This window comes from Notolepis coatsorum (genome assembly GCF_963971535.1).
Source record: "Notolepis coatsorum genome assembly, chromosome: 6".
NCBI lineage: Eukaryota > Metazoa > Chordata > Actinopteri > Aulopiformes > Paralepididae > Notolepis > Notolepis coatsorum.
In genome coordinates, this window is record NC_140170.1 from 135968735 (window position 1) to 136112913 (window position 144179).

The window sequence follows — 144179 nt, forward strand, 5'->3', positions numbered from 1 at the left end:
AGGTTGAATATTAATATTTGTGGTGATTCCAATTAAATTGATCTTTCATGCAAATTCATTTCAGTGGTTTGAGTAACGGTATTCTATATCTTTCTGTGGTAGTTAGACCAGGATTATTTTTTTATGGACTGTCGTGGCAATATTATCATCTCATTATAGATCTGTGTTGAAATATATATTCTATCATACATTTCCGACTGTCTCTTTAACAACTCCAAGGTGTGGGGAGAAGATGACTTTTTACCTATCTTTTCCTTTTCTAGTGTGGGAGCCGTAGAGCCGTAGCAAGGTTATTTCCCACTCCAGTTAACAACAGTAAATTTCGCAGAGTAAATTTTACTCAAACTGAGTCCATTTGAGCCCAAGTGAGTAAAATTTTACTCAGTTTGAGTAAAATGTACTCAGTTTGAGTAAAATTTACTCAGCGAAATTTACTGCGCCATATTTTGGTTATCCTTTCTGTCATATCTGGATGTCTAATGTACGTCATTTCAATTATGTATTTAATTTGTGTCTGACCTAGACATCTTGGTCACTTTCTGGTCAGACGCTTGTGTGTACATATGTGTGTCTCTCTATGAACTGATCATTTTCACTGTGGCCACAATGAATAAATCTATGTAAAAAAATGTTATATAACTCGACTCAGAATGATTTACTCGGCTCATCTTTTGTTCTCTCAGTAATTTCCACGACAATTATGGCGACGAGGTGTTTTTTTAAGGGTGTCGAGGTTGACCACCAGTGGACTAAAAGATGGTGAATCCTAGAGCATTCCAGGGGAGCACTATCATTTCCCTGTCTACATATGTCTATACTGAACACTGTGACTTCTATTTTTACTTTTTTTTTTTTAATCTTTTTCCCCCTCCTTTTTTCTCCGATTTTTCTCCCATCCCAATGTTAGTCGTTATCCAATTCCCAATCCCCTTCCTGGTCGCTGCGCACTTAACCCCCACAGTCGGTCTGGGAGAGTGGAGGCTATCACGTGCTTCCTCCGACACACGTCTAGCCAATCAACCGCTTCTTTTCACCTGGCAGCGCGGACTCTCACTGAGAGGGTGTAACGTGTGGAAGGATCACACTAGCCCCTTAGATCCTATCCGCGCTGAGCAGGCGCCCCGACCGAACTGTAGGAGTCGCTGTTTACAATGACCCGGACCCACCCCGCCAGCTTTTCCCACCCTCTAATACAGCCAATTGTATTAGTGTGAACGGCCAGCCAAGCTGGTGACAACGCCGGAGCTGTGAGCTGGATTCGAACAGGCGAATCCAGCGTCTCCGGTGTTGGTGACGAACGCAATCTCCGCTACGCCACCTGACCGCCTTCTATTTTTACTTCTATTTTACATGCTATACTATTTTATTTTATTTCATACTTATCTTGTCTAGCACAGTCTCTGGAGCGTAACAGTAAGAAGCATTTTGTACTTCTGTATGACAACTATTAAAGAAACTTGAAACTTGAAACTTGAAACTGTCTCAAAATCCTCAGAGAAAAAATACAGGAGAAGAGAGAACCACTGAGAGAACGTCTGGTTGTCATCTCCGGCATAACTTACCCTGTGGACGCGTGCAAGGTCGATAGACCCAGCCGGAACATTCGGTGAGCTGTTGTGATTCTGATTTCTGTCTAAGAGTTGTCTAAACTAGGACATATCATTGTATTTGTATATATTACTGTGTGCTTGGCAGACTGGCGACAGGGTTTTCTAAATACTTAGTGTAACTGAGGGGTACAATTCCCTGACTGTATTGTTAGATATGATATTTAATACCACTACCTCATGTACTTTAACTTCTGGCCACCCAGTACAAGATATAAGTATGATGAACACTTTCCCACCTGATGAAACGAACCAACACAAATGTACCAAATCGAAGGTTTAATACAGCAAAGGGTGTATACAACGATCACTTAATTACATTTATGATTTGAAATATGGAATATGCACTTTTATGGCAAATGAGTATTCGTAGGTAAATCAACATTGAATGTCCAATCTCTGGTTGCGCAGGGAGTAAGTATACAACCTGGAATATTTAGGAAAACGATAGCGATGGTACTTAAATGATTATAGCTGGATACACTAAGGGGGGGGGGGGTGTCCCGCTGGTTGTAAGACAGTAGGAGGGGGGGGTTAGAGAAGCCGCTGGCGGTATCCCATCTGGCCGACGGTGTCTTGGGAGAATCCAAAGTCTTGGACACGGTGCCCACAGAACCTCGGGCCGCAGACGAATACAGCTGGACCCTCTGTGGAACGGTATCTGCCGGTCCACAACGGAGAGACGTGAGGCGACCTCACGTGTAGAGCGCCGTCTCACCTGGAGTCCTCTCCGGGGGGTAATTCCAACACTCAGCAGTGTTGGCCTTTATCCATGGAATAATCAAAGCACACAAAGCATAATCCAAGCCGTGGAAGGCTCGCCGTCGTCTGGGTAGAGTAATCCAATATACAGGTCCAGTCGCTCTTGGCCCGGAGCTCCTCGGATGCAATCACCACTAGGGGTCTGACCAGCCTGGTTAAGCGTCCAGATAACGTCAGGAACGATGGGGGTACTGATAACTGATCACCCTCAACATAGGGGCCCCCCAGGGCTGTGTTCTGAGTCCCCTCCTCTACTCCCTGTACACACACGACTGTGTGGCTCAGCGGAGTAGCAATACAATCGTCAAATTTGCTGACGACACAGTGGTGGTGGGCCTGATCTCTGCCAACGACGAGAGGGCCTACCTGGAAGAGGTCAAGGTCCTGGCGGGATGGTGCCAGGAAAACAGCCTCTCCCTGAACGTCAGCAAAACAAAGGAGATGATTGTGGACTTCAGGAGGTCGGGGGTCAAGGACTACAGCCCCCTCAGCATCGACGGGGCACCGGTTGAGAGAGTCAACAGCTTCAAGTACCTCGGAGCCCACATATCCGAGGACTTGAAATGGACCATACACATTAACAGTGTGGTGAAGAAGGCACGACAACGCCTCTACTTCCTCAGGCGCCTAAGGAAGTTCCAAGTCAGCCAGAAGATCCTTAAGAACTTCTACTCATGTACAATAGAGAGCATCTTGACCGGCAACATCACCTCCTGGTTTGGGAACAGCACTGCAAAAGACCAAAGCAGACTACAAAGAGTGACACGTTCAGCCGAACGCTCAATTGGAGGGGGGCTCCCCACCCTCCAGAACATTTACTACAAGCGTTGCAAGGGGAAGGCTAAGAGAATTATTAAGGACTCGAGCCACCCGAACAACTGCCTCTTTGAACTGCTGCCGTCAGGCAAGCGATACAGGAGTCTCAAGGCGAGCACAGAAAGACTCAGAAGTAGCTTCTATCCCCAGGCCATCAGGCTGCTAAACGAACAATGAATGAACACTACACAACAACAACCACCAAACACACATAGCACACACATCCACACGCACACACTCACTTTAAACAAACACACTGTAGCACCCACTACACACACTTTATAGCACACACCCACTTTAAACAAACACACTGTAGCACCCACTCCCCACACTTTATATTTATGGATGAAGGATTGCACTACAACTCGTACACCTTACTGTAAATTGTACCTAAAATTGTACCTCATCCCATTTCTGCTTTGCACTAGATAGTACTGTACATTAGTACACTGCATAGTTGTGTATTGTATATTATATGGTAACTCAGAACATTGTACATATGTCTATACCGAACAACTGTGACCTCATTTTCTTCTTCTAAATTCATGCTATATTATGTTATTATGTTATTTGATACTATCTTGTCTAGCACAGTCTCTGGAGCGTAACAGTAAGAAGCATTTTGTATGAAAGTATTCTGTACTTCTGTATGACAACTATTAAAGAACTTGAACTTGAACTGTAGAACTCTAACCGAACGATGCACCATACATAAATAGACTATTATTAGCTTAATAGAATACGTCCAACTCGACGGTATGGTGCCAAACTATGACCATTCAACTATTAATCTACACGATATCTCAATGCCTATTCTGGGCCAAGTAGGCCTTACTACACCGCACGTGCGTCGTGGGGAGGCTTTTGCGTCTGTCACTCTGTTGGAGGGTAAAGAACTGGACTAAAAGAAAGTTCTACTTTACTGGCGCCATATATATATGCGCTATGAACAAATAGTACCATTCGTATTTCGCCCGACATATTACTGCGCGGAACCGGGGGTTGCCTCGACATGTTAGGCGGCACGATTGAACTTGGACCTAGGGGTATGGCAACCTGGCGCCAGGTTCTCGTCCAATGGTAGAATGAAACTATTATGGGCTGTTTAGTAGAAACGGGGATATTCAATGCATATTGTACAAGGAATATACAGGGGATATCAAACGATATACAAATACAATTAAATATATATATATAAATAAATATACATATTCGGTTTAATTTGATCCTTCACAACAGCCGCCCCCTAATTAGTCCCACCTAATTAGCTAAGCAGAGACAGATTAACCGCACTGTCCACCACTCAAGGTCCGCTGTAAGGGTCAGTCAACTCACAAAGTCATAGGGTCATGGTCATCATCGATAGTATCTGGGAGTCGGGGCAGTTCTATGAGCCTCGCCACGGGACGTGTGTAGGTGCGCCCTTGGACGAGTACTTCAGCTGCTCGGACCTTGCCATCGGCACCGGTGAGCACTTTGCTTACGCGGCCAGCCGGCCACATAGCTCTGGGTAGCGACTGGTCAATAATCATGACGACTGTTCCTTCTGTCAAATTGTCTCTCTCTTTTACCCACTTCTGGCGGGTCTGTAGAGACGGTAGGTAGTGAAGTAGGAAGCTGCTCCAAAACTTGTCAGCTAGTACTTGGCTGTACCTCCACATTCTTCGGCCGTTCGCTTCTTCAGGCCTGTACATTGTCTGGGGTAGCGCGGGGTCCAGCCGCCCCATTAGGAGTGTGTTGGGGGTGACTGGGTCGACATCTGCTACATCACTGGAGACGTAACCGAGGGGCTTTGAGTTCAATACTCCCTCGATCTCCGTGAGGACTGTCATTAGGACTTCCTCTGCCACAGTCTGGGCTCCGAGTACGGCGTACAGGGCTGTCTTTATAGAACGTACTTCTCGTTCCCAGGTTCCACCGAAGTGGGGTGCGTTCGGGGGATTAAACTGGAAGTCAATCTGGGCTGGAGCGAGGTGGGTCTTAAGTTCTGGGCCCATAGCTTGGAAGCTCTCTCTCAGCTCTCTTTCTCCGCCTTTGAAGTTGGTCCCGTGATCAGACAACAATGTAGACGGTTTTCCTTTCCGTGATGTGAATCTCCGGAAGGCCATAAGGAATGAGTCTGTGCTCATGGTCGGAAGGAGCTCGATATGTATCGCTCTGGTGGTCATGCATTTGAATACAATACCCCACCGCTTCTCGGTGCCTCTTCCTCTCTTTATATACAACGGGCCAAAGCAGTCCATGCCTGTGGAGTGGAATGGCTTGTCGCCGATTCGGAGGCGACAGGGGGGTAAGTCAGCCATCCGTGGTATGCTGGGCTGCGCGCGCCACTTACGGCAGTCTAGACAGGTTCGCTGGAAGCGCCGTACTGCTTCTCTCCCTTGCAATATCCAATAACGACGTCTGATCTCCGCGAAGACTCTCTCTGCTCCTGCGTGGTGTACATCCTCGTCATATTTCTTTATGATCAGCTCTGTGACCTTGTGTCGGCTGTTCAAGACGATCGGGTGCTTAATGTCATCTGGTAGATCGGGGGCTCTCCGCAAGCGACCACCCACTCTGATGAGATTATGTGCGTCACTCTCTGGTGCCAGGTGAATCAGTCTGCTGTCTGATGGGACGGGGTTTCCTCCCTGTAGACAGTCTAGCTCATCGGGGAACGAGTCTCTCTGGGCTCGTTGTAGTAGAAGAAGTTCTGCTTCTTCGTAGTCAGCTGCTGACATGTCAGTGGTGGACTGAATCTCTGGGTGGTGCCGCAGGAATGTTCTTTGTTGCGCACTCTCTAGGGTAATGCAGTCATCTATGTTGGGGTCTGTGGAGGCGACAGTGCTCAGTCCACAGAACATAGGCTTCTTGTTCTCAGCCTCCTCGTTACTTGCTTCCCTCGGGGTGGGCGTAGGCCAATCTCCTTCCGGGAGCTTGAGGAATGCTGGTCCGTCACTGTAGATGTTGCGACGGGTTAGGTCATCCAGAGACATTCCCCGGGTGATGACGTCAGCTGGGTTGTGTTTGGTGTCCACATACCTCCAGCTTGCTTCTTCTGTTAATTCTTGAATCTCGGTGACTCTGACTCCCACGAAGACTTTGTATCTGCATGAATCAGACTTAATCCATGTGAGTACTGTCGTGGAATCTGACCACAAGATTGTTCTATGCACCGGAATGGTGAGTTCACGTTGGATTAACGTGGCTAGATGCGCTCCTGCGAGGGCTGCGCAGAGCTCTAGACGTGGGATAGATTGTTGCTTACGTGGGGATATTCTTGAGCGGGCCAGTATGAAAGCAGTGTGTATCTTTCCTCCCATCTCTTGGGCACGCAAATAGGCAACCGATCCGTAGGCTACTTCGGAGGCGTCGCTGAAGACATGTAGCTCAATCTCGCATGTCTCTGGCCTCACTGTGGATGGGAAGTAGCTGCGGCGTATATTGACACCTGGGAGTGAGCGGAGTTCCGTCTCCCACTCTCTCCATGTTGAGGCAAGGTGTGCGGGTATTGGGTCGTCCCAGCCCTGGTCCTTGTCCCATAGTGCTCGTACAATCATCTTTGCCCTGGTGGTGTAAGGTAGAATACATCCCAACGGGTCATATTGTCTGGCGAGTGTTCTGTACACACTCCGTCTGGTGGTCGGTATCGCCGCCGACCTTCCTTGCTCTGGAGCCAAGGGTTTGTGTCTATAGTGGAGCGAGTCTGTTTTGAAGCGCCAGACTAATCCTAGTGTCATTTCTTGGGCTTCTCCTGGGATTGTCGCCATCCAGGTCTCGCTGCTGGCAGCCTTGTCCGCGGAGGAGAGGCTGCGCAATACGTGCGGGTCGCTGCTGGCCCACTGCCTGAGATCAAAGCCGCCTTTGATTAGGGAGGCGCGTAACTTGATTAGGAGAGCCTCGGCTTCTTCTTGAGTCGAGACGCTTTGTAAACAGTTGTCCACGTAGAAACTGTTCTTCACACTGTGTTGGACCTCTTCATCTGCTGCTGGGTCCTCTGTGACGTGTTTCTGTAGTGCAAATAATACTGGGGGGTCGCTGCTGGCCTGCTGCCGGAGATCAAAGCCGTCTTTGATCAGGGAGGCGCGGAGCAGCGCACGGCATCGCCAGTCTATTTTCTTCTCGACAGGCTGCAGGAGTGTGGTGTCTCCTTCTGTCGTTCTGGAGTGGAAGCAGCTAGTGGCTGCTGTTCGGTTGAGAGATTTAGCGAGGGGGCCTTGGAGGGTCCACCCTAGGCGGGTCTCGACTGCTGCAGGACAGCCTCGGGGGCCTGTATGGACCCGGTCAATCGGGACTATGAGTTCTGCATGGTCGGAGCCTATCAACAGGGTCGGGGTAGCGCCGTCTATGAGCGGGATAGGTAATTGGCGCAGGTGCACATATTTATCCATCAACTTGGTGACAGGGTAGGTGTACTGCGATAGTCCTATTTCTTGGCTGGTGAAAGCATTTGTGATCTTGTACCGTCGCTCTGGCTGCCCGTTGGCTGCGATAGTGAAGGAGACATTCTCGCCCTTTATCGTCTTTAAATCTCTTCTTATTGTCCGAATCGTCATTTCGTTCTTGCTCCCCCGCAGTCCCAGCGGGGTCGCAGCGGAGGCGAGCAGAAGGGTCTTCTCTGACCCGTCATCAAGGACGGCGTAAGTGTCCATGACTTTATCTTGGTAGCTCAATGTCACACGGACTACCTTTAAGAGCACTTGAGCTCCGTTGCTGCTGGCGGGGTCAATGTACATGACACTTGCCTTGGTGCCGCTCCGTGGTGCAGGTATAGGCCGTCTTCCGTTACTATCGTGTAGTATATCTAGATGGGCTCCATCGCACCGGCTGCACCTTTTCTTTAGGCGGCATTCGGCTGCCATGTGGGGCCGCGCACATCGATAACAGCGCCGGTTGGACTTTATCCATTGACTCACTTCTTCTGCATTCATCTTTGTGAATGAGTCGCATTGTGACAGCCAGTGTTCTTTCTCACAGTAGGGACACGCTATCTTCCACTTCTCTTTTCTCGAGGGGGTGCTGTGACTCCTACTGCTCGGTACTGACTCTGATTGGTGCATGACAGTCACCGATCTTCTTCCATCATTTATTCTCCTGGGTCCCTCTCTGGAGCTTGGCGTGCTCCGCCCGAAGGTGTCCAGTCGTAAGCTGCTGACCTCTCTCGCCAGGAAGTCGGCCAGATCAAGGAGGGATGGCTCGGGGCCGTCGGGATCTCGGTAGTCCCTCTGCCGCCTAAAACGCTCCTGTCTTGCGGGTGGCAGCTTCTCCAAAATCCTCTCAACGTTAGAGTTGGCGTATAGCTCATGCATGCCCTTCTCCCGTTGAGCTCCCAGCATCCCCACCAGGGACTGCACTTTGATTGACAGGTCGTCTAGTGAGCGATTGTCTGTGGCTGGGGGTAGGCGGTCAATATGCCTTATCTCCTGGATTACGTAATCCCATATACGTCCATATCTCTGATCCAGCGCTGCAAGGGCCGCTGTGTATGGGGTCGAGGAGGTAGCATAGGCTAGCGCTATATTGTGCGCTCGCGGTACTTTCAGGTGCTTCAGTAATATTGCATACTTGTGGCGTTCATCAGCGACATCCACCATCATTGTCTCTAAGCACATCCGGAGCTCCGTGTACTGTGCTCGACTCTCATAGGCGAAGTCTGGGAATGACGGCGTGGCGTTGTATGACGCCGTGGATGGCTGATACATCGGCGAGCGTTGGGGGAGAGACCTCCTGGGCGAGTCCCCTCTTGCGCCTCGCTGTGGGCTGGTACTGGCAGGGTACCATGGCCCGCTGGTCCAGGTACTGTTCCTCGGGGCTGGTCGTGCGTCGTGCTCACCCGTGAATAGAGTCGGGGGTCTGTAGCGCAGCGCCGCGGGGGTATAGCCTGGACTGTATGGGACCTCCTGGTCCGGTGGAGTACTGTGCTGTCGTCGGGCTTGGTTCTCCTCTTCTCCCTCTTCTTCCTCTATCAAATCTTCCAGATCCTGTAATCGTTTATTTAGCTTCTCCGCAGTGTATGCCGCTCCTTCCTTGTAGCTGGGTCTCGCTTGGACCGGTATGGGAAGGGGGTCTGCGGGGGGTCTAGACTCGGTCTGTTGGTCAAGTTCAGGGTCGCTTGCTTGTTGCGGTGACGCTGCTCTTGACTGTTGTCTTGACGAGTTCCTTGAGCCCCTGGCGGAGGGAGAGGGAGTTGTCCTTTTGATCAGCTGCTCCATTAGCTGCGCTTGTTGCTTGTCGCGCTCGGCTTGTATCCTGTCGCGCTCTGCGTCTCTTTGGGCACCGGCAGCGGCGCGCTGGGCGTCGGCGGCGGCGCGCTCTGTTTCTCTTTGGGCACCGGCAGCGGCGCGCTGGGCGTCGGCCCGGTCTCTTGCCATATTCTCTTCCATCTGGAAGCGTCTCATCTCCAGGCGTGTGCGCTGTTCTTCGCTCCGTTGCTGTGCTTGGAGGTGTTCGCGCTCGCCAAGCATCTGTGCTTGGAGACGATCGCGCTCGGCAGAGGCTGTCAGGCTGACGAGGAACGCCTGTTGTAGTATCCGCTCCGCTTCGCTGGGGGAAGGCGGTTGTGGAGGTGAGCCGCTCCTGCGTGAGCCGCTCCTGGGGGTACTCGTTGGGGAGTCCTGGAGCTCTAGTTCCTCGGCGCTCTCCTCCTCTTCTTCCGTGCAGAGTTCTCTCTCTGTGGGGTTGTCTTCCTCCCCGGGCTTGTCAGGGACTACTTCTTGAGTAGTGGCGGGGGGTAAAGGCATGTCAATTCCCTCCTGGTCCCCACCGTGGGCTTGGTCAGTTACATTAGGACCTACTAGGGCCTCTGTGGTCGGGGAAACCTGGTCGTTAAGGTCAGACATAATTTTACCTTCTACTTTTACCGCGTTTACCGTTTGTCGAAGGCTAGGTAGTTGACTGACAGTGTAAGCCTCTAAGTACTGAGGTGTCTGTCGTCTGCGCCGCGGGCGTTCTAGGTTAGGAGGATCGTTTCGTGGAGTGTTCATCATAGGCCATTTCGATATTAATAACACTATATTAATATTACACTAGTTACCATCCGGCTCGAAGGACCAATTGTAACTGAGGGGTACAATTCCCTGACTGTATTGTTAGATATGATATTTAATACCACTACCTCATGTACTTTAACTTCTGGCCACCCAGTACAAGATATAAGTATGATGAACACTTTCCCACCTGATGAAACGAACCAACACAAATGTACCAAATCGAAGGTTTAATACAGCAAAGGGTGTATACAACGATCACTTAATTACATTTATGATTTGAAATATGGAATATGCACTTTTATGGCAAATGAGTATTCGTAGGTAAATCAACATTGAATGTCCAATCTCTGGTTGCGCAGGGAGTAAGTATACAACCTGGAATATTTAGGAAAACGATAGCGATGGTACTTAAATTATTATAGCTGGATACACTAAGGGGGGGGGGGGTGTCCCGCTGGTTGTAAGACAGTAGGAGGGGGGGGTTAGAGAAGCCGCTGGCGGTATCCCATCTGGCCGACGGTGTCTTGGGAGAATCCAAAGTCTTGGACACGGTGCCCACAGAACCTCGGGCCGCAGACGAATACAGCTGGACCCTCTGTGGAACGGTATCTGCCGGTCCACAACGGAGAGACGTGAGGCGACCTCACGTGTAGAGCGCCGTCTCACCTGGAGTCCTCTCCGGGGGGTAATTCCAACACTCAGCAGTGTTGGCCTTTATCCATGGAATAATCAAAGCACACAAAGCATAATCCAAGCCGTGGAAGGCTCGCCGTCGTCTGGGTAGAGTAATCGAATATACAGGTCCAGTCGCTCTTGGCCCGGAGCTCCTCGGATGCAATCACCACTAGGGGTCTGACCAGCCTGGTTAAGCGTCCAGATAACGTCAGGAACGATGGGGGTACTGATAACTGTAGAACTCTAACCGAACGATGCACCATACATAAATAGACTATTATTAGCTTAATAGAATACGTCCAACTCGACGGTATGGTGCCAAACTATGACCATTCAACTATTAATCTACACGATATCTCAATGCCTATTCTGGGCCAAGTAGGCCTTACTACACCGCACGTGCGTCGTGGGGAGGCTTTTGCGTCTGTCACTCTGTTGGAGGGTAAAGAACTGGACTAAAAGAAAGTTCTACTTTACTGGCGCCATATATATATGCGCTATGAACAAATAGTACCATTCGTATTTCGCCCGACATATTACTGCGCGGAACCGGGGGTTGCCTCGACATGTTAGGCGGCACGATTGAACTTGGACCTAGGGGTATGGCAACCTGGCGCCAGGTTCTCGTCCAATGGTAGAATGAAACTATTATGGGCTGTTTAGTAGAAACGGGGATATTCAATGCATATTGTACAAGGAATATACAGGGGATATCAAACGATATACAAATACAATTAAATATATATATATAAATAAATATACATATTCGGTTTAATCTGATCCTTCACAACACTTAGTCTTAAGTAAGTCGACGTATGGATTGGACTTTGAGAAATTCAAGTTTTTAAGGCACTGCTCTATTTTTGATGGGGAATTCTTTCTCACAAGGATGCGGGAAGTAGAGACTGTGCGTGTGAAATTGTACCTTTTAAGAGACAATTGCTTTGTTTGTTTGTGAGATTAGGAGCTGCCCTGCTGGTGGAGCTTTCGATTGGGTGGTTAGAAGACCTGACCCAGCGAGGTCGAACTTTTCTGCCATTAACGTGTAAAAGAAAAAAGGGAAAAATAAGAGAAAAAAGGTTATTACACTGTACTAAGTTAACTCTGTCTATTGTTTTATTACAGGTTTATAACTATCAGGTATTGAACTTTGTGTGTATCAAACAAGAGAAACTGTCAGGCTTTAAAACTGTGTGGGACCGGGTGTCAAACAGGAGGGAAGACTGTCATGTTTGAAACTGTGGATACCGAACAGAGGTTAAGATGACTTTGAACTGTTGAACAGTAATTCAGAACAATTTTATTGCACTGTAAACACTGTATGAATGTGATTTGAATGAAAGATATGTGGTAACGGGCAACATTTTTTAAAGCGTGGCTGAGAGAGAAAAAAGAGGGGGAAGAGAATGGATAGTGATTTCATATATACAGAGCTTTGTTGATTTCTGTCTTCCAGCTGGCACTCACTACAACATCTCTCTCTCTCTCCCATGTACACCTGTACCCCATACACCTGTACCCCTCTCCTTTGTGGTTTCTCAAGGGGGGTCTCCTCCATCTCTGTGCCAAACCAATGCCCGCCGACACTACTGCTCCAGCGAGAGGCAGATGCAGCTGACCCCAGCTAAACCTACTGCTCCAGAACTGGGAGGCAGAGACCATACCAGCTCCACTCTGTAGCTACAGAACAACACCACCCAGCTATGGGACAGCAACCTTATCACTGGCCAAAGAAGATAAAGATCTAAGAGACAGTTCCAGCAATCCTAACTGCGATTCACCAGACAGTTAGCCTGCTTCAGTTGTCAAACGAACCAAGGACAATGCGAAAGAAGAAGACGGGGTGTTGGGTGGTGCCGGATGGAGGAGGCCAACTCGAGATTCTACAAATGATTAAGGCAAGTTGAAACACACTACAGATGTGCATTTCATTGTTTGTGTGATTATGTTTTTCATTCTTTGTATACGTATTTTTATTATTCTCAGAGCTTTGGCTCTCAAATCAAGTTTGTTTTGTTTTCCGTTTTTTTCTGCTCTGCTCTTAGATCAGCAGCCCTGAAGCTATCTCATAAGAGAAAATGTATTAATATTAGTCATTCAAACTAAATTTGGTTCAACCAGGAACACCCATGTACTATTGAGATGTAAATCCTGATATACAGTCTAATTGTTAAGCAACCTTCTCGATTCTTAAAGTTAGAGTAGGCTAGTTTTTCACTCCTGGCGTTTGTTTTGGGAACGCTCCGTTCCAAACTGATTCCAAACACTGTCATAGCAGAGCACATGTTTTCAAGTTTTGTTTTTGTTATCTCTCTGCTCTGAGTGAGATTCCAAACACTGTGCACTGCAGTCACATGTTCTTTTCAAAACCTTCTCTGCTTGATTGATTGATTGAAAAATGTATTAACAAATTGCAGAATGGGTACAATACAGTACAGCTCAATACACACAATTGTTAGGGGGATGCAGACCAGAGAAAGACTTTCGTCTTGTTTACATCAGGGTCCCCCATTTTCAATTCATCATAACATATATGACATACATGACATACAGATAGACGTGCATGACATACAGATAGACAGTACTGCTACATCTATACATTTATGACATACCAGATTTACAAATACAGTAGTTTGTGATACAAAAAGCGTCTAAAAAAGAGAGTATATACATTTGACGTAGAAACTGTACATTGGAGGAGGTTGGATAGGTGGGGTGGGGGGGGGAACTGTACATTGGAGTTGGGTGGGTGGGGTGGGGGGTTGGGTAGGCAGGGTGGGGGAAACTGTACATTGGAATATCGACGAAACCTTACTTGGTCCCAAGAAGAGGGTCTCGTGTATTATTGGGTTAGCATTTACTGTACATTGGAGAGGGTTGGGTTAGGACATTTACAGGGGCCAGTTTCGAATTGCAGTCTCCCATAGGTGCTCTTTGAGAGTGGTTTTGAAAGTGGGTAGTGATTCACATTCCTTTACAGCTTTGGGTAGGGCGTTCCACATTGATGTGGCATAATTGCAAAACGTGTTTAGTCCCTTGTGTGAGCCGAATCTGGGTTTAACATGATTTGTGGAGCTCCCTCTGGTGTTGTGGTCGTGGTATTCACTGACCTTTGGGAAGTATTTTGACATGTACATGGGTACCTTAGTTGTGTAGTGTATCTTGTAGACCAGGCCCATTGCAAGTTGCTGTACTCTGTTGTCTACTCTAAGCCATCCTAGGTAGTCAAAGTGGGCAGGGGTGAGGTGGGAGTAAGGTCAAGTAGTAGTCTGACCAGTTTGTTTTGTGATGTTTGTAATCTTGTTTTTAGCGCCTTTGAGGTGCAAGCATAGTCGTAGTACCCTTGAATGAGTGCTCCTGCCAGAGTCTTCAGGGTATTCTTGTTTACCAGAGAGGAGATCCGGTACAAGAATCTAGTTCGTTGGTTGACTTTTTTGATTACATTGGATGCCATTTTGTCACAGGAAAGATTTGCCTCTAGGATGGAACCTAGGTATGTAATTTCATCTTTCCTTGTGACAATATTGTCACCCACTGTAACTGAGAAGCCGTCGGTCTTGCTGAGTTTGTTATTTGATCCGAAGAGAATGGACTCTGTTTTACCCAGGTGTAATGATAGTTTGTTATCAGCGAGCCAGGTGCAGATTCTGCCGAGTTCTGAGCTGAGGGTTTTTTCAACCTGTAACTTGTTCTTGTCAGAGACCGGCAGGGCTGAGTCGTCCGCGAACAAGAACAAGTTGCAGTCACAAGCTGACGACATGTCATTTGCATAAATTAGGAACAGTAGCGGTCCTAGTATGCTTCCTTGTGGAACACCACAGCTCACTGTGAGGGGGGGGGGGATAGAGTACCGTTTACCTCCACCATCTGTTCTCTCCCCTTAACACTTTGAATGCCGACAACGTGTATTGTCGTCTTATCAGACCCCCGTTGAGTGCCGACGACGTGTATTGTCGTTTGATTTTTTTATTAGCGATCTGAATTCATATTTCATCAACCGAGTCTCCCGTTGGTATAGCAGACCCTCTAGGAGCTCAGATGGGAAAATACCACCCCCTATCATCTATCCCTGTGTAACTGCAGGTCATTCGATTATACTGCTGGATCTGTGGAGGTGGAGCCAACTCCACTGTGCTGGCAAGCCGTCTGATGAACATGGAAGTGATCGCGAGTTGTAATGCAGCGTGGAATATATATTTACAGCAGCCAATAATCAATCAATAAACGCGATCGATATTTGGAATGGCGATCAGGAATTGGAATAATCTTTTTGGAGAACATCTGATCTAAGGTAAGGAGTCTATGTTACCAGTCTTGGGGTAATCAGAGCTGTATTCACTGAGATATCAGCATGTGCTGTGTGTGTGTATGTGTGATCTTGAGGAAATGAGGTAATCGATTTTTCAGCCCGCCTCTATAGCGTGCATAAGTACACATATACTATCGATAATCTAGCGTTTATTTGAAAACGATTCATAAATAGGCAGACAAATTACAACGTGTCTAGTGTATTCAAGAATATTCCAATAAATGCCGTTTATGGGGGAATCTTTCTATTTTCCCGGAAAATTCCGAGAGAACGATAGCTTTTCGAAATGCTATAAAAAGGATATGAACCGATTAAAAAACTATCCGTTTCGACAATGTTGACTGCAAACAAGTCATTGATAAGCGACGGGCAGATTAGACACATAGCCATAATTTAAAGGTTTGGGTACTTCTTTCACTATTGGGAACATTGAATCAAAAGTTCTGTATCCCGTTTCTCTCATCGGTCATCTAAACCCAGGAAAGAGCTTCGGAGTCTGATACCACCGCTGGATCCTCTCTACACTGTGCAGCAGTCCATGGCTGCCATCTTAGGGGAGCAGCAGATGGTCTGCATTCCTCGTCTCATGTACATACCCGTTGTTACACGAGCATAAGTATTTAGTTTTGTTTTATTTGACAATTATTTAAAAAGACATGCATTATTAAAAATGATCAAGAATGACCCAAAACATCAATTATTTCCATTGTGGATATGCAAATGTATCCATTAATCATGGGTTAAAATAACAGCCTTTACTGTAATGCATTGGAATAAAGACAAGAGTCTGGTAGATCAAGTGTCTTCTTGCATTGTCTCTAGGCTGTTACCTTGGGAGGCCAGTGTCTCCTTGCATTCTGTCTCTAAGCTGTTACCTTGGGAGGCCAAAGTGTCTCCTTGCATTCTGTCTCTAAGCCGTTACCTTGGGAGGCTAAAGTGTCTCCTTGCATTATGTCTCTAGGCTGTTGCCCTGGGAGGCTAACCTTGCAACCTATCGCTTCATGGGAGGAGACAACTGTATGCTACCCTTCATCAAGAATGTTGAAATGAAGACCACCAATGGACACGTAAAGTCCTAAGACCTTTCAATGTCTTGCCTTGGTATAAAACAAACACCATTTAAATAATAAATGTTATATTTCCTACCTAAAGTTGAACATAAAAATGTTTTTATGTGCTATGCCATTGCTGGATGTTGAGTGATATTTGGTGCAACACCTAATCTGAAAGTTGAATCTGAATTTCATTCCGACAGCACAGGCTTGTGCACCACTGCAAGATATGATAATTATTGTATTTGTACAATAAAAGCAGATTTCTGGTTACAGGCACAGCCCATTGAGATTAGGATTTAAACAGAGGTATAGAGGCTGCTAGAATGCATAATCCAGTAAAAACACTTCTAATACATGTTTACGAGACATCAAAGACCTATAAACCTGTTGAAAAGGACTACAATAATGTTCCCTATTAAAATGTTGACTGGTCCCGTTTCTCCACGTAGAATACACCGGATTGGATAAATCACATGCTAGTGCTGCAGTACGACATCTAGTGGCTGAATGTTATATAGCACCTTTAACGTAAATAATAATGTACAGATCAAAACCTCTCATCAGGGCGCATCAACTATGGTAAGTGGAAATACACAGGTAAACTTAAAAACAAACCCAAGACAAATGTGACATTTGACAGACCGAGGCTATTGTTCAAGATGCTGATGTGTTTTATACAAGTGCCTCTTTATTCACATTAACCGACAGAAACTAAGACCAGACATAAAAAATACAAAATACAAGTAACATGCAACAGAAAAACATGAAGCATTATGTTTAGACCCCAGTCCTCCAAACCAGTAAAAACAAAAAAAGGAATTCCAACGTACGAAAAAGCACAAAGAAAGCTTGAATCAAAATACTGGAAACTAATCTCTTGATAATCGCTGAAATAAACCGGAACTTGTTGCAATAAATCACTACATTTGTTATGTCAAGTATGATATTCAAATCCTTGTTGAAGCTAGCTTGAACTTGCCATTACCACACAGCAAGCAACGGAGCCAGAGATGTCAACCTAAGCCAAAGAAAGTAAAAGGTCAACTCGTGCCCATATTTCTTTTCCTTTTCACACTGAAAAAAAGAAAGAAAAATAAACCTTTAAAAAATCCATGTCAGAGAACATCTCAAATCCAAGCAGAATACCCATATTCACGACGTTTCCATCTTATCTGCCACAAAGTCAAACCAAATCTGCCAAGTTTTTAATTCCTTCAGTCACAACAAGGTCTTTAGTGCGGCCCGGGGGCAACAGAATGGGTCTAATTAGGTCGACGCTCTTCATTTTTACACCAACTGTACGGTGGCTGCCTGCAGGTAACCCTGCAGAAACAGGAGGGCCTCTGCGTCCAGACTGGTGCTCAGCATTGAGGGAACCTGAAGAGAGGAGATGAGAATAACTGATTTACGATGATTTGTTTTTTAGATGCCAAGTGCATCTATACGACTGGCGATGTCACCAACTCATGTCACTGGTGATGTCACCGCTTCCTTTAAAAGAGGACTTAAAACATACCTCTTCACGAAAGCCTTCCCTTAGTTTTAAGGTTAGACACTACAGGTGAATTAGGGTAAAAAAAAAATTTAACTAATATATATCACAATGAAACTTCCCCAGTTGATTACTTATATTAAGACAAGACTTTTTTGTATTACAAGTTTTCTGAAATTGTATGTTTAAATATGAAAATGAGGCATGATCTACTTAAATATGCACTAATTTGCATATAATTCCAGGACAGAAATCTGAACATTGGATAAAGCCATTTTCAAAATTATAGTTTCATTTTGTTGACATATTAGAGCCAAAGGTTATTACAGAGGGGATTTTGGATCTCTTTTTATCACTCCATAAATCAGAAAATACTCCATTCAGTCCATTTTTATGCTAAAATTCCATATTTCACCATGTTTTTAGTAATAGAATGTGATATAAATCAGGGTATGAATGCGATAAACAAACCCTTCTGTAAATACCTTCAGAACATAGATATTAATAGAACTGGAAGGTTTGGTGTATGTGAGTGGTACTGAAGTGTAGATGTCTGGCTCAGAGTATGAGGAAAAACTCTTAACTCATTTTTGGGAAAACGCCTTCAAAGTTCTGTATTGTAAAATGCCATACTTCTTTTTTTGAAACAGATATTTGCAAACACAATACCTAATTAAACCATTAGTAATAGACAACCTAAACACATGCCTGATAACTGAATAATAATAATAATAATAATAATAATAATAATAATAATAATAATAATAATAATAATAATAATAATAATAATAATAATGTTATTGAACTGAACAGAACTACACACAGGCTACAAACAGTGTAGTACAGTGTAGTACCCCCTAATAGGCAAAACATATTTGAATAGATATCACTATGAAACTTTCCCAGTTTGTTATGTACATATATATTGCAAGTTTTCTGAATTTTATGTTTATATAATGCAAATGAGGCACTTCCCCATTAAATATGTGCACATTTATGGATGCAATAAGGCAAAATGAAGTAAAATAAACAACTAAATGTGTGTTATTGACGTTTTATTGTCACTAGTTTCATAGAAGACATGTTTAGGAAGCAAAATATAACAAAATCTCAAAAAACAAAAAGTATATTTGCCTATTCACCTGGGCCGGGGTCTCTCACCTTAAAGGCCAACTTGCATGTTGTATTTTTGTTCAATAAACAATGTGACTAGGCCAACGCTGACTTTCATGAGAAAAAAAATTATCGAAATTGACCCAGTGTTAGCGTTTTTATCAAACATTTTGTCGACTAAACCACAGCCTCCATGCACACGCATATTTCAATCCATGGTTTTCATAGCGTGCGTGTGTCATTAATGATGACGTCACGCTGGGTACAGGACAGCAGGGGGGAGCAGTAGTGGGAGGGCGAGGGGGGCTCTTGAGTCACACACAGCTAGTGGCTGTGGCACGAAGCAGAGAGCCTTGCTACTAGCCGAGGAGTGATGAATGAAAATGCATCCGTTTCACCTAACAACACTATTGCTCCGTGATCATAGCCATCCATCTCCAAAGCCAACCATTATTTGTAAAAGCCACAACCACGTTACCATATCTGTACATATTGTGTCCACAACGCCAGACGCCGTAGCTTAGCTTAGCTTGGTAGCCATTGTGCTAACACTAGCTTGCCAGCCGGCATGAATACCAGATTTAAAATAGTTCTCTCCTCTTTGTATACCTTTGTCCTCACAAGTATTATGCCAGGGAACTATGGACACGACAATAGTAGTAGTTATAAGGTGTTTGAGCTTGTAGCGTTAGTTAGCTCATAGCTATCGTCACTGATGCACCGAGTGCAGCTAAAGGGGCTACTATCGTATCAACATGCTGGGGCGCATAGCTTGCTAGCCGGCATGATGTGTGTGCAGCAGTGCTTTGCCACAGGTCTGAGAAGAGGACCTACACATTTTACTCGTTCCCAAAACTCTTTTACATGCACGACAGTAGACTAACAGATGCTAACGTTAGCGGGGTAATGTTAGCCAGAGCGATACATATAGCCAGCTATGACCCGGGGATAAGGCGACAGACCAGTAGCGCTGCTGTACTGAACAACAGGCTGCCTAGTGGTAAATGTAGTTCTTTTTTTTACATTAAAAACATTATAACTACCTTGTTTCAACCAGTTGTAGCTGGTTCATCAAAGTCTCAGACGATTTTTCTTTTTTTTTGATCCACTTTTTCTCCCATTTTTCTATATTTTCTCCCATCCCAATTTCGTATCATCCAATTCAACCCTCCCCTGTCACGAACGCTGTTTCTTGCCTCCCACAAGCCGGCTGCAATGTGGACTAAGTCATACATAGCACAAGTCCCCTCCGGTACTTGAGGTAACAGCAGTCGCATCTTTTCACCTGCGCAGCTCGATCTCTCAGTGTCGAGGAGTAACGCGTGGGAGGCTCACGCTGCCCCCGACACTTCCTGATTCTACTGCGCAGGCGCACCAACCGACTTGTAGGAGTCGCTTGTTCACAACGTTCGATCCCCACCCTTCAGTTTTCCCTCCCCGTAATACGGCCAATGTGTATTACTGCGGACGACCAGCTAAACTGAAAACAATGTGGAGAGCTGGATTCGAACACGCGAATCCTAGCGTCTCCACACTGGTGGCGAGTGCCTTGCCCACTACACCACCTAGCCGCCCCAAAGTCTCAGACGATTAAACCCATTTGCGTGTTGTAATGCGTCCATTTGGATCAAGGAAATAGCTTTCTGCACTCTTAAAAACTCCTTGTAGTGGATCAGAAGTAGGGGAAAGTTGCCTCGCTTGACGTCACCGCCCTCTAGCGTCTGATAAGCTTTTTTTATTTGCTCGTGCATGTTATTCGTGCGTGGACCTTTTTAACTCTTTCAGAGTGGCATTTCCGGCACAAATGGAAAAAAAATAATGAAATTAGATACCAATGATGTAAACTACCCATAATTGAAGAGTAGGGTTTAACCTGCAAGTTGGGCTTTAACCGTTTTTATACATGCCTTGTGTGTTTTATCCCTTTTTTATGCTTTTATGTCTTGTTTTTTAATTGCCTATGTTTTTAAAGTCTTTTTTACTCTGTAGCACTCTGAGATTTGGTTTCCAAATATAGAGTGCACTATAAATTTAATGCATTATTAATATAGTCAAGTTAGACCGCGCTCACAAGTTCTCACACTGGGTGCTGTAATCCCATAAAGTTCAGTATATCAAAAAGCAGGGTAGCCGGACCAGCACTCACAGGTTCAATGTTTTTTTAATGGCAGCCTGAATAAAAAGCAGACATGTTTCGGACAATGTCCTTCTTCAGTGATATGGCTAGCACTGGAAATACATTCAAGGTGATGGTTAAATACACCTGGCAGGTAATTACATGACATGACACGGCAGGAAATGACATCACAACGCAGGTGTGCCTGTGCAATATGACCAAATGAATGACTTATCAAAATAGAGTCCAATCATAATTTATACATATATATAGATATATCTATATCTAACACCAATCTATATTATAAACAACCAAGCATATCGATAGGGCCACGTTGTTTACCCCCAGAAAGAAAGATAAAACTGACAAAGTATCTTTTGTGTCTACTTACAGCCCTATTACGAGAGACACACAGAGTATTGTCAATAAACATTGGCATATTCTGCAGACCGACCCTCTTATAGGGACAGCGTTTCAGCATTCGCCTAACTATTTTTACAAGAGACAAGCGAATTTATCTAATCTCCTAGTCAAAACTGATTTGCCCTTAAAGAAACCTTCTCATTTTATGTCCAATATCCCAGATGGGAATTTTCCCTGCCAATCCTGTGTACAGTGCCAGGGTATGATTAAAGATACATTTTTCGCACATACTAAAACGGGGAAAATATCCCAGTCAAAGGACGGATTACGTGTAATTCGTCCAATCTGGTGTATTTGCTAAAATGTCCTTGTAATTTTTCTTATGTGGGCAAACGAGAGTCTTTAAATCAAGAATAAGTGAACACAAATGTGCTGTGAGAAATTCAGATGTCAAGTCGTCGGTAGCTCGACATTTCTAAGTGTAAACATACCGTCAACGATCTCAAATTTATGGGACTAGAGTTAGTACTCAGGCCAGCGCGAGGTGGAGACAGACACAAGCTGCTGTTGCAACGTGAATGTTATTATATCCACCTGTTCAATTGCATCGAACCTAGAGGAATGAATGAAGAGAACGTTTTAACCCGTTTCCTCTAACCTCCTTACTCCTACAGTGTTATTTCTGGTTTTATTAAAGTTGTTTGTTGCCAAACTAGTGGCATGCTTCACAAAGATGCCCAATGTATAATTTGAAACTAATTAATTAATTAATTAATTACGTAAAGTGGCTCAATTAGCCCTATAAATTAATGGGTATGTTATATGTTATCAAGTTTCTGGTAATTTTGTTCTGTTTTGTATTGTATTGTTTATAATATAGATTGGTGTTAGATATAGATATATCTATATATATGTATAAATTATGATTGGACTCTATTTTGATAAGTCATTCATTTGGTCATATTGCACAGGCACACCTGCGTTGTGATGTCATTTCCTGCCGTGTCATGTCATGTAATTACCTGCCAGGTGTATTTAACCATCACCTTGAATGTATTTCCAGTGCTAGCCATATCACTGAAGAAGGACATTGTCCGAAACATGTCTGCTTTTTATTCAGGCTGCCATTAAAAAAACATTGAACCTGCGAGTGCTGGTCCGGCTACCCTGCTTTTTGATATACTATTATTATTATTAACTCATGGTTAGCTGCTCTTGCCCCTAGTGGCATTCACCCCAAATTTATAAATGCAAGTTATATATGAATTCAGCCTTTTTTCATCCAACAGTCCTCAAGTCCGTTTAGCACCATCATGGACACGGTTTCTATTGTGAATGACAGGTTCTTTTAGAGTACACATTGAGAACCTAGTTAGGCTGGGTTTATTATGATGGAAGTATGGCATGCCTTAATTTAGCAGTTAGGAAAAGACCTGTACAGGCTACGTTATTAAGTGTTAACATTTTCATGCCAAGTCCCAAATTGAAGGTGTTTAAATCCTGGGACCTGAGAATTCCATGGTGTCTATAGTGTAGGTGGCAAGATAACAGAGGTGTGTGACACCTTCCATGTGGGTCCCCAGAGAACCACTATGGGCACATTATTTACATGCATGCTGCCTCCTCTACACCTTGCAGTCTTATTTTTCTTTCCAAAACCACTGTGTAAACTCCCTGTATATTTGTGTAATGTAATCTACTATCAGTAACCACCAGCTGTTATGTTCCCTCAACTAGATGGCTGCCCAGAACTTTGTAGAGCAGCTCTCTATTTTGCGACCAGGTCATGGAATAAAATTCAGAACACAAACGATAAATTATTTTGTCTCCCTGGGAGAGTTCAGTGTAACTGAAGAGCAGTTGCTATTCATAAGCTGGATTTTCTATCATGAGTCTGTTGTCCCCCCCCCCCCCCGTTTTTAACATGCCCTATTTTAGAGATTTAAAGGAAAAGGGCATTTCAGGCCCGTCTGAAACCACCTCACATCACCCCTATGCTAATAACCCCAGACTAATAAACTATAAACTGTATAATAAACCGTTTCCCTATATATACATACTGCTCAAAAAAAATAAAGGGAACACAATCATTACAATGTAACTCCAAGTCAATCACACTTCTATATCAACCTGTCAAGTTAGGAAGCAACACTGATTGTGAATAAATTTCACCTGCTGTTGTGCAAATGGACAGGTGGAAAGGAGGCAATTTGCAAGACAACCCCTATAAATGGAATGGTTCTGCAGGTGGTGGCCACAGACCATTTCCTTATCCTTTCTGGCTGATTTTTGGTTACTTTTACATTTTGCCAGTGCCCTCACCACTAGAGGTAGCATGAGGCGGTGTCTGCAACCCACAGAAGTTGCTCAGGTAGTGCAGCTCATCCAGGATGGCACATCAATGCGCACTGTGGCAAGAAGGTTTGCCGTGTCTCCCAGCACAGTGTCAAGAGCATGGAGGAGATACCAGGAGATAGGCCAGTCAAGAAAAAATGTGTGCCGGTCTCCGTGTCCTTGAAGATTTCAATCTCCCGGACAAATGGGAGAAATTCCGGTCAGAGTTTATTGAGCTTAAAAACAATTGATAACGCAAATAACGTTCTGATTAACAAAGGCATTTGATTTGTGGCATTAACGTTACCTAGATTTATCAACATTCATATGTACATTTATCATACACTGAAAGAGAGTGGCGCAAGCACACACACTGGTTGTCGCGTAAATAACGTTCTGATTAACCCATTCTCTGCCACCACTTTGATCATCCTAAACCATTCTCCGTCTATGGAGATTTTATAATCTAGTCGTTTATAATTCCGTGACAGACGTTAAATGATTTATGTAGTATGGGTGATATATTGATCAGAGCAGTTTGTATCGAAAATGATTAAGAAAAACGCTGAAACTCACGTCAGTCTCCTCGTACCGTTGGGCGATGAGAGTGGAGCAAACCAATCCCAGTTATGTGGTGGGGATCGAGGCGATCCAGTTCCGGTTTGTATAATACTAATATACGCCCAAATCATGTTGTTTATTGAGTTATGGCAACAATCCATTGTCCACGGTGTGTGGATTGAGTCCCGGGACGATAAACGAGTGGCCGGACGGAATAGGGAGACACACCGGGGTCACAATTATCGACTTCCGGTTGCAACTCGCCGATCAGCCACCAGGTGGCAGTATCGAAGCGTTGCAGAGTTGTGCCGGCTCAAACAGCATCAGACCAGCCTCAGTCAAGGAAATATGAATACCATGACGAAAATATGAAATATGAACTTGAAACACGCTGTACGACGTTATTGGCAGACAACGCATGACCTTTGAACCCGTCTTAACACGTGATTGGCAGAGAATGGGTTAACAAAAGGCATTCGTTTTGTGGCATTCACGTAACTAGATTTATCAATAGTAATATATATGTTTCTTTAGACTAGAATAAGTCAAATGAACTTACTGTCTCGGAAAAGTTGCCACATGTCAGTGTTGTTGAGTCAAGTTTACTCTCGAGTAGAGCTAAAGCAATGGCCGACTTTCAGAAACTCAAAAAGCAAATACCGTAATTTTCGGACTATAAGCCACGCCTTCCCCCCCACATTTTTCGACCCGGCGGCTTATATAGTGGTGCGGCTTATATGTGACTCAACGTGACCAAACCCGAAAATGTAAAAATCGAAATATTGCTTTTTTGACTGCATTGAAATGTTATTTATCTGTTCCCTTATTTGCTAAACTTAATACAACTTGTAAATGAGTTAATTCTTGTTATTTGTCCGACAGTATTGTGTCCCAATGCTAATTACATATGGTAATTAAACATTAAAACACCTGCGGCTTATATATGTACACATCATTCAATTTAGCTGCTGCGGCTTATATTCAGGGGGGGCTTATAGTGAGAAAATTACGGTAGTCGCTTCCCATTGGTGCTGAGCACAGCAGAGACGGGTGAAAGCGCTGTAAACTCAGAACAATCTCGCCTTCTGGTTGGTTGCATTTGCCTGAGAATTTGCCTTTCCATTCTGGCCTGAATGTGCGCAGGACATTATGACCGGAGAGATTAAAATATGTCGGACTTCAACAGATTTTCCCGGTAAAAAATGTTTTATTACCGGATAACGGAAACCCTGAGGCCAGTACACCAGGAGATGTGGAGGGGGGCGTAGGAAGACAACAACCAAGCAGCAGGACCACTATCTGGTCCTTTGTGCAAGGAGGAACAGGAGGAGCACTGCCAGAGCCCTACAAAACTACCTCCAGCAACAACCTCCACTAATGTGCATGTTTCTGCTCAAACTGTGAGAAGCAGACTCCATGAGGGTGGTGCTCACAGCCCAACACCGTGCAGCCTGATTGGCATTTGTCAGAGAACAACAGGATTGGCAGATTCGACATTGGCTCCATTGACCATTCTTATGTTATTTTGTTCTCAACGGATTACACTATCTAAATGAATAAAGATTTTCAACTGGAATATTTAATTCATCGAGATCTAAGATATGTTGTTTAAGTGTTCCCTTAATTTTTTTGAGCAGTGTATATACCTCATCAAAAACAGATCTTTAGCTTTGGTTGGAGAGACTAAACATACCCGTCCTGGACAGGCAGTGGAGAGCTTGTAGAGGGACTGGGCCAGCAGGATCTTAGGGTTGCCAACAGCTTCTCCAATGGGGTCATGTTCTTTCTTCCCGGCAAAGGCCAGTTGGGAGAAAGCCGTCTGGTAACCAGGCGTGTCCTCGATGTCAATGAAGTGTTCATCATCCGGGATGCTGTCATCTTCTGGCAACTCAAAGAGGCCGATGAGGGCCTGCAGCAAAGGAGTCCTGAACAGAAATAGATAAACACCATGGTTTAACTCAAAGAGGCAGATGAACAGGGCGGCTAGGTGGCGTAGTGGGCAAGGCGCTCGCCACGAATGCGGAGACGCTGGGCTCGCCTGCAGTAGAATCAGGAAGTGTCGGGGGCAGCGTGAGCCTCCCACGCGTAACTCCTCGCCACTGAGAGATCGAGCTGCGCAGGTGAAAAGATGCGACTGCTGTTACCTCAAGTACCGGAGGGGACTTGTGCTATGTATGACTTAGTCCACATTGCAGCCAGCTTGTGGGAGGCAAGAAACAGCGTTCGTGACAGGGGAGGGTTGAATTGGATGATACGAAATTGGGATGGGAGAAAATATAGAAAATGGGAGAAAAAGTGGATAAAAAAAAAAAGGCAGATGAACAGAAATAGATGAAACACCATGGTTTAACTCAAAGAGGCAGATTAACAACATGGGTTTAACTCAAAGAGGCAGTTGAACAGAAAGCCATGAAACATCATGGTTTAACTATTATTTAACTCGCAGCATAACTGACAATCACAGGATAGGTTTATGGATGCACCAATACTGATATCAGAAATCAAAGCAAAGAGACTCAATTTTGGGACATGGAAGCATGGTAGACTTCTCCAAAGGAGAGAAACAGACAGAACCAACAGCGACAAGGAGGCATCAGTGGATCTCTAGATAAGATGTCTCTATACATACACATTGCTGCTCAATAAATTAATTAAGCAATTACAAGTACAGTATATATGCTTTTCATGAAGGGGGGGGGGGGGGGGGGGTGTATGGCTGCAAAAAGCTTGTGTTCCCATCTCATGATTCCTCACCAGAGTTTGGTGTATTCTGTGTCCATCATGGCAGGGCATTCAGTCAGGACTTTGGTGATTCCCACAGCACAGATCTTCTTCTCCACTGGGCCAGACACCTTCTGGACCTCTGGAATGACTATCTTCTCCAGCACCATGCCAAACATCCTACAAGAGAGCATCCAGCACAATTAGGAACACAACAATACTGTAATTGCCGGACTATAAGCCGCACCTGAATATAAGCCGCACCAGCTAGATATAGAACAAAATATGAAAAATAAATTTGTACATATTAGGAGTGTAACGGTACACAGAAGCCACGGTTCGGTACGTACCTCGGAATTGCGGTCACGGTTCGGTACAACAGGATTTTTTTTTTTATAATTATTATATATTTATAATAATTATTATAATTATCATTATTATTAAATATAATAATATTCTATAGGCTAGTAGTAGTCAGTGATACTGGTGTAATTCTGTGTCCAGGCAGCGTGTATACCTTCCGCAACGGAATTCTGTTTCCGGGATCCTCTGATTGGCCGCGACCGCCACGTGACCCGCCCCCCTATCCAGCGCTGCCGCGCGCAGCAGAGCGAGCGGCCACGGACTCGCTCGCTTACTCAATTTATACGCATGGAAGTATTGACTGAATGAATTAATTAAAACTTTATTTAACAGATTGCAGAATGGGTACAATACAGTACGGCTCAATACACACAATTGTTAAGGGGATGCAGACCTGAGAAAGACGTTTGTCTTGTTTACATCAGGGTCCCCCATTTTCAATTCATATAGAACGACTACGCCGTAACAAATCATTAAAAAAATATACCGTTAACTGGAATATGTTGTGCCTTTACACATATGTTGGATTATGTAATTGGTTTGTCATGACAAACAAATAAAAAAAATCGCGATTTACCCGCTGGCTACAACAACACTCAGTGACTGCATGTAGTCAGAGCCAGAGCTCAGCGATGCCGCTCACGGCAGCACATTCTCGCCGCGGGCTGAGCTCTGGTGTCCGCTGGAGCAAGCCAGAGACAGCCGGCGATGCGATATTTTATTCGTTTGTCATGACAAACCAATTACATAATCCAACATATGTGTAAAGGCACAACATATTCCAGTTAACGGTATATATATATATTTTTTTTTATCCACTTTTTCTCCCATTTTCTATATTTTCTCCCATCCCAATTTCGTATCATCCAATTCAACCCTCCCCTGTCACGAACGCCGTTTCTTGCCTCCCACAAGCCGGCTGCAATGTGGACTAAGTCATACATAGCACAAGTCCCCTCCGGTACTTGAGGTAACAGCAGTAGCATATTTTCACCTGCGCAACTCGATCTCTCAGTGGCGAGGAGTAACGCGTGGGAGGCTCACGCTGCCCCCGACACTTCCGATTCTACTGCGCAGGCGCACCAACCGACCTGTAGGAGTCGCTGTCCACAACCCCCGATCCCCACCCATCAGTTTCCCACCCCCTAATACGGCCAATGTGTATTAGTACGGACGACCAGCTAAACTGAAAGCAATGTGGAGCGCTGGGCTCGAACAGGCGAGCCCAGCGTCGCCAGTATTCGTGGCGAGCGCCTTGCCCACAACGGTATATTTTTTTAATGATTTGTTACGGCGTAGTCGTTCTATATGAATTGAAAATGGGGGACCCTGATGTAAACAAGACAAACGTCTTTCTCAGGTCTGCATCCCCTTAACACTTTGGTCGCCAGGCTTATATTCTTAATATACCATCCTCCGCCAGCTCTATTTGTCTATGGGGATGTTTACCTTCTTTGCAGGGCTATAACTTTTTAAATTGTATTGCTAAATTGACATTACTATGGCCCATTCAACGTCAAGTATCTATTGTTCAGGGTGTAGCAACGTTGTACTTTTTCATTCACATATTCATACTAAAATACGGTCTAAAGTATAAGTGTTTTTATCGTTTTCTGCAGCTTTCTCCAGAACGTGATTTATAGCCCCAAATGCATTATATTGATGATCAAATACAGTTTGATAGGAATCTGAGCGAGATAAAAAATGTCAAATGGACGTGCTTCTAGAAGTTACTACTGATCATCTGATGTTGACCGGATGGGGGGGGGGGGGGGGGGGGGTCGTTTTATAATTCCGTGGCCAACGTTAGATGATTCATCTAGTGTGGGTGATATGATCATTAGAGCAGTTAGTATCGAACAAGTTAAAAAATAACGCTGAATCTTACCGTAGCTTCCTCATAGCGCTGGGCGATGAGCGTGGAACAGAAATATTCCTATTATGGGATGTAGAAATATGCGATCCATTTCCAGGTTGTATAATAGTATATACGTCCAAATCATGTTGTTTATAGAGTTATTGGTAACGGATTGCTATCCGTTGTGTCTAGCTCGAGTCCTGGGACTATTACAGAGTGATCGGACCGAATTGAAATGAGCACCAGCTTCCATTTCCTGTTTCCGCTCTGGGCAATCCGCCGATCGGCCACCAGATGGCGCTCTTGAACCGTTGGAGAGTTGAGAGGGGATCAACAGTAGATCTCATGTCTCCAGGGGAGAAATATGATTTCGATCACAGATTTTTGAAATATTGATATCAAAGACGTGGTACGGCGTCTTTGGCAGAATGAGCATGGCGGGGAAAGACGTGCTACGGCGTTTTTGGCGACCATAGTGTTAACAATTGTGTGTATTGAGCCGTACTGTATTGTACCCATTCTGCAGTCTGTTAAATAAAGTTCTCATTCATTCAGTCAATACTTCCATGCGTATAAATTGAGGAAGCGAGCGAGTCCGCGGCAGAGCTGGATAGGGGGGCGGGTCACGTGGCGGTCGCGGCCAATCAGAGGAACCCGGAAACCGAATTCCGTTGCGGAAGGTATACACGCGTCCAGGCATCCACGAGTAAATTAATTGCCTACTGCACCTAATGACTATTTTGGTAGTCGACTAATCCGTCGATTATTTCTTCGATTAGTCGACTAATCGAAAAACAATTATATAAATATATATATTAAAAAAAAAATTGCACTACCTATCTTTGTGAAAGTGGCTTCTCAGCTCTGGTCCAGCTGAAGACAGAGCAGAGGAACAGATTGGAAATTGAGCATGACCTCAGAGTTGCTTTGAGACTCTTGTCAGGACCAAACAACATCCCCAGTTATCCCATTAGTTCCCCCAAACTTACTGTCGGTCTGTTATGTTAAGCTAAGAAGTCTTCAGCTGGCTGGACCAGAGCTGAGAAGCCACTTTCACAAAGATAGGTAGTGCAAAAAATAAAATAAAATGACTAATCGACGCAACAATTCCTCGTCGACGATTTTTTATAATCGACCTACAGCCCTACATTGAGTCCCACAGACGCGTTTTGTCATTAGTTCATGCTGACCTTTGAGTGCCCCCGACACTATATAGCGTTTGTTTGTCTTTTTTTTTAATATTATTGGCGATTTGAATTCATATTTCATCAATCGAGCCTCACACTAGTGCTGCAGAGTCTCTCTGAGCTCACTTGGGAAGATACCGCCCCCTATCGTCTCTCCCTGTGTAACTGCACCCCATTACTTTACACTGACGAAGGGGGGGTGGCCAGTTTCCTCATTTTACTTTTCCCTCAAGCCAACTGAAGAATCCATTGTGCTCGCCGGCCCGGAAAACGCGTGGATTATGTATTTACAGTACCAAACACTAATCAATAAGCGTGATCGATATTTGGAATGGCGATCAGGAATTGGAATAATCTTTTTGGATAACATCTGATCTCAGGTAAGGAATTTATTTTACCAGTCTTAGGATAATCAGAGCTGTTTTCACAGAGATATAAGCGTTTGCCCTATGCGTGTGTGTCTGTGTGTGCGCGATCAGGAAATGAGAATAGATATTTCAGCCCGCCTCTATAGCGTGCATAAGTACACATACTATCGATAATCTAGCATTTATTTGAAAACGATTCATAAATAGGCCAAAAAATGACAACGTGTTTGTGTATGCTAGAATATTCCAGTAAATGCCCATCACGGAATCTATATATTTTCCTTGAAAACGAGGGCTTTTCAAAATGCTATAAAACGGAAATGAACCGATTAAAAACAATCCGTTTCAACAATGTTTGACTGCAAACAATTCATTGATAAATGACAGGCAGATTAGACACATAGCCATAATTTAAGACAGAGATTATGCGTTCACAGCGCTATTATTTAAGTGGGTGGTGGCATTTAACAATGCTTTACCATGTTAATGGCCGGTAATTAGGGATGCTCGATATTGGCTTTTTTACCGATATCGGAAATTATCAACCGATATCACATTTTAATGCCGATATCGGCCGATAATATCGGTAGGTCGATAATATCGGACATAATTTCTATAGAAATGTTAAATTAAAAATTCAAAAATTCAAATTAAAAGCTTTGAGAAACCGATACAGATATTTTCGGACATCCCTACCGGTAATCAAAGTGTTAACAACTTAGTTTCACTTATAGAGGATTTAACTTCACGTGAAGCCGAGACGAATACTAGAGAACAGATGACATGTTACACAACAATGGCAGAGGATTATCAATATTTTGGATTTAAACAGTAGCAGGCAGCAGCAACTGGAGAGGAGCGCAGATGATCTGGTGGTAATGTTGTGCTTTTATTTGTTCTCTGATCAGCTGTGAGACTCCGCGGTCCGCCAGAAAAGGTTGACGTGTGTGTTCGCGGGCGCGTGTGTCTTTTGGTTAACATTATTGGGCGAACAAGAAAACGAAAGAAAAATTGTAATGACCCTGCTGTGTTAAACATTTAATTAATTCATCATGGTTTTGTTTTAGGGACAAATAGGCTGTAGTAAACAAGAGAGGAGGGGGGGAGAGCAGAGTGCAGTGTCAGTGCGCGCTGTTGTTAATTCTGTCCGCTTGTCATCTGAGACGTATTCGGCGTATGGCTGGATGTACCGTACCGTGACGGCCGTAACGTAAATTCGCGGGACGAATACACGTACCGTTACACCCCTAGTACATATACAAGCCGCAGGTGTCCACTAGACACCTGCGAGAGTGCCCCTGGTGGGCGTTCGCTGTAAAAATCAATAGATTAGCCGCATCGTTGTATAAGCCGCAGGGTTCAAAACATGGGGGAAAAGGTGTGGCTTATAGTCCGGCAATTACAGTAACTGCATTACCACAGTTACTTGGGCAGTATACCAGGGTATTTAAAAATCCAGACGGTATGATTTTCAATACCATAAAAAATACAGATGCGTTTCTTTCTAGATGGGATCGTCGCAGCGAGCGTGACGTCATGGAGTTTGCGCCACGTGACGTTATAGAATGCGGTTATGGACCGGTGGCCGTCCGTTTATTAAGGTCAGATGGACCATGGGGTTTGGTTGGTTAGTGTGTTTTAATTTCCATACATCGGATGATTGTGGATTCGGGTATCGGAGCATTTATCTAAAGTTTTGAGAGTACAGATTTGGGGTGAATGTGGACTCGGGAACACGTTGTTTGGGTATGGTTAAGCATATAGAAGATGAACGTATGAGGGTCTGGATATCTTTTCTTAGAAAGTATGGATAATTGTCAGAGTTATGAATGCCGGGGGGAGTGTATGGTTGGTAAACCGTTCCAGTTCGACTGATTGTGTGCGTATTGGCTTCGGTATAGGGGTTTAATGGCTTCTGCTGGGTTTTGATTATCAGTTAATCAATGCGGATAAAATTTTGTGTACTATCGTGAGTCACGTTGGTCTCATTTCAGCCTCCGGTAACCTCTTCCACCCGATGGGACCGGTACCGAAATGACATCTGGTCATAAATCAATATTTTTCAGACCGTTGTATAAAAGTAGCTATTTTTTATTTCAAACGTATTCAAGTATTAACATCATAAACATGTCACAACAGCATGTAGAATGTATATTAGGGCTGACCTTTTTTGGAATTCGAAGCTTCGGGGCCGAGATTTGATTTAAAGCTCAGAAATACTTTTTTTTTTATGTTGTGGGACTTGTACAGCACTTTGTTCAACTTTGTCAGTGCTGTAAAGTTTAAACCTTTTTAAATCTTAGACAAACTATTACTAAACACTTTGCTTCCATGAAATATTGTAAGCAGTCATTTGAGGCTTTATAAAAGCAGCACAATGAACACAAATCTGTCAGTGCCGAGTCCGACCTCATCTTAAATAACAAACAGCATTGCTTGTTGTATTTAACAAAGAGAGGCAGAGTTGATTTTGCAAAAAATAATTAAGAATTCATATATTATAATTTTTTTTCCATATTCGAATCCCATGCCCATCGAACGAAGCTTCGAAGTATTTAAGACAGCCCTAATGTATATTATCATCAATACGTTAGTTTAGCAATAGGCTAAAAGTGTTATTACCGGTAGATAGATTTTACTTTTCAATTTGGTCAAATCTATTTCGCGAGGGCGACCATTTTGGATATTTTGAACCATGGGAATTGTAGTTTTGTTGCGGCCATTTTGTAGCAGACTTCCACAGGTCTGGTTCTGCGTTGGAATTTTGGAAGACTACACTTCCTGTAAGGTTCTATGGGGTTCAAGGTTCAGAGTTCTGTATGAATTATTTCAATAACTAAGGGGCGGCTGGGTGGCGCAGCGGTCAGGGCGCCTGCACAGCGAGGGAGGGAGATGGTGAGGGTAGTGTGACCTCCCACACGTTACACCTCACCAATGAGAGTCCACGCTGGCAGATGAAAAGATGCTGCTGGCTGTCTCCCATGTCTCGGAGGAAGCATCTGATAAACTTCAGGGCTCCCTAGACTGACCAGTGGGGGGCACATGCGAGCAACGACCAGGAAGGGGAGGGGGGGAATTGGCATGAGAAAAACACAGAAAAACTGGAGAAAAAGTGGATACAAAAAATAAAAAAAAAATCCAATAACCGTTATTATTCGGGATAATAAGCCACAAACGGTAACGTTTTTGACAAATATTGAAAGGCAGTTAGTTTCTATTCCCCATTGTTTTTTTTTCTTCTAAATGTTACTTGTCCTTTCGGACAAGTTATGTTTGTTGATTTTTATTGGGTTTTTAGTTACTACCAGGCAGTCAGAGAGAGTGAGAGTGAGAGAGAAGAAATGGGAGACAGAGCAGGGGAAGACATTTGGCAAAGAACGCCAGGTCCGGGAATCGAACTTGGGTCGGTCGTGTTGCGATGCAGCGCATTACGTCAGGGCTGTACGTTAACTTTTTTTGCACATAGCACTGGTGCTACAGAGGTTGATAGTTTTGTAGCACAGGCCAAAATCTTGTAGCACGAGTATAAAACGTCTCTAAAATCTCTAAAAACAACCACAAGTAGTGCAGTTCATTACTTAAATAGGTATGTGACTGGCAAGGGACATGAATCTTGCATACAGGGCACACAAAATCCAAACTTTAACAAGAAATGCTTTTAGACAAATTCTTTCTTTATTTGCCCATAATGTAAAACAAAAAGAACAAGGACATAACCATATAACCGATATGAAGCAGTCCGAGACCAGGCAGCGCTGGTGTGGACTCAGATTACAGGGAAAGCTAGAAACCAACCTAGAAACACCTAGAAACCAACATAACAAATAGATATAATGCATACAAACACCTGTACATATTTGTGGAACCAAATAAATAAATGTATTATTATTATTATTATTATTATTATTATTATTATTATTATTATTATTATTATTATTATAATTATTCGTGTGTGTGTGTGTGCGTGCGTGTGTGTGTGTGTGTGTGCACTGCACACGTGTCACAGTTCCAGCATCATGTCTGCTGGCCACTTTTTCAGATCCACACACACACACACACACACACACACACACACACACACACACACTATTGCATTAATCAGAACTAAGTACAAGGAACTCTGCATGAATGAAAAGGGCTTTATAAATAAAATGAATTATTATTATTATTACCTTATTTGCATATTGTCTCGTTATTAGATAGATAGATAGATTGATTGATAGATAATTAATACTTTATTGATCCCGGAGGGGAATTTAAGTAGCCATACGATGGAGTTCTTTTTACAGAGTAAAATTAGCGGCTTAAATTTAGTGAACAGCATTTCTTCCTTGGCGATGCAATATGCCACATTCATCTTAAACTTTACCTCACGGAGATCAGCATCATCCGCTCTGGTCGTCTGTTTACTCAGCGAGTGCAAGAGGGTGCGGGAGTAGGATTTTGCAGAACACCGGCCCGCGCTCAGGAGTTTGTTTAGCGTTGAAGGCATCCCGGGCAAGAATGTGTCGATGGGACGTATTGTGTTTATTAATGTTATCCCTTTTTAGGATATTGTTACCCGCGAGTCAAGGGATTCTCTGATCGGATCTTTTCCGGAGTCTCCCGGCACCAGTGACAGAATAATAATAGCTGTGCTTCCTCATTTAAAAATATCCACGGAAAATCATTTTCCCACTCTGCGTTATATCTGTACATCTTGTTAATCTTCTCCTTTTGTCTCGTTTCTATTAACGGTGGTCCCTCTCGGGCTCGTTTGGGGTTTTGATCTTGTACTTCTTTTGTTGGATTTAATACCTTAAAAAAGCGCTTCATCTTGTCGAAGTCACCCAGTCAGTGTACATTGAGCTCGCAACTTAGTCGCGGGGATATTGTTCGCTAGGGATTATGGGATTTGGTGTTTGATTATGGACTCTACGCGAGACGGGACATTGTTTTTAATCGCACGAGACTACAAGTACCAAGTGGATAGCGTGGCGCTGTGGTCCATTCAATTTACCGTCACACTTTATTTTTTTTTGCTTGCTCCACGGGCCATCGCACCAGTGCTACTGAAGTCAATTCATTCATCGCACAGACTGACGTCAGTGTCGCACGTGCGACATATATGTCGCAATGTACAGGCCTGCATTACGTGGTTCGCCACTTAGGCGCCCCTTCTCTTCCCTATTGTTAACATGTAGGAACAATTCGATCTGAAATTAGTTTAGTTAGCTACTGATAGCTCCTGATATCAACAAATGCTCCAGCAATAGTCTAGTTACGTACTAGTGTATGGGATACCTCCGTTAGCTCACGTTAGCTTAGCTCACTGTTCAAAACGAAATGTCCCATTCAACTAAATAGTTCACTGAGGCGTTGTCTTAACGTTATATTTCCGGCTAGCAGTAGCTACAGATAGCTCCTGATATCAATGTCTTATAACACGCATTCGATGCGTATTCGAACCCCGGCTTGCATCTCAGTCACAAACGGGGATAGCTGAGGGAGTAGGGTATATCTGCAGATCCTAGGGTATATCTGCAGAGCCGAATGTGATTTGCTCAAAGCAGAGTATACACACAAGACAGTGGAGATAGCAAGCATTTTGACTTGTTGCGTGGTGGCGTTGTCTCGCAAATACAACTACAAGTCTAATTATAATATATATATATATATATAAAATAAGTATTTATTTATTTTTTATTAATCAAAAACGATCGGTATCGGATCGGTATCGGCCGATATGGCTCAAGACGATCGGTATCGGTGGCAAAAAAAAGTGATCGGGGCATCCCTAATATATATAAATGTGCGAATTGGCTATAATAAGGTAATTTATAAGCCTCCTATTATATAATAATATTTCAAATTGCATTGGTCCGGATGGGAGAATTCAGTACTGTATCTACAGAAACTTCCGTTTAATCATCTTCCCTTTATTCATTTCCTTAGATTTTTTTGTACACATGATCTCAAGAAGGTACTGAACGAGATCAGTGGCAGTTTTTAATGTTTGGTCATTCATTATTAGCATGGTGTTATTCACTGTCAAAGATGCAAAGACAAATCATAATTCATATTCTTCTTCGTTTCATCACAATTTAAGCAAGCCTAGTAATAGACAAATATTTCGGACACTGAATACATTCCCCGAGGTCCATAGATGTCCCTAGATACCAAGAATATGCAAATGACGTTGTAGAAGTGGAGCAATATTCCATTTACCTAGGTATATATTTTAGGTGGATTTTCAGAAAATATTCCACGAGTCGAAGAGGTTAAAGGTTATTTGTAGGGCTGACCTTCAAAGCTTTTTTTGGCAATCGAAGCTTCGGGGCCGAGCTTCGATTTAAATTTGAAGCTTCGAGAGAGAGAGAAAAAATTTTGTTTAATTTTTTTTTATCTTATGTTGTGGGACTTGTACAGCACTTGTAAACGTTGTTGTTTTTAAATGTGCTCTATAAATAAAGTGGATTGGATTAATTAAGTAGCCCCTTTCGTGACTGACGCAGCCAACAAGGTTTCACTCGGCTGCCCTGCCTGGGTGCAGTGGGGCTGCTCTCACAGCCAACGACATGACATTACATAATTATGTTGCAACCTTCGTCTATCAAGCAAACAATTATATGAATATTTATATGTAGTTGATAGAGACAAAGGCAGAATTCGACTTAATTAAGCACGTTTTATTAAGACATATTTTTATATGGGTCGGGACACTTTAAAAAAGCAGCACAATGAACACAAATCTGTCCGACATAGTCTTAAATAACAAACGGCATTGCTTCGCTTCTTCGTCGACATGTCTGCTGCACATGTCCTTGTTGTTTTCGACACAGATAACCTCCACGTGCTTGTTGTAGAGAGGTGGAGTCGAGGCACCGCTTACTTTACTTTTACTTTGATTTTTTTTTATGTTCGAAGCTTGTGCCGAGCTTCGCCTCAGCAGTCCCCAAGCCCCTTTCGTGACTTTCGGTTTGCAAGCCTGGGGCTTTTGTGACCGCAGTCACTTATTTATACGGCGCCACCACCCAAGAAAATAACAACCAAGCGTGATCGGGGGGCTCGGAGTGTGTAAAAAAATATATCAGATATGAATTTCAAAGATACCCAGCGTACAATATGGGTTTAACACAGCTTCACGATGGGGTCTGGAAGCTCGGAGTTGCTAATAAACAGTTTAAATCATTGTTAGGAAACACAAGTGGTACTCACAACGAACTCTGGCAGCAAGATGGCGTCTTCTCCTTCTGCAACTTTTTTTGTCGCATGCCTGGTGCGCCAGCAATCACTGCGCTCCCTATCGGTCCCTGTTGGTCATTACCTATAGGCCATTACAGGGTAGAATCTGCTGAGCGCGTCTCCTGTGTATTGTTGTAATGACCAACAGGGACCGATAGGGAGCGCAGTGATCGCTGGACGCACCAGCCATTTTGCCAAGGTTCGCTCTGTGAGTACACTCGTTTTATAAAAATGATTTAAAAATGTTTATTAGCAACTCCGAGCTTCCAGACCCCATCTTGAAGCTGTGTTAAACCCATATTGTACGCTGGGTATCTTTGAAATTCATATCGGATATATTTTTTACACACTCCCGAGCCCCCAGATCACGCTTGGTTGTTATTTTCTTGGGTGGTGGCGCCGTATAAATAAGTGACTGCGGTCACAAAAGCCCCAGGCTTGCAAACCGAAAGTCACGAAAGGGGCTAGCAGTCCCCAGATCCGTTTGGTCCGAAAGCGCCTACTGACCTAAAGACAGTTGAAAAAGAAACACTCACTTTGGCTGGATGCTGTCAAAAATCTCCTGAAGTGCAATAGCTCCATACTTGACACCAAATAGATTGATAAACACCAGGAAACCTGTGGGTGAAAGAACTTGTGAACATCAGAGCCAGTAAGGTAGAACACAGCATAAAGACATTTTAAACCCAATAAATGGGGCCAATGCTTACTGTACTGACACAATACAGATATGATAATATACTTGTTGCCATATTAAGGACGTTGGAAGACAGTCACTGATTCCTTTAGACCAGTGGTTCTCAAACTGTGGTACGCGTACCACTAGTGGTACTGCTGGTGGTACTTGAAAACATTTCCAAAAAAGCAAAAGCTATTTTTTTTTTGCAGTCAGGCCACTGAACTTAGAAGCAGGCCAGGCCGCGTGTAGCTTATTCCCAGCGGAAGAGTACGTTGCGTGTAGGGATGGGTACCTTTCACATTTGAACCGATACCGGTACCTGTGAATCGATACCGGTACCCAACGGTACCTTTTTTCGGTACTTTAAAAGAAGAAAAAAAAAAAAAAAAAAATCTTTTTTTTTTACTCTTTTTTTCTTTTCATGTCAACGTTCACACGCACAATATATACGCTTACCTAGGATTTGACTTGATTCAACAACAAAGCAGTCGGAGCAATGACAACCCAAAAACTGTCGAAATTAAATTTACCTACCTCAGTCGTAAAAAAATATCCAAACTTCAAATAACTACAATTTCGACAGTTTTCGGCTTGTCATTGCTCCGACTGCTTTGTTGTTGAATCAAGTCAAATCCTAGGTAAGCATATATTGTGCGTGTGAACGTTGACATGAAAAAAAAAAAAAAGTAAAAAAAAAAAAAAAAAAAAAAAAATTCGGTTTCTCACTTGATTCGATACTCGGTAGTACCGACGTGTTTCGGTTCGGTACCTCAAAAGTACCGAATTCGGTACCCATCCCTAGTTGCGTGCTTCCGCGTTTTCTCTGATTGGCCATGACGCCCATGTGACCACGGCAGCGCGAGAGAGCTGCAGCGCGGAAATAGGCTGTCTATTGCCTCGCGCTGCAGTGCGGAAATAGGCTGTCTATTGCCATTCTCTAAGACAAACTCTAACCTTAACCAGCTCCTTAACAGCGCTTAAACTTAACCCTTCTAACCATAACCAACTCCGAAACAATGCCTAACCTTAACCATGCCTAACCTTAACCTTAACTATAACCAACTCCGAAAGAATATTGCCATTCTCTAAGACAAACTCTAACCTTAACCAGCTCCTTAACAGCGCCTAAACTTAACCCTTCTAACCTTAACCAACTCCGAAACAATGCCTAACCTTAACCTTAATGCCTAAACTTAACCGGCGAAAGAATGCACGTTAAAAAAAAAATAATAATAAATTGAATGGATTCGAACTTGTCACCAACGGACCGCAGCGCTGCCAGTTGAGCTTCGAATGAAAATCATCTGGGATTACGGCTACATAATGCCGCAAGCTCTGCCGCTCCGGAGATCACTGTGACAGAGAGTAATGCAGTCTAAACAGTCATAAATCTTTAATTCAACTTCAGCCCTGATCATAACTATTTATTTTTAGATTTCTTGTAATGTCAGATAAAAAATGAAATACTCCCACTTTTCTGAAAATAGTTGGTGTTAAATCTGACATTACAAAAAATCCATCAAAATATGTGTTGCTGCTAATCATTGACACATGCCTAGCCTGTAATAATCCCCCCCAGAAAAATTTACTTTGCATTTGATATATTGTAAATATTTTACTTTTTGTGTGTTTTTTTTAACAATAATTTGTGATGCCATCACACAAACTGGCATTTAAAGGGTAAACATTCAAAAATGTATTGAATATGCGTTTTATTTTATTTTTTACAATAATTTGTGATATCCATCACAAACACTGGCATTTAAAGGGTAAAAATTAAAAAATTCCTGCACCAGAATGCAGGAAATTAAGTTTTTGTAACTAAATAAGTGTGTGTGTGTGTGTGTGTGTGTGTGTGTGAGAATGACAGACAATTGCTTGCTGTGAGAGAGAGAGAGAGTGAGAGAGTGAGAGAGAGTGAGAGAGAGAATTAAGTACATTTGCTGAAATACAGTTGTTCTTAATTTTCTCACTTGCTATGTGAGAATGTTAGTTATTATGTTCTCAATGCCCCTTGCATTGTATGAGTTGTGTGGAAGCGTTTGCTAGTTCTAGTGCCATCCCTTTGTACATTGTGGCTGTGTCTGACAAAAGTTAACAATAAATAATGGTATTAGGAATACATTTGCCTCCTGCGTGAACTGTGCATAGCTGAATAGACTGTATTTTAACGCCGGTCATATGGTGGTACTTGGAGAGCCAGCTACGTTCTCAGGTGGTACTTGGTGTAAAACGTTTGAGAACCACTGCTTTAGACATTGCTTAAAATTCATAGTTCTAAGATTTGAATGAGACATAGCTGGACTCACTCTTGATGAACTTGGTGGTTTTGGAACTTTGTAGCCTCTGGAAGAGCAGGATGAAGATCTGTTTCCTGTACTGTATGATGGATTCACTGAGGAAAAAGAGAAAAGACAAATACAATAACTAAGGAAACAGAGAAAGTCATAACATATCCATTCTTTATTTAATCTTTTTAAATGCAAAGCACCTCATAGTAGGGGTGGACGGTATGGTCTCAAATTTATATCACGGTATAATTTGAAGCATAGATGGTAACGGTATATATCGCGGTATCAGTGTTTCCGTTAGAATAATTTTTTTTGCCCGATAGGCAGGCTATATAAAGAATGACATCCTCAAGGCATGTAGATTTATAATATTTTAACTTAAAACTAGGCTACTTTTGCGTATAAAGTCATTATATTCCAAATAAAATAAGTCCCGAGTCGAGACTCCGTGCTGCTCCCATTGCAAACAGCAGGGCTGGATGCTGGATTTTGCTAGAAGCATATGTAGCTGCAGAGCCGCAGAGCCAGGGGCTCTTTCAGGTCAATTCAGCCGTTGGGTGGGGGGGCGCTGTTGAGCGGCCTGTGACCAGACCTGAAAGAGCCCCTGGCTCTGCGGCTCTGCAGCTGCATGCTATTTCGCAAATCCACTGCTGCAGCCTTCCTCCCGCTGCAGCCGTCGTTATCATAACACTACACACATATCATAATGTTTACAGCAAACTGTAGTTGATCACCAGGTATGTTTTATTAACGTAGAATAATTCATATAAGAAAAACGATAGGCAAGATCTCTTACCTTTCTCCACTGGTTAAAAATGCCAGGAACTGAAATTGAAACTGATATGCGTTTACGGTATTATGAAATGACAATTGCGTGTTGACACGCCCAGTGCGCCCACTGCGCGAAGCCTCCTAAATAACTTTCCAGTTTGCACATATCTATTATCTATGACTAATTCTATCTATTTTTAGGGGCAAATGCGATTGAAATAGTCACGCTGTGGTTACATAACGACAACGTCATTGCTATTTTAGAGCTGCTCTACCGGTTACACGGTATAGTCAAAATCCATACCGTAGAGCAAATTCATACCGTTTATACCGTATACCGTTTATACCGTCCACCCCTACCTCATAGACTCACATGTTACAAACTCACTCACATTAATTCACCTACTCACTCACAGTTAGCCACTCTGCCCCTTGTAACCGTTCACAGGCATGGCACTTTGACTCATGTTCTAAGTATCTGCCCTGGCATCTATAACGTGTGTCCTTGTTTCTTCAGTAAGCGGATGTCTAAGGAGGGACTTACGTGGGCATGTGCTCTACGATGCTGTTGAGAAGATAGAAACCTTGGTGGTCGTTGGCCTTGGAGGCAATGAGCTTTTGGAAGACTCCGAGCAAGCCAGGCTGAAATGAGAAAAGAGAAGAAGGCCAGACACAAGTGTCAAACACTTACCCACTGGAAATACCCAAAGAAAATGAATCCTTATAACTCCTTATAGTGCCCAGAATGAAGGGTCGTGCTCATCAACAACTATATCCATGGCGTCTTCCGCCTGTTCTACATAAAATCACAAGGTACTTACATACTTACAAGTAACTTACTATTTTATCTGCGGCAGAGCCGGCGATGGTGGTGCTCCCCTTCTCCAAGTAGGCCTGGAGCAGGCGCACCAGAGGGGGGATGTTGCCGGTGCGCTCCCACAGCGCAGGCTGCAGCAGGTGGGGGAACAGAGCCATGTATGAGTTGGGGATGGAGTTGGAGTGGATCTCCAGGAGGAGGGACATCACCTGGAACACGTACGGCACAAATTCTGCAACAAAGGAGATTCAAGAGAACACGGACGGAATGTTCCAATTATTAGTACAATTCACTAATCTGAACCCCCCCCCTCTCTTTTCTTGATCCTCCAATCGCAACTGTTTCTTCCCTTGAACAAACTGTTGTGATTGGAGGATCAAGAAAATAGGGTAGGGTTTGAGATAGGTCAATTCAGTTGACAACAAGTACTACTAGAGGTGGGAGTTATTCAGTTATCTATCTATAAGTAAAAAAAACCCACCCTGAACATCGCTCTGAAGGATCTCTGTGAAGACGGGGAAGAGGGCCTCTTCAAAGCTGCTGACCGTAGTGGGGTTGGCCTTGCAGGTAATCCGGATAGACAGGCACATGGACTCAAACAGGTAGTGGTTAAAGTGCGGCTTGCTGGGGTTCTAAAAGGTAGTTAAATATTACAATAGTTAGAAAACAACTAGCCCCAACACCAACATCTCTGGTCTATATCTTAGTATCTGTGGTGATGTAAAGTGCATGAAGAGTGTGGCTCACCTTGCTGACGGCGAGAAGTTTGTGAGTGAGCTGGCCGATCAGAGTGGGAATGTAGGGAACAATGGCATCCTGCAGCAGGGAGAAGCTGCGCATAATAGCTAGGAGAAAAGTATATATACACATTTAAAATAACATGAGTCAGACTGCCATGCGCTGATTAACATTAACACGATCAGTGCCGACCTTGTTTATCTTTTTACCCCGTTGAATGCCATCATCCACTTCAATGTTAGCGTTAAAAACGCATAATCTATGTTTTAAATTATGGCTATGTGTCTAATCTGCCCGTCGCTTATCAATGACTTGTTTGCAGTCAACATTGTCGAAACGGATTGTTTTTTTAAAATTGGTTCATATCCTTTTTATAGCATTTCGAAAAGCTATAGTTCTCGGAATTTAAAGATTCCCCCATAAACGGCATTTTTTGGAATATTCTCGAATACACTAGACACGTGGTCATTCGTCGGCCTATTTATGAATCGTTTTCAAATAAACGCTAGATTATCGATAGTATATGTGTACTTATGCACGCTATAGAGGCGAGCTGAGAAATCTTTTCTCTCGTTTCCTCAAGATCACACACACGCTGTTATCTCAGTGAATACAGCTCCAATTACCCCAAGACTGGTAACATAGACTCCTTACCTTAGATCAGATGTTCTCCAAAAAGATTATTCCAATTCCTGATCGCCATTCCAAATATCGATCGCGTTTATTGATTGATTATTGGCTGCTGTAAATATATATTCCAGGCTGCTTTCCGTCTCGCGATCAGATCCCTCATCATCAGATCCATAGCCAGCATAATGGAGCCAGTTGGCTCCACCTCTACAGATCCCACAGGGATCCAGCAGTATAATCAACTGACCTGCAGTTACACAGGGATAGACGATAGGGGGCGGTTTTCGTCGTCGGCACTCAACGGGGTCTGATAAAACGAGAATATTCGTCGTCGGCATTCAAAGTGTTAAAAGAACACGCCAACATTTTGGGAAATTACTGCTTACAGTCTTGTCCAGAGAGACAAGAAGATAGATACCAGTTTACTCTCTGTGCATTCAGTAGAAAGCTATCTGGCTGCATGTTAGCCTAGCTTAGCACAATGAATGGAAGCAGACATGACGGTTAGCCTAGGTATTGTCCAAACAACACCTCCTCCCGAAGGCTAACTGGTCATGTCCACTTCCATTCTTTGTGCTAAGCTAGGCTAACGTGCAGCCTTCTACTGAACGCACAGAGAGGAAACTGGTATCCATCTTCTTGTCTCTCTGGAGAAGACGGTAAGCTAATTTCCAAAAATGTTGGCGTGTTCCTTTAAGAGCAGCAGAGAGAAGAGTTTCATGTAACACTCTTGGGTTAAGCAGCTACCTTTCATGATATATTCATTCTCCGAGGAGCCAGGAAGAGCCAGGGACTTGAATAAGTTGTTGAGCAGCTGTTCAGTGACGGGACCGAGCTCTGCTGCAGTGATACTGCAAAACATGGAGGGATGTGCAGTTTAGAGTCGGGATGAATGTCTACGAGTTATAGACCTTTTCAACTTAACATCATTAAGATAAAAAAAAAAGAAAAAAAATATATCAATAGCCGACGGGAAACAGCTAGGACCAGAGCATATTTCCTAGCAATGCAGTTCCACTGAAACAGTCTATACAGTACATTAGCCTTGCAGATTACCAAGGATATTTTGGATGACCGGCCTAATATACAAACGACCAGCATTAGAGATGGGCATTTCCTAAATTAGTACAGCTTTGAGATCAATTTCTTGATTTAAATTAAAAAATAATAATAATAATAATAAATTATTTGAAAAGAAAATCCATTTCAAACAATGCATGCAGTGATTCAGAGGCTGGAAAAGCATGCACTGCTTTGCTAACAGCTAGACGAAGGGGAGCAGTCTGGAGCAACACGACTGAAGTCAACAGAAAACTGTGTAGGCATGAGTCCTATTATCCTGTAACAGTACATAGAGACAAGGCACAGGCAAAGTCCTTCTAAAAAATTTGCCTTGAACACAAAGCAATTTGGAATTAGAAGAAAAGAATACAAGAAACGGATTGGAAATGCCACACAAAATAATGGTCAACAACCAATAAAGAAATCTACCAGTTAGATGAAGCTTGAACAGAGCCTTTTTTTGTATGAATCCTAAAATTACTCATCGTTCTTATCGCTTCCCAGGCAGCATGCCACTCACAGTGTGGAGTTGGTGGGTCCTCTCATGGTGAACAGTCTTTCCAGGGCATGGGCAGCGTAGGTGTGTTCCACTGTGCTCTCTGCCTGCAGGTGGGCTATCAGCAGAGGGATGGCCTGCAGCAGCTGCTCTTTGGGGAGCTGGAGGAGATAGAGACAGATATGCAAAACACTCACTGGACCCCATGTCTGAATTAATAATGTTATACCAGATTTTTCAATTAAAAACGTTTTTTTTTTTACCAGAAATAAAAGTAATAATTCTTCAATTATCCGTTAAATTAAAATCTTGCCTGCCAATGGGACCAGTAGAAAATCCAGCCAATAACAATCAAATTGAAGGCAATACATGAACAATAAATGAACAGAAATGAACTATTACAATGTTGTGAAAATGAACTAATATTTACTAGGCAATTTTGACTAGCCTAAGTCTCACTTAGGATGAGGAGGAAGGACTAATGTTAGTAAGCTCATACAACATACAGCTTTGTAATAGAAAAATGTATGGTGAAACAATCAACCCAAGGTTGTCATGCATGAGGGAATTAGGCTGAAGTTACAGGAGGGGAAAACAACAACGTTGCATTTTCGAAGTCGAATGGCAACAGCATTTTAGGCCATGGGGGAATACAGCAACGTTTTTGTTGCTGAATGATTACGTTTGCTGTCCAAGTTAAAAAGAAACGCCGTTTTGTCCTACTGGCAACGCTGAAAAGGTGTTTCCGTTTTGGATACTCGCCAAAACTCGCAGACAATGGTGCCATGTAATCTGCGCGAGCCGGATACGGAGCAGTCGTTGCTCAACGCCCATGCGCAGTAGAGACCTGCACGGTTATTTCCAGTGTTTACAGCAGAGCTGTCCCAAGTAGCTGCGGCTACCATGTGTTGTCAAGGTATTGTTATAAGGAGCCCAGTCCAAGCTACAACAGTCTGCATTCCCTTAACAATTGTTTGTATTGAGCACGTTAGCACGTAAGCTAACAAACTTCGCTGCTAGCCACAATGCTATACTGTTATAATGGCATATCCCAATCACGTTAGCACGTAAGCTAACAAAATCGGCAACAATCTTTTTGAGAGACTAAACTCCGCTCTTGGTGGTCAATTGTGTTGATGTTAGTTTTGTTTATTGCACTCTTTGCTGAAAAATAAATGCTACGTTGGCTAAATGGCTCACGCGAGGCATTTAAAGATGGTGGATTGTTGATTTTTAGCAGGAAGTGTATTGGCACATTCAACTTTTCTGATTGGTTGAAAATGGCCTTCATGTTTGAACTACATCGCCACCTACTGCTTTGGCATTGTACTACATGTATATACATGTGCTCAGGAGGCAAAAACAATGTCTAACTTGCCTGCCATTACGTTGCGTTCTGAAAAGCAAAACTGACCCTGAAAACGAAACAAAAACTGGCCATAGTGTAACCGCAGCCTTAGTTGGCATTTTTGTTTCCCCAGCAGCAACGGTCAAAAGGTGTTTTCGTTGTCAAAAGTCCCTTGGAACAGGTCATGTAATCTTGCGCGAGCCGTTGCCGTAGTCGGGTGCGTGCCTGGACACCGTCACTAAAAAATAAAATAAAGATTTTAACTTAAATTATAGAGTTTTTTTTTCTTTTCTGGAATTTAAACGTTGCGAACTAATCTCGTTTACTGTTTTCTAATCTATCCGTCGCTCACACATGCACACACTCGCTGTGTTTGCTCTGTGCACGTGACGAATACCTCCCGCGCATGCTCAGTGTTGAATTCAGTGATGATATCCGTTGCCGTCTGACCCTGCCTAGCTTGACAATCAGAGCTCAGGAGACAACGTGTCGTCTAACCTGACTTGTTTTTTCACAAGTGAAAATGCAACGTTGTGTTTTCCCCTCGTGTAACTTCAGCCTTAACACTTAAGAGTGTCAGCGACGCGATAACTTTTTTTTTTTATTAGCGATTTGAATTCATATTTCATCAATCTAGTCTCACGTTAGTGCTGCAAACTCTACCGCCCCCCATCGTCTCTCCCTGTGGTACTGCACCCCTTTAGAATGGATTGAATGAAACACATGGGGGGGGGGGGGATCCCGCTTCCTCATTTTACTTCTCGGGCAAGTCACCCGAGGGGATGGGATTCATTGCAGAGCCGCAGAACAGCGGAGAATGTGTGTTTACAGTACCCAGCGTTGGATCAATAAACACGATCGATATTTGGAATGGCGATCAGGAATTGGAATAATCTTTTTGGAGAACATCTGATCTGAGGTAAGGAATCTATTTTACCAGTCTTAGGATAATCAGAGCTTTTTTCACAGAGATATCAACGTGTGCCCTGTGTGTGTGCGTGTGTGCTGATCAGGAAATGAGAGAATCTATTTTTCAGCTCGCTTCTGTAGCGTGCATAAGTACACATATACTATCGATAATCTAGCGTTTATTTGAAAACAATCCATAAATAGGCCAAAAAATTACAAAAAATGTGTGTATTCCAGAATATTCCAGTAAAGGGCGATTATCACAGAATCTTTATATTTTCCTGGTATAAAACGGAAAAGAGATTAAAAAACAATCCGCTTCGACAATGTTGACTGCAAACAAGTCATTGATAAGCGACGGCCAGATTAGACAGCCATAATTTAAGACATAGTTTATGCGTTTGCAAATATGAGAGCTCCATCATTGAAGTGGGTGGTGGCACTCAAGGGGGTAAATAGGAAAACACGGCTGGCACTCAAACTGTTAATAAAATGGAAAAAGCACTGGAATACATTAGTCATCGTGAAGCAAGTGAATGAAAATAATGACGGGAGTGACCAAGTTAAAATCAACACTGATGAGACAGTGAACATTATGGTGGACATACTCCTCATAATAGAAATAAAAGGAGAGTTCTACTAGGAAACAACAATGTACCCCCTGGGAACCTGCAGTATTTGACAAAGTACTTAGCAAGAGGGCAGAGCTACTGAAGACACATTTTCTATTTATTCCAGGCACACTCCGTGACAAGCAGTCAACATGGTAGGAGCATATCACTCTTCTAGGGATGCACTGTGAAAATTGTGGCCGATACCGATATTAATATTGCTGTTCTGGCCGCCTGAATACTGTTGCCGGAGGCAATAGGAGCCTCTGTTGACACGGGTGCGGGAGGGGCAGGGGGAGGAGGGGCAGTGCGCTGCAGCTCTTTGTGCTTGAGAGAGAAGTCAGCGAGTGAGAACTCCACTAAGAATTTGATCATGTTTTTCGATCGGTTTTCACGATCGGCGAAAATAAAGCATTATCGGAATTCACCGATCTCATATTTATACTGAATATCGGCCGATACCGATCGCTGGCCGATCGGGGCATCCCTAATACCAATATTTACCGATGCCGATATCTCTATAGAAAACACTTTTTTATGATAATCAAATAAAGAACTATTTTCCAAAACTCATTTATCTTTTTTACTTTTGTAACTTATTTTCAGAAATGACTGATATTTTGAAACTATTTGAGGCCAAAACATGTATTAAAAAAATAAAAATAAAAAAATATTATTATTATAATTTTTTTTATATCTGCCCTATCTTGATGACCAATACTGATGTGTAAAAAAAACTGCCATATCGGCGGCCGATATATCGTGCATCACTACACTCTTCTAGTATGTACAGTAGGGCTAGCAAGACTATTCAGGTTTGAATGATAAAACAGGCCCATCCATCTATCAATCATCAAAACATGTCCCTGGCATGTGCAACGTGTAATCTTTTCAGCATTTAATGTGTAATCTTTTCAACATTTAGCTACAGGTACATAGATACATCATATGCAATGATAAACAATGTCCTAGTAACGGGCGGGTGTTATATTATTTCATGATAATAAAGTAGCTATAATGAGTCAAAAAGATAAAAAGCAGTAATGGCATGTACTCACCCTACTCATGTACAGTAGGCATCAACACTATACAGGATTTATAGACCTAAATAAACTTCATGGCTCATCTCCTACTCTGGGTAAAAATAATCGTTGCGACCCTAGTCAGAACCTCCACTCTATGGCCAGCCATAATGTATAACCCATCATGTACATTGTCCATTGACTTGTTTTGTAAATTTAATATAAGCTCATATAATACTTTATAGGGCCGGAATGTTTACCATTTGTCCTACAAATCAAATTTCCACCGGCCCATTGGCTTGCACCAAAATCTCCTAGCGGAAACAGTGTTGTACATAAAATATATAGTATACTATAGGGCTGGGCGATATGGCCAAAAATGATATCGCGATAATGATATCGATAACAATATCATATCACTCGATATTCGATATTATCGATATTGTTATAAGCATAAAACTAATTTTTTATTTTTATTTTTTATTTTTTTTAAACAGATTTATGTTTATTTTGCAGCAATTCTTTGTCGTTGCCGCCATGTTTAGTGTTACATCCCCTCACACTCCAGTTCTCAGGCTGCAGCTGGTTTGAAAGCGAAAGTAAACCGGCTTCTCTGCTGGCTGTGGCTCCAGGGGAGTTGAACAGTTCTGGCTCTGCTAGTTTCTTTTCTATCTTTTGGCGATTTTTTGGTGGACAAACCACAGCACATGTGCACCGTGTCTGGAGTCTAGCTCTGCTAGCACACATAGCCTACTGTGTACAGACGGTTTCAAACTGTATTTTAAATTAGAAAGCAAACAAAATAAATAGACAAGAGAAAAATAAATCTCAATTTGGTCAGTATTGTCATTTGGACAAGCAAAGCCATTACTTTAAGTTGCAGGCAAGAAAGACAAGTCTGTCCAATGTCTCTGGTTTAAACTGCCCTGTTGCAGGTCACAACCCCCGCCCCCCCGCTATAGATTATTAAAATATATCACGATAATTATCGTTATATCGCCCAGCCCTAGTATACTACATACTGTACACTGGAGAACAGCCTACCATTCAAGACACGAAGTGCAGCTTGCTGCATACAACCTACTTAGTGGACTTTAGCTCCCAGGCAGAAGTGGATGTTATGTTTATTTACATACCATTTTTGTCGAGTAGAAATGGAAATGACAACGCCAGAAGAATTGTGGAACAGAAATGATCACATGGGAGGTCATCATGGGAGGAAGAACATACCTGACTTCTGAAGATCATGACATACTTGATGGCATCTGCCTTCAGCACTGGGAACTCATTGACTAGGAGGGAAAAACCAAGAAATCAATTTAGCTCATTTGACAGCATCTACATTCCTTCATGAATTTGTCATATGGATTGATTTTTTTGTCTGAATTGTGAGTATACTATAGTCTATTCTTCCAATATGAAATGCTAAGAAATAAAAACCCGTCATACTGTATCATGTCTTTGTATCAACACCCCATCAATTAAATAAACAAAGCCTTCACTTGCAGCATAAGCTACTATGCTTTCAGATTAGGGCCTGCGAGTGCCTTCTTACCATTAGGGGATTTCAGGTCTGTGAGAATGTGGTTGACGAAGAATTCTGTGAGATTTACCAACTCGTTGGCTTGCGTTATGCCATGCTGAAAAACAAATAAAAAATAGTACAGACAGTCAATTTAGAAAGCATGGAAATTAGTAAAAACAACACAAGCACAGCTTCAGGGAGCAGTTACATTTTAAAGAATCTCTGTCTTGAAGTTTTACCCCATCATCTTATTTTTAAATGACCCCTTTAAATATCACGATGTCATTGTTACCTTTTGTGTCTGGGCTTTGGATGCCAGAGAAGTGACCAGGTAGATGGCAGCATCTTTGTGCTTCCAATTCACCCCTGGGTTCTTGGCATACTCCGTCAGCATGGAGTTGACGTAGCCAGAGAAGATCGCTGTGACGGGGGCCTCGAAGAATTTACACAAGCCTCTCACCAGGTCACACGCTGCCCTGCGACGAGTGTCGATGTCTGCAGGAACACAGGACAAATAGGGTTGCGGTTCCCCAATACTAAAATCTGATACCAATAGCTACTTAATCTTTCTGCAATTTTAACTCCTAGGAAGATATTAGATCTTTCTAATGGATAAATAATCCATCTCAAATACATCTACTCCAGTGAACCCAAACGAATGGTCTAAATATATACAGTCTGTAAAACAAATGCATCTGTCCACGATCCAGATGACAAATAAAGATTAGTACTCTTGAATCTCTATTGGCAGTGATCAGCACATGCAAGTGTAATCAGTTTTTACCTGATCCTTCAAGGTCCCTTCGGATATATTCCTCAGAGTTATCTTCAAAGGCCTCCTCATCTGCACCTGAGGAGCAACAATCAGTAACAACCGGTGATCTGGTCAGTATCAAAGACCATGCAGGCGTTATGTGTGACGAGGAATGATGAATCTGATCAGTTCAAGAGAGTGAAAATATTGGACTCCCCCTTTCCATGCACATTCCAGTCACTCAATCTGAATAAAGCATCAACTTACTTCTGAACTCCATGTTGGGTACGATGACCTTCTCGCATATGCTAGTGAGCGTGTTCTGGTCTTCAAACAGGTGCTTGTAGTGAGGCCTTTCACACACAGACGCCAGGAATTGGATGGCATTGCTTACAAGCTGAAACAAAAAGAGACAGAATATTTATATTAAAAAAAATTAAAGACTGTTCCTTCTGAACAGACGAACAAGACTCAACAGACTAAATGAGCCTCACCAGGTCATACTTGACCTCCTGGCCAGTGGACACCAGGAGGTTCCAGATAGCGGTGACAAAACGAGGCAGATATGGTTGGAATTCCTCGTCGTACTTCTGAGCATACAGAGCAGCATTGTCACAGATCTGAGACTTCAGAAGCTCCAGGAGGCCCGCCTCTTCCTCGTCCTGATGAGCAGACAGAAACACACAATGTCATTACCATTCCACAGCAGAGAACTGGAAACGGCTTCCATTAACCAATAAAATAAAATAAGATACTGTATATCTACTTTGTTTTTTTATCCTCAACTCACATTCGTTTGTAAGAGTTTATTATCCAAAGTGAGTAGGTTGTGGAAATTGGACATCCAGGTTTCCATGTTGTCTTCGAAGAACTCTGGAAGGTCCTGTTAAAGAATTAAGACAGAAACTTGAGGATTTAAAATGTACTACCCTACCTGACCGCGACCCAAAAAACACTGGTCTATTTTGATCCTGTGCTGCTCTAATTTCTTTTTTTTTAATCTACTTTTTCTCCCATTTTCTATTTTTCTCCCATCCCAATTTCGTATCGTCCAATACTACCCTCCCCTGTCTCAAATGCTGTTAGGCCATGCCTCCCACAGGCCGGCTGCAATGTGGACCAAGCCTTGCATCATGTGTCCCCTCCGGTACACGAGGAGGCAGCGGTCGCATCTTTTCACCTGCACAGCGCAATCTCTCAGCGGCGAGGGTCTGCGTGGGAGGGACACGCCGCCCCCGTTGCTTCCCGATTCTGCTGCGCAGGGCCGCAAGCGCACCAACCGCCCACCAGCTTCCCACCCCTAACACTGCCAATTGCGTTAGTATGAACGACCAGCCAAGCTGGTAGCAATGCCGAGAGCTGGGCTCGAACCCAGCATCTCCTGCATTAGTGGCGAGCGCCTTGCCCACTGCGCCACTTAGCCGCCCCAGCTGCTATCATTTCTATGGTATATAGAAGTTAGCTTCAGTCCAGTCGGGTTAAATTAAAATAAATGATATGTCAACTACAACGACTCAAGTCCCACAGCAATAAAACAGGATCCAATCCCGACTTAATTTCATTTTAGGGACCCAGGACTGTCAGGCTTCTGTGGTAAAAAGTAGGTTTTTGTGACAAAGACCATCAATAGTCAGAGAACAATAATATAATCAACACAAGAATGCCTGACAAAGCCTCAGTGTACAAAGAAAGACAAAGGAACCCACCTGGAAGTTAAGACTATAGAAGAGCTTGGAGATGAGTGTGAGAGAGGAGAAGAGGACCTTCAAGGCATTGATGTCTGTAGCATGAGTCTGACACAACTCAATGGTGGCCTGAAAACAGTAAAACAGACAGAAGTATTGAAATATTGAAGGTTGGGAACATTTTGGCCATGATTACACATTCTTTTTAATCCACTTTTTCTCCTCCTGTTTTTCTGTGTTTTTCTCCCATCCCAATTTAGTCATTATGCCAATTCCCCCGTCCCCTTCTTGGTCGTTGCTCACATGTGCCCCCCACTGGTCGGTCTAGGGAGCCCTGAAGTCTATCAGATGCTTCCTCCGAGACATAGGAGACAGCCAGCAGCATCTTTTCACCTGCCAGCGCGGACTCTCATTGGCGAGGTGTAACGTGTGGGAGGTCACACTAGCCTCACCATCTCCCTCCCTCGCTGTGCAGGCGCCCTGACCGACCTGTAGGAGTCGCTGTTTACAACGACCAGAATACCACCCCACGGCTTCCCTCCCGCTGACTGCCAATTGAGCCAGTATGACGGCAGGCCAAGCCGGAGGCAACGCTGACAGCCGGATTCGATACCAGTGTCTCTCGCGTTGGTGACGAGCGCTTAGTCCGCTGCGCCACCCAGCCGCCTCTGGCTATGATTACACTTGTAATTTCAATGCAAGTTGCCATCCAATCACACCAGGACATAGTGATGGGTGAGAGCCAGATCTTGACTTAGACTTGCATTGAGATTCTAATAGTCTGGATGTCATCCAGCCACAATGTGCATATGAGCCATGTTAAGAAATAGATAGGAAAATATAGGAAAATGTGATGTTGACAGATTTAAATACAGCATGTAAATGGAGCATGATGGTCACACAGCAATGTTATCACAGTGTCAGATCTTTACGAGATATTGACGGATGCAAAGGTGTGGAGGACTCCTTAACACATTTCTTTGGTTCTGCCCACATTTAATTCAGAAAATGTTGCGACATATTTCAATGGTTTTCTGGAGTCTATGAAAAAGACATTCCTCCTGATCCTGAGCTAGATCTCTTTGGTTGTTCTGAAACTGCCTTAAACTATCCACCAAATGAACAATCAGCACTGATGCTGTGCATTGTTATTATTTTGAAAGACTTGGAAGTTACCCACACCCCCTTGTTTTCATAAATGGCTTAACACTTTCAGCGCCAGCCGCTGTAGCCATCCTTGTACTAATTGCGCCACCGCTGTAAGAGAGGGATTTTCACTGTGCGTCGCGGTGTTTGCATGGCTATAGGCCTGCCGCGATAAGCAATAAATCGATTAATTGCCGCGATAATTAAAATGAATGCAATGATTTTGACGGGCGCGATTAATTGCTATTTGCGCGTTTGTTTTAATGAGGCGGACCCAGTGCCCCTTGTCAGTCACTGTCCGTGTTGGGAGGCGGGCCGCTGGCTTTACTACAGAGCACAGCACATTGTGTCTATTCTACTAGCATTAACGTTACTCATACAAACAGAGTAAACACAGTTTTCAATCAATCAATCAACAACAACATTAACGAGACCCTCGTTGTGTCTATTCTGCTAACGCTAACGTTAGCTAACGTTAACGAGCATTAGGCTAACAAGCTGTAACGTTACCAGTCGCGTCTATTTGCTAACGTTAGCATTAGGTAATAACCGGTTTAAAATGGATGGTGATTACCTCACGTTGTGTCTATTCTACTAGCATTAACGTTACTCATACAAACAATCAATAGCGAGTTATATTGATCACGCTATGTACGATAGCCATGCTAAAACGCTAGCACAACATTAGCACCTAACCTAACAACAAGCCTTAACAAGTCAGCGATCTTTTTGCGAGACTAAACTCTCCGCTCGGTGGCAAATTGTGTTGATGTCGGTTTTGTTTAATCAATAAATGAGGCAGAATACACAGTGACTGTATCCTTTGTTTATTGCACTTGTGCCTGCTGCAAACATAATGATTATGAAATCCTAGAGACGCGTCTCTATTCAGTGGTCTGCAGTGTTTCACGTGACTTTTCTGGTACCCAAAAAGTACCTGAAATAATCACAACAATACTTCCGGTCCGGTCGGTGGGCTTCAAAATAAAAGTCTTAAACACCGGAAAAGACGGAGCGGTGGGCTTCAAAATAAAAGTTTTGGGAAATAAATTTCTCCAAAAAAAAAAATTCTCTAACCGGTCGCAATAATATCGCTTATCGCGATATTTTCGGGGGCAATTAATCGCCCAGCAAAATGTGTTATCGTGGCAGGCCTACATGGCTATATCTTTATTCTATATTATAGCTATGGAGACAATACTATGGCTCATTTGACATTAACTATCCCTCGTTCAACATGTGGAAAAGAATACATTTTTCATGTATACGTTTGCGTGTTATAGCGTGGTGAATATTGTAGTTTCAGAGTGATCCTGGCTAATTCCTGGTAACTGTGCTATGGAGCGATATGTGAATTTTGCTAAAAGCGTTTGCGTTGCTCGCCTGGACACGCTACTATTTCCAAATCAAAGGTATATAATAGGTATTATGTTTCATCATGAATGCATGAAAGGGGGGGGTAGTTTTTTGATGCTTTGATAGTCAGCAACGGCATAAGTTTGGGAGCACGTTACATATGATCGTTGCGATCGATGTGAAATCATTGTTGGATCAAAGTAGGATTGATGTCATATAGTCCTTACCTTTACTAGGAGGTATCCCAAAAAGAATATTCCAATTGTCTGATCGCGATTTCCAGTATTGATGTCGATCGGGTCCCTGACATGAAGTGGCACAAGATATGCCTCAAGTGTGCTGAACGCGTTTTGAAGTGGTCGGATGAAGCTATTTACCGTACTTTTCGCACTATAAGACGCACCTGAATATAAGCCGCAGCAGCTAAATTGAATGATGTGTACATATATAAGCCGCACTGGACTATAAGCCGCAGGTGTTTTAATGTTTAATTCAAATCAAATCAAATTTATTTGTAAGGCCCGACAACACGCGTTAATGTGCCCATGGGCCGGACACGTCTTCTTTAAACAAGTCAAGAAGAACCATAACAGTCAAGAACACCATAAGGTCCAACAAATTTAAAATAAATGCAAATAAATAATAGAATCAGAATGCAAGCACTCCCAGACATACCCCACGCGAAGGTAAGGAAAAACTCACTAAAACCTAACAGGAAAAAAATGCTCCACAGGCAGTGTGGAGGAGAGAAACCTTAGAAGGGCCATTGAAGGGGGGGGATCTCCCTTCTTAGATGTCGATGATAGTAGTGTTGCAGACTAACAGTTGGTAAGCATGCACTCATGTGTGTAGTGAAACACAGATTAGTGCATGCAATAGCATTAGGGATGGGTACCTTTCACATTTGAACCGATACGGTACCGGTACCTGTGAATCGATACCGGTACCCAACGGTACCTTTTTTCGGTACTTTAGTCTCAAAATTAAATTTACCTACCTCAGTAGTGAAAAAAAATCCAAAATTCAAATAACTACAATTTCGACCGTTTTCAGCTTGCCATTGCTACGACTGCTTTGTTGTTGAATCAAGTCAAATCCTAGGTAAGCATATATTGTGCGTGTAAACGTTGACATGAAAATAAAGAAAAATGTATAAAAAAAAAAAAAAAAAAAAAAGATTATAAAAAATTAAATTAAATAAAAATCGGTAGCTCACTTGAATCGATACTCTGTAGTACCGACGTGTTTCGGTTCGGTACCTTAAAAGTACCGAATTCGGTACCCATCCCTAATAGCAACTGAACATTTTCTCTGCCTGGCTGGTTGCTGGCTAACTAACGTGGCTAATCGTCCCGGGAGCTAACGTCTCTGCCTGGCTGGTTGCTGGCTAACTAACGTGGCTAATCGTCCCGGGAGCTAACGTCTCTGCCTGGCTGGTTGCTGGCTAACTAACGTGGCTAATCGTCCCGGGAGCTAACGTCTCTGACTGGCTGGTTGCTGGCTAACTAATATGGCTACTCGTCCCGGGAGCTAACGTCTCTGCCTGGCTGGTTGCTGGCTACCTAACGTGGCTAATCGTCCCGGGAGCCAACGTCGGTACCTGGCAGGTTGCTGGCTAACTAGCGTGGCTACTCGTCCCGGGAGCTAACGTCTCTGCCTGGCTGGTTGCTGGCTAACTACCGTGGCTATTCGTCCCGGGTGCTAACGTCTCTGCCTGGCTGGTTGCTGGCTAACTAACGTGGCTATTCGTCCCGGGAGCTAACGTCTCTGCCTGGCTGGTTGCTGGCTACCTAACGTGGCTAATCGTCCCGGGAGCTAACGTCGGTACCTGGCAGGTTGCTGGCTAACTAACGTGGCTACTCGTCCCGGGAGCTAACGTCTCTGCCTGGCTAGTTGCTGGCAAACTAACGTGGCTAATCATCCCGGGAGCTAACGTCTGGCTGGTTGCTGGCTATGCACTCGACTGTGAGGGGGAGGAGGAGGGCTCGACTGTGAGGCGGAGGGGCAAGTCATGCACTGCTGCAGCAGATTTACGAGTCTGATCTGACGGTCACAGAGCTGAGGGAGCGAGCCCAGTTAGCTGTAAAAATCCATAGATTAGCCACACCGTTATATAAGCCGCAGGGTCGAAAAATGGGGGGGAAAGCCGCGGCTTATAGTCCGAAAAGTACGGTACTTGGCTTGGTCTAAATTAGATGTGACACACAAGGTGAAATAAGGTTTCAAGGGGTGGGCGATACTGCCACCTAGCAGGATGCGGCCGGTAATTGAACTCTGGGGATCTCAGAATGATTTCCTATGGTAACACCGAGGTCCGTGACACTGCATAAAAGAAAAAAATCGAATAAAAGAAAAAACGATGAAAACCCAAGAAATCTCTGGTTTTGGCGCTCAACCGCTGGCGAGATAACCCGAGAAATCTCGGGTCTGGAGCCCAATGTGTTAACGAGACGATGGAGAATCTGTTTTGCTAAATCTAAAGTAGTCTATATAAAAGATAGATAATCACTCTGTAACCTGCCCATGGATGATAGTAAGGGCATACGAAGGAGGGAAAGGAAGGGTAATATCAGCACTGTACCGGGCTATAATGACCAGCAAGGGGCACACGACCGATTATATAAGGGAGAAATGGGAGAGAGAACTAGAGATAGAAATAACAGGGAAGGAATGGGGGAACATATGCGAGGTGCAACATTCAACAACAGGATCGAGGATATGGAAAGAGTTTGGATGGAAAAACATAATCAGATTCTTTATAACCCCAGAGCTGAAGGGAAAATATGCACCAACACAAAGAGCATGCTGGAGGATGTATGGGAAGGAGGGGGCAAATCACACGCACATATTCTGGGGATGTCAGAAGCTGAAGGGGTATTGGGAGGAGATAGGGGAGGCAATGATCAGAATATTAAGATACGGGTTATAGTGCACTGCAACCTTGCCCAAGCCCGACGGGGCCCTACCCGACGGGTTCGGGCTGGGTAGGGCTTTGTTTTTAAATAAATAATTCGGGCTCGGCCGGGCCGGGCAGTGCCCTCTTTAAAAAAAAATTTTTTTATTGCGTCTTTTTATTTTTTTGCGCTCGCTATACTCATAGGGTTATAGGTTAACCTTAAGTTTCTGTTTCATTTTCGCGTAACGTAGTGCTGTCATCAGAGCGTGAAAGCCTCGTGTCTGAGGAGTCAAGATGTATAGGTTAACAGATAAAATAAGGGAAAGTTGCATTTTTGGAAACATTTGGATGTCTCCCTCCGCAGCCTGCAGGGAACTCGAGGGGAGCGCGCGGCTCAGGTGGATGATAACTCGAGGGGAGCGCGCGGCTCAGGTGGATGATAACTCGAGGGGAGCGCGCGGCTCAGGTGGATGATAACTCGAGGGGAGCGCGCGGCTCAGGTGGATGATAACTCGAGGGGAGCGCGCGGCTCAGGTGGATGATAACTCGAGGGGAGCGCGCGGCTCAGGTGGATGATAACTCGAGGGGAGCGCGCGGCTCAGGTGGATGATAACTCGAGGGGAGCGCGCGGCTCAGGTGGATGATGAACAAATTAACCAGACCGAAGCGGCATAGGTTGAAGTTGGAATATAGCCAGTTGGCGAATGTTTTAATTTGTTCTTGGATGTTAACGTTGTTAACGTTGTTCAACGCCTTGCTGACATCAACACAGCGAAGTGGTGAGTTTGATTATTATTATTTGCTGGTGTCTGGGGTGACGTCGCTGCTGCCCTGTTCTGTTGCGCTTTCATTATATAAATGTTGCTCTGCTCGAAATCTTATTTATGTTTTCTGTTTGTTTGTACAGTGACTGAGTAGGCTATTGTGTCGTGTGTGTGTGTGTGTCAAAGAAGATTCCATATAGCCTTCAAATTACGAGTTTTACGAGGCTGACTCGCGCTGGGAAATAGAATTTGCGAAAAAAGGCTATACTGGTTGTTAGTTTTCAGCATGATAATGTGTTATTTAGTTAGACCTATTGGACATTTTTGTTTTTGTTTATTTATTAAGTTAATATATAAACAATGTTTAGAATATTTAAAACAAAAAAATTAAATAATTTTTGGCTATATGTTATAATATATATATTAATGTTTCTTTCGTTTTCACTATCTGTTATTTAGGTAGACCTATTGAACATTTTCGTTTTTGTTTATTTATTAAGTTCATATAAAACCGTGTTTCGAATATTTAAAAAATATTTAAAAAAAATTAATAATAAATAATAAAAAAAAAAATCGGGTTTTCACGCGGGCTAGGGCCTAAAATATTATTTACAGTCGGGCTTATTTTCGGGCAGGGCCTGAAGTTCACGGGCTCGGGCTGGGTACGGGCTTCATTTCAAAGCCCTTGCAGACCACTAACGGGTTACCACAAACAGGACTGGTGCTCTACTTAGGAGACCTGACACACGAGGGAATACAAGGGGGGGACAAATATTTAATAAAGATAATGTTGATAGCGGCCAGAAAAGCAATAACAAGACTGTGGTACAAAGAAGACCCACCGACAATAGCACAATGGGTAGGAATAGTGGAGGAGATACAGGATATGGAGAGGATAACACACATGCTGAGGTTACAGGAAGAGAAATTTGGAGAAAGATGGGGAAAGTGGGAGGATTACAAGGGGAACGAAAACGACATCACAGAGGAAGAACCAAATGCATCACAAGAGGGCGAAGGGTAAAGGAGGAAAGAGGTTCAAGGAGGGTCTCTGAACCCATGTCACACACTTTTGACTTAGTTAGTATTTTCTGATTTTATTTTTCATTTTTTTGGGCATTACAATTGTATTACATTTTTTGTACTTTATTATTTATGTCTGTTTAACAATGTTGTATTAATAATCAAGGAAGATGTGGTTTGTAAATGGGTGAATCAAAAGGCAAAGAGAAATTTAGTATAAAAGAAATAGAAAGGGCGAAGGATAAGAGAAGAAGGAAATTCAAGGAGGGTCACTGGACCCATACCATACATATTTGCCTTAGTCAGTGTCTAATCCTTTTGAGTAGGTATTAAATTTGTTTATACCTGTTCAAGGGCGGTATACAATCAGTCTGTGTATTAAGTGCCTGGAAAAACAACTGTAGTGGAAACATATAACCAACAATGCTATTCATGTAACCATTTATGTTCACTGCATTCTTTCATATTGTGTTATGGGATCCATTTTTGTGTAAGTGTTGTTCGTCTATAAATGTTAATAAAAATTAAGTTAAAAAAAAAAAAAAAAAAAAAAAGTCTCTCTGGTCTGCATCCCCTTAACACATTGGCACCCAGCCACGAGTTTATACAGGTTTCGAATCCATGCGTTGTGGACAGGATCACGTATAAAGCCGTGGCAAGTTGTTATTGCTTTTATTGCATTTTAATAACCGGGTCAAGGTCGCGGAGCGGCACTATATATTCCCTAGTCTGTGAAATCGAGAACATGCAATACCAGCCAGATCCTCTTAGGGGCGCCATCGCGCTACTGCAATGTGCCCAGTGGGCGAACGGATGACTTTTTTTATTTTATTTTTTAACAATGGAGAATTTTAGTACCCGGATCATGGATCTACAGCCTGTAGCGTGGATTACGTTTCGAAATCGCAGATTTCACCATGGAATAAGGGGATTTGTCATCAGCCAATGAACATATCGATCTACCAGATGCCGATCGATAATGGGGAAATGCTCGGCGGTATCCCACCGACTCACGGTAAGACCCTTTTCACCTAAATTACATTCGGATCAGCGAATGTGGCTAGTTACACGGACACTGTTATTTGTAATCAATCATAATAAACGACGTCGCCCGTCCCCCCCCCTTTCATGCATGGGACAGCCCCGATGATATGCAGTTTGAGTTATTTCTTTAGCATATGTAAAACGGAAATGCCGTTGAATATAACGTTAGCAGCTATTAGCCCTATAAATAGCTTTCCAGAAAAAATACGAGACAAAATCCGCTATAATGCTCACTGCGCTATAAAATGACAACCTATTGATGCATTTTTTTTTCTTTACGCCATTTTGAAGGGATGGTTTATGAACTCAATTGACAATGAGAATGGACAGATGGCAATACTATAAAGTATATATATAGCTGTACAAAAAGACACCGGTCTGTTTACAAAAGCTGGTCCTCAACCACTATATTAGACGCATCACAGTGGTCGCCAATGTGTTAACAATTGTGTGTATTGAGCCATACTGTACTGTACCCATTCTGCAATCTGTTAAAAGTTTTCAATCAATCAATCAGACAAATGTATAGAAAAGCTTTTATTATAACCATATAACAAAGAATTATATTATTGTTTATGAAAATGTTTTAGCCCTATGCTTGATTATTTTAGGCATGGCAACAAATAAAATAATAATAAAATAAATAAATAGGCTACACGTCTCTCTTTTTGTGTTACAAATTGTGCTCACCGATATGAACATAGGCCTCTTTACTTACGGTACTTTATGGTATTCCACCATGCCATGTGTGTTTTTATTTTATAATGCTCATGAGTCATGATTATTGCTGAAGTATGAGTCATACAATACTCACTGGCTTTCATAACCTAACAGACTAACTTGTCTTGCTCAAGACTTGTTTATGAGTTTTAATAAGAGAGCACTATCTCTCAGTCTCAACCAAAGCAATGCAGGTAGACTATAACCTCGTTCCCAGCTTTATCTCATGAACAATTTTGATTGACAGTCGATTCTGCCAATTACTTGCACCCGCTTCTGCTGTTCTTACCACCAATCGGCAATCGCTTATTCGTTTTTTTACTTCCGGGAAGTCCGCCATTGATTTAGACGAGAGAATCAATAACAAACTTACCGGAGTAGACTACCAGCTCTCCGCAGGATGACCAAACGAGTCATGATGATTTTACTGCAACGAATGTTATAATAAAAGCTTTTCTATACATTTGTCTGATTGAAAACTTTATTAACCGATTGCAGAATGGGTACAATTCAGTACGGGATCTCTGAGCAAAGGAAGGAAGTGAGCTATGAATGACCAACAACAATGCTATATGTTCAGGTAAATACGCTGATGTTATTGAACGTGTAACTATAACGTTAATGCCACAAAACGAATGCCTTTGTTAATCATAAGTAACTTTGATGCAGTAGCGTGTGTGTGGGGTTGTGCAGGTCGCTTGACTGAAACTTTTTTCTACTATTAGCGTAATCCTGTTTCTCGAGTCGCTGTGTGCGTCCTGCCATTATACTGCAGTCATGGCGTGGCCGCGGTAGCAAAAAAATGCCCTTTGTCATGATATTTGACGCCTGATTGGCTCAATTTAGTTTCAATCTGTATGCATCTACAAATCATATTATACCAGGTAGCCAATTGACGGGAAATCCGTCAGACTCCGAATCAAATGGACGGAACTCTGAATCAAATGGACGGAATTCCGTCTCAAGACGGAACGCTTTAATGCCTGCGTGTACACTGGATAATTGATCATTGAAAGTGTAATTTTGTGAAAACGACTCAATCACTATAGAACCTTATCTGGTAGCCATCTGTTTTTTCATGTAGTTTTTTTTTCTTGTATTGTTTTCATGCGTTGTATATAACATTTGTATATAATCTGAAAATAAACATTTTAAAACTTGAAAAAGTTTAAGGAGTCCATCATTTCAATGTATGTTAAATTGTATGCAATATTTTTATTATTAGGAGTGCTACATTAATGTTGGCATCAGTCGCCACATACCTTGAACAGTTCCGTCAGAGGTAGAGCAAAAGTGTCCAGGACCAGTTTGATTTCCAACCACAGCTCATTTGACTTGAACTCATGACGATACCTAAGAAAACAAGACACCACTGTGTGAGACAAAGGCAGAAAGAAATGGCAAAACCTCTCTTCGCAGACATCATTTTCTATGAAGGACAGGAGGTGTACCTCTTGAAGAGGGAGTGTGCAGTCCGAAGCACTCCGTCGATGATATGGAAGTCTCCACTCTGGAATCGGGTCACCATCTCAGTCAGGAGGTCAGGCCACTTCTGAGGGAAATCTTCTCTTCCAATGATACTGATGGCATCACTCAACTACAAAAAAACAGACATAAGGTTGAAGGGGCACGCTTCTAGGGCTGTCCCCTCTTAATATATTCATCTGTACATTTGGTCTTAGTTGACCAAGAAAACTTTATTAGACCATTAGTCATTTTTATGCATTTTCTTCCATGCCGATTTGTCATTTCCTGAAAAAGATTAAGCACATCTCTGGTAAATTCTAGATTTAGGGTGTGTTCACACCTGAAAGTCCGGGGATAGTCCTGACAATCCGTGGATAGTCCGGACTTTCTGGTGGACCAAATGTGAAAATGATACATTGTTTGATTTTGGTCTGCGTTCACACTACCCTGTTTGGTGCGGATCTAATTTGTAAACAAAGGAGATGCTGTCGCCAAGTCGTTAATCTATTGGACTAGCACTCACAAACGTAAACAGTTGCCGACAGCGTCTCTTGTGATAAAGCAGAGAGATACTGTCATTACGAGCGTGGCGCAAGTCGACTAGAGAGTAGAGATATAGAGAGATAGAGAGAGAGACTGTCCGCACGCGGAGAGAGAGGCAGAGAGAGAGAGGCAGAGAGAGAGAGGCAGAGAGAGAGAGGCAGAGAGAGAGGCAGAGAGAGACTGTCCGCGCGCCCAGGGCTGTACACTGCGATGATATCATCGCGAATTGCCCCTTTAATTGGCCGTTGCGATTGGTAAATATTATCTGGGGGCGGGCTTGCGAGTAGTGCTTTCAAGCCTTGGATTCGCATTTCACTCCTAAATTATCCAAGGCGTGTGATGACGTCACTCACGCGAGCTGAGCAGTGAGCACTCAGCAGGTATGATCAGCGGGAACAATCGACTGAGCACTCACTCTGATAGGGCAAGTGTAACGGTGGAATATGTCCCCGCGTCGGCAAAATGTCAGGCTGAACGCGCGATGCATCTTGTTGTAGCGTCTTTGCATCATCAAAAACCGATGCATTGATATAATTTCCTCTCATCCACTTGTCAGCAGTGCACTGTGACTGCACACACACACAGCAGATACTATTGCTTCGCTACTACATATAAGGCGAGAGCCGCGTCACAGTTATCAACAAACAGTGGAAGTCGAGGAGACATGAATAGAATTGCTCAACATGCTAACGCTAGTAGCCTCTGGCTAACGCCAGTTAGCCGTTCAGCTAACGCTAAACTAGTGTCTTCTAACTAAAGTGACTCTGCAACACCAGTACCATTAGTGAGGAGGGGGGGGTATATTGAAGACGCTTGACAACAGGGGTTCAAAGATAACTTCACATTTATTGGTTATTCATTTCTTAATTATATCGCTTCATGCAATCCATCCAGGCTGGCTGCCTCCGTGTTGTTGACATAATGGAGCTACGGTCGTCGGAAAGTATAGACGACGCATCCTAGTGAGTGACATCATCAACTGTCGTGTGTCTCTCTCTCTCTCTCTCTCTCTCTCTCTCTCTCGGCTTTATTGGTACTTCTACATGTTGCCAAAGCAATATTAAACATAAACATGGATTACAAACAGATATAAGTACATACAAAATATCATTGTAAAATATAGTATATACAAAAATGTTCATCATAAAATAGAACATAAAATATTACGGCATATCTATCTCTCTCTCTCTCTCTCTCTCTTGTGTGTTTTTAGCTAAAGTGGATAGAAAAGACAGTTTATGCAAAAGTCTTCTTAGGCACCCAAGAGTTTTTATATAAATTGTCTTACAGTAGATTCTTTTATTTTTAATAATAATATAAGCTGCATATAAGGAATACAACCAAATCCTCTGTCATACCATAAAATTGTATTATTTATTATTATTATTTTGCATCGTGTTGAATCGTATCGCCCCGAATCGCATTATGTTGAATCAAATCGTATCGAATCGTATCGTATCTCAACAGGGGGTAAATCATATCGCATCGGCCGGTGCTTCAAATGTATCGATAATGTATCGTATCGTTGGCACCGTATCGAGATGCACATCGCATCGGCCTCAGTGAGGAGATGCACATCCCTACAGTATAGGGCCCAGCTGCAGCTCCGGAGAATCCTGGCCGTAGCTGGAGGCTACTCAGTCAGTACACACAGACAGTGGAGCTGGTTGCATATAGCGAGCATTTAGACTTGTTGCGTGGTGGCGATGTCTCGCAGATAATACAACTACAAGTATGATTATATAATATATATATTTTATTAAAAAAAATATATATAAAAAATTTGCCCCTAAAAAATATTTTTTGCCCCTAAATTTCTCATTTAGGGGCAAGTGTGCCCCTAGTGAAAAAGCTTAGCGTACAGCCCTGCGCGCGCCTGTCATTCATTTGAGTTGGGTCGCGCGCAAGCCGTCACTTGGCGCCCCAAGTTGGGTCGCGCGACCGTTCATACCTGTACAAACCAAACGGACTATCGATCTAAAAGGGACCATGGTCCACTTAAAGTGGACCAAACAGGGTAGGTGTGAACGCACCCTTAAAGAGGTCCTTCTGCATAATTGAGTGTGGGAATTGGGAAACACAATTTTACAGACGCAAAAGCGATTAGTCTAAAGATTATTATGTTTACTAGGAATTTCTTTAGTGGAGGACAACCCTAAGAATTTCACATAATATAATGTCAGTGGCCTTGTGAACATGTGCCACTCTTTCCAAAAGCTATATATCTGAGAGGGATCCCTTGAATTTGATCTAAAATCTAAGCGTTGACTTTGTGGAGCCATGAAATGGTGTCACACACAAATTAGGTTTATACACTTGTATTACTCGCAGGTCTGTACCAGAATTCAAACCTGACATAAGAACTTAATGGGCCAACAAATTAGTGCTCCAATGGAGGTCTGTGGAGCAGCTAAGGTTGCAAAATTTCTAGACTACTCCAAAAAGGTGGAAATGCTCCATGGGAATTAATGGGAAAGTATGGTAATTGACAGGTTTCAAAATGGAAATACAGGTGTAATTTGCACAGGCTGCATATGCAGATTGAAGCAAACAGTTTACCATATTATGAGACATAATTGCAAACCCTTGTAATCGAAAAAAATATTAAAAAAAAAAAAAAAAAGTACCGTACTTTTCGGACTATAAGCCGCGGCTTTTCCCCCCATTTTTCGACCCTGCGGCTTATATAACGGTGCGGCTTATATGTGTACCAAACCCTAAAATATTGCTTTTTTTACTGCATTGAAATGTTATTTATCTGTTCCCTTATTTGCTAAACTTAATACAACTTGTAAATGAGTTAATTCTTGTTATTTGTCCGACAGTATTGTGACAATCCCCTCTGTGCACGAACCCTTACATATGGTAATTAAACATTAAAACACCTGCGGCTTATAGTCCAGTGCGGTTTATATATGTACACATCATTCAATTTAGCTGCTGCGGCTTATAGTCAGGTGCGGCTTATAGTGCGAAAAGTACGGTAGTAGTAGTTGAACTTGAATTAACGAGTTGACATGACATTGTATTATATTGTATTATTTAGAATGCTCTGCTCATGTTATTAGAGAATATCTCTTTGAATGGAGAGTCATCCATACGTCTTACACGGCATAATTTTTTCATATTCAAAGTCACTGGTAAATTACCGACAACACAGAACAGCTTTTAGGTATGAGTCCTCCATTCATTTCTGCTATAGTCCTTATTACCATGGCAATCACTCACTGCACAATTGCCAGCATTTTAGCAGATTGTTATTCATTTAAAACATCTTTACATATTTCACCTTGTATCCTTCTGCTGTATCCAATCCATCACCTTGCACAGTCTCTCCACTCATGGGTGTCTCTCTGCTTTCCCATCTACTCTCGCCGCAAATGGACTGCATTCATAATTGACAAAGCATATCCTACCCTTCATCTGTACCGTCACTGATCTGATATAGAATTAACATATTAAAACCTTAATAACATGTTTGTATATCCAGTTTTGATTGTTTCCTAATCTGGTATATATCCGATTCGCTCGCAGCTCATGCTGAAAATATAAGCAAGCGGCCCACGGCCCAGGGCCTGGTGTGCCCAGTCTAATCTGTTAACAAGGGTGCTGAAAGGAAACTGACTGCCGATCCCAGCGCTTCAGGCCCGTTTGCAGCGTTTGTGTCCACAGTCAGTGTGCCAGCCCCATTAACCCCAGGCCTATAGACTGCATTCACTCAAACCACTTTGATGGGTCGAGCATTACATGACAAGACAAACCTGTTTTTGAATCTGTTCTGGGCTGCTTAACATCAGATTCACAATGTTGGCTTTGATTGTCGTTCGGTCTGGATCCGAAATTTTATTTGGTTCATCTTCAACCTTAGAAAAGAAAGATGCCAAAATTAGAACACATGCTTTCATTTACATTTCTTCAATACACTGGTCAACACGGTTAGCACACATCAGTCTTCATCAACAGCATTAAAAACAACAATATGACCTAAACACCTCAAACAGACACTTACTTAGCCCCTTTCGTGACTTTCGGTTTGCAAGCCTGGGGCTTTTGTGACCGGAGTCACTTGCTTTTACGCCCCGATTACCCAGTAAAGAAACGACCAAGCGTCATCAAGGGGCTCGGGGTGTGTCAAGAATACATCATATCTGAATTTCAAAGATACCCAGCGTACAATATGGGTCTAACACAGCTTCACGATGGGGTCTGGAAGCTCAGAGTTGCTAATAAACATTTTAAATCATTTTTATAAAACGAGTGTACTCACAGAGCGAACCTTGGCAAAATGGCTGGTGCGTCGGCTATCACTGCGCTCCCTATCGGACCCTGTTGGTCATTACCTATAGGCCATTACAGGGTAGAATCTGCTGAGCGCGTCTCCTGTGTATTGTTGTAATGACCAACAGGGACCGATAGGGAGCGCAGTGATTGCCGACGCACCAGCCATTTTGCCAAGGTTCGCTCTTGTACACTCGTTTTATAAAAATGATTTAAAATGTTTATTAGCAACTCCGAGCTTCCAGACCCCATCGTGAAGCTGTGTTAGACCCATATTGTACGCTGGGTATCTTTGAAATTCAGATATGATGTATTCTTGACACACCCCGAGCCCGAGCCCCTTGATGACGCTTGGTCGTTTCTTTACTGGGTAATCGGGGCGTAAAAGCAAGTGACTCCGGTCACAAAAGCCCCAGGCTTGCAAACCGAAAGTCACGAAAGGGGCTAACACTTACTATGCGCCAATTCCTCTTGATGTAATTCTTGAATGTGACTGCAGCACAGACCCGGATTACATTGTCCTGAGATTTCTCCAGCAAAGTGAGAAGTAATATGGGGTAGTTATGGTTTCCTTCAACAGACTCGAGAAACTTTTCAGCTAGAATTAAAAAAAAAAAAGGGGGGGGGGGATTTCAGCACATCATTACAGATACAATTTAATCGTTCAGGTTATTATTAAATCAGACCAGCACATTCTTTATGAACAATCTGATGGTCAAATTATCTCATTTAATCAAAAAGTCCTCACCTGGACGTCTCACGGAGGGATCTGGATCCAATGTTTTCCTCATGAACTCAGTCAGGGTTTGAAGGTTAGCATCGTTCAGCTCCATGCTGGTAGCTACAGAAAAATATTAACATTATTTACAAATTATAATGTAAATAAAAGTTATAGACTACAAAGATAAATACAACAGATTAATATAAATAAAGTGTTTTTCAGATAAGGTTTTTTTTTATTTTTATAAACAGACTAGTAGTTGGTCGATTAAGTGACGAATGAATGGTTGGTTGGGCTCAGTCTAAAATAAATACAGGCCGACTTGATGACGTTCGCTGGATTACTTTGCCATCAAGCTAGTGCCCCATACATAATAGAATTAGCTCTCCTGAAACAAGTTGTAAGAACGATTTATTCTTAACAATCCCCAACAGTTATCATTCCTTTCATATGCATTATTAGCTAAACCTCCAGTAACGTTAACGCGTTTAGCACAAGTACATAATGTTACATCCAAATGTGACTAACATGAGCTAGTAGCCGCCGAGCAGCCCTGACAGACGAGTCACTGACTGTAGCTATAACTTAAGGTAATGTTTATTATTAACATGTGCCCCATCATGCATTAGCTACATACCGGTAAGCACTACATACAGGCGGCTCTGCTCTATGGCTCTGCTAGAGATAGAGAGCTGAGCCGACTGTAGTTTAACGTCCGTTCAATCTAATTTGGTCACCATCAGAACATCATGCTAACGTTAGCTTAGCTCACATAGCATAGCCAAACCGCCGCTTGGTTGCAGCTAGTTACCCTACATACGGATATTGGGTTAGGATATTGCCACATGCGATTCCTAATAATTCAAACCAATCTACATATTGGCAAAACAAAGCTTTATATCGTTGTTGGTGCCCAACTACAAACGTTAGCCAAGTAAAACGGCGTGGTGAGCGACCTCCCCGCTCCACTAAATAGTCATCACCGTCACCTCAACTTGCTAACGTTAGCGACTGTCGACTAAAGTTACACGTGTAACTTGACTACTACCCTAACTGTGATTAAGTAAATACAGCAATGGATTATCGAAAACACTCGTGGATATAACTTGAACTATTTCTGGCAATGAATGCCCTACCGTGGATGTGTGTGATGGAGGTTCAGTTCGTCCTGCAGTGACTGAGCTTCAGTTTCAAATGTCTTGCAAGAAGCCAACCGCGCGGCCACATTACTGCGCGCGCGCAGACACGCCCCTCTACCTTTCGAAAATACTTTGATTGATTGATTGAAAACTTTATTAACAGATTGCAGAATGGGTACAATACAGTACAGCTCAATACACACAATTGTTAAGGGGATGCAGACTAGAGAAAGACTTTTCGTCTTGTTTACATCAGGGTTCAATTCAACAGGACAGGGGGGGGGGGGGCTGTACATTGGAGGTGGTTCGGTGGGGGGGGGGGGGTTGGGCAGGAGGGGTGGGGGGCAACTGTACAAGCAAAACTGTACATTGGAATATTGACAACCATACTTGGTCATTTACTGTACATTGGAGGGGGTTGGGTTGCGTGAATACTTTGGGCAGCCGAAGAGTGCTTCCGCATTGCCCTGATTGGCCGACGCCCGCCTACCCCCGTTTCGCCCTACGCCTGCGCATTCGATTCCCATCAACACATAGGTTAATAGGTTTTGTCGTCACTACATTGACGCGATTCCGCCAACACATAGGTAATATTAATAGGTTTTGCTATGCATAGAATAACAGAACAGATTGACAGGTGGTGACAAAGCACTTTATGCATTCGTCACTACATTGACGTGATTCCCATCAACACATAGGTAATTAACAGGCATGTTCTGCAACATATCCACTCTTGAACAATGAAAAACTCCTTTTTCTCCTATTTACAAATTCCTGAGAGAGAGAATTGCACCCTGAGAGAGGGAACTGAGAGAGGGAACTGCACCCTGAGAGAGGGAACTGCGCCCTGAGAGAGAGAACTGAACCCTGAGAGAGTGTATTGTTTGTCTTGTTTCATGTAAAAAAAGAGACGTTGCTATGGCGTGTTCTGTGATTAACCAGGGCGGCGTATTCACCTGGGGGAGCCTCATGCGCATGCGCGGCGTAGCACGCAAACGAGCACCTGAATGAGCGTAGAGCTGATATTCACGAAGGAGGGCGCTGGCCAATCGCAGCAACGCGGAAGCACTCTTCGGCTGCCCAAAGTATTCACGCGGTTGGGTTAGGACATTTACATGGGCCAGTTTCGAATTGCAGTCTCCCGTAGGTGTTCTTTGAGAGTGTTTTTGAAAGTGGGTAGTGATTCACATTCCTTTACAGCTTTGGGTAGGGCGTTCCACATTGATGTGGCATAATTGCTAAACGTGGTTAGTCCCTTGTTTGAGCCGAATCTGGGTTTAACATGATTTGTGGAGCTCCCTCTGGTGTTGTGATCGTGGTATTCACTGACCTTTGGGAAGTATTTTGACACAGTACATGGGTACCTTGGTCGTGTAGTGTATCTTGTAGACCAGGCCCATTGCAAGTTGCTGTACTCTGTCGTCTACTCTAAGCCATCCTAGGTTGTCAAAGTGGGCAGGGGTGAGGTGGGTTCTAGGAGTAAGGTCAAGCAGTAGTCTGTTTGTTTTGAGATGTTTGTAATTTTGTTTTTAGCGCCTTTGAGGTGCTTTGGTACCATGACGTGCAAGCATAGTTGTAGGACTTCAGTTTAGCTGAGTAATTACCTAATTTTAAGTTATATTAGTTATGTTTAATTTAGCCAAAGCTTAGTTGAGTAGTTTCAAGTTTCAAGTTTCTTTAATAGTTGTCATACAGAAGTACAGAATACTTTCATACAAAATGCTTCTTACTGTTACGCTCCAGAGACTGTGCTAGACAAGATAGTATCAAATAACATAGTATAGCATGTAATTTAGAAGAAGAAAATGAGGTCACAGTGTTCGGTATAGACATATGTACAATGTTCTGAGTTACCATATAATATACAATACTATGCAGTGTACTAATGTACAGTACTATCTAGTGCAAAGCAGAAATGGGATGAGGTACAATTTAGGTACAATTTACAGTAAGGTGTACAAGTTGTAGTGCAATCCTTCATCAATAAATATAAAGTGTGGGGAGTGGGTGCTACAGTGTGTTTGTTTAAAGTGGGTGTGTGCTATAAAGTGTGTGGAGTGGGTGCTACAGTGTGTTTGTTTAAGTGAGTGTGTGCGTGTGGGTGTGTGTGCTATGTGCGTTTGGTGGTTGTTGTTGTGTAGTGTTCATTCATTGTTCGTTTAGCAGCCTGATGGCCTGGGGATAGAAGCTTCTTCTGAGTCTTTCTGTGCTCGCCTTGAGACTCCGGTATCGCTTGCCTGACCGCAGCAGTTCAAAGAGGCAGTTGTTCGGGTGACTGGAGTCTTTAATGATTCTCTTAGCCTTGCCCTTGCAACGCTTGTTGTAAATGTTCTGGAGGGTGGGGAGCCCCCCTCCAATTGTGCGTTCGGCTGAACGTGTCACTCTTTGTAGTCTGCTTCGGTCTTGTGCAGTGCTATTCCCAAACCAGGAGGTGATGTTGCCGGTCAAGATGCTCTCTATTGTACATGAGTAGAAGTTCTTAAGGATCTTCTGACTGACTTGGAACTTCCTTAGGCGCCTGAGGAAGTAGAGGCGTTGTCGTGCCTTCTTCACAACACTGTCAATGTGTGTGGTCCATGTCAAGTCCTCGGATATGTAGGCTCCGAGGTACTTAAAGCTGTTGACTCTTATGTACTTATGTTGTTAAATAACTATGATAACTTGTGGCTAGTAACACTATTTTGACCTATTTGTTAATAGTTGTATAGCCCTAAATAAAGTGACAATTTAACAAAGAAAAATATAACTCTTATATTTGTACACTTATTAAGTAATAGTCACCTTTAAATACACTTCAATTCAGTTTTCTTTTACTATCCGACGCCGGCCCCTCTCCCCCAACAGAGATACAGGTCTCCACTTCCGGTGGTAAGGTCTCCTCTCAGGAACGGAAGAAGTCCCCTTATTTTACCTTCAGGTGCAGTTTAAGGCTGGGTCCCTTTCCTCTGAATCGACACCCCTTACCCTTCTGCTTCCCAGTGGTTCTTTTCAAACCTGCTGATCACAGAAGCACAACTCGCCTACTAACGCATTCGGTTTCGGCTTACTGTGGCCTGACTGTACATTGAGCCAGACGCATTTATGCCAATAGGGTCATAATGCTCTCTGACCGGCCGGTGACGCAGTCGATAGAGATCTCATAGTCCATCATCAAGTCAGGACCCCAAGCAGCTAATTGTCCGTAGTACCTATCAGCCACTCAGTTTTGAAACCTACGGTCTTCTCCCCATCCCACTTGCTATGGGTATGGAAACTTTGACCGTTTTCACCAGCCTGGCCTGTTCACAGCAGGTGCTGTGCCCCTTCCGGTGCACTGCCCTACTTCTAGGTGTGGACCGCCGTCCACGTACCACCCAGTGCCCACACTTACTTACGTGCGACGTTTCCTGGGCCGACTAGACGGAAACACAGTAAGATGTTGGTCATCTTGCCAGACACGGGGGCCATTCAGTCTCTCCCCAGCGACTATAGTGTTAGTTTAACGTGTGCAGGGAATCTTCCGATTCCACCGCCGCCTGCTACGGGGTAGAGGTTCGGAGTGCCTACCTCCTCCCTACCCCGTACACATTTATATCGCAATAAGAGCGTCCGTATTACAATACACGCAATGAACACTTACATAGTAAACAGTATAATTAAACAATTCGTCGCTAAGAGCCTATTGTACCCGTTTGCCGCAGCGTAACGTATTGAAATAAACGCCCAAGCTAAACACGTTCTATCGGGATCTTCGCCGATCCTCGCCTTCTGAAATTAACCTTCTCATGGTTAACAGGTGTAATGGGAAATATTAAAGGACTAAACGATGAGCCGTTTACAAATCATTCTGAGTCATTATTAATAATAGAAAAGTTTATTAACAAATAAGAAGAACGTTTATTTCACCGTGGCCACGTATGAAAGGACAGTCAACAGCCAGAGACAATATGTTAACCCACTAGCGTCTGGCCGAAGACTGACCCAGAACGCTGTTCAAACGTATGTCAAATACACAGTTGTCAGACATAACATAATATAGCAGATATGATGATGAAGGTAAACAAAATGGTTTCTCAGTAACTGGAGGCAAACAACAACTTTGTTATGACTGGTAGGATGTCAGAGTGATCTTAAAGAGACATACACACATTAACCAGTCAATCTGGTCATATTGAAACTCAAGCTGTATAACATGATATCTCCACACAGATATATAAGAACATGATAATATTTCCACGACAGTTCCCTCCTCTGATAATAATCAATCATTATCACTACATAAAGACAACAAAAAATATTATCATCCGCAAATAATAAAAACTCAGCACAAACTATTTTTATTATCTAAAAAACAAAGGGTCCTCTACATAGACCCTGTGTCACGTGCAAAAGAGAAGTTGCCATAACAGTCAACCATCATTAGCGTCTCTTTGCAAATGTCCAGACGGTGGTCGGAGGATTCAATAGTACAGTCCAATCTCTGGTTTTGTCAAGGCCGGACCAGCTACACCATATTTCCTCCAATCACCAAGCTGAAAAATAGAAATCACAAAAAAACCAGGAGAGTATCTCGCCAAAAAGATAATTTCCCCTTATTCAAAACAAAAACATTCTCACAAAACTCTTAGCGAAAACAGATTAACAGCAAGAACACGTGACTGCAAACTGCACAGCGCTTGGAATCTCCCCGCAGAGGAAAAGCTCAAGGCTATTCCCTCAGAGGCCGGGAGATAGCTAAAACAAAACTACAATTTGCAGACTCTTCACAAAGAATGAAACATAACTTAAGTTTACCATTGCAATGTGCAGCATATTCAAAAACATCTCCAACTGAATCAAGTTCATTACATCATTACCTAATATCTCTTAGGATGATACTGTAATATCTGTATGTGTTGTGGTTCAAACTTGCCTCATTTATTATCCGTGACGAATCCAGGAACGGTCTCTCCTCCTTCCCCCGGCCGATGGTCCAAACACTCTCCTCTGCAGTCCATGTATGCCGTGGCTCGGTCCCGATGATCCTCCCCCCCCGATGCAAGGAGCCTGTCCGGTGAATGGCTTAGACCTGCTGGAAACTGTCTCTAAGATCTTTATCTCAGGACCACTGATCCTATCAGACTGGAGTCAGCTGTCGGTCGATGGTCTTAGCGCCCCAACGTCCACTAGCCGATAGGCCCTCTGCCTCCTAGTTCTGGAGCAGATTGGGACAGCTTACTCTCTCAGAAACCAGCTGTAGTCGGTTCCCCCACTCAGGCCCTTGGTTGTGGCCCCGATGGAACAGGCCTGCTAGAAACTGTCAGTGTCCATGCTGTAGCTGCAGAGTGGAGCTCTGGTTCAGTAGATTAGCTGGGCCAGCTTGTCTCCCCGTAATCAGCTGTAGTCTCAGGCCCTTGGTTGTGGCCCTGATGGAACAGGTCTGCTGGAAACCGTCTCACAGATCTTTGTCTCGGCTGATGGTCACGGAGAACTGTCCAGTGTCATAGCTGTAACTGCAGAGCAGAACCCCGGTTCAGTAGAATAGCTGGGCCAGCACTCAACAGCGGTCCTCTGCGCGTCCTCTTCTCGGGCAGAGACGGGGTGCCTGGACCGCACAGGAGACTGAAGAGAGACACGCTCAGCGAGAGACTTCACCAAAGGAAAAGGAGAAAAAAGAAATAAAAATAAAAAGCTGTCCGGTAACATTTTACATAGACTCTGTGTTTAACTGTAAGATAGGTCAATTACACTGCCACTCAGGTTTAGAGGTTGGGGGTGACACGTTGTAGTTCTCACATCCTTACCAGAGGACAGGTCTAAGACTGAATTGAACTTAAGGGGAGACACTGCAGGTGAACAGGGTAAAAAATTAACTAATATATATCACAATGAAACTTCCCCAGTTGATTACTTATATTAAGACAATACTCTTTTGTATTACAAGTTTTCCTGCAATTGTATGTTTAAATATGCAAATGAGGCCTGATCTACTTAAATATGCACTAATTTGCATATAATTCCAGGACAGAAATCTGAACAGTGGATAAAGCCATTTTCAAAATTATAGCTTCATTTTGTTGACATATTAGAGCAGGGTATGAATGCGATATCAACAAACCCCTCTGCAAATACCTTCAGAACATAGATATGAATAGAACTGGAAGGTTTGGTGTATGTGACTCTTAAAACAAATTTTTGGGAAAACGCCTTCAAAGTTCCGTATTGTAAAATGCCATCCCTTTTTTTTTTTTTTTAAACAGATATTTACAAACATAATACCTAACCAAACCATTAGTAATAGACAACCTAAACACATGCCTGATAACTGAATAATAATAATAATAATAATAATAATAATAATAATAATAATAATAATAATAATAATAATAATAATAATAATAATAATAATAATAATAATAATAATAATAATAATAATAATAATAATAATAATAATAATAATAATAATAATAATAATAATAATAATAATAATAATAATAATAATAATGATGTTACTGAACTGAACAGAACTAAACACAGGCTACAAACAGTAGGCAAAAAATATTTGAATAGATATCACTATGAAACTTTCCCAATTTGTTATGTACATATAGACTAAGAAAAAATATATTGACGTTTTATTGTAACTAGTTCCATAGAAGACATGTTTAGGAAGCAAAATATAAAAAAATCTCAAAATCAACAAAAAATAAAAATAAAAGTATATTCGACTATTCACCTGGGGTGTCTCGCCTTAAACAGACGAACTCTGCAAGAAATCTTTATCTTTCCAACTCTAAGGCAAGTGTTTGACTGCTTGACCAAACATCTCAAAACACCCACAAACGCTAAAGCACAATTTTAAAACATACTGAAAGAATATATGACTCCAAAACAAAGAACTTGACCTCCACATAAGAGTTCTAAAATGTAGCGATCTTGAACACAGCCCCTGGTAAGTCAGAAACAGCCTAGGTTGACGCCCTGGAATCAGCTTAACTCTATTAAGAACGGTCCTGGCATTATACCTGATTCTACATGACTCAGTAGGTGAAAACTATGTGCAGTACTATGAATCTACTCAAAGACCCAGTAGTGGCATAGCAACTACAGGGCTCAAAGAGTGTGTGCCCAGAAAATGCACTAATGCCAGCTAGTACAACTGTGTGTGTGAGAGTGTGAGATTGAAAAGTCTTTCTCTGGTCTGCATCCCCTTAACAATCGTGTGTATTGAGCCCTACTGTATTGTACCCATTCTGCAATCTGTTAATAAAGTTTCCAATCCATTAAAGGTCATGTTAAAGTGGTATGTGGTTATGTTGCTCTGATAATATCGTCTTGAAGTTGGCAACCTTCATACATTTTTCCCATGTTTTTTCAACCTTTTTCTTCAAAGTAACTATAGTAACTCAACAGAGGATATGGAGAAAATGGGAGGAGGACTATGTGTTCAACACTCAAAACGTATTTAAAGATAAGATCATATGGATGACATCATTATGTGGTGGAAAACCACTATTGATGAATTGAAAGCATTTCATAGTTATTTGAACAACACTAACCCAAATATAAACCTGTCTCTAGATTTTAGTCCTGATAAGATCCATTTTCTGGACTTAGAAATCACTAAATATTTGAATGGTGACCTACATACGTCATTATACAGGAAGTTAACGCATAAAAAATACTATTTTACATGCAGAGAGCTTCCATCCCTCTACTTTGATCAATAATGTTCCCTACGGCCAATTTAAAAGAGTACGTAGAATCTGTGACAGTGAGGCTGTTTTTAGAGAAAAGAGCGGAGAAATGTATGATCGCTTTAGAGAACGTGGCTATACACATAATACTCTTAAAACAGCTATATCTGAAGCCGCTACTGTAGAACGCGACTCCCACTTAAAAAGAAAGACACTATTAATTTACCAGGGACAATGCACATTAATCAACATTTTCAGTTTCCACATAAATGTACTGGAGTTTGCCAGTTCATTTTGTCTCTTCCTCACATGCTTGTCTTTTCTGGTGTGAAGGAAACACACACGAACAGATACCATAGAAATGTGACCATTAATTTGCTACTGTCTGTTTTAGTAAACTTTAGAGCATATTGCTTTATATTAGTTTATAAACCAAAATATACATTGAAAAACTCTCTGATTCCCCCCCCCCCCTTTTGATTCTAATCATCTCAGAATCATAAATCATTATTTGGTTTCTCAATTAATTATACCCAAAAAATAGGCCCCCTACTGGTGTCATGCGACGCGCTATCATGACAAACGCGTTTAACCTTTAACACATTAAAATGCAGTTTCCACTGTTTCATTAAGATGAACCGCTCCCCCTCGCTCTGGGAGACACTCGCTCTTATCTATGTGTCCCTCCAAGGAATTAAAAACACATTACGCCCTCACTGCCCTGGCACCCCTTTTAGCTGTGGTCATCTTCCCCGAATCTATACATCACATACATTGAATAAACCCCGTTTTCTCTTGATGTGTTAATGTCTAATTTACAACAGTAATCCATACATCTTATTTCTGTGGTGTGTGTGTGTGTGCCTGTGTGACTGTGCACATGCATTCACGTGGAGGCTAAAATGAAACATTGCAGTAGGTTGGTAAGCTCAATAGCCTTGGGCCCGTTCTTATTCCCTCTAAAAAAACCAATGTACTTTTACTCTTCAGTACAATAAAATAGGCTCCCTCACCCAAACAAATTCACCCTTAAAAACTCCACGTATGATTCATCTTTCACATCCCTAAGGATACCAACCAGGGGTACGTTACCATACTTAAGTACTGTTTTGGGGGAGGAAAAGTTGAGGGATTGTTGAGTGCAGGGGACAGAGAGGTAAGTTGGCACCCTGCCCTTGTTCATTGAGTTGCTCAGGGTAAGCTATAGGAGACTAGAGTACACAGACAGCGGAAGATTTCTATGTAATATAACAGTGTTTTCCGCAGTGCAGCGGTCAGCGTGCACCTGCCTGTGGAGCAAGCAGGTCCATGCATCAACAAGTTGGGATACGCTCTCGATTCATAAAGAGGCCACTTTGGAAAACGGATTGCATGTTCAGGGGTCTGTGCTACAGTATGCACTTGTTTCTATTCTATGCTGCATTTAATAAAAATAATGACCCATATTGTGCCTTTATGGCTGCTTTTTTGTTTATGTTGATTCAAAGCAGGGTATTTATTGAAATGTATTTAAATTGCAGTCTTAAAGGTATACACTTTATGATCTGCCTGATCACTTTATGATCACTTTAAAATCACCCCTTTGGAGATAGATACCCTAAACCGCATGGAGCTACTAATATAAATTGGAGATGGTTACAAAGCAGAGACTCGTATGGTTCCAATGAGCCAACAACATTCAGGTATCTTAGGGTGAGAGGTCAGGACCCCATTGTAATTGGACTTACGACAATGTCAAAATGTTGCTTTGCACACAACCGGCTGCACACAACCGGGACACGCTCACTCCCTTTTCGGCAGCCACTTCCTGTGTGGCCAGGGCTATAAGCGGTGGTCATGGTCTAGCCCTGATGCTCAAGTGTGTGTGCGTCTGTGTGTGTGTGAGTGTATATATTTGACCATCAAGTACATTCACATGCTAGCATGTTCTCTCCAGGGACCAGTACGATTTCACCTATTGTTTTTATTTTTTATTTTGCCCAGCTATTTTATGCTTAACGTTGTGTGTTAATATGACATGACAGAATGTACTGCACAGCTGTGGACCCAAGAATGAGAAAGTGGTCATGGAACAGAATAGGCAGGTGTAGATTTGTTCACTGACAATTAGTGTTAATTTTTGCAGCTATTTTCACACTGTGCTCTTCTATGACTAGGGATGGGTACCTTTCACATTTGAACCGATACCGGTACCGGTACCGGTACCTGTGAATCGATACCGGTACCCAACGGTACCTTTTTTCGGTACTTTAGTCTCAAGAAATTTTATTTACCTACCTCAGTCAAAAAAAAAAAAATCCAAACTTCAAATAACTACAATTTCGACAGTTTTCGGCTTGTCATTGCTCCGACTGCTTTGTTGTTGAATCAAGTCAAATCCTAGGTAAGCATATATTGTGCGTGTGAACGTTGACATGAAAGAAAAAAAAGTAAAAAAAAAAAAAAAAAAGTAAAAAAAAGAATTAATAAAAAAATATTTTCTTTATTTTTTTTTATTATTTTTTTTGGTTTCTCACTTGATTCGATACTCGGTAGTACCGACGTGTTTCGGTTCGGTACCTCAAAAGTACCGAATTCGGTACCCATCCCTATCTATGACACTACAGCCAGTGGATCAAGCCTGTTACAAATCTGATAGGGTTTTTTCCAATGGAAATATCGAATGAGATTTCAAAATAGCAATTAATCGCCCCCGTCAAAATATTGCATTGATTTTAATCATCGCGGCAATTAATCGATTTATTTATTGTATGATAGCACGCACATAATTCTCCCTTACATATCTGTAGATACCATATCTATACCTGTACATATCCAGTGGGTCCTTTAGACCTAGCGTCGACTCTCTACGTGATACATGCGACCCGTAGGATAGTTCCATGTATTGATCACAGGCATAAGTGTTAATTTATGTAAATATCAATGAGTATTTTGGTGGCCGGTACAATGCGATGAGAAAAAACAGTGATAACAAACCCTGCGTTTATAAAAAATAATGCCACTAGGAAACATGCATTGCAAACTACTTTCAGTTATCAGATCATTGATTAAGAAAGATTTGTTGCTCAATGATCTAACATTTCAGAAGGGCCATTGTCAGTGATTTGTTTACATGGCCGGCCTTAATAGATTTCTGTACCTGTATTTTTATCGATCAGCACTTTGCTGTGTGCAGACCTCAATGTGCTCCTCCATGACACTCTGTTATAAATCTGATAGGGTTTTTCAGTGGAAATATCTAATGACAAATTGCATTTCAACTAGAATTGTTTTCTACCCTTCTCATAGCGTGCGTGCATGTAAGCATGTGTGTGCGCTATACTCTGCCTGCCATCATCCTGTCCTCAGGTCGATGCCTCCCCGCCGTGCGTCCAGTCAATGCGCTGAGGGCCGGTCCCGCCTTGCAACTCCGCTCGCCATTGTGCTTTTTTCCTCTCAAACACCTCCTTATAGGCACAATCTTTATGCCAATGACCGTCCCCGCCGCATATAAAACAAACACCAGCAGCTTTGCGCTGCCTCTTTCCCGGGACCCCCTTCGGGATGCCCTGCCCAAGCTGTGAGACCGTTTTCACCAGGGCTAACTGTGATTGTCCGACCGCTGTTATCAGTGACAGGTGTGACCGCTGCGTCAGCTCTTGAGCATACAACCTCAGCATCTCTAATTGTCTGGCCAATTCATCTGCTGTTATTGATCCAGCCTCATGTGTGGCCGCTGCGGGGGGTGACATATGAGGCCTGTCTCCTCGCACCGGAGTTGATGGTCGTCGGTGAGACCGCTGACGCGGCGGGACAGCTGGTGACGCACACGGAAAGGCACCGAGCCCGAAGTCCAGCCCCGGGCACACTGTGGGAGAAGAGAAAGAGAACAAAGTGTTAGCTTCTTCCCTCACAACCCCACAGGCTGCCCCCTGCTCCTCTAAATTGTCCACATTCTCCATTCTCTAACACGCTTCTTTTTTCCCTTAAAGGATAACTCCACTATTTTGGGAAATTAGCTTATTTAACATCTTCCCTGGAGTTAGACAAGAAGATGCATACCTTTTTTGTCTCTGTGCGTGCATTTTAGCTTTGGGAATAGATGCTCCGTTAGCATAGCTTAGCTTCATCACTGGAAGTGAGGCAGGACAGTAGCCTTACAGTGCCTTACAGTGTATTGCAAGGTCTGACATTGACCAAACTTGATATGCATGACCTTGGTGGGCTCTAGGTCAACTCCTGAAAAGGGGGTCAATGTCAGACCTTGCAATCAAAAGTTAGGGGTGCACTGAAATTATGGCAAGGGTTATTAGCCCCCTAACTTTTGATTGCAAAGTCTGACATTGACCCCCTTTTCAGGAGTTGACCTAGAGCCCACCAAGGTCATGCATATCAAGTTTGGTCAATGTCAGACCTTGCAATACACTGTAAGGCACTGTAAGGCTACTGTCCTCCCTCACTTCCAGTGATGAAGCTAAGCTATGCTAACGGAGCATCTATTCCCAAAGCTAAAATGCACGCACAGAGACAAAAAAGGTATGCATCTTCTTGTCTAACTCCAGGGAAGATGTTAAATAAGCTAATTTCCCAAAATAGTGGAGTTATCCTTTAAAGGGGAACTCCAACATTTTGGGAAATTAGCTTATTTAACATCTTCCCTGGAGTTAGACAAGAAGATACATACCTTTTTTGTCTCTGTGCGTGCATTTAGCTTTGGGAATAGACGCTCCGTTAGCATAGCTTAGCTTCATCACTGGAAGTGAGGCAGATCCGTAGCCTTACAGTGCCTTACAGTGTATTGCAAGGTCTGACATTGACCAAACTTGATATGCATGACCTTGGTGGGCTCTAGGTCAACTCCTGAAAAGGGGGTCAATGTCAGACTTTGCAATCAAAAGTTAGGGGGCTAATAACCCTTGCCATAATTTCAGTGCGCCCCCTAACTTTTGATTGCAAGGTCTGACATTGACCCCCTTTTCAGGAGTTGACCTAGAGCCCACCAAGGTCATGCATATCAAGTTTGGTCAATGTCAGACCTTGCAATACACTGTAAGGCACTGTAAGGCTACGGATCTGCCTCACTTCCAGTGATGAAGCTAAGCTATGCTAACGGAGCGTCTATTCCCAAAGCTAAATGCACGCACAGAGACAAAAAAGGTATGTATCTTCTTGTCTAACTCCAGGGAAGATGTTAAATAAGCTAATTTCCCAAAATGTTGGAGTTCCCCTTTAACAGACAAAAACAACACAAAAATAAAATATGTGGCCCCCAAAAAATTTGTTTCCTCTAAGCACTCAGAGATAAAAAGCTCTGTGAAAACAGCGTATCAACAACGCCCTATCCTATTTCTTTTCAGAAAAACTGCAGTTTTGACCAGATAGGTGATAGAAACTAATCACACAACACAGCACCTGCCTCCCCTCTTGGTATTCTCCATGCACGGACCCTCTTCCCGCCTCCTTGTGAAAGAAAAACCCAAAAAAACAGAATCAGTGCCTAAAATATAACCCACGCCTTGTGTCTAAATAGTGGGATCTATTGCATGAACTCCTGTAATTCCCAACATGCTCACAGTACACTTTGCACATGCCTACCTTATCGGATACAAATGTAATTCTCGCTAATTACCAGAACGTACCCTCTAAATCCAAGTGGTCAGAGGAACACAAGAGGGTTACACACATAAAGAAAAACTATGTTCTAATGTTAGACACCCACTTGACCCAGAACCCCAAAAATAACTTCAATATCCCACTCGCATCCCCATAGGTTTACCTGTCAGAGTTGACAAGACAGTCGTAGACAGGCGTCCCCCTTCTCCTGTATTATCTCGGAGGCTTTGAGGCAAGAGATATTAATTCTCTCCTGGACTGCTCGTCGGCAATCACCACTCTGTGTCATACGCTATCTGGTCAACCTAGACGTCCTAATCTAATCATAACCTAACTACTTTATAGATGCAAAACAAAACCCCTTTAAACAGAATGCCAACAGCTCACCGAATGTTCCCCACGCGTTCCCAAGGTTCAAGCCGGAGGTGACAGCAAAACGGACGGCGCAGGTGGTTCTCTCCCCCCTTCCAATGCGCGGAGGAGTTTGAGATAAGGAAGCGCTTCCCCTGAAACTCAAGATTCAACCTGTCCGCAGAGCCCGCTTCGCGGCCAACTCGACTCCCATCGCTTTAAAATCTAATAAACTAGTTAAAAAAAATATCCCATCATTTCTCTCGTCGCCATCTGTAATGGGAAATATTAAAGGACTAAACGATGAGCCGTTTACAAATCATTCTGAGTCATTATTAATAATAGAAAACTTTATTAACAAATAAGAAGAACGTTTATTTCACCGTGGCCACGTATGAAAGGACAGTCAACAGCCAGAGACAATATGTTAACCCACTAGCGTCTGGCCGAAGACTGACCCAGAACGCTGTTCACACGTATGTCAAATACACAGTTGTCAGACATAACATAATATAGCAGATATGATGATGAAGGTAAACAAAATGGTTTCTCAGTAACTGGAAGCAAACAACAACTTTGTTATGACTGGTAGGATGTCAGAGTGATAGGGCGGCTAGGTGGTGTAGTGGGCAAGGCACTCGCCACCAGTGTGGAGACGCTAGGATTCGCGTGTTCGAATCCAGCTCTCCACATTGTTTTCAGTTTAGCTGGTCGTCCGCAGTAATACACATTGGCCGTATTACGGGGAGGGAAACTGAAGGGTGGGGATCGGGCGTTGTGAACAAGCGACTCCTACAAGTCGGTTGGTGCGCCTGCGCAGTAGAATCAGGAAGTGTCGGGGGCAGCGTGAGCCTACCACGCGTTACTCCTCGACACTGAGAGATCGAGCTGCGCAGGTGAAAAGATGCGACTGCTGTTACCTCAAGTACCGGAGGGGACTTGTGCTATGTATGACTTAGTCCACATTGCAGCCGGCTTGTGGGAGGCAAGAAACAGCGTTAGTGACAGGGGAGGGTTGAATTGGATGATACGAAATTGGGATGGGAGAAAATATAGAAAAATGGGAGAAAAAGTGGATAAAAAAAAAAAAAGGATGTCAGAGTGATCTTAAAGAGACATACACACATTAACCAGTCAATCTGGTCATATTGAAACTCAAGCTGTATAACATGATATCTCCACACAGATATATAAGAACATGATAATATTTCCACGACACAGGCAAATCCCGCATCCCCCTAATCAACCCTTAACAACGGATCGATTATGGCTAGAACAGCTGATACCCCTCAGAGAAGATCCCCTCCCCGTAAAAATGCCGGGGTCCGGCTAAACTGGGTGATATTTTCAAAAGCCTACGTGTTCAGCTTCGGAAAGGCCCCCTCGTACGCTCATTTCACCACTACGTTAATATCCCGCGTAACGAACACATCATACCGGCGCCTTCTTTACATATCCATCTGATTCCGTGACCTGTACAGTTGTGGACCAGAGCCTGAAAGTCCCATTCGCGTCGTTGCCGACGTTCTATACCGCCGCTCCCTGCCGCTTGAGATACGCCAGTAAGCGGAGGCCCGGCGTTACCCAGCAATCGCACACTCTCATAATCTACCCACTGTACAGATCACGAAAAAAATAACTCATCATACCATACACCCCTGAAAAGACATGGCCCGTCTATAATCCAGGGTGTATACTACCGTGCTTCCTGAACGCAAAGACGAATTTGGCCACGATCAAGAGCCATTCGTCAAGCGCAGCCCGGTTCCATCAATTTCCGAGTGGCGTCCTGGACGTCCCCGCTTTAAATTGAACCATGCCTAATATGACCTGTCGAACGTCACGCATTCCTGCTACCCCATCATCCCCTCCTCCCAGACGGATTCCTCCGTCTCGGCGAGATTCTTATGAGGTCACCGCAGGGCTTCCCCACAACCCCTAGTTCGAACTGAATGCTCCGCATTTTCATCCATCACGGCCTCGTATCCACTCACCTGATTTGTGCAGATTTCGCAGGACGCTGTCGTGATGATCCCGATCTCCCAGGCGCCGATTTTCCACGAGTCGATTGCTCGTTTAGCCGAGATCTTTTTTTTAAAAGCGATTCAGGGGAGGGTCACGGCACCAATTATTGTAAAAAGGAATAAGGGTTTTACCTTATAAAACCATCTATCTGACTTACTCTGCGTTGTGTTTCTAACTTCACCTTAAAACCTATTTACTGATAAAACCAACACGGTTTGTAGAACGGCGGCGAAGCAGGAGAAGGAAGAGGATTCTATTTCTCAGATCTGTTTTAATTCAAAGTCAAGAAGTACAAGATATTCTCTGAGTCCAAATGAGTATACTGTGCAATAATATTTGATGGAAGCAAACACTATGCCGTTTGTCATCAAATACCAGACTAATCGAACACAATTAAAAAGAATGGTTTTCAATGTAGGCTTGATGGTCGAGTCGATCTGTTGTTTTTCTCTGTTGTCTGATGACAACAAAAGGATTCTTTTCTCGTTTCAAAGAGCTTCTTCCTCGTCTGTTTCTCGTTTGCCGTCCTCTTCCGCTGGTGGGGGTGGTGTGTGTCTTCTGGGTCCTCTTGTGTTTCCCACACCCCCTTTTATCAATGAGCCGAAACTCCTCAACGTGAGGTCATCAGTGACCTCACACAAATGGTTTCATCCAATCACCAACATTCACAGTTCAAATCTCAATGAAGGTGGGACTTAGTCTGACTGTTTGATTTTTCATTGTTTCAAATCAAATGGATATTTACTAGTTAAAAATAGACTTAATAATTTTGGTATTAAGTCTCAGTACATTCATGGTTGAATGTTGCTTACTTCCCTAAACACATACTATTTTTGTCTGAAAAGTATTTGATTCTAGATGAAAATCACTGTTTTTCTCATCAGTCTAGTTTTATAGCATTTTAATCATTCATTTTAGCTTAAGTTGAATAGCTACTAACAGTTTATACTTAGTTATCATTAAAATATGTCCCACATGATTCAACCAAGGCTCAGTTGCATACTTCAATGATTCTTCTCCTATATATAACATTGTTTCATCTCATTCCATTCATCAACCTTTATACAGTTCAACAGTAATAATTTGCAGGTTATTTTCACTTTAATTGTAAGTATATTAAACCAGTATAAATACATTTAAGTTCCTTAAAAGATAGTTCCTCCTATATACCACTCAGACCAACTGTCTGCATCCTGTGTCACAAGGCAGCTGGGTAAGAGATAACAACTTCATGATATGTGCTCATCTTTTGTTCAACACTTGGCCAACACCCATTGTAAACAGTTCTTATTGACCACCTACTGTCTCACGCTCACATTCCAAGGCTTCACACACACCCTATCCTGAGAGCAGCCTTGATTACATCCTGCTCCTAGTATACTTTGCTGTCTCTAACTTGGCCCTTTTGACCCCCTTTGGTTGACTGAATGGGACAGCTGTTTTCTGACCAAATCCTATGTGCTTTAAACCTTTTCTCCTAGGGACATTTTCCAGTGTGTGTAGGAGCTATATTTATCAAATTCTACGACAGGTGCAAGCATAGTCATAGTACCCTTGTATGAGTGCTCCTGCCAGAGTCTTCAGAACTCCAAGCCCACGTGACTGAACTCAAACTGGAAAGAAACAGACTAAGAAATGACGTAAACTCCATGATCAAAACAGCAAAAAAATTATTCATCAATGACAAAACCGAGGAAAACAAAAACAAACCACATGAACTTTGGAAATTACTCAATAACCAACTAGGCTGCAGTAAAAAACTTAAAACCAGATTCTCAAACATAAACATAAAGACGGACAACACGCTCATCACAGACAAGCTGGATGTAGCTGTCGTATATTCTTAAGTCAATACATTGGGTTATTTACAGTGCATACAGGTTGCTAACTAGAGGGAAGAAGGACAGAGTGATAGAATGGTCTCCTTTGTGACTCTTAGCCAGAGAGGAATAATTGTGCAGTCAGACAACAAAGTTCTAATTCAAATTCAGATGATTTATTGCCGCAGGGCCCAAAAGGTGGATAAGAAGGTTGCTTACATACAGGGATTATTCATCATTTTACAGCAAACATGCTTGTACAAAAGATTGAGGTTTACATAATCATAGCCCATTCACGGTGGCTCTTCACATCAAAACAAGTCTGCACATAAATTTAGTCATGTTTATCAATGGAATAGACTACCTTAATTTTGCCACCACATGGTTAAACCTGGTCTAAGATAGGCATCTAAATCTATATATCACAAAGTGATTACTCCATACAATTTACTCACGTCACGGCAAAAGGGCAGTCTGTGGAAGTGGTGGAGACCAGCAAGACCCCCTGGGGATGGGTGCATCTGTCTGGCCTCCTGAATTAACACTGTGTTCACTCTTAAATACTATAATTTCCACCAATCCTAGCACATTCTAATAATACGTTTGGTCCAATTAGGTTTGTCTTCTTGCGAGAGTAACCCCTCTGCACAAAAAGGGCAGCAAATTAGACCCAGGCAACTACCGCCCTGTTTCTATCCTAACCTCCATCTCGAAAGTCATGGAAAAAATTGTATACGAACAGGTCGAAAAATACCTTGCGGAAAAAATCTAATCTACGAATTCCAATCTGGCTTCAGAACATCCCACTCCACTGACACATGCCTTCTCTATTTAAACGACCACATCAGACGCGGGCAAATACTGCGGCATGGTCATGCTGGACCTACAAAAGGCCTTCGACACTGTCAATCACACCATTCTGATTGACAAGCTAAAAGCAATTGGTTTTGATAGTCTATCAGTGAGCTGGATGCAATCCTACCTGGAGGGGAGAGAGCAGATGGTGGAGGTAAACGGTACCCTATCCCCCCCCCTCACAGTGAGCTGTGGTGTTCCACAAGGAAGCATACTAGGTCAGCTACTGTTCCTAATTTATGCAAATGACATGTCGTCAGCTTGTGACTGCAACTTGTTCCTGTTTGCCGACGACTCAGCCCTGCTGGTCTCTGACAAGAACAAGTTACAGGTTGAAAAAACCCTCAGCTCAGAACTAGGCAAAATCTGCATATGATAACAAACTATCATTACACATGGGCAAAACAGAGTCCATTCTCTTCGGTTCAAATAACAAACTCAGCAAGACCAACGGCTTCTCAGTTACAGTGGGTGACAATATGGTCACAAGGAAAGAAGATATTACCTACCTGGGTTCCATCCTAGAGGCAAATCTTTCCTGTGACAAAATGGCATCCAATGTAATAAAAAAAGTCAACCAACGAACACGATTCTTGTACCGGATCTCCTCACTGGTAAACAAGAATACCCTGAAGACTCTGGCAGGAGCACTCATTCAAGGGTACTACGACTATGCATGCACCTCATGGTACCAAAGCACCTCAAAGGTGCTAAAAACAAAATTACAAACATCTCAAAACAAACTGGTCAGACTACTGCTTGACCTTACTCCTAGAACCCACCTCACCCCTGCCCACTTTGACAACCTAGGATGGCTTAGAGTAGACGACAGAGTACAGCAACTTGCAATGGGCCTGGTCTACAAGATACACTACACGACCAAGGTACCCATGTACATGTCAAAATACTTCCCAAAGGTCAGTGAATACCACGATCACAACACCAGAGGGAGCTCCACAAATCATGTTAAACCCAGATTCGGCTCAAACAAGGGACTAAACACGTTTCGCAATTATGCCACATCAATGTGGAACGCCCTACCCAAAGCTGTAAAGGAATGTGAATCACTACCCACTTTCAAAAACACTCTCAAAAAACACCTACGGGAGACTGCAATTCAAAACTGCAATTCAAAACTGGTAAATGTCCTAACACAACCCCCCCCCCCCCCCCAATGTACAGTAAATGACCAAGTATGGTCTTGTCAACATTCCAATGTACAGTTTTGCTTGTTCAGTTGTACAGTGTCCCCCACCCACTCCTCCTACCCAACCTCCCCCCCCCAACCTCCTCCAATGTACAGTTTCTATGTCAAATGTATATACTCTCTTTTCTGGACTCTTTTCGTATCACAAACAGTACTGTATTTGCAAATCTGGTATGTCATAAATGTATAGATGTAGTACTGTCTATCTGTATGTCATGTATGTCATATATGTTATGATGAATTGAAAATGGGGGACCCTGATGTAAACAAGACGAAAGTCTTTCTCTGGTCTGCATCCCCTTAACAATTGTATGTATTGAGCTGTACTGTACTGTACCCATTCTGCAATCTGTTAATACAATTTTCAATCAATCAATCAATTCTTGTTTACCAGAGAGGAGATCCGGTACAAGAATTGAGTTCGTTGGTTGACTTTTTTTTATTACATTGGATGCCATTTTGTCACAGGAAAGATTAGCCTCTAGGATGGAGCCCAGGTAGGTAAATTCATCTTTCCTTGTGACAATATTGTCACTTACTAAAGTCAATTTCCCAGGGATCAATCACTAATATGGAAGTGGACGCTAAAATGAAAACTCACAATTCCATAATTATGAAGGACCGGGTTCCCACTCTTCCATAATATAGAATTCAAATAAATATATTACTGTAATATATTTATTTGAATAGGGTGACCATATTTTGATTTCCAAAAAAGAGGACATGCTGGCCCCAGCCTCGAGATACTTAATGATACTTTGCACAATCGAAGCGGGCATGGCCACCTTCATTTCACTATGTCTTGTGTATGTACTGTACTGTATGTGATGAATAAACCTTATGAGGTTTAAAACTAAAACTTGTTTGGCTGTTTACTGCCACGAAATATTCACGTCACTACTACAAGTTAAGAAAACTGTATTTTCCCAGTCTCCAACTTGACACATGACAAAATTCCTCCACACCTGAAAGCCGTAAATATCAACTTGCCGGCTCTTTCCACAGCAAAACGGTAGGCATGGCACCCTGGTCTAGAAATGCAGGCTTCAATCTATGTTGTTTAGTCTATCTGTTCAGTACTGCAGTGCTCAGCACTGTTTCAAGATGCACAATGAGCTCTTCTTCTTCTTTTGAATTTCCGGCAGTGTAGACGCATCGTGGCGTATTACTGCCCTCCGCAATTCTTTTGATGGGCTCTTCTTCTTCTTCTTCTTTTCCCGCAGTCTACTGGAACCCATCATCCCCTACATTGTCCATTGGAGTGCAGCTATTGCTGCTACTTCCTGTCTGAGCCCCCCTTTGCGGGACACTCCTTGCCCCCTGCGATCTTATTCTGGGCTTCTTGGTCCCTCACAGCCCCCTCATCCAATTCCCTAACCACCTTCTCCCATTTCAGACCTTCCATTCCCAAATGTTGAACCGCTACCCTAACAATCATCTTTACCCTAGCTGTTCTACCCTTAGCCTCTGCCAGACCATTAACTACCCCTGCCACGAAGGCCACAATACCAAATTTCTCCTCTCTTACCCTCTCTCTATCCTCCTGCTCTACCCTCTCTGCCAAATGCCCTTCTCCAACCCCCTGCACCCTTTCTTGGCTTCCCTGTCCTACCCTGCTAACCGCCTCAGCATACGATAACTTACCCTCCCTTCTCACTCTCCGAACCGCGACCTCCTTCTTCATCACCTCGAACTCCTTCTTCATCACCTCACACCCCCTAAACGCTACACTATGCTCCCCACCACAACTACAGCACATCGGCTTCACTCCCTCTCCACACTTCCCATAGTCATGTTCCCCGCCACACCTAGCGCACCTCTGCCCCTTCCTACACGTGGTAGCTATATGGCCAAACTCCTGGCACCTATAACACCTAAGAGGATTCTGAACAAATTCCCTAACCCTATACACCATTTGCCCTGCAAACACCTCCCTAGGAACATCCCCACCCTCAAACTCAATCACTACCGTCTCCGTCTCTATCCTATCCGCTCCCCTCTTCATCCTTTCTACTCTCTTAACTGTGCCATTTCGCCTGTCCTCCCTTAACTCGTCCACCAGCTGCCCTACGTCCATCCCGACCGGCACCCCAGCTATAACCCCCTTACATCTCTTCTCCCCTACTCTCACCACCTCCCGTATACCCTTCCCACCAATACTCCTCAACCTCCTAGCCCTCCCCGCCTGCTCCTCACTACCACACCCTACGGCCAGGTTCCCATCCCACAAAACTCTCGCGTACTTTACCTCCCCTAATTCCTCGTCAATGAGTTTGGGCAACGTGAGCCTGCCTATTCTCCTCTCTCCCCTCTCCCCCTCAAGCCTAATCACCATATGAATCACGTTTGCCACATCATTCCAGCACCCTCGCCTCCTGGCCCACTTGAGCTATCGTCCCTCACTTTCTTCCTCTTCCACCCTTCTCCCCCACTCTCCTCCCCCCTACTCTCCACGTCACCACCCGACCCCTTACCCTTGCCCTGGCTATTCTCACCCCCATCGCTGTCGTTCCTCTCCGTCTGTTTCTTCCTCTTTTTCCCCACCGTTTCCCACACCTCTTTCTCATTCTCCTCCCCACTATTCTCTCTCTCTCTCTCTCTCTCTCTCTCTCTCTCTCTCTCTCTCTCTCTCTCTCTCTCTCTCTCTCTCTCTCTCTCTCTCTCTCTCTCTCTCTCTCTCTCTCTCTCTCATCTCTCTCTCTCTCTCTCTCTCTCTCTCTCTCTCTCTCTCTCTCTCTCTCTCTCTCTCTCTCTCTCTCTCTCTCTCTCTCTCTCTCTCTCTCCTCTCTCTCTCTCTCTCTCTCTCTCTCTTCTCTCTCTCTCTCTCTCTCTCTCTCTCTCTCTCTCTCTTCTCTCTCTCTCTCTCTCTCTCTTCTCTCTCTCTCTCTCTCTCTCTCTCTCTCTCTCTCTCTCTCTCTCTCTCTCTCTCTCTCTCTCTCTTCTCTCTCCTCTCTCCTCTCTCTCTCTCTCTCTCTCTCTCTCTCTCTCTCTCTGCCAGAGCAGTAAAGACTCCATATCTTCTTCTTCTTCTTCTTCTTTAGGATTTCCGGCAGTGTAGACGCATCGTGGCGTATTACTGCCCTCCGCAATTCTTTTGATGGTCTCTTCTTCTTCTTCTTCTTCTTCTTCTTCTTCTTCTTTCTCTTTTTGAATTTCCCGCAGGCGTATTTCTTCCCTCCTCAGTTCTTATACTACACTAGTGGTGTGTCATATTTAGGCCTCTGGTAAACCATCTTTTGATTGTTTACCCTCTTCTTCTTCTCATCTTCAACACACACTTTCTCCTTCTTCTCTGCTCCTCTTGCCTGTCCAATACTAATAAATACACTAACGCTATATCCTCTAGTACAACTCTGAAGCATGCAGAAATGTCAGCACTGCCTCTGTGATCAGCTGGTGGTTCTCATTATCCATGCCAAAGAAAGATTTAAGAGAGAAGGAAGAGACTCCCAACTCTACCAGACTTTTATAAAAGATTTCCCTCTCTTTCCTATACCTTTCACATTTTAGGAAGACATGCTTGACAGTTTCAGTCTCTCCACATTCACACCCCCCATCTGGATGTTTGCCCACAATGCACAAGGTACTGTTCAACCCACAGTGTCCCAGCCTCAGTCTACACATCTTCACCCTATCACTCCTTGACCCATATCCATCCACCTTGATTTTGATCCGAGGCTGCAGAGAGAAATAGTGCCTTCCCTTGGTCCCCCTTTCCCACTCAGCCTGCCACTCAGCCTCAACTCCTTTCTTTATCTTCTCTCTGAGTTCTATTCTTCCCACTGAAATGCCTATCTCTTCTTCCCTTCCCAGGCTCTGTTTGGCAAGGGAGTCAGCTATCTCATTTCCCGCAATCCCAGCGTGCCCCGGGACCCAACAAAACTCCACTGACCAGCCTGCCTTCGCAATCCTATATAAAACCAACATTATTTCCTGAATGAGATCAGGGCGAGCTTTAGACCCACCTGCACTCAGAGCCATCAGTGCAGCAGCCGAGTCAGAGCATATAATCACCTGGCTTGGTCCCACTTCCTCCACCCACCACAATGCCCAGAGGATGGCAAGCAACTCTGTCACAAATACAGAGCTGCCATCGGATATTCTTTGTCCCTTACCGATCCCTAACCGAGGCACCCACCACCCAAAGCCTGCCCTCCCACTTTTAGGATCCACAGAGCCATCAGTGTACACCTCCAGAGACCCTGAGTCCAGAAGGAACCTCTCTATTTCTTCCACAATCTCGCCCTTATCATCGTCCTTCAAGAACCTAAGTTCAATGACTCGATCAGGCACTAGCCAAAATGGCACTGATGGCCAACGAGTGTGCTCCGCCACCCCCCCCTGATGCAAGCTCAACTTCCTGGCCCACTGATCAATACTGGCCAAAAAAGGCTTATACTTATCCCCATCTCCTGAAAGTAAACACCTAGCTGGGAAGGACAGACTTGTCCCACTCAATTTTGCCCAGTACTGTAGCCCTAACTTTACTCTCCTCAGGTTTAGGGGCAACTCCCCCATTTCCACCAATAGTGCTGAAGCTGGGGTGGTCTTAAAAGCTCCACAGCAGATTCTCAGAGCCTTGCACTGAAGCACATCCAGCTTTCGCAAATTAGACTTGGCCGCAGAGCCGTACACATAACAGCCATAATCAATTATTGACCTGATCATCGCCTGATATATCATGCACGTGGTCTCTCTATCCGCTCCCCACCCACTCCCAGCCAAACTTCTCAGCACATTCACTATTCTTTCACACTTTGCCAGGGTTTTCTCTATATGAACAGCCCAATTCAGTCTTTCATCGAACCAAACTCCCAAAAATTTAAACACCTTCACTCTCTCTAAGGGAGATCCATACATAACCAGCCTTCCCCTAGGCACCCTCTTTCTAAAACCAAAAATCATATAATTAGACTTAGAGGCGGAGATTTTAAAACCCCACTTGTCTCCCCATTCCTCTACATCCCCCAGAGCTCTTTGTACCTGCTTTAAACAATACTCAACATTCTTCCCTCTTTTCCATATGGCCCCATCGTCCGCAAATAAAGACAACCCAAACCCTCTTCCAATTCGCCCAAAAATGTCATTAATCATAACATCGAAGAGGACCGGACTAATCACGCTTCCTTGCGGGGTGCCATTTTCTATTTTTTTAATTTTTTATCAAATTTTTTTATTATTATTCACATGAAACAAAACACATTAACACAATCACAATACATAGAACTTCACAAGAAAATAACAAAAACAATAACAATACAGAATAACAATTTATACAGACAAAGAGAAAAGAAAACAGAGTTCAACCTTCTAATTTCTAAATCCAAGGGGTACTATCTAATAAATGGTCTTTCCCAGTGTTCAGCCCCGATTCCCGGCCGTGTGACCTTATATTAATAAAACGTACATCTCCAATTCACCACAAGGACCACTTTTTGAGAACACGACCCGAAAACAGAGCAATGAACCTTCATGAAAAAACAAAAACCTGTAGAAGTGTTCCATAGACTCACAGAGACCGTGTAAAAGTGACCAAACAGTGAAGAAATAGTTAAATAGCTGCCCCCCCATTAAATCCCCAGCTAAACTCAAGAGGACAAGACAAAAGACAAGACAGACAAAACATTTCCTCCTCCCCCTCCCAAGAGACCGCCGGACCCCCCCGATCAAGCACCTCAACCCCGCTCAGCCGCACACGGCGGTCCTTACCTTCTCAGCTGCTGCGAACCACAGGTCAATGCCAGCCTGTCCTACCCCAATCACCCGCGCTGTGGATATCTCAAGATAAATCACATCCAATAGTGTTAGGGACCAGTTAATCACTGTAAGCTTCTCAGGCTCCTTCCATCTCATTGCTATTAGCTTCTTCGCTGCTGTGACAACCGCTAGGACAACCCTTTTTAGTTGAACGGACGCAGGTAGTGTCGTTATATCGTTCAGGAGTAGCGTAACAGCTGTGAATGGGATAGTTAAGCCACACAGGTCTGAAAGTTTGTCCGTTATTGACCTCCAGAAGCGGGCCACTGGTGGGCAATCCCAATACATATGCATATAAGTGCCAGTGGCCTTTTGAGAGCACAAAGTGCACCGAGAGTCGGTTATCAGTCCCATAGCAAATAGCTTCCTAGGTGTAAGATAGGTCCTATGAATATAATTAAAATTAATTTGCTGGTGATTGGGGTTGCGGGAAGATAATGCCACATTTGCCCAAACATCATCCCAGTCAAACTCGGGATCCAACTCCGGGATATCCACACGCCAGATTGTATCCAATGATAAATCTTTATACGTGGATTGAATTAAGAGCGTATAAAAGTCTGAGACAAACCCTCTGGATGTCGTCCTGTCCACTATGAGCCTGAGGAAGGGGTGTGGGTACAAAGCTTGAGCCCACGGCACGCCATGCGCCCTCAGTGCTGACCTTAGTTGAAGGTAAAGAAAGAAGGACTCGCCGGGAAGATCATAAAATTCTCTTAAGTCCTGAAACGCACGGAGGCCGTTCTTATCATTAATATCCTCCAGAGTATGCACTCCCCTCCTTTGCCATTGAGGAATATTAACCGACTTGTGCCCAACAAGTAATTGCTGGTTATTAAAAATTGGAGAGTCCAGGTGCCATGGGCATTTAACCCCACACGACCTCTGTACATTACGCCACGTTTGGATCACGTGAGTTATGATCGGTCCATACCTCAGCCGGCATTTCGAAATAGAGACAGTGGAGTACACTACATCCTGCAATCTTAGCGGTGAGACCGCCGCCGCTTCTAAGGAGCGCCACGATACAGCCTCTACAGGGTCTAGCCAGCACATCAGAGGTCTCAGTGAAAAGGACCAGAAATAAAGCTTAAAATCAGGGATTGCGAGGCCCCCATCTTGTTTTCTACGTTGAGTAGTAGCCCTTTTGATTCTCGGGCGTTTGTTATTCCAGATAAACTTAGATACCATCGATTGTACCTTGCGCCAGTGGTCTATTGGAGGGGGCAGGGGGAGCATTGAGCTAACAAAATTTATCCTAGGCAGGACGTTCATTTTGATTATGGAAGCCCGGGCTTGTAAGGAGTTAGGAAGGGGCGACCACCTGTCTAGATCCTGGCGTATTTTATCATAACTACCTGTGAAGTTGTACTTAGTAGTTTGGTTCAGCGTGGGGAATATCTCTATGCCCAAGTATTTAAAATGTTCTACTATGGGGATATCAGCTGGTAGTCGTACCGCCTTGGCCAGCTCATTAAGAGGTAGGCAGGCTGATTTGTTCCAGTTAATCTTAAAGCCTGACATTTTACCAAAGTCGTCGATTATTCTCAATAATTTTGTGGCCGACCGGGAGGGGTCGTCCATGAAAATCAGCAGGTCATCCGCATAGAGAGCAATTTTGTGTGGAGTATTATTGACCATTATGGGGACGATGTCCTCCGATTGCCTAATAAATTGGGCCAAAGGTTCGAGGGAAAGCGCGAACAGTCCTGGGCTCAGAGGACAACCCTGTCTAGAAGATCTGGAGACTGGAAAGAGTGTGGAACAGTTTTTGCCTGTCAGTATCATCGCAGACGGCGAGGCATACAGGACTTTAATCATATGAATAAAACTCTTCCCAAGACCCATGACCTCAAGTACCTTCCACAGGTATGACCACTCAAGTCTGTCAAACGCCTTCATGGCATCCAAAGACAGAACTGTGGACGGAGTTGTATTGTCTTTACTGTTATCGATTACATGCAACAGCCTCCTAAGATTATCTGTAGCCAGACGCCCCGGGATAAAACCAGTTTGATCGCAGTGTACCAATACTGTCATAAATCTCTGCAGGCGGCGGGCCAGCACCTTGGCAAACACTTTTAAATCGGCCCCGAGAAGACTCAAGGGCCTATAGCTACCACAATCATTGGGATCTTTGTCCTTCTTGAGAAGTAAGGAAATCAACGCCATGTTGACATCTCTTGAGAACTCCCCTTGCTCGATAGCATAATTGATCATATCGAGCATCAATGGACCCAGTTGGTCCCAAAAAGCTAAATACACCTCGGGTGGAATACCATCCCAGCCTGGTGCCTTGCCCCTCTGCATTTCAGCAATCGTCTCCCTCAACTCCATAAGAGTGATCGGTTTCCCCAGTTCCTTGGCCTCTTCCTCAGAAATGTGGGGTATCTCAAGCCCGCCAAAGAACGATTCAAATTTAGAGTCGTCGAGATTAACCTCAGCTATATAACTGCGAGTAAAACTCTTTAAAAGTGTCGTTGATCCTTTTCGAATCAGTAGTGATTGTACCCTGTCGCGTCTTGATCGAGGGGATATCCGAGAAATGATCATTCAAGCGTATTTTCATTGCCAATAGATGGCTAGGCCTGGAGCCGTGAAAGTAGTAATTTTGCCTTGTCCTATGTATCAAGAACTCAGACTGTTGTTTAAGTATGGAGTTTATTTCCTTCTTGACTATCTTACGTTGTGTGTTTAGTCGATCACTATAGTTAGTTTGCAAAGATGCGTATAGATCCGCATATAATGTTTCCAGTCCTTCTAGTTTTTTTGACCGGGATTTACGTAAGTTGGAGGCGAAAAGTGTGACATGACCCCTGATAAATCCTTTCAATGCGTTCCATAGGACCCTGGGGTCATCGACCGTGCCAACATTGATCTGCAAGAATTCAGCTAGTTTACTCCTGAACTCAGATCAGAAATCATCGTTCTTTAATAAGGTTGAGTTAAAACGCCACCTGGGAGCTCTCGTGGAGAGCCTGCCAAAGGTTGCCACAAGGAAAATCCCCTTGTGGTCAGAGAGAGCCAGGGGAACCAATGAGACGTCGAAACTATCAAACAAATTAGGGGATGCGAATGCATAGTCTATTCGAGAGAAGGTTTTGTGTCTGGCAGACAGGTGAGAGTAATCCTTGAGGGTGGGATTGGATAAGCGCCATAGGTCTGCGAGCCCAGTGTCCTGGGCCCACATCCTGAGGGCCTTAGAGGACCGTTTTTGGTCGCTTGTTTCAGAAGATCCGGACCTATCCATCTCCGCATCCCAGCACGCATTAAAATCGCCACCCACAATGAGAGCGTATCCAGTAAGTTCCAACATATTCTTCGTGATTGTATTATAGAACGCTGAATCAAATGTGTTAGGGGCATACAATGCTATTATTGCCATCTTCCTATGAGAGAACTCAACTTTTGCTATAGTAATCCTTCCCTCCGTGTCCGACCACACATCCAGGACTTTGATATCAAGGTTACGTCTTGTAACTATGACGACTCCTTTCGTCTTATCATCGGCTGAGGATGAGGAGATAACGTGATATTGTCGATTTGCTAGCCTTGACACATCACCCACCAATAAATGCGTCTCACTAAGGAGAGCAATGTCAATATTTCTTCTCTTCAATAACCAAAGGACACTGGCACGCTTGTGTGGGGCGTTAAGACCTCCTGCGTTCCAAATTAAGATATTCAGTTTAGCCATGGTCGAGTTTGTCTAAATGCGTAGAGAACATACCAGTGCAGCCAGGCTGAGTACAGAGGCGCTGATCCAGGCGGGCCCAGACGGTCAATCCCAGGAGTTCAGAGGAGGAACAATTACACACATATAAGACAACAGCACATAAAACACATAAAAATACCACCCCAGTTACAACCCCCCCTCCTTCTACTCTAAACCCTAACCCACCCGTCCTATTATAAGCCCTCCTATACCCACTCTCCAATCCCCACCCTATGCCCCATCCACTAAGGATGGTCATCTTCCTATCATTTCCCACTAGTCATGGATCCAGTAAGACGCTCCCCACTCTGACCCCCCTCTAGATAAACCCCTGATTAAACCCCCACTAGTCCAATAAACACAAATAATAATAAAAATAAAATTCAATAAAGATATTGGTCGAAAACCACCTGAGCCTTGGCCCTAACATGAGATAACCATAATGGAAAAAATAGCCATTATTATATAATAACTCAACATCACACCTGCAACCATCTATTTCCGAGTCTGCGCTTCAACGTCGCAATGTTATAGCACAAATGGATAAAGGAAAATTCAAAACAAAATTAAATTAAAGCATACCAGCCGATAGTCTAAGGCAGGATCGGGTCACAGGTAAATTGTGCAAAATTGTGCAAACAGATGTCATTTAAACAACGACAATAATAAGAAAGGGAAAAAAGGGGGTTATGGTCAAAGTGCACACCTGTAACAGTCCCTCTGATCAGGCACAATGGCTGAAATGACATAACCTATGTAAGAATAGAATTAAACACATTCATTAATCCGGGGATGGTAATAGGCAATACCTGACACAACCTGTTATCATATATTGTTTCAATAAAGATATCGGTCGAAAACCACCGTGAGCCTTGGCCCTAACATGAGATAACTATAATGAAAAAAAAAAAATCATTATTATATAACAACTCAACATCAACCCTGCAACCATCTATTTCGGAGTCTGCGCATCAATGTCGCAATGTTATAGCACAAATGGATAAAGGAAAATTCAAAACAAAATTTAATTAGAGCATACCAGCAGATAGTCTAAGGTAGGATCGGGTTCCAGGTAAATTGTGCAAACAAATGTCATTTAAACAACGACAATAATAAGAAGGGGAAAAGGGGGTTATGGTCAAAGTGCACATCTGTAACAGCCCCTCTGATCAGGCACAACGGCTGAAATGACATAACCTATGTAAGAATAGAATTAAACACATTCATTAATCCGGGGATGGTAATAGGCAATACCTGACACAACCTGTTATCATATATTGTTTCAATAAAGATATCGGTCGAAAACCACCGTGAGCCTTGGCCCTAACATGAGATAACTATAATGAAAAAAAAAAAGTCATTATTATATAACAACTCAACATCAACCCTGCAACCATCTATTTCGGAGTCTGCGCATCAATGTCGCAATGTTATAGCACAAATGGATAAAGGAAAATTCAAAACAAAATTTAATTAGAGCATACCAGCAGATAGTCTAAGGTAGGATCGGGTTCCAGGTAAATTGTGCAAACAAATGTCATTTAAACAACGACAATAATAAGAAGGGGAAAAGGGGGTTATGGTCAAAGTGCACATCTGTAACAGCCCCTCTGATCAGGCACAACGGCTGAAATGACATAACCTATGTAAGAATAGAATTAAACACATTCATTAACCCGGGGATGGTAATAGGCAATACCTGACACAACCTGTTATCATATATTGTTCCAATAAAGATATCGGTCGAAAATCACCGTGAGCCTTGGCCCTAACATGAGATAACTATAATGGAAAAAAAAAAGTCATTATTATATAACAACTCAACATCAACCCTGCAACCATCTATTTCCGAGTCTGCGCATCAACGTCGCAATGTTATAGTACAAATGGATAAAGGAAAATTCAAAACAAAATTAAATTAGAGCATACCAGCATATAGTCTAAGGTAGGATCGGGTTCCAGGTAAATTGTGCAAACAAATGTCATTTAAACAACGATAATAAGAAGAAGGGGAAAAGGGGGTTATGGTCAAAGTGCACACCTGTAAGTTCCCCTCTGATCAGGCACCACGGCTGGAATGACATAACCTATGTAAGAATAGAATTAAACACATTCATTAACCCGGGGATGGTAAAAAGCAATACCTGACACAACCTGTTATCATATCTTGTTTATATATATATTCAACCGATCTTCTCCTAACGGAGCCCAAAGCTCAAAACAGCCTGGATATAAAAATAACAGTATACAAGAAGTTAGTTAAGGACCCGATCACCGTTGAATTGTGCGAGCCGATTACACTTAAACAGCAACAACAACCAAAGTGCGTAAATATTAACGGGTCTCTAATGTCTCAGCGCAGACGATAGACGCAGCCCGCTAGCTAGCCCGAGGCTAGCGCGTAAGCTAGTGATGAATCCGGATAGCACGTTAGTCTATTATGTACATTGTTCAGCTAGCTCGTTAGCTTCCAAAGAGGCGATACACAAGTACGACCATGAGGTCAGCTTTAGCAAGTAACAGAAGTCATTGGGAAGCCCCGCTAGTTGGATGGGCAGTGGGCAGTTAGCATGTCTGGGCATGACAGCAAGTGTTTGTGAATAGCCGGCCCTAACAATGTATTCAGGCCCAAATCGCCAAGTCACTCACCCGATATAGTTATCAAGCTACATTCTCGGGTATCCCCTCGAGATATTCCTTCGCTTTATCCAACGACCAAAATGAACGCCGACCATCGACCTTATCCAACACAGATAATTTCGCGGGAGCGAATAGCGTGGGCCTCAGGCCTAGTTTCCATAGCCTGGACAAGACCACTTTGTATTCGCCTCTCTGTGCTTGAACCTCCGGTGTAAAGTCTTCGAAAATGGCCACTTTGTGATCGCCAAGCCTCAGATTACCCCTTCTGGCACGAGCCGACCGCATGATGAGTTCCCTCTGCTGAAGCCTGTTCAGCTTGACGATGATGGGCCTCGGCTCTTTGTTCACACCAGGAGCGGACCTGCCCGCTCTGTAGGCCGACTCACAGACGGGAGGCGAGGGGAGAACGTCATTTCCCAGTATTTTTTGCAGCAATTCCGGCATGGTCTCAGAGAGACGGCCTTCCCCGCTGCCCTCCGGTACTCCAACAATCCTGATGTTGTAGCGTCTCTCCCGGGACTGTATTTCCTCAATTACCGACTGTAGTTTGGTAACTTCAGCCTGCCTAGCCAGCAGGGAGGACTCGAGATCCACCATCTTCTCGCCCTGTAATGATACCTCCGTCGTTAGCGCAGCTAGCTCAATAGCATTAGCCGAGGAGACAGCGTGCAGCGACTCCATCTTGTCTATCAGCGGGACGACCGCCAGCCTTATTTCCTCTGATATCTCTCGATGAAGGTTGACACAAAAATCCGTCAGCACTTTCTTTTGTGCTTCAGCGGAGCGTGTCTCAGACTCTGCATGTAGCTTGGTCATGACCAAGAGCACAGCTTCGCTTATCTCACCGACACCGGGCGATGGTGCGGCCAGGCCCGGTGGTGGTTTGCTGGTTGGGGCGCTCATGGATCTGGTTTCCACCACCGACATCGCAGAAAGTCGAAAAAAGTCGACGACAGTATTTGAAACACGACGAATTAGCAAGCAGACAAAAAACAAATACAAATAAAATAAAGACTAATGGGGAGAAACGTATATTCTGCACGGTAGAAGGGAGCTCATGTGAAACACGTCTACTCCATGATCGCTCAGCTCCGCCCCCGCCATTTTCTATTTTTACAGTTTTTGAGGTTTGCCCCCCCACACGTACTTGGATCGTCCTGTCTAATAGAAAATCCTTTATCCAATTAAACAATCTCCCTCTAACTCCTAAGTCATACAATTTCAAAAGCAACCCCTCTTTCCACAAAGAGTCATACGCCTTCTCAATATCCAAAAATACACTTATCACTACTTCCTTATTGTCAAAAGCCTGTCTAATGTCCTGGTCTAGAACAGCTACTGATTCCATTGTAGACCTGCCATTTCTAAACCCATTCTGATACCCAACATAAAGATCCTTACTTTCTAAAAAGTAAACTAATCTATTAGTAATCATCCTTTCCATAATTTTACACAATACAGACGTCAAGGCTATGGGTCGGTATGACCCTGGGTCAGCCGCTACTTTACCTGGCTTCAAAATAGGAATGATGACAGCATGCTTCCACTCCTTTGGCAAGCATCCTTCTAGCCACACATTATTAAACAAACCCAGTATTTCAACTGTCGTGAATTTATCAAAATGAAACATGGAACAATGAAACTGTACAAAATGATTAGACAAAATGCTTATTTGGCAGACGAGCCACAGGGGCTCAGAGAGAAATGGTGGCGTGACAACAGGCCTAAAGAGAGTAGGATTTAGAGGACATCGCCCCTCACCCAACCATCTGGCAGGAAGCGAGGCTTGTTTATAGTAGGTGGTAAGAGATAAAAGAGGAACTAATTATCTTAGAACCAACTGAAAATACAGTTGAGGTCAAAGGTCTTATTGACACTAGCTGAGCAATTTCATGTTACGACACGGCAGCTGGTTAGAAGACTAAGGCCTCAGAGGTCAGAGGTGACACCAGACCAATTGGAATCTCCCCTTACACATCCGATTTGATTGACTTAAGACATACCACACAGGCTCAAGGATATTGGAATTTAAGCAGAATGCCACCAGTTACACATTTAACTTTAGAATAGATAGACTAGACGGTTTTAGACCTTGAGGAAATAGATAAAACTGATGGCTTTGCCAGAGAGATTAGTTAGATGGCCTTAGAAAACAGTGCAATCAATATGTATTAAAAGGGAGCTGTCATACCAAATCACCTTAGATAAATAGGTTTGGCAGGCATGACAAGTTGACAATAAGTGAACCAAATACAAAGACATCGTTTGTAAATTAATGTTAATACTGAACAAAATACTTAGTGATCAAATAAAGCTAAAACTAGATTAAAGATTACTTTGAAATAGGAATACAAACAGTAAGATGTAACATTAAATAGTTCAATTACATAAGTAACATGGACATAACTCTTAAAACTATTAGGGAAACGGTAGTCACAATAAAGAATAAAATCTCTTAATGCTAAAAGATAAAACTATACAGTAATGGTTAATCAAGAAGCCAGTATACTATTTCTGTTGAAAAGGACGTATGCAATTATCTGTTCACGGAGAGAGGAGCTGAAAGGATCCCCTAATAAGGTAATGTAATAGAATGGCTAACTGCTAACAGCCAGGCGGATTCTACTGTGTAACGTTGTGTCAACAGAACAGGAGGACGTGTCACTCACAGAAAGTTCCTACTAGAAGGAATTTGGCCAATGGGGAAGCCCGATTGCGGGGTGACGTCACCTGACAGGCAGGGGAAAGGTCTTTTCTATCTCATTAAAAGGGCAGGCGAGGAGACAGAGGAGAGAGACTCACCACCCGGAGACTCGAGAGCCGAGCCGGAGAGACACAGAGCCACTGACACCAGATGACAGAGGAGCGCCTCAAAGCAGGAGATCCCGCCACGGAGAGAGACGAAATCAAGCGCTCCTGCCTGAGCGCTGAGACTCACCGAAACCAAGGTTGCCTTGGCGACCACCAACCACAAAGAGAAGCCGCGTGTTGTCATGGACAACTCGAGACCAACACCACCACCGGAGAAAACAAGTCTGACGACATCCGCCGATCAGAAGCGGGACCAACTGCCCGCTCACCAAAGAGACGATTAGATATGCAATGAAGACCTTGTGCTAACAATGTTTGATGCCTAGCTGTGTTTTATTAAGAATGGAATAAACACACCAGTTTGTTTTATTCAGATCACCTCGTCTGCGTTTTCCTTAATAGAACCGAACACCTGAACTACAAACAATGCAGAGAGAAGGGTAAAAGACTATACGATCACAGATCATATATAAATGAAGTGAAAGATACTTCACAACCATTACAAATTCGTCCAAATTCTTAAATAATTCATAGGGTAATCCATCTCTGCCAGACGTCGTATTTGCACCAGCCTGGATAGCATCCCCTAACTCTTTCATTGTAAAGTACAAATTAATCGGATTATTATTTTCTGAGCTCCTTCTCAACTTCCACTCATTCTGCGACAGCAGTTCAGTCCTCTTTCTCCCTCTCTCCTCCCCCAGACTCCCAGAGCTATGCACTGCCTGAAATGCCTCCACCAGCATGTCTGCCTTCTCTTTATTGGTAACTGCTTCTACCCCCCCCCCTTCTGAATCACTGGAATCGAGATTTTTTTATATATTCCAGCCATTCTGTGTACGACTGCCCACATCTGCCTCACAGAAGTCTCAGGGCCTAGTGTTTCACAGAACTTCCTCCAACTACTCTTTTTAGCATCTTTAATAACTCTTCGTGCTACTCCCCTTAACCTCTTATATTCTACTGCCTGGCACAACCCTGGATACTGTCTCACCCTCTTATATGCTTTATTCCTTCTAGAATGGTCTATTATGACATCATACTGTGACATCGCAACGGAACATGTTTGAGTTTATTTGAATAATATAAATAATATGTTTGGTAAGGCTGTCCCCAAAGCGTCTATATTTATCTCCCCAAAGCCTGTTTTTGGGATTCAAACTTCGTCAGGGTTCTTCGAACGGATGTTCGAACCTTCATTTTTTAAGCGAAATAAACACAAAGGACACCTCTTTCCTATTGTAGTAAGGTAGACAATGAGCTACAACCGTATTTTCACCTAAACGAGCCGTCCTCGGAGCTGTACATTTAATAATATGGATCTCTATGTGCAGTCAGGCAAGTGCGCAGCCAGGGACGTCTAAAAAGTGCAACACCGAAAAGAGACACTACAAAAAGATTCAATAACTTCACTGTCATACAATATGGTCTGATATTAACATTCAGTATTCAATATTGTCTTATTCAATATTAACATTCAGTATTCAAGTAGAACAGCTGTTGTGGACACTCACATTTCCACAGCAAAACGGCAGGCAAGGCACCTTGGTTGAGAAATGCAGGTTTAGTGAGTTTGGTGACACTACACTCTATAAGAGTGAAGATATTTAATGTTTTTTCCTATACAAAATCCCCAGAATTATGAAAAAGCATTTTTTCCAAATCTAAGTGTTGTAGTATAACACTATAATATAATAGGATACCACTGATGTGTGCAGTGATTTTGGTGACACTATACACTGTATGACAGTGAAGTTATTGAATCTTTTTGTAGTGTCTCTTTTCGGTGTTGCACTTTTTAGACGGTCCCTGGCTGCGCACTTGCCTCAAGGCCGACTGCACATGCACATATAGATCAATATTATTTTATTATTAAATGTACAGCTCCGAGGCCGGCTCGCCTCGTTTAGGTGAAAATAAGGTTGTAGCTCATTGTCTACCTTACTATGATAGGAAAGAGGTGTCCTTTGTGTTTTAAAAACATTTCACTTAAAATTATTCACCGCGGAAATTCGAATCTGTGAATATATATATATTTTTTTTTATTGGTCTTTTTCCCCCTCCTTTTTCCTCAGATTTTCTCCCATCCCAATGTTAGTCCCAATGCCAATTCCCAATCCCCTTCCTGGTCGCTGCGCACTTATGCCGCGTTCACGTTACGTGGGAAGAAGCGGAAGAACCAGAGGACATCTCGTTGCTACAACTAGGAAGCCTTCACGCGTTGACTCGATGAAACGCCCACATCCATACTTCCGCAATTCGTGACGCGAAGTGGGAGATATCGGGGTCTATAAAAAAATCCCATATGTCCTAGTGGGAATTACCACTAGGAGGCTGACGTGAATGGTTTTTCCCAGTCGGAAGCTGGTTCTTCCGGTTCTTCCCACGTAACTGGGAGAGTGGAGGCTACCGCTTCTTTTCACCTGGCAGCGCGGATTCTCACTGAGAGGGCGTAGCGTGTGGAAGGATCACACTATCCCACTTAGATCCTATCCGCGCTTAGCAGGTGCCCCGACCGAACTGTAGGAGTCGCTGTTTACAACGACCCGGACCCACCCCGCCAGCTTCTCCCACCCTCTAATACTGCCAATTGTATTAGTGTGAACGGCCAGCCAAGCTGGTGACAACCCCGGAGCTGTGAGCTGGATTCGAATCCAGCCGCTCCGGGGTTGGTGACGAACACAATCTCCGTTACGCCACCTGACCGCCCCTGTGAATATCTTTCTAACTTTACCTAAGTCTCCCGATTCCGATACAATAAAGCGAGTCTTCATCACAAATCATATCAAAATAATCTGACGGGCAGATATTATTGCTGACGGACCTATTTCGGCCTGCGAGTGGCCTATTGCCGACCACTGAACTATGATATCTGTTGGGTAACGTGCGTTTAGACAACACTATTTGGGACAGACCATATTAGGCTATTACTTCACATAAAAGATAATGTCTAAATGAAATGCACAAAACAAAAAATGTATGTATCATAACGTTACCCTGGTATAGATCTGTATGCATGTATTTATTCATAACGTTATACATATTCGTTAACGTTAGATCGTGCATGGCTTTTACATTGAAAAATTTACTTGTCACGTGGTTCCGTTATCCATTCTTCACATCAAAAATGAAAAACGAACTATCAAAACGTACACGGACCAAAATCGGACCATTATTTACTCCTTTTTTCATTTGATTCCGACACCAAAATACGAAAAACAGCTTCATATTTCAGTTTTTCCCCGTTTTTTTTTCGATTTTGGTTTCAAACGGAAATAGGAAAACACCTCGTATTTCAGTTTTTTTCCTTTTTTCGTATTTCCGTTTGAAACGAAGAACTAACTATCAAAACGTACACGGACCCCTCGGGAGTGCATGATAATCTGGCAAAAAGTCACACACCTGACATATCGGCATGTAACTCGAGAACCGAGGCACAGATTTTGGCGATTCAGATGGCATTCGAAAGGCAACAAATAGCGCTTTAATTCGTTACTTTATATGATCGGCGAAAAATGCAGTCTCCCCCCCCCCAGTCTCATGACAAACCAATTACATAATCCAACATATGTGTAAAGGCACAACATATTCCAGTTAACGGTATATTTTTTTAATGATTCGTTACGGCGTAGTCAATACTTCCATGCGTATAAATTGAGGAAGGCGAGAACACACAGGGACCTCTGCCGCGCGCTGCAACACACAGCGGCAGGCGTGGATAAGGGGGCGTGCTAGCGCGCGGTCACGTGGGCGTCGTGGCCAATCAGAGAAACGCTGAACGCAAGTTAGTTACCTTAAGTGTTCACGTGCCCCGGACAGGGCGTGAAAAGAGGACATGTCCGGGCAAAAGAGGACGTTTGGTCACCCTATAATTACATCATGATCATCTATACATTAACAAACTGAATAAACTATTATTAGGAAAATCTCAATCGGAGTAGCTCACCCTTTATTTCAATAACAACACACTCAATTGGAAGTCTTCACATTTTAAATTTATAAAAGCACCCATCTATGACAGAATGACAATCATAACAATAATGCACTTGGAACAATGAGTTGAAGTGTAAATAAAAAAAACTGCTTGAACAGAGAGCGAGCTTATAAGAATACAAACAAGGCTTTATGACAACAACAACACAAAATAAACACTTTTAGCGAGCGTAATCCTTTCCTGTCTGACAGGATAAGGAGCAGAGGCTCAACATAACGAGCGGTGCTACAGGCTGTATGTCTGGCGGATATTCAGAGTATCTCGCAGCATCAGGTCACGGAGCCTCCACAGTGCGTCCGCCATGGTGTTATGGGCCCCCTTGCTCTTCAGCCAGTGGGATGGCAGTCTGCTCTCTTGCTCCTTAGTCAGCCGTACATCCTTCTTTCGAGCTGCAGAGAGACAAATTCCATTAATTAAATTCTAAATCAAAACTTAAATTCTGAACTTATTCACGTATTCTGCACTTTTTCACAATTTCATATCAATAGAGAGGCAAAGTCTCTCCCCTTCCGCTGGACTCTTATTTCAGAAACATGTATGGTAGTCAATGGCGAGAGACAAATACTTTTTTGATCCTGTTTGAATTTACCTTGCCTCTCTATTTATATATAGATTAAGTCATGCTTTATGTTGTGAAGGGCCAGATTAAAGCTGAGAATCTACATTTATTGTTTTATATACCTTGTATATTATTTATATATACACGTTATATCCCTTTAAGCCTGCGTTTGAATCCTAGTAATATTCACTTTCCTTATGGATAATGCCCCCTGACGGCGGCGCCAGGCAGTCTCGCACTCAGACAGGTTCAAGGGCGAGTCTGGGCAAGTCAGGACATGCCCTTGGCAGCGCATTGATTCCGGGCAAGTGGTTAGGTTTGGCACTAGAAAAGCCATTTAAGTATATATATCGTGGCAGGTGCGAACCGCAGTAGTGTGACAGTTCAGTGTGATTCTAATGTAGTGAGAAGCAGTTCGTCTAACAGAGCGTTGAGAACCACGTGCGAAGTGAATAGTAAAAGTGTCAGATTTAATGCAGTAACGTCAAGTTCGACTTAGCTTAATGTGAAGTAAAGAGTTGTTAATTATTGTGTATCGTGCCAACAGCAGTTTGTTCGTGTGCAGCATTACCCAGCAGTTCGTTCGTTTAGCTAGTGGACCTTAGCCAGTGCGCGTGGACTAAATACATTGGTGCCAGCACACGAGGAGGCCTAGTCGGAGAACCTACTGGACATGTGCACATTGGAACCGACGGCGGCGATTGCAGAACCAGTATTGGTTGGATTATATTGATTGTGGAACGTACTACCTGGAGAAGAGCATCGTTAATCCCCACTGTCGTTTGGATTTAACCACCTTGAGGATCTACATTCGGGCTGGCCTCATGGACCGAGGCTAGCTGGCTATCATCATTGCTATCGTGCAATTGGATTATAGTTATTGCTTTTGATGCTGAGCTTTGGATTACAAGGACTGGCTTCTGTACGTGAAACCCCTTCTTCTTCAATTGATCAGACTGAGTATCCGAACATTCCTCTCTCCTCCAGAGCTTACAACTCTGGGAGGAAACCCATTGTCTCCAGCGGTACCAGCGTTTCCCCCTATAATTGCCACCCTACGCCAGGCGGCGTTAGCCTAGTACCCCATCGTAGGAATTATTCTATTCCCATTGACTTATGCTACTGACCAGTGATGCCGGTAACGCGTTACTAAGTAACGCGTTATTGTAATCTGATTACTTTTCCCCGAAAATAGTAATCTAACGTGTTAATCTTTAAAAGCCAGTAATCTGATTGCAGTTACTTGTCCAAGTGGCTGTGCATTACTATTTCGTTACTATCTCATCATAAATTCATAATGCAGGCGGAATGCAGTATTTTATTTCGTTTTTGACAGTCAAAAATACATTTAACGTGACGTGGTGTGGCAGTGAAAGGGTTACACAAGAATGTGTCCCCACTGTCCCGCGGCGTGACTGGACTCTCTGTCTGTGAGTGACTCTGCTTTGGCCCAATCACATTCCCCATCCACAGTCTGCGAATCAGAGGCAGAGTAGGGCGGGTCTTCACAGCACGTCATGTGACATATGCGCCAATCGTGTGACAGCAGGGCTCCGTTGCATTCGTCTGAGAATTCCACCCCAAAACGCTTACAGGAAGAAAAAACGCGGCTTATTATTATTACCGAGGCGCGCGGCTTATTATATTATTAAAACAGCTACTTGTGGGCACTCATAAAAACACTGTGGTCTACAAGTTGTTTAGCGAGAGGATGGTGGTAATGTGCTTCAATAGAACAATGGATCAATGCCATGTCAAAACTCGCTCCGCTGATCTGAAGGGCTCCGCAGTACACACACAGACACACACACACGCGCGCGCGCACACACGGGATCGCAGCAGCCACACACACATTTCCACTGTCCAATAGACAAGCGCCCTTTTCGACCGCGTGACATTGTTCAGAAGGTCTCGGTCCGCCTCTGTGTGAAAGCAGGCGAACCAAATGAAGAATGCAACAATGTTGCAACTTCACCCCAGAACCGCACCGAGTCCACCAAAACTATATGTGAAAGCGACCTAAACGTAAATACTGTCTACCGCTAAAAACAGCACATCCAATTGCATTGAAAGCATCTGGAATCACAACACTACGACGCTTCGACTAGGTACAGGAGGACGCGGAGGCCAGCCAAACAGCAAAAGAGAGAGATTGTTTCTTTCCCTATTGATTAATGTATATTTGATGGTGGCAGAGCAAAAGCTCTTATTTGCCAGATTTACAGTTAATTTACATGTTAAAGAGAGACTGATTGTATGTTTATAGAGAGACATTTATAAAAACAATTTAATAGTTACAGTTGATATAATTGAATAGTTCAGCCTGCATTTGTTAGATGTGAATGGATACACTGGTTTTGTAAAACCACTGGCTGGCTGCTCTAATGCTGTGAGCATCATAGACTGTTGCTTTACCATACTTGATGGTACAGAAGCTGAAGCACTAGTTTAACAATTTACGTTATGTGCAGAGAAACAAGTTAAAAACAATTTATGCACTTTCAATAAAGCGTTTTAAAAAAACTGTTGGGGGAACGACGACGACTTCGTAACCTAGTTACTTTCAAAGTAACTAAGTTACTCTGATAATCAAGTAATCAGTAAAGTAACTTGGATTACTTTTTAAAGGAGTAATCAGTAATCAGTAATCGGATTACTTTTACAAGTAATCTGTGGCATCACTGCTACTGACTGACTTATGCATATTCTTCGCCATACAAGCGCGACCCTAATTCTCATATCTGTAACATTTACTGCATAATAATAAATACCCTCAAATGATATTTCTTTGTCAGTGCTGTGTTATTATGAGTGTCTGCCATATATTAGATGTACTGTCTGGCCAGTAATTAAAGTACATAACTAGCAGTGGTTTAATCTATCACAATCTTTAATACAGTCAGGGTTTTGTAACCCCTCAGTTACAATTGGTCCTTCGAGCCGGAGGGTATCAGTAATCTTTAATATCATATTAATATGGCCAGCGGCGGACACTCTCCAGACGGCTCTCCCAAACTAGAGCGCCCTAGGCGCAAACGTCAGCCACCTCCACACCTGGAGGACTACGCTTTCGTTTTACCTCCTAGCTTATCTAAAAAGACGTTAAGCACGGATAAAACTGATAGTTTAAGCATGCCCAATCCTATCGACTTGTCGGCCCCACCAGTAGAGACTAGGGCTGGGCGATATGGAAAAAAATCATATCGCGATAACGATATGATAATTTTATTTTATTTCTCGATATCGATAATTATCGAATTGTTATAAGTATAAAAAAAATTAAAAAAAAAAAGATTTTTTTTCTTTTTTTTTTTAACAACAGATGTATGTTTATTTTGCAGCAATTCTTTGTCATTGCCGCCATCTTTAGTGTTACATCCCCTCACACTCCAGTTCTCAGGCTGCAGCTGGTTTAAAAGCTAAAGTAAACCGGCTTCTCTGCTGGCTGTGGCTCCAGAGGAGTTGAACAGTTCTGGCTCTGCTAGTTTATTTTCGATCTTTTGGCGCTTTTTTGGTGGACAAACCACCGCACATGTGCACTGTGACTCGTGACTGGAGTCTAGTTCTGCTAGCACACATAGCCTACTGTGTACAGACGGTTTCAAAATGTATTTTAAATTAGAAAGCAAACAAAATAAATGGACAAGAGAAAAAGAAATCTGAATTTGGTCAGTATTGTCATTTGGACAAGCAAAGCCATTACTTTAAGTTGCAGGCAAGAAAGACAAGTCTGTCCACTGTCTCTGGTTTTAAAACTGCCCTGTTACAGGTAAAAAAAAAAAAAAGTAATAGTAGAGACCCCAGTGGGTTCAAACGAAACTGACTTAGCTCACGGGGGGGAACAAGCGGGACATGACGTGACTATACCCCAAGACAGCGCCACCGGGATAGACCCCGGAGCGCCAAAGAATCAAGACAGCACCACCGATATGGACCTCGGAACGCAAGAGACCCAAGAGCGCGCACCCGAGATAGACCTCGGCGCGCACCCAAGAGAAGAGTACCGCGTCTTAGAGATGGACCTCGGAGCGCGCCAAGAGAACAGGTCACCACCAAGTCCTGTCAGCGCCCGATCACCTCCATCAGCGTCATCCCCCAGCGAGGCTGACCAGAGACTAGCACAAGCCCTGATCGCCACGCTAACAGCATCGACGGAAAGAGACCGTATCCAGGGTGAGCGCGACCGTCTCCAAGCGCAACAACAGAGTGCGCGCGAACAGTCTGCAGTGGAGCGCGACCGTCTCCAAGCGCAACAACAGAGTGCGCGCGAACAGTCTGCAGTGGAAAGAGAACGTCTCCAAGCGCAACAACAGAGTGAGCGCGAACATTCTGCACTAGAAAGAGAACGTCTCCAAGCACAACAACAGAACGAGCGCGAGACCATCAGACTGGAAGAGAGGCGCCTCCAGGCTGAAGAAAACATTCAGCGAGACCGCGCCAACGCGCAACGCGAGGCACAGCGCGACGTCGCCAATGCCCAGCGCGAGACGGAAAGAGACCGGTGGCAGGCGCAGATGATGGAGCAATTGCTCCAGAGGGCGACTCCCCACTCCTCCACCCGGAGCTCCCAGAGATCATCACGACACGGGTCGAGGGCACCTTCCCCTACCCGACAAATCTACACGGGACCCAGCCAGCAGGAAGAACCTGCCTACGTCGCCGAGCCCCCTCCCCGACCGGTCTATACGGGACCCAGCCAACGGGAAGATCCCGCCTACGTCGCCGAGAAACTAACTAAGAGACTCCAAGACCTAGCGGAGGACGATGGAGGACATCCAGCCCACCAGCACAAACGTATTTTGGACCAGGAGGCCCAGTACAGCCCCGACCTCAGCCCCGAGCCACTGCGTTACAAACCCCCGATCCAACCCATGGGTGAGTTTAATACACAGTCAGCACCAAGGAGCAGCACCTGGGTACCCGGCCTCTGGTACCCACCCAGCACTAACTCACGACCCCACGTACGGGGAGACTCGCCAAGGAGGCCTCTCCCCCTACGCGCATCGGTGTCCCAGCCATCCATGGCATCTTACCTTGGAACACAGACGTTCCCAGACTTTACGCGTGAGGACAGAGCACAGTACACGGAACTACGCATGTGTTTAGAGACTATCATGTCCGATGTACACGACGAGTCTTATAAATATGCCATCCTCCTCAAGCACCTTAAAGTGCCCAGAGCGCATAACATAGCGCTGGCATATTCGAACTCAAGAACCCCCTACTCAGATGCTCTGGTGGCCCTCGACGCCCGCTATGGACGCATATGGGATTACGTGATCCAAGAAATACGAGATATCGACCGCCTCCCCCCAGCCAAAGACAATAGAGCACTAGATGACCTCTCTATCAAGGTGCAATCCCTTGTGGGGATGCTGGGGTCACAAAAGGAGAAGGGGAGATATGAACTATATGCAAATTCCAACGTGGAGCGGATACTGGAGAAGCTCCCTCCAGCCCGTCAAGAGCGTTTTCGGCGGCAGAAAGACCACCGTGACCCCCACGGCCCAGAACCATCCCTCCTAGACCTGGCCGATTTCCTCGCCAGGGAGGTCAGCAGTCTACGATTAGACACGTTCGTGTGGGGTGGCTCTGACCCTAAAGATGTACCGAGAAGGTTCAACGACAACCGCCGGTCCGTGACCGTGATGCACCAGGCCGAGGTTGTGTCACGGCAGACGAGCCACGACCCCCACACCAAGGAGAAGTGGAAGGCTGTCTGTCAGTACTGTGACGGTGAACACCAGCTGTCACAGTGCGACGCCTTCAAAGACCTAACCACAGCCGAAATAGGTCAGTGGCTTAAGGACAAACGCAGCTGCTTCCGCTGCGCGCGTGGCCACATGGCAGCCGAGTGCCGCCTGAAGAAAAGATGCGGCAAGTGTGACGGCGCCCATCTAGAAGTCCTGCATGAGAGCAACAAGCGTCCGCCAGGAAACCAAAGTAGGCCCGTCACGGTGATGTACCAGGCCGAGGCGGTGTCACCACAAACCAGTCCTGAACCCCCCCCCCTGGTGTCCTGACTGTTGCAGCAGACACTGGGAGTCACGGTGCTACTCGTACTACGACGAGTCGGCGTCACCACAGACAGGTCACAACCCCCCGGCCAAAGAGGTATGGAAGATCGCCTGTACGTACTGCCGCAGAGGACACTGGCTGGCACAGTGCAATGTGTTCCCGAGACTGACCATAGCCGAAATGGAGCAGTGGATTGCGTCTGACCCCCAAGAAGCCGATCACCGCCGATTCCTGTGCGAGGATAACAAGCGAAGACTAGCCCGACAAGACAACCCACCAACAGGAGTGCTCCACATCGACCCCAAGTATAGTGGGAGCCCCCGAGTGCTCATCAAAGTGGTCAGAGTGCTCCTGAGCTACGAGGACAAGGTCCTGGACACTTACGCCGTCCTCGACGATGGGTCTGAAAAGACTCTCCTCCTCGCTTCCGCCGCAGCCCAGTTGGGCCTGCGGGGTACCAAAGAAACAATGACAATCCGTACTATTCAGCGAGACCTAAAAACCATAAAGGGCAAAAACGTCTCATTCACAATAGCAGCGGTCGGGCAGCCCGAGAAGCGGTACAGCATCACTAAGGCATTTACAAGCCATGACATAGGTCTGTCAAGCTACAACTACCCCATCCCACAGCTGATGGCGAAGTACGCGCACCTACGCAGACTACCTATACCGCTCATCGACGGCGCCACACCGACCCTGCTCATAGGCTCCGACCACGCGGACCTCATTGTCCCAATCGAGGCGGCCCACATCGGACCCAAAGGATGCCCAGTCGCGGTCAAGACCCGACTGGGGTGGACACTCCAGGGCCCCCTCTACGGACTTGCCAGCCAACCCACGTCTACACGCTGCCTGTACACAAAGGTGAGCGACACAGGCCACTCTCTCGTACAGCCCGTTGAGAGGCTATTGACATTAGACGAGAGGCCTGTGAGAGAACAGTGGGCTCAAGAAGAGGGAGTTCCGAACTCCACCTCCCTTAGCTGCGATCCAAGCGACGTAGCTGACCTCGAACCCAGCACCCCAAACTACCTCTTGATGGGGCGGCCGGAACCGGCCCCTCCTCAGACGGTGTACCGAAAGAACAAGAGGAACGGACGGAGGAGGTGGAGACACAACCAAGCACCGATCGAGCAGTCTTGGGCCCGCTTCCCCCTAAGCTACCTACCATCCCGTCCAGCCCGTCAGAAGTGGGTAAAGGACAGGGACAACCTGAAGGTGGACACAGTCGTTACGATCATAGACCAGTCACTACCCCGAGCTACGTGGCCGGCCGGCCGTGTGAGCAGAGTGATTACTGGTGCCGATGGGAAGGTCAGAGCGGCAGAAGTCATAGTCCAAGGGCGGACTTACACCCGACCCTTGGCGAAGCTGATAGAGTTGCCAGAGCTCCCTGACCCCCCTGATGACGACCATGACCCACTGACTTTGTAGATTGACCTACTCCCTCACAACAAGTATTGAGCAGTTGACTGGACTATTAATCTGTCTCCCTTAACTAATTAGGTGCGGACTAATTAGGAGGCGGCTGTTGTGAAGGGCCAGATTAAAGCTGAGAATCTACATTTATTGTTTTATATACCTTGTATATTATTTATATATACACGTTTATATCCCTTTAAGCCTGCGTTTGAATCCTAGTAATATTCACTTTCCTTATGGATAATGCCCCCTGACGGCGGCGCCAGGCAGTCTCGCACTCAGACAGGTTCAAGGGCGAGTCTGGGCAAGTCAGGACATGCCCTTGGCAGCGCATTGATTCCGGGCAAGTGGTTAGGTTTGGCACTAGAAAAGCCATTTAAGTATATATATCGTGGCAGGTGCGAACCGCAGTAGTGTGACAGTTCAGTGTGATTCTAATGTAGTGAGAAGCAGTTCGTCTAACAGAGCGTTGAGAACCACGTGCGAAGTGAATAGTAAAAGTGTCAGATTTAATGCAGTAACGTCAAGTTCGACTTAGCTTAATGTGAAGTAAAGAGTCGTTAATTATTGTGTATCGTGCCAACAGCAGTTCGTTCGTGTGCAGCATTACCCAGCAGTTCGTTCGTTTAGCTAGTGGACCTTAGCCAGTGCGCGTGGACTAAATACATTGGTGCCAGCACACGAGGAGGCCTAGTCGGAGAACCTACTGGACATGTGCACATTGGAACCGACGGCGGCGATTGCAGAACCAGTATTGGTTGGATTATATTGATTGTGGAACGTACTACCTGGAGAAAAGCATCGTTAATCCCCACTGTCGTTTGGATTTAACCACCTTGAGGATCTACATTCGGGCTGGCCTCATGGACCGAGGCTAGCTGGCTATCATCATTGCTATCGTGCAATTGGATTACAGTTATTGCTTTTGATGCTGAGCTTTGGATTACAAGGACTGGCTTCTGTACGTGAAACCCCTTCTTCTTCAATTGATCAGACTGAGTATCCGAACATTCCTCTCTCCTCCAGAGCTTACAACTCTGGGAGGAAACCCATTGTCTCCAGCGGTACCAGCGTTTCCCCCTATAATTGCCACCCTACGCCAGGCGGCGTTAGCCTAGTACCCCATCGTAGGAATTATTCTATTCCCATTGACTTATGCTACTGACTGACTTATGCATATTCTTCGCCATACAAGCGCGACCCTAATTCTCATATCTGTAACATTTACTGCATAATAATAAATACCCTCAAATGATATTTCTTTGTCAGTGCCGTGTTATTATGAGTGTCTGCCATATATTAGATGTACTGTCTGGCCAGTAATTAAAGTACATAACTAGCAGTGGTTTAATCTATCACAATCTTTAATACAGTCAGGGTTTTGTAACCCCTCAGTTACACTTTATTTACGTGTCATCCCACTAAGATACCATGACATTCTATAAACTATTGGTTGGAGCTAAACAGGAGGGGCCATGAAGGAGCAAAGCTGGGGCAGGGAAGACCCAGAAACTTGTCATCGAATCTGGCCACCCTGTTGCAATGTTGCATCCCCACCCCCTCCAGTAAAAAGTCACTGTGGCTAGGCTTCAGCAGGGTGAGAGGCCTTGAGCAATACAGAGAGTGGTTCATATTCCGCAGGCATTTATGTAGATTGTCTTGATTGCCATCATGGAGAGGGTTCACCTGAGAGAGTTTGGTCCCATTTGCTAATGGTGGGAGATTCTGCGGTAAGGCCCTCAATGTACTTCAGGTATGCGTCAGAGTGGAGCAGGCGCTGGGCCTTGGGCGGCGGGGAAACGAACATGGGCGTAGAGGGCTGCAGGAGAGCAGGGTGCCCCACCTGAGCTTGTCCTGGGTATGGTGGTGGGGCTTGCTGCCCTGGACCCATCATACCCACCTAGAAAAAACACATGTCCATGTAATTGGACCTGGAGTGAGAACACATTACGTTTATTTTATTTTATTATTTATTTTTATTGAACTTGAACTGAACTTGACTGCAAAGCTGCCAACTGCTGACAAAAGCACATGTAGGGTTTTCACCTTGAGCTTCTATTACTGAGCTTGATGTTCTATTACTGAGCTTTTCCAAAAACTCAGGAACATGAAAACTCAACTGATCTAAGTCTTCTCTCTTCATGGACTTTATTTGACCTCAAGTACTTTAGCAAACTATAGCCAAGTAACATTCTACAGAAACAATGGGATAAATCTGTTAAAAACTAAAACTAATTTAGTAAAAAAAAACATCTCTGAGGACCTGACATGAACAACACTAACTGTATCTCTGAGGACCTGACATGGGCAACACATACTGTATCTCTGAGGACCTGACATGGACAACACATACTGTATCTCTGAGGACCTGACATGAACAACACATACTGTATCTCTGAGGACCTGACATGGACAACACACATCTCTGAGGACCTGACATGGACAACACATACTGTATCTCTGAGGACCTGACATGGACAACACACATCTCTGAGGACCTGACATGGACAACACACATCGACAGCTTGGTGAAGAAGCTGCAGCAACTCCTCTACTTCCTTGAAACATCTGGGGAAGTTCACGATAGCCCCCAAGATACTAAAGAACTTTTACACATTTTACACACTGTAGAGAGCATGCTGTCTGGAAATATCTCTGCCTTGTATGGGAACATCACAAGGAGGACCGCAAGGCCCTACAGAGAGTGGTATGGTCAGCTGAGCATACCACCGAACGTGAACTCCCCAACCTACAGGAAATCTACAAAAAGCAGTGCAGGACTAAGGCCAAGAGAATCATAAAATATACCAGCCATCTGAATGGATGTACTATGAAGTCAGGCAGATGCTACTGCAGCAGAAGAAACATTTCACTGCCTTTGAACTTGTATGATAAGTGTGTGTCAAACCAAGACTTTGACTTTTGACGAAGGCTTTGGCAGGCTTATTATCCTTTTTTTATCAACAACATCGCAACATAACTACATAACTCTAGTGACAGCTGACCGGAGATCAGCTACAGACAGTGTGAGAACGCAAAGGTTTGATATTGTCAACTATATAATGGTTTTCATTCAGGATATGTATTTTCTTCCCATAGTAAAGATTTACCTGGGATCCATAGGTGCCTCCTGCTCCAGCTCCAGTCACACCTGTGAGCACATTTAGCACAAATGTTTTTTTCTCAAGATATTTGTGAGCAGCTGGCCCTTGATATTGATTTGTTTTACAAATAATATATATATATATACACACATCTTTTTAAATATTGAAATGTTTTATTGTGAATCAATAAAAAAATAATCGATGAAAGTATGTAACTAAATGTTGGTTTGCCAGAGTATTGCTACCAGTAGACTTCAATACAGTGACATTTTGTGTGGTGGAAATGGTGCATGACTGAGCCTCACGTGAGAGACCACGTTACAAGTTGTCAACTGGCTAATCGTCAACTTAACAACCGCTGCCTATCGGTACAGGTAGCCCCTCCTGCAAGTTAGGAGTGGCAGACAGGAAGCAACTGCGTGGCAGGTGGGGGTGGGTGTGAATGCGCCCTTACCAGGATACGGCATTCCAGGGTACCAAGGCATACCGGGAAGGGGATGATGGGGAAAGACAGGCACCCCCATGTGGTGCGGAGGCATCATGCACCCAATCATGCCCTCAACAGGGAACTGCATGGGCATGAGAGCCGGCCTATATACACCCAGCATGCCTTCTCAGGGTAGGGTAGTAACACACAGACACATACAACAGATACATGCATCAGTGAGACATGCAACAACAACTACTGCACTAGCCAAAAAGATTTATGAATGCGCTAATGAATAATAATGACAACATGCAGAGGGTAACACTAGAGGTAAATAGATTGAAAATTGATTCCATTGAGTGACAAAATTGCACATGACAAAGAAAATATAATTTTTGAACACACATGCACTACTCACAAGCACTAACTGATTAAAAGGATGAAGTAGAATGGTGGTCTACTGAGGATGTGTTAGAGGAAATGTACGATGAGATAACGGCTTCAACACAAAACAGGCTACAAGCTACAAGAGGGAGTAATGAGGAGAATGATTCTAGCAGTTCAGCTTCTTATTCAGCCTCAGAGTGCCGCCCCTCTCTGAGGGGTTACCTGACACAGGCGTCATGCTGGGATTAAGCATCCCCATGGGGGTTGGGGGAGCTACCACCCCCACCAGTGCCCCTATTGGGGTACCTGATCTAGGGGAAGCCTGCTGGTGGGCTGCCCTGTCTCTCTCCTGCTGCTCGGCCACCCTAGCTGCTCGTTCTGGAACACAATAAATAGTGATATAGTGATAATATCCCAATATGCCCTGTACCAGTGTGCTTGGAAAGAATACAATTACATAATAGGGATGGGAAAATATATCAACATTCAATATATCGCGATAAAATAAAACTGGACAATATGTATCACGAAGTGGAAGAAACGCATCGCAATATCAGCTACATTTTATTCTGCCGTTGTAGTAATTAGTAGTAATCGCAAATTAGACTACTTGCTCATCACGTTTACAAGTTCTCCGTCACCCATTACAGTCTGTATAGCAGAGGGCAATTACCATTTTGTATGCAATAAATTAGCTTGACATAACCGCCGAAAACGCATTCTTATCAAATCGTGAACCCTACATGGTGTATCAAATCATATCATAAGATTATGCATATCGTCCCATCCCGAATTATATCCAGTGATGTCTTGTGATCTCTGGACACTTTCTTCTCACCTTCATACTCTGCCTTCTTTGGACCTTCCAGGTTCCTCCACTCCGTGCCCACCAGCCGACTCAGCTCCCCGAAGGAGAAGTCTGGGTGCTGGGCCTTGATGACCGCCCTCATCTCACTGCTGAACAGAATATAGCCGCTCATGTTGATCTTCCGCTTCGAGCCCTCCTTCTTAGAGAGACCCTTCATGGACTTTGGAGTTGACTGCAATCAAAGACAAGGCTGAGTGAGTGAGATTTAAAACATTCTAATCTCTACTAATACCACCTTGTTGGCTTGAGAACTACATTCAGTACTAAATTGAGGGCAGATGTAGCCTAAAGTTTAGAGAAGCAGGCCCGTGACGTCACCGGTTCAAATACCTGGGCTGACGGGGTAACTTGGTGAGGGGATGTGAATGAGTAATACTCTCCCCTTCCTCTACAACTAACGTTGAAATGACCTAGCACAGGGCACTATCTCAAACCCTACTCTCTTTTCTTTTTTTTAATCTATTTTTTCTCCCCCTTTTTTCCGTATTTTTTTCCCATCCCAATTTAGTCGTTATGCCAATTCCCTTCCTGGTCGCTGTGCGCATTTGTCCCCCACTTGCCGGCCTAGGGAGGGTTGATAGATACTATCACATGTCTCCTCCGATACATGTGGAGTCAGCCAGCCGCTTCTTTTCACCTGACAGCGAGGACTCTCACTGGGGGAGTGTAATGCGTGGGAGGATCACACTACCTACCAGATTCTTTCCCTGCTGAACAGGCGCCCAGACCGACCAGTAGGAGTCGCTGTTTACAACGACCAGGATACACACACACCCCCACCGGCTTCCCACCCGCTAACACTGCCAATTGTGTTAGTATGGACGACCGACCAAGCCGGAGGTACCGCTGACAGCTGGATTCGATACCAGAGTCTCTGCGGTGGTAGGCAGGCGCTTAATCCGCTGCGCTACCCAGCCGCCCATCCTACTCTCTTTTCTTGATTCTCCAATCACAACTGTCGCTTCCCGAGGGATCATGAAAAGAGGGCGGGGCTTGACATAGGTCAATTGCTCGAGTGGAGCTGCTTAGTGGCCAACAGTAGAAGACGCTCCCAAGTGTCAATGGGCCTCATTCAAAAAGTGATATAAGAACAGATTTCCTCTTATTTTGTTCTTAACACTTTGAGTGCCGGGACCCGTCTTTAGACGTCTTTCCTGGCCATGCTAAAGTTGCCGGGGGACGCTGTACAGCGTCCTTATATCAATATTTCAAAAATCTGCGATCGGATTCATAATGTCCCTCCGCTGGCCTGAGATCCACCAGCAGGACCCACTGAGCTCTCTGGCGGTTCAGGAGCGCCATCTGGTGGCCGATCGGCGCAACCGCTTAACAGGAAGCGCAGTAGAGGTTTTGCTGGTCGGCCATATTACTTCCGGGCACTCGGTATAGGTTCCGGCACTCTAGCTCGTCACACTACATAGCGATCGATTGCCAATAACTCGATAAACAACATGATTTGAACCCTACCTGGGTTCCATCCTAGAGGCAAATCTTTCCTGTGACAAAATGGCATCCAATGTAATAAAAAAAGTCAACCAACGAACTCGTTTCTTGTACCGGATCTCCTCACTGGTAAACAAGAATACCCTGAAGACTCTAGCAGGAGCACTCATTCAAGGGTACTACGACTATGCTTGCACCTCATGGTACCAAAGCACCTCAAAGGCGCTAAAAACAAAATTACAAACATCTCAAAACAAACTGGTCAGACTACTGCTTGACCTTACTCCTAGAACCCACCTCACCCCTGCCCACTTTGACAACCTAGGATGGCTTAGAGTAGACGACAGAGTACAGCAACTTGCAATGGGCCTGGTCTACAAGATACACTACACGACCAAGGTACCCATGTACATGACTAAATACTTCCCAAAGGTCAGTGAATACCACGATCACAACACCAGAGGGAGCTCCACAAATCATGTTAAACCCAGATTCGGCTCAAACAAGGGACTAAACACGTTTCGCAATTATGCCACATCAATGTGGAACGCCCTACCCAAAGCTGTAAAGGAATGTGAATCACTACCCACTTTCAAAAACACTCAAAAAACACCTAAGGGAGACTGCAACTCGAAACTGGCCCCTGTAAATGTCCGAAAAACAACCCCCTCCAATGTACAGTAAATTACCAAGTATGGTCTTGTCAATAATCCAATGTACAGTGTTGTTTGTACAGTTGTACAGTGTCCCCCACCCACCCCTCCTACCCACCCCCCCCCCCCCCCACCCACCTCCAATGTACAGTCCCCACCCACCCCTCCTACCCAACCCCCCCCCCCCCCCCCCCCCCCACTCCTACCCCCCCCCCCCCCCCAACCACCTCCAATGCACAGTCCCACCCCCACCTACCCAATCCAATGTACAGTTTCTACGCCTAATGTATATACTCTTTTCTTTCTGTATCACAAATACAGTACTGTAATTGCAAATCTGGTATGTCATAAATGTATAGATGTAGCAGTACTGTCTATCTGTATGTCATGTATGTCATATATGTTACGATGAATTGGAAATGGGGGACCCTGGTGTAAACAAGACGAAAGTCTTTCTCTGGTCTGCATCCCCTTAACAATTGTATGTATTGAGCTGTACTGCACTGTACCCATTCTGCAATCTGTTAATAAAGTTTTCATTCATTCATTCATTCATTAATTCATTCATTCATTCATTCATATACCATTATACAAGCTGGAGATGGACCGGGTAATAATATATCCCATAATGATAAAATGTCTACTCGACGATGATCGCCCAACGGCGCGCGGAGACTGGGGTGAGTTTCAGCGTGTAACGTTACCGTCTTCGATAATAACTGATATTATCAACATTTGACCCACATTAGATGATTGGTATAACGCTGCCCACGGAATTATAAACGCCCCCTCGCCCATCCGGTCAACATCAGATGACGTGTAGTAACTTCTAGAAGTACGTCTAGTTGGAATTTTTTATATCGCGCTGATTGCCATCAAACTGTATTTCATCATCAATATAATGCATTTGGGGCTATATATCACGTTCTGGAGAAAGCTGCAGAAAGAGATGAAAACATACTTATACATTAGACCATACTTTACTATGAATATGTGAATGAAAAAGTTTAACGTTGCTACACAATGAACAATACATATAGGACTTTGAATGGGCCCTAATAATGGCAATGTAGCAATAGAATTTAAAAAGTTATAGCCCTGCAAAGAAGGGGACTTTCTCCATAGACAAATAGCGCTGGCAATCTATGGTATATCATTAATTTAACCTTAGGCAACCAAAGTGTTAACTAGCATTTTACTAGCAATGTTTTCTTATTTTTGCTTTTCTCTTAGGCAAGACTAAATTTTAAGAGTGGTCGAGAAGGCGCCCCAGTGGCGAACCACATAACGCGCTCAGCCGCGACACGGCCGACCCGGGTTCGACTCCCGAACCCGTCATTATTTGCCGAATGTCTTCCCCCCACTCTGTCTCCCATTCCTCCTCTGTCTCTCTCTACTGGACTGCCCAGTAGCAATAAAGCGATAAAAACGCCAAAAAATGTATCTTTAAAAAAAGAGTGGTCGAGAACACTCTTACCCAGATAAGAAACTCTTACCCAGATGAGAAAAAGAAAAAAAAGCCTACCATTGGTCAATTGCCCCCAAATACGACTTAAAAAACCCAGAACTTATTGCCTGAGTTCTGCTTCTGAAATGGATTATATATTGCTGTTAGAAGAACAGTTAGATGCTCTGGCCACCCAGGCCGTACGCATAGAACGCATATTTAGAGATCGTCTAGATCTATTTGCAGAGCCAGATGAGTGGCTGCTTAGCCGTTTCAGATTGCCAAGACTGGTCCTTTTAGATGTATGCAATACTCTGGAGCCTCAACTCAGACACAACACACGCCGGTCAAATCCTGTGCCTCCACACCTACAAGTTCTGAGCGCACTCAGGGTTTTAGCCACAGGGACCTTTCAGAGAGAGATAGGTGACAGGTCAGGTATTTCTCAACTTACTGCGCGATTGGCTCTTGACAAGCGCGCAGTCGTTCAGTATTGACAAAGCCTACTTTGCTGGAACGATTCATTTTGCATGTATACAGTACAAGTGTGTGTGTGCTCTTGTGCGCTGAGGCTGCCTCACTAAGCCATTTTTTAAATTAATTAATATTTATTTATTTTATGGAGCATTTATTTATACACTCTGGTTGGATGGTGTATTGTACTTGTGCTGTATAATAACAATAAGTCGCAAATCGCTTCCTTGAATGGATCAGCATGGTGCAGATGCAATGCCGAACCTCTTCTGTTTTGCACACCGCCCTCGCCGTTTTGCACACGCCTCATTCGCCTTATAAGGAGCTGGTGGGGCGTATGCAAAAAAAATTCTATTCATTACAGGCCCACTGACTCTGGGTTAACATTGGGAATCGCATTGAGAATGCCTACAGTAGGTGCAATACCGGCCGCATCACGCTAGACGGCGGTATCGAGCACCCTTTCTACCCTTGTATCTTTCTCTGTGGGATGGCCCCAGGTCTCGGGTAAAAATGTTCCTTGTCGGGCAAGACGAACGGTTCTGCCGGTTACATTGAAGCGCGTCAAATATCTCCGATCCATATGTTGTGGTGAATTATGCCGTCGAGCAAATGGACATTGGATATACCAGATGGCGATCAAACAATTGGATTATTCTTTTTAGATTACTCCCGGCCACAGGTAAGGGCGATTTGACGAAAATTTTAGCTTGATCCTGCAATGCTTTCATACTGATCGGGCTGATAACCATTTTTAGTGTTCAATGGGAATGCCGTTACTGACAATCAAATAATCAGAAACGACCCCCCCCCCCCATCCCCTTTCATGCAACATGGAACATAATACCTATAATGTGGATTTGATTCCGGAACAATAGCGGGTTCAGGCAAGAAACGGCAACGTCTACAATTGAATCGACGTATACTGCCATAACTAAGCATTTCATGAATTACCCTAGACCGCTCTAAAACCATACTTATATTCACCACGGTATAACACGGGAACGTATGGATGGAAAAAATATCACTTTTTTGCATCTTGACCGGAAGAAACTCAATGTCAAATGACTATAGTATTGTATCCATGGCTATAATATAGAATATAGATTTAGCCATCGTTTACAGTGTGGCAGTAGCTACCACAGGATAAGGCTAATAGCTGGCAGCCAATGAGTTAACAGACAGTTAAGAAGAAATATAAGAAAAATATAAGAGAGAGTTAAGAGAGTATTGGTGAATGAGGCCCAATGTGTGTAACCATGTGAGTAGCAGGGAACTGCTGAAAAATAGCAAAAGAGTCAATAAAAGTGCAAATCTAGGGTGAAAAAAGGGTAGATAAAGATGAATAAATATATTTCTGATAGGTTATGATAATAACCTGACCTGTGGAGGGGTATAAGGCATGACTTCGATGTCGCTGGACAGAGAGGTCTGTAGCTGAGGCAGGGACCGATCTGCCAGCTCGCCATCATCCTCCCCAAGGTCTTCCAACTCCTCGTCAGTCATGTCAGCAAACTTGGCCTCCAGCACCTCAATCTTCTTGTCCAGCAGAGGAGAGGGCTCCTTCTGGGGCACAATCAGCTTCCTGCACACGACAAGTGAGACTGGATGTGCAATCGAGTACCTCAGTATGAAGAACCATATAACTCTAAAAACGACGGCTGAGTCGACGTCGTCGATTACCGCGCGTGAGAGTATTGTTTGTGTGTATGTGCACATGTGTTTGTGTAAATGTTACTACAGGCTACTCTTTTTGACATGGATTAGGCTAATTAGCTTTTACAATCCTGATTCCTATTTTATTCAAAAGGAAGATATTTATTTGCATATGTATATATATAATCTTTTTTATAATCTTATCTCCTGTGCTGGCACAAGCACTAACATAGCATGGAGTGGAGAGATAACACATAATACATATAATAACATGTACTAAAAAGCTATTTATAATTTTTGGCCGGTAAAAAGAATATATATCTTTTTAATTTTTTTGTATTATCTTTTCCCCCCTCCTTTTTCCGTTTTTCTCCCATCCCAATGTTAGTCGTTATGCCAATTCCCAATCCCCTCCCTGGCCGTTGCGCACTCTACCCCCTACCGTCGGTCTGGGAGGGCAGAGACTATCACATGCTTCCTCCGACACATGTGTAGCCAGCCCACCGCTTCTTTTCACCTGGCAGCGCGGACTCTCACTGGGGGAGTGTAACGTGAAGGGTCACACTACCTCCCCCAGATCCTTCCCTCGCTGTGCAGGTGCCCCGACCGAACTGTAGGAGTCGCTGTTTACAATGACCAGAAAAAAACATTTCTTTAAAATATTGTTTTTTAAATAAAAAAGTACATTTTGTTCCCTGTTTTTGATGATACAGATGATGATAAACATCAATGATGATACAATGATACAGATAAACAATGTCATAGTTACTGGTGGGTGTTTATTATATTATTTCATGATAATAAAGTAGCTATAATGAGTCAATAGATAAAAAGCAGTAATGGCATGTACAGTCAAGTCAAGTCAAGAGTTTTATTTGTCACGGCATACAAGTATACAGTGAAATGCGGGGGGTCTTGCCCGCAACGATTGTGCAATAATACAATAATGCCATAATACAATAATAAGAATCCAATAGGATGAGAATAAGACATTTGTGCAATAATACAAGTAATAGAATAAGACATATCAGGTATATATACATGAAGTTTACAAAAAGCATGGTAAGACATGCTAAGGTCCTGCGATAGTGCAATACACTGTTAGCTACGGATGAGGCACTGGGTCTTATGTACACTACTATACATGCTTTACTATACAATCTACAGTTATACTATGTGTCCTTATGCTAGCTTGCTATCCATCTGTTTACTATACAAGAACCACTCCCGTTCTTGTTTTTAAAGTGACCTTTCATTGTGTAAAGTGACTGCTAGTGTGTGAGCGTATACAGTGTGTGTTGTGTGTGTGCTCATGTGTGCTTGTGTGTGGAGAGTTCAGTGTTCAAGACTCTGATGGCCTGGGGGAAGAAGCTGAGCCGAAGTCTCTCTGTCCTAGTTGCTGGTGTTCGCAGGCGTTTGCCTAACCGCAGCAGCTTGAACAGGCTGTTGTTGGGGTGGTGAGGGTCTTTCATTATTCTGCAGGCTCTGGATTTGCACCTCTTGTTATATAAGACCTGCAGGGGTGGTAGTGCAATACCCGTAGTACGCTCAGCTGAGCGCACCACTCTCTGTAGGGACTTCTTGTCCTGTGCCGTGCTGTTTCCATACCAGGCAGTGATGTTTCCAGTCAAGATGCTCTCTACAGCTCCGGAGTAGAAGGACTGGAGTATCTTCCCAGAAACTCTGAACTTCCTTAACTGTCTCAGGTGGTAGAGGCGCTGGTTCGCCTTCTTTACGACTGAGTCTGTATGTGTTGTCCATGTCAGATCCTCTGAGATGTGGACCCCCAGGTACTTGAAGCTGCTCACCCTGTCCACGGTAGCCCGTTTATCCTCAGTGGTGTGTGTTGTGCTGTGTTCTCCTAAAATCCACGATCAGCTCCTTGGTTTTACCAATGTTCAGGAGCAGGCTGTTGTCTGGCACCAGCGTTCCAGTACCTCAACCTCCTCCAGAGATCCTCCAGAGATCAGCCCCACCACCACTGTGTCGTCCGCAAACTTCACTATGGAGTTGGAGCTGAACTTGGCCACACGATCATGTGTGTATAGTGAATACAGCAGGGGGCTCAGGACACAGCCCTGGGGGGACCCGATACTCAGGGTGATGGTGTTGGAGGTCTGACTCCCCACCCTGACTGCCTGGGGCCTTTCACTCAGATAGTCCAGTATCCAGGCGCTCGATCAGCTCGATCAGCTTGTCCACCAGTCTGGTAGGGACTATGGTGTTGAACGCTGAGCTATAGTCAATGAACAACATTCTCACATAGCCCCCCTTCTGGCAGTCTAGGTGAGAGAGGGTGCTGTGCTGTACAGTAGTACTCACCCTACTCATGTACAGTAGGCATCCACACTACACAGCATTTATAGACCTAAATAAACTTCATGGCTCATCTCCTACTCTGGGTATTCAGTAAGTGGTGTCAGAGAGGCAACAACGCAAGTGACCTAAGGATGGTAGTACCGCACTTGAAAAACATGTCAATAATTTAGAAATGCTCAATTGCAAATCGAATCAATTGTTGTAGTTTTTTTCTGGTAAATTAATCATTTAGATTAATCAACTAATCAATAAAATAATCAACAGATTAATCGATAACAAAATAATCCTTAGTTGCAGCCCTACTAAAAACAAAAACTGCAAATACACGGCATGTCCAAAAAGAAACAGTTATATGGTTCTTCAGTGCACGCCAAGTGTTCAGTTATTTCACCTTTGCATAAAACATACATTAAAATAATGTATTAATATATTTATTTAAGAGGCAGCTCTCCATGATTGTGTTTCCTTTATTTAAATTAATGTAACGGATCACAGCACATACAGCATTACAGTCAGGAATTAAGGGGTCAAATAATAAAGTGAGAATCAAGATTCTATCTTTTAACATAAAAATTGGCAAATTCCAAAAATCTTTTTTTCAGTCCTGTGATATGGTTTCCATTTCTCATTTCCTTAGAACTTACCTAGCTCACAAAATTCTACAGATTAACAAGGCTACCTATGCAGAGACTTGTATGATTTGTAACATGAAGGTTAATAGCAATCTAGAACCTAATGTATCGAATTGCCTAGATAATCGTGGTGAATCGAGAATCGATTTTAATTCAAATCATGATGACCCCAAGAATCTAAATGGAGTCATGAGATTCCCAAAGATTCCCAGCCCTAATGTGCACCAGTGTTCCATCTACATTCATGTAGCCGTGGTGGGCCACCACAGCAAGAATATCACATCCACTGCTGTAGAGGATGGGGAATTAACATTGTAATTAAGCTCAATCTGCTACAACCTGCACTAGAACCTGAGGAGACGAGAAACTAACCACCTCCACCATAGCTACAAAACAATGTAAGGGGAACCCAGACGGCTCACCTGAAGTAGTAGATTTCATCCTCCACCACCTTGCCTGAGAGGGAGAAGCGCTTAAGGCCCTTAAACTTCTTCATCTGCTTCTCACTCTCAATGTAGCGGCTCTCACACAGCAGGATGCCCTCCTCTGACACTTCGGTCGGCCGGCACGACAGGTATTCCTTGAAGGAGGACACTGCGCATTTACCTATGAAACAGGAGAACTGCCATAGTAAAAGAGACATGGGAAATGGAACATGGAACTACAGAGACTTGCACTGAAATAAGGTGAACGAGTCTGGTAAGCAAGGCTTAAAATTCTGGTAAGCAAGGAACCATATTCTTTGGATTTGGGACTGTTCTTCCTCAGTTTTGGGACGACTATAAAGTTGTTTGGGAAAGTTGTTTTGGAAAGTTATTTTGGAAAGTTGTTTGGGAAAGTTGTTTTGGAAAGTTGTTTTGGAAAGTTATTTGGGAAAGTTGTTTGGGAAAATGTAATATATATAATATATACATATAAAAAAGGAAATACCTATGACGCAGGTCATGGGGCAGGCCTCCTCAAGGTTACTAAGAAACACTTCCTTCTTGTAGAACATCTTAGTGGGCTCATGTTCCGTTTCCTCTGGGTGGATGAAGATTGGACCAAAGAAGTAGGCTGCTCCATCTCGCACCCACATCTTCTCAATCCTATTCAGTAGAAGGAAATGAGATGTGGGAAAAATTACAGGGGAAATATGTCTCTATTAAAATCTGCAAACGCAAAACAGAAGCCACACTCTCCCCCTGCACCATATGAATATGAGAGAGGGAAGGCAATATAAGGGAGGCATACAGTAGCTAGAAGGCCATTTTTGAGAGTGGATTGCTGTCCACCTAATAACCGGAAATAACTGCTGGTCCAAGCTGGTCCCTAGCAGTGCAATTCCACTGAAACCGTCTATTAGCACCTTGAAAGTATCTGCACATGTACCATAATAATGAAAGCGGAATGATATTTACGCTACCTGCCCACTCGGTGGCGCACCAGCCCATGGGAACTAATGTAGACACAATCTCCAACTTTGAGAGAAAAGTTGTTGTAGCAGAGCTGCTCATAGTACTGGCACCCTGGCTCCCCGTTGACCATATCCAGGGGAACATCCTCCCTCTCCTGCACACACACACACAGAAAGGTTTCTTGATATTTCTTTGCACATAAGGCAATACCAGAAAACAACATACAACTCAAGAGCCTTGAGCAAACACACAGTATATGTTGTCAGTACTCAGTAGTAAGATTGGAAATTACGCTGCACAGATATTTCCAGTTTCTGACATCTGGATGGCTGCTTTGGCCTCCAGACAGTTTTCTTATTTGATTACATAATTTTGATGCAGTGGATCCTGAAATCCAGACTTTGTAGACTGGAAATATCCATGCAGCATCCACATTGTATGTCCAATTTTAAACACGGCTTACCTTATCAACAACAACACTTATCACTTTGCTGTCTTCCGGTATCTCTGGAGGCTTCTCATCATGTTTGGGGGCGAACATGGACGCCACTCGGACAACAGGAAGTGGAACATCTCGGGGGACAAACCTGACGGCGCTCAAGGGCACGGTCCACATTTTGATCTTCTTGAAGGCCTTGGCTTTGGCGGAGTAGCGTGACTCGCACACGTAAACGTCATCGGCTCTGAAGCCGTCCGGGTGAAGTTTGAAGTAGTCCTAAAAGTGTCCCACCAGATATTTGCAGAACATGTATTCATTAAATATAAGGAAACCTGTGTTCATATTGTTATAATTCAACATTTCACAGCCTTTTGATTCCTTTTTATGCCTTAGAAATCAATGCAGATACCAAAGATCTGTATGATACTGAGAGATATAATCCAGCCGTACAAATATGGCTAAAAATTACAATAAGCACCACACAAAAACTGTGTCAAAAAACAAGCTTTTACCTTCACAAACATGACCACACATTTGCCCATGATCTTGTTGACAGGAGCTTTGTTGTAGTAGTCACTCTTAAAGACCTCCTTCTCCAGGAACTTGCGTGTAGCAAGATGGAACGTTTCATTTGGCCTGTAGAACCAACAGCCATACAACCACTTCTCACCTGTGAGAGGTGGAAAATAAGGAGAGGCGAGTATCGGCAGAATTAGTTATATATATAATATATATATGTAACCTCAATCAAGCTCATCCTAGACTGAATGAGAACACAGAAGAGAAGCGGAATAACCTAGTGGGGAAATAACATTTCTGATAATTGTTAGCAACAGAGTATGGATGGTAATCACCAGACGTCCCACGATATGATATTATCACAATACTTCAAGTCACGATACACTAGTATTGCGATTTCTAACATATTGCGATAACATATATTGCAATTTATTACCTTTTTTCAACTGCAAATTATGTCCCCAAAGGAAAACGTATCTGTTTTTATCTAATAAAAATAATATCTAATGTGGACCCCCTTGAAAACGAGATGGTTCATCTCAAGGGGTAATTCCAAATAAAGAATTTCAATAATAAGATAAAAGTTTTCAGTCTGGTCATCTTACTTCAATCATTTTTATTGCAGCAAAATGAGATTATAAAAAAAGAAGAAGATTGATACTTGGTGCCTGTGTATCAATACAATATTGCCATCCAAAACATTGCGATACTATGCTGTATCGATTCCTCCCCCCCACCCCTAAGCAGTATTGTACCACTGTGCCTCAACCAACTCAGAGAAGTTAGTCCAGTGCCTAAAATCACTGGAACATGCGTACATTCAGCCGTTACTCTGGTGCAGACTTGGTGATTAACGTTTCAATGCTACTGTGTCACCATTAGTCACCATTAGTTAATGTTAGCCACCAGGGGTAGAAAATCAACATAAGCTACTCAAATGTGGGTACATTTCTCGTTGTGACTGTTAAATTGGTCTACATTATTAGCCGATGACTCCTGAGGGACTGACCTGTGTCATCCTGCCACAGGCGTTCAATACAGATGATGTGAGGCTGGAGTTTGGGCTCAGCGGGTTCCACATAGACATAGTCTCCCACGCGGTACATGCTGTCCTTGAAACTGCAGTCCTGGCTGTAGGTGCGCTGTAGGCCTGACTGCCATGACCCCCCACCTGTGTCCTCGCTCTTCTCCGCTTCTAGGGATTCACAGTTTAATCAGTGAAAAAAAGGGCTCCACCTTATACTTACATCAACACGGAAAGCCTCAAAAAAATATTTCACGGTTTAAGTTTACTGAAGTGAATACTCGCATAACAGTTACAAATAATAAAAATATACTTTATTGTGCTATAGATAACATTTTCATGTAGTAATCGTTTAAAAGAAAAAAAAAAGTATAATGATAATACATCCACAGAGCTTTTAGAAAGGTGTGGAATACCTTTTTCCCTCCAAAATAATTATTGATTTATCATTTAAAAAACGGTGGTAGGTCGAAAATTAATGTTGTTGTTTACATGTTGCGTGCATGTATCCCCTCCCTACTTCCCATTTCCTTATGGAAAGCACCTGCTTGGATAAATGACAGGCTGCTGCTCTAGTGTGAAATCTAGTGGCTGAATGTTATCTATAGCACCTTTAACACTTTCAGCGCCACGCCTGGTTTTCCGTTTTACCGCTTGAATGCCACCATCGGCGCCAATGTTAACGTTAATATCGCCTAATCTATGTTTTAAATTATGGCTATGTGTCTAATCTGCCCATCGCATTATCAAAGACTATTTTCCAGTCAGTGCTGTGAAGGCAGATTGTTTTTTTTATCGCGTCGTTGCCGTTTCAGAGCAGTTAGAAAAGCCCCCGTTTTGATATAAAAAACAGCTACCGGTAATTCTGGAGCATTCTATGAAAATCGTCTTTTAGTGGAATATTCCACAACGTTGATATTCGTCGGCCTTTTTATGAATCGTTTTCAAATAAACGCTAGATGATCAATATTATACGTGCACGCACGCACATTACGGCCGCGCACTGATAATCGCTCCGTTGATTTCCTCACAGACTTTTACAGTGAAACCGAAAGAAGACATTTCACAAAACAGCTTATAACTTCATCAAACTTACTCTGATTATCCTACCACTGATAACATAGAGTCCTTACCTGACATCAGATGGTATCCAACTGGTATATTCCAATTCCTGATCACCATTCGAAAAAATCGATACGTGTATGGATCCAACGCGATACAGTAGAACTCCATGATCCGCGGGGATCTGAGGCTCCAGAATGAACTCTAGTAACCCCGGCTGGATCAGTGAACTGGAAAATGTGGAGTACCGGATTTTTTCCCCCATTAATTTTCATTGAGTCCATTCCAAAATCACTTATGTCATCTGGGAGACGACAGGGGGCGCTTTTTTCCACAGTGATCGCCGGCGCCCCTCGGCTATACTCGGGTAGGCTCGGGTGATGCAATAATTTTTCAGATCGCAAAAAAAATAATAATAATAATAATTCCGAGAAATCTCGTGAGTGGCATGCAACCACCTATAAAAAAAACCGAGAAATCTCGTGAGTGGCACTCAAAGTGTTAAAAGATCAAATATACAAAATAATAGGAAACAAAATTATACAATGCAGAGGGATAAAAGTGACATTGAGACATTAAAGGGACCTTTCTTCTCCTCTTCTCTCTTGATCTTGTCCTCCTCAAACTCTTTGGGAAGCTTGTCTTTCTTCTCCTTCTCCACGTCGCTGTGCAGGTGTTTGGAGGTGTAGCTTAGAGCAGGCGACAGCAGGATCTCCCCGTTCTTACACAGTTCATCTCTGATGCGGATGAAGAACTGCTGGAGTTCCACAGCGTCCTCAAAGATCTCAGAGTCAGTCCTGTGATGAACATCACGGTACAGTTTAATATTAATAGTAAATGCACAACACGTTGTGAGAATAGATGAAAACTGGGGAGTATCTGATATTCTGATTACATGTAGCGTGAAATTTGATTTATCCACCCAGTTTGAATATTTTTGTTGGGTAACTAAAAAACATATGGAGTTATGATTGTAAGAGACACACAACTTTTCCACAACTTAAATTAATAGTTGATACTGGTTGTAGTTGATGATAGTATCGCTATCAAACTTGACCTCTCAAACCCCGCCCTCTGTTCTTGATCCTCCAATCACAACTGTTGCTTAAGTTTGTCCGAGGGAAGCAACAATTGTGATTGGAGGATCAAGAAAAGAGGGTGGGCTTGAGATGAATGAATGAATGAATGAAAACTTTATTTAACAGATTGCAGAATGGGTACAATACAGTACGGCTCAATACACAGACAATTGTTAAGGGGATGCAGACCAGAGAAAGACGTTTGTCTTGTTTACATCAGGGTCCCCCATTTCCAATTAATATCGACATTTATGACATACACAACATACATGACATTTATGGCATATGGACATACAGGTATTTAGTACTGATACATTTGTGACATAAACGGTATTCAAATATACAGTACTGTTACCCATAGATCCTGACAGAGTATATACATATGATGGGGAGGGGACTGTACATTAGGAGGGGATGGGTGGGTGGGAGAGAAATATAGTACGGTGGGGTGGAGACTGTACTATAGATAGGTCAATGACAATCCGTAACAAGGTATACAACTGTTCATTCAACTGTATTCTATGGATTTAGGAGGTAAAGTAATCTAAAGGTAGCTATATTAGTAATCATCTTGTGTTATGTTACTGATTACAATTGGAAGGGGCCTTACCTATGCATCCGTCTGGCTTTCTCCAGCACCTCAAACATGTGGTCCTGAAACACATCCAGCCTCTTGTAGCGGCCTCGGTCTACATTAGCCCTGATGATCTCAAAGTTGAGGGGTGGCTTGTCGGGGCTGGTGGGGTCCAGGGCGGGGATTTCAGCCAGTGAATCGCTATAGCAACGGCCCTCGTCATCCTGGTGACCAAGCACAGAGACAAAGAGGCTGCGGATTAGATCCTGGATGAGCCGGGCCACGTCAGGCACATGGGTGTCCTCTCCTCCATCCAGGTCACGCCGTGTCCCCAGCAGCACCCGGTGCAGCACCAGAGCGTCACGGTAGATCAGGGACTCAGGCTCGTTGTATGTGCAGGCGTTGTTGAACATTAACACGAGGTCCTCCACTAGTGCATCCACATCCTGGTACTTATTGGCCAGCATGTGGCTCTTAACCTTCTCCATGTCCACAGGCTTCTTGATGGCGATGTAGTAGTCAGGCAGCTCGGCCCTGGAGGGCAGCCGCAGGAAGATTGTGCTGAGGCGGCGTCCTCGCTTATCTGTGTAGTTCTTGACAGCCTCATACAGCTCGTTCAACTTTTGCTGTAAGGGCGTGAGGTACTTGGACTTCTTCAAGGTAATACTGTTCTTCCCTGCAAGCCGAGAAGTTTGTATACATTGTTAGGATATGAACATCTTATTATTAACCATTTAAGAGCAATCTCACATACAGTATGAGATTTGAATTTCGAGAGCTGAAAAATCTAATGACGTGATTGATTGATTGAAAACTTTATTAACAGATTGCAGAATGGGTACAGTACAGTACAGCTCAATACATACAATTGTTAATGGGATGCAGACCAGAGAAAGACTTTCGTCTTGTTTACATCAGGGTCCCCCATACTGGCTACGTGCCAAAAAGAAACACCTGAAAGGCTTAACACATTGCCCGCCGGGGGTTATGCCCATCTAATGCCCCTCTCTGCCAGCGCTGTAAGCCTATGGAGATGTTTACCTGCTTTGCAGCGCTATAACTTTTTAAATTTGATTGCTATATTGACATTACTATGGCCCATTCAACATCGATTATCTATCGTTCAGGATGTGGGAACGTTATACTTTTTCATTCATACATTGTTGTGTTAATACCTTCTAGAATATAAGTATGTTTTTAATCTTTTCAGCTGTAATTCCAAAAACGCTAGTTATAGGCCCAAACACATTATATAGATTATCGATTGCTGTTTCCTCCCCATACACGCTACACCAAAAAACTCAAATGTATATGATCGGTATACATTATGCCTCATCATGCGCGGAGGAAAGGGGGGGGGGGGGTCGTTTATAATTCCCTGATCATCAGTAACTGCTTTATGTAGGTTGGGTGGATATATTGATCAGACTGATTACAAACAAGGAAATACACAATCGGGTTGAAAATAACGTTATATTCCTCTTACCGTGGGCCAATGAGACTGGCGGTGAAAGATCCCAATTATACGCCGATCGCCTAGGTCCATTTCCGGTTTGTATGGCGCAATAAACGCCGAAATCATATAGATTATTAAGTTTAGAAAGCGATCCAGTATGTACATAGTGTCTCTCGGGAGTCCCGTAACGAGATGTGACTGCCGGAAGATTTTCATCGATGCACTGATGGCACATCCTGTTGGCGAGTGTAACTCGCCCCGACCATCCACCAGGCGGCAGTATTGAGCCGTTGTTGCAGTCACATCTAAGGTCCAGCTGCAGGACCGGGGGTGGGTATATGAATTATGAATGCCATGGCGAAAAAATGAAATATTGATCTAAAAAACGCTGTACAGCGATCCTGGCGGTCAACGCATGGCGGCCAATAACGCTGGACAGCGTTTTTGGCGCTGGATGTGTTAATAGACAACTAGATAAGTATTAGACAGACATTTACTACAGCGGACAGCATACTTATTTTCAGCTTTGGGGACATCATGTCATCGTCGTCTGTCACTGGCCCAAGATCCCTGCGTCTGTCCTTCATAATCTTCTCCAGGACGTCTGCATCATTATAGACCTGGAACAAGAAGATACTCAGAGTAGAAAGGTCCATTTGGTTCCTGAAAACATGTCTCTATCAAAACTATAGTTAGGAATATCCCATTCAATGTTAATTATGAGGAGCTCAGATGATCAGTCCGGGGAAAAGTATGTAGTGCGTTAGTCTTTTTTTTCTCGGATCAGCTATGACTGAAAGTCTGCGGGAGAAAGTTGGTGTGGGTGGGGGTGTGTGTGTGTGTGTGTGTGTGTCTTTCCATTGGTTAACATTATTGGGCTGAACATTTTCAGCCTATTGTAATGACCCTGCTGTGTTACAAACATATCATTCATTCATGGTTTTGTTTCAGGGACACCTGTAGTAAAGGGGAGGGGAGGAGGGGAGAAACAGCCCAGTGCAGAGTGCGCGGTTGTTCATTTGTTCTGTCAAGCTTCAACGTTTTATTCATCATCTAAATTTGGCAATACAAGCTTAATATTCAACATTAAAGATCAAAGCATTCATTTGTCAAATGTGCAACCCTAGTTTCACCTAGTGTCGTATGAGACGTATTCGTCGTATGGCTGGATGTGCCGAACCGCGACGTATGTACCACGAAGTCGCGGGACGAATACGCGTCTCACCTGGGACCCCTCCTCGTTGTAGTGCCGAGCGTTGCGGAACATGAGCTTCATGTCCTCCACCATGGCGTCCTCGGACGTGTATTTCTCAGAGCGGACGTGGTGCTCGAGGGTCCTCAGGTCCATGGGCTCCAGGATGACCTTGTAGTAATCGGGGTAGTCCTTCTTGGAGGGCTTGACCATGAAGAGCTCACACAGTCTCCGTCCGGTGCCAACTTCCCGCGCCTCAATCACTGAAGAGAACAGGGCCTTCATGCGGTTCTTCTTTGTGTTCTTCTTGTGGCTGTGAGTAGTGAACAAATCACATCTACGTGATGTAAAACTAATTCATGTGCAAAAGTAAAAACTAAAAAGATTTTTTTTTAAATAGAAATACAACAATAGTGTGAATGTCCATTCAAGGCAAAACACTCACATGAAAAAAAATACAGAAAACAGTTAATAAATAAACATGCCCCTACTTTCTATTTTAACACTTTCAGCGCCACGCCTGGTTTTCCGTTTTACCGCTTGAATGCCACCATCGGCGCCAATGTTAACGTTAATATCGCCTAATCTATGTTTTAAATTATGGCTATGTGTCTAATCTGCCCATCGCATTATCAAAGACTATTTTCCAGTCAGTGCTGTGAAGGCAGATTGTTTTTTTATCGCGTCGTTGCCGTTTCAGAGCAGTTAGAAAAGCCCCCGTTTTGATATAAAAAACAGCTCATTCTGGAGCATTCTATGAAAATCGTCTTTTAGTGGAATATTCCACAACGTTGATATTCGTCGGCCTTTTTATGAATCGTTTTCAAATAAACGCTAGATGATCAATATTATACGTGCACGCACGCACATTACGGCCGCGCACTGATAATCGCTCCGTTGATTTCCTCACGGAATTTTACAGTGAAACCGAAAGAAGACATTTCACAAAACAGCGTATAACTTCATCAAACTTACTCTGATTATCCTACCACTGATAACATAGAGTCCTTACCTGACATCAGATGGTATCCAACTGGTATATTCCAATTCCTGATCACCATTCGAAAAAATCGATACGTGTATGGATCCAACGCGATACAGTAGAACTCCATGATCCGCAGGAATCTGAGGCTCCAGAATGAACTCTAGTAACCCCGGCTGGATCAGTGAACTGGAAAATGTGGAGTACCGGATTTTTTTCCCCATTCATTTTCATTGAGTCCATTCCAAAATCACTTATATCATCTGGGAGACGACAGGGGGGCGCTTTTTTCCACAGTGATCGTCGGCGCCCCTCGGCTATACTCGGGTAGGCTCGGGTGATGCAATCATTTTTCAGATCGAAAAAAAAGAAGAAAAAAAAATCCGAGAAATCTCGTGAGTGGCTAGCAACCACCTATAAAAAAACATGAGAAATCTTGTGAGTGGCACTGAAAGAGTTAAAGGTCACAATTCAGAGTTTTTACACCACTAGTAGGTGCTAGAGAAAGTTAACCTTTTTCTCTTTGTGCTGCCTGTGTCAGACATGGTAGAGGACAGCATGCTGTCCCCATCATCATCATCTCTCTGGAGCAGTTCCTTCCTCTTCAGCTGGACAGAGACGGGTAACAGGTAATATAATAACAATAAAGTATTCATAGTACTCTCCTGACGTGTCATGCATTTCCTAGCCAAAGCGTGCAATTGACCATATTCACACGGCGGTGGCCATTTTGCTCTTATGTCATGCTCAGGTTGGAATCCCTTTCCACCCTGTTCCCAAGGTGTTCCCATGTAAATATGGCCAATGCCATAACATTACATTTACATTACATTTAGTCATTTAGCTGACACTTTTATCCAAAGCGACTTACAAGTTCTGTACGACAAGTCATCAGGAAGGGCACAACTCTATCAGCTGAGTAACAATGTCCATCAAAATGTTGAGTGCTACAGTGTAGGTTAGTATATTATTATATAAGTGCATGACAGTAAGGTTAGTTAGGGTTAAACGCAGCTCATGGGGCTAGTTTAATCATAATCACTTGTAGTTTAATCATAATCACTGTAGTTTAATCATAATCACTTGTAGTTTAATTATATTCACTTGTAGTCTAATCATAATCATCTGTAGTTTAATCATAATCACCTGTAGTTTAATCATAATCACTTGTAGTTTGATTAGTCACCTGTCGTTTGCCCACCACCAAATGTCCACGGTGATGATGATGATGTAATACTATGAATATAAACGTCTCACATTCCACAAATCTGACAAAATCAACACTATATCAACAACACAATCAGCAGCACCCTCATCGTACAAATCAAACACATACACACACAACAACAACAACCACGGTTTATCTTCAGGGTGGAGGTGAGAGTTAGGGAGAACCAACCTGCTGAACGTGCTGGAGTTTGAGCACCCGCTTGTAGATAGAGGAGTGGGGGACGTTATATCGCTTTGCGTTCTCGAACATCAGCGTCAGATCCGTGTCCAGGTGCTCCACGCTCTCATACTCATTGTTCTTCATCTTGTTCCTGTGGGGAATGACGGGCTCTGTCTCACATTTGGGACGGAGGGGGTGGAAACACTGTACTGGTAATACTGGTGTGAGTGTGATGTCACAGGGATGAAACATTAAAAAAAAGAGAAAGAAGGATGGTGAAACTAAATAAGAGTGGAAGATAATAGGTTTCCCAAAAAGGCAAGAATCCAAAATATAAAGAATGAAGAGGGAAACCACTGTATAACAAAGAACTACCACTCTGCAACATGTTTCAAAAACACACAGCCTGCTGCTAGATCCTATCTTCACTGCATGATTCTATCACACATTGAGTACTGCTTCACAAACTGGTCTTGCACAGGTGAGACGATTCTCAAACCCATAGAACAGCTATACAAGAGTGCACTTAAAGTGTTCGATAAGAAACCTCACTCATATCACCACTGTCACATTCTTCAGAGGTAAATTTTTTTGAGTTTTGCCCATTTTAAAGTTTTTAAACAGGCTATTGTTATATACAAGACCCCCGCTGAGGGAATTCATAGAAAGGAAGCCCGATAAAGGAATCAGCACTAGGGAAACCACTGGAGGGGATTGCGAAGTGCCCGGCCGGCAAACCGCCTTCGGTAAAAACACCCTCTCAGTCCAGGGCTGTTTAATCTGGAATTATCTACCATTGACCATAAGAGATTGCACATAATTTCCATCTTTTAAATTCAATCTAAAAAAAAAAAATATTTACTCGACAACCAAACCTGTGACCATGTATAGTCAAATAGTATAGTAGTGCACCCTGACAACATCCTACAACTTTATACCTTGTACTTTGTTTTTTGTATGTTTTTATGCTTTTTCTCGTAGCATGATATGCTTCACTGCCTGCCTTTTTTCGTTTTTATGTTTTGTGTGGGGACTGCGGATGAAAACTAGCATCCTTGCTAAATCCGGTGTATTTACACTGCATTTATTTGTAGTGTCCATTCATATGCTCTGTCCCGTCTAAATAAATAATAAATAAACATGACACAATTCTCTACACCACCACAATGGACTTGAAATTAAACAATCAAGGTGTGCTTTAAGTGCAGACTTTCAGCTTTAATTTGAGGGTATTTACATCCAAATCAAGTGAATATTGTAGATGTGCCTAGATGTGCCAAAAGTAATAGGACATAAATCAAATCATACGTCACATTGGTTATAAATCCTTTGCAGTCAATGACTGCCTGAAGTCTGTAATCCATAGACATCACTAGATGCTGGGTTTTGTCCCTGGTGATGCTTAGCCAGGCCTCTACTACAACTGTCTTCAGTTCCTGCTTGTTCTTGCTGCTTTTTCACTTCAGTTTTGTCTTCAGCAAGTGAAATGCATGCTCAATTGGATTCAGGTCAGGTGATTGACTTGGCCATTATATAACATTCCACTTCTTTGCCTTAAAAAACTCTTTGGTTGCTTTCACAGTATGTTTCGGGTTATTGTCCATCTGCACTTTGAAGTGCTGAGTTCTTAAGCATTTGGGTGAATATGAGCAGATAATATTGCCTGAAACACTTCTTTTGTCAGCAGTCACATCATCAATAAATACAAGGGCCATACATGCCTATTGCCTACGCCATAACACTACCACCACCATGCTTCGCTGATGAGGTGGTATGCTTGGGATCATGAGCAGTTCCTTTCCTTCTCCATACTCTTCTCTTCCCATCCTTTTGGTACAAGTTGATCTTTGTTTCATCTATGTCCATAGGATGTTGTTCCAGAACTGTACAGGCTTTTTTTTTTTTTTTTTATGTTTTTTTGGCAAACTCTAATCTTTTCCTCTTCCTGTTTTTTAGGCTCACCAATGTTTGAGGCTCAACATTTTGTGGAGAACCCTCTGTATTTACTCTGGTGAAGTCTTCTATTGATTCTTGACTTTGACACAGATACATCTACCTCCTGAAGAGTGTTTTTGATCTGGCCAACTGTTGTGAAGGGGATTTTCTTCACCAGGGAAAGAATTCTTCTGTCACAGTTGTTTTCTGTGGTCTTCTGGGTCTTTTGGTGTTGCTGAGCTCACCAGTGCGTTCTTTCTTTTTTTAAAGAAATTGTTGTAATTCCTACACCGTTCACCTGATTTGGATGTAAATACCCTCAAATAAAAGCACATGTTGGTTGTTTCATTTCAAATCCATTGTTGTGGTGTACAGAGCCAAAATGATGATAATTGTGTTGATGTCCAAATATGTATGGACCTGACTATACGTGCAGACCACTATGCAACACATTTTGAGTATCAAACTCTTCCTCAGGCAGCAGTGTGTGTGTGTGTGTGTGTGTGTGTGTGTGTGTGTGTGTGTGTGTGTGTGTGTGCAGGTGCGTGTGCATGTGCATGTGTATGTGTGTGTTTGAAAGCCTATAAATGCTGTAAAGGGTGCGTATTTGAAGGCATTAAATACTTAATTATTTACTAATTATATAGTGGTTTCCCTTTCATTATATTTTCAAACTAAATAAAAGAAACTAGTGACAATAAATGAGTACGAATGAGGCTGAAAGGGCACATTGAAAAATAGGGGCTGGGCCAATATAACCATTGAAGGTTAAATGAAATTTGATGGTATTTGGTTCTTGCTAGTATAAATTACATTGTGATGTGATGTCTTTTATTTTATAAATGTGTTGGCTTCGTTTAAAATGGTCTATTCTCCTCCAATTCCCATCACAATTATGGTATTTATAAAACAGCTTCAATGTGAAAATTCTAACTTTATAGGAATGACTGATATCGTTAACAAAAGCAT

The 144179-nt window shown here is 43.5% G+C and overlaps 2 protein-coding genes across 10 annotated transcripts in view; both read right to left on the reverse strand.

Annotated features, from left to right (window-relative positions):
- Positions 1–16858: 16858 nt before the first annotated feature.
- On the reverse strand, positions 16859–70406 carry cse1l (CSE1 chromosome segregation 1-like (yeast)). Its single transcript, XM_084316411.1, has 25 exons — positions 70328–70406; positions 69219–69311; positions 68926–69068; positions 67954–68055; positions 63634–63779; positions 63445–63535; positions 53255–53362; positions 52339–52431; positions 52043–52210; positions 51816–51945; positions 51579–51644; positions 51087–51289; positions 50825–50909; positions 50500–50561; positions 45404–45540; positions 44569–44672; positions 43201–43298; positions 42935–43085; positions 42477–42685; positions 42181–42278; positions 40884–40969; positions 38432–38513; positions 26929–27075; positions 25868–26099; positions 16859–17572 (listed from the first exon to the last, which is right to left on the reverse strand). Exons 2-25 carry the CDS (start codon positions 69301–69303, stop codon positions 17483–17485), a joined length of 2916 nt encoding a protein of 971 aa, XP_084172537.1. The 5' UTR covers positions 69304–69311; positions 70328–70406; the 3' UTR covers positions 16859–17482.
- Positions 70407–108738: 38332 nt separating this feature from the next.
- LOC311230918 (protein polybromo-1-like) overlaps positions 108739–144179 on the reverse strand; it is a 40983-nt gene continuing 5542 nt past the window's right edge. For 5 of the 9 annotated variants that reach the window (XM_084317359.1, XM_084317356.1, XM_084317354.1 and 2 more), the window contains exons 12-30: positions 141285–141426; positions 140399–140493; positions 138937–139216; positions 138226–138331; positions 136292–136931; positions 135188–135399; positions 133526–133711; positions 132510–132667; positions 132022–132273; positions 131567–131712; positions 131092–131249; positions 130584–130767; positions 126938–127139; positions 121508–121709; positions 120892–121047; positions 120310–120465; positions 119862–119902; positions 118438–118651; positions 108739–109141 (exon numbers count right to left, since the gene is read on the reverse strand). In XM_084317359.1, the coding sequence (XP_084173485.1) occupies positions 108978–109141; positions 118438–118651; positions 119862–119902; positions 120310–120465; positions 120892–121047; positions 121508–121709; positions 126938–127139; positions 130584–130767; positions 131092–131249; positions 131567–131712; positions 132022–132273; positions 132510–132667; positions 133526–133711; positions 135188–135399; positions 136292–136931; positions 138226–138331; positions 138937–139216; positions 140399–140493; positions 141285–141426 (3694 nt within the window). In that variant the 3' untranslated portion in view covers positions 108739–108977. The remainder of the gene's footprint in view (positions 109142–118437; positions 118652–119861; positions 119903–120309; positions 120466–120891; positions 121048–121507; positions 121710–126937; positions 127140–130583; positions 130768–131091; positions 131250–131566; positions 131713–132021; positions 132274–132509; positions 132668–133525; positions 133712–135187; positions 135400–136291; positions 136932–138225; positions 138332–138936; positions 139217–140398; positions 140494–141284; positions 141427–144179) is intronic. The other 4 variants (XM_084317357.1, XM_084317360.1, XM_084317361.1 and 1 more) reach the window with 4 other exon arrangements.

What these genes read in the sequence shown, in the direction of transcription:
- cse1l (XM_084316411.1), bottom strand. Translation starts at nt 69,303, where the DNA reads ATGGAGCTGAACGATGCTAACCTTCAAACCCTGACTGAGTTCATGAGG. An exon ending in TCAAGAGGAATTGGCGCATA is followed by an intron (nt 68,056 to 68,925) that starts GTAAGTGTTAGC and finishes TTCTTTTCTAAG; the next exon opens with GTTGAAGATGAACCAAATAA. An exon ending in AACCACCAAGTTCATCAAGA is followed by an intron (nt 38,514 to 40,883) that starts GTGAGTCCAGCT and finishes TTTCACCCACAG; the next exon opens with GTTTCCTGGTGTTTATCAAT.